The sequence below is a fragment of the Coregonus lavaretus genome (assembly GCF_964263955.1).
Source record: "Coregonus lavaretus genome assembly, chromosome: 6".
NCBI lineage: Eukaryota > Metazoa > Chordata > Actinopteri > Salmoniformes > Salmonidae > Coregonus > Coregonus lavaretus.
The window spans coordinates 4396207-4540385 of record NC_139993.1 but is presented as its reverse complement, the minus strand read 5'-3'; the positions used below and the strand labels follow the sequence as shown (position 1 = coordinate 4540385).

General features: G+C 43.4%; 7 protein-coding genes across 20 annotated transcripts in view; 2 read left to right on the top strand and 5 right to left on the bottom strand.

Moving 5' to 3' along the window:
* Positions 1-54488, bottom strand: part of LOC311131274 (trafficking kinesin-binding protein 1-like) — a 58808-nt gene extending 4320 nt beyond the window's left edge. For 5 of the 11 annotated variants that reach the window (XM_084164146.1, XM_084164155.1, XM_084164153.1 and 2 more), the window contains exons 1-16: positions 54403-54488; positions 52242-52378; positions 37655-38002; positions 36993-37184; positions 9676-9752; positions 9323-9439; positions 7573-7670; positions 7316-7424; positions 7088-7166; positions 6718-6848; positions 6366-6440; positions 5911-6122; positions 5352-5591; positions 1860-2224; positions 1372-1569; positions 778-886 (exon numbers count right to left, since the gene is read on the bottom strand). In XM_084164146.1, the coding sequence (XP_084020272.1) occupies positions 778-886; positions 1372-1569; positions 1860-2224; positions 5352-5591; positions 5911-6122; positions 6366-6440; positions 6718-6848; positions 7088-7166; positions 7316-7424; positions 7573-7670; positions 9323-9439; positions 9676-9752; positions 36993-37184; positions 37655-37715 (2063 nt within the window). In that variant the 5' untranslated portion in view covers positions 37716-38002; positions 52242-52378; positions 54403-54488. Of the gene's footprint in view, positions 678-777; positions 887-1086; positions 1192-1371; positions 1570-1859; positions 2225-5351; positions 5592-5910; positions 6123-6365; positions 6441-6717; positions 6849-7087; positions 7167-7315; positions 7425-7572; positions 7671-9322; positions 9440-9675; positions 9753-22490; positions 22947-36992; positions 37185-37654; positions 38003-52195; positions 52379-54402 lie in introns of those variants that run through there. The other 6 variants (XM_084164154.1, XM_084164148.1, XM_084164150.1 and 3 more) reach the window with 6 other exon arrangements.
* Positions 54489-60510: 6022 nt separating this feature from the next.
* Positions 60511-86809, top strand: LOC311130822 (junction plakoglobin-like). The gene is made up of 16 exons (XM_084163620.1): positions 60511-60941; positions 78272-78324; positions 78725-78895; positions 79139-79392; positions 80277-80515; positions 80831-81032; positions 81485-81629; positions 81821-81924; positions 82352-82690; positions 83058-83210; positions 83441-83560; positions 83683-83833; positions 84824-84945; positions 85308-85350; positions 85775-85924; positions 86104-86809. Exons 2-15 carry the CDS (start codon positions 78312-78314, stop codon positions 85915-85917), a joined length of 2199 nt encoding a protein of 732 aa, XP_084019746.1. The 5' UTR covers positions 60511-60941; positions 78272-78311; the 3' UTR covers positions 85918-85924; positions 86104-86809.
* A 3314-nt stretch (positions 86810-90123) lies between these two features.
* On the bottom strand, positions 90124-95194 carry LOC311131371 (cell division control protein 6 homolog). Its single transcript, XM_084164332.1, has 9 exons — positions 95110-95194; positions 94070-94365; positions 93596-93853; positions 93155-93354; positions 92767-92921; positions 92459-92565; positions 91925-92165; positions 91291-91525; positions 90124-90687 (listed from the first exon to the last, which is right to left on the bottom strand). Exons 2-9 carry the CDS (start codon positions 94335-94337, stop codon positions 90457-90459), a joined length of 1695 nt encoding a protein of 564 aa, XP_084020458.1. The 5' UTR covers positions 94338-94365; positions 95110-95194; the 3' UTR covers positions 90124-90456.
* Positions 95195-95623: 429 nt separating this feature from the next.
* On the bottom strand, positions 95624-110103 carry LOC311131207 (uncharacterized protein). Its single transcript, XM_084164059.1, has 8 exons — positions 109693-110103; positions 108049-108182; positions 107492-107624; positions 107140-107274; positions 105271-106065; positions 99375-99626; positions 98598-98708; positions 95624-98227 (listed from the first exon to the last, which is right to left on the bottom strand). The coding sequence occupies exons 2-8, from the start codon at positions 108109-108111 to the stop codon at positions 98184-98186; spliced, it is 1533 nt and encodes a 510-aa protein (XP_084020185.1). The 5' UTR covers positions 108112-108182; positions 109693-110103; the 3' UTR covers positions 95624-98183.
* Positions 110104-110526: 423 nt separating this feature from the next.
* LOC311131481 (UPF0669 protein C6orf120 homolog) lies at positions 110527-114784 on the bottom strand. Its single transcript, XM_084164502.1, has 2 exons — positions 114700-114784; positions 110527-113810 (listed from the first exon to the last, which is right to left on the bottom strand). The coding sequence occupies exon 2, from the start codon at positions 113744-113746 to the stop codon at positions 113189-113191; it is 558 nt and encodes a 185-aa protein (XP_084020628.1). The 5' UTR covers positions 113747-113810; positions 114700-114784; the 3' UTR covers positions 110527-113188.
* A 600-nt stretch (positions 114785-115384) lies between these two features.
* Positions 115385-136340, bottom strand: LOC311131618 (puromycin-sensitive aminopeptidase-like). 4 transcript variants are annotated; one of them, XM_084164688.1, is made up of 23 exons: positions 135988-136340; positions 131843-131933; positions 131573-131650; positions 131251-131372; positions 130706-130813; positions 130172-130372; positions 129854-129950; positions 129720-129753; positions 129368-129482; positions 129004-129168; positions 128740-128844; positions 128486-128546; positions 128230-128339; positions 128037-128100; positions 127732-127871; positions 126440-126574; positions 120305-120545; positions 119696-119838; positions 119148-119204; positions 118600-118707; positions 118154-118309; positions 117904-117951; positions 115385-117767 (listed from the first exon to the last, which is right to left on the bottom strand). In XM_084164688.1, the coding sequence occupies exons 1-23, from the start codon at positions 136279-136281 to the stop codon at positions 117621-117623; spliced, it is 2820 nt and encodes a 939-aa protein (XP_084020814.1). In that variant the 5' UTR covers positions 136282-136340; the 3' UTR covers positions 115385-117620. The 4 variants fall into 4 exon arrangements, with proteins under 4 accessions (XP_084020814.1, XP_084020815.1, XP_084020812.1 ...); XM_084164689.1 differs by having other exon boundaries at positions 131849-131933; positions 135988-136337; XM_084164686.1 differs by having other exon boundaries at positions 120326-120545; positions 135988-136318.
* A 1733-nt stretch (positions 136341-138073) lies between these two features.
* On the top strand, positions 138074-143678 carry LOC311130675 (large ribosomal subunit protein mL45-like). Its single transcript, XM_084163462.1, has 8 exons — positions 138074-138165; positions 138763-138964; positions 139271-139388; positions 139752-139850; positions 141026-141074; positions 141798-141947; positions 142396-142569; positions 142937-143678. Exons 1-8 carry the CDS (start codon positions 138103-138105, stop codon positions 143033-143035), a joined length of 954 nt encoding a protein of 317 aa, XP_084019588.1. The 5' UTR covers positions 138074-138102; the 3' UTR covers positions 143036-143678.
* The last annotated feature ends 501 nt before the right edge of the window (positions 143679-144179 follow it).

Genomic DNA, 144179 nt, shown 5'->3' with positions numbered 1-144179 from the left:
AGACATGTGGTAAGGAGAGAGGGATTGAGTAAGGGAGGAGAGAGAAGGACTGCTATACACACAAAGTAGCAAGGTACTTTCGAGGAGAGAAATGGGGCAGCACAGCGAAGCTGCTATTGTTTTCAGAGTGGTGTATTGTAAATACCTTTTCACGTTATTACTAATATTGGTCTTTGGTTTAATGAATGAATGAATTAACGTTTGAATGAATACCAAAAGGCAAATTAATGAAAAATAAATGGATTTCACTTCATTTTACAGTCCACTACCTGGGGATAAAAGGCAGAATCTACAGCACACCCAAAACCGATTAGTGAAGGTGCTGGAGGCAAAATGGACAACTGGAGAAACAGGGAAAAGTCTCTGCACACTTCCATTCAGATGCACATTTCATTTAATAGTAGCTGAGCTTTAGGTCAGTCGACCATCAACAGTCCACTGCCTGGTAATTACTTATGTTGCTTTGGATTAATTTCAAACACCATTTAGTACCATACCATTTAGTACCAGGTTACCTATTATTTTGACGTCTTTGATGAAACTTCCAGGAAGTATTCATTGTCACCATATATACGTTCTTAGTAAATACCAGACAAAAAACATGTAACTTTTTGCACTTGACTGTACGCTGCTTTCTTGGCCAGGTCTCCTTCGAAAAAAATATCTCAAGGGCCTTCCTGGTTAAATAAAGCATACAAAATATATATATGTGAAACCGGACAGTAAAATAAAGTGTTACCAATGAATAGTTGTGTGTGAGTGATTCCCAGATCTTACCTGGTGGAGAAGGAGGGGAGCAGGAGGGAGGGGTGGTGGCCCCGACAGGTGGTGACGGTGTGGGTGGGAAGGGTCTGGGGGAGGTTGGGGCCGGAGGATAGAGGAGTGACTGTGGATGATGGACACACTTTACACAACTACACACCAACACAAAAACACACACACAACAACAAACACATACACAACTACTCACAATGGATGAGGAAAATCCCAGAGCCACCCACCAAATGACACGGATGGGAGAATGTACGATATACAACGACAGTATGAGTTGGAATGACTCAAACTGTTTAGTAACATCACACCTACCACACAGGTGAACTTAGGGGGATATGGACCACAGTAGACATGTTATCCAAATAGAAGGTTCCAGTGTCAATGCCTGATCGTTCTCCCTTACCCAATCTGACGGACCTAAAGAGTTCCGTTGGAGGGAGAAGGGAAAACGATCAGATTTTCACACCAGACTAGAGGGACCAGAGGAATGAGTGTGTACTGTGTGTGTATGAGTGAATGTCTTCACTCACAATTGAGACCCTATCAACCGTATCTACTAAATTCAACTAAACACTACCCTGTGGCCTCTTTTCTTACCCATGGCTCCGGCAGCCAGGCTGTGGGAGAGCTGTGATAGGTCAGGCTCGTCCTCCTCCAGGTCGTTGAGGCTGTAGACGTGTTGGAGGTCGATCTCCAGCTCCCGGAAGTCTTTGGTGAGGACCCCCGGACGAGGGTGCAGGATGCCTCCCAGGTTGGGCTTGGCCAGCTGCTGCCAGTGGTGCAGGGTCACTGAACCTGGCGTGGAGAGGAAGGGCGATATAGTTAGCATTGTTGTATGTTGGGAATAACACATTTATTTATTTATTAATAAACTGTATTTCTCTAATCATGCATATTTTTCATATTAAAAGAAGGAAAAAATTGTAAAGAGTGTCTACTTTCAGCTTTAGAGACTACATTCATAGTTTCACCTGTAATTGAGTCTAGCAACCTTAGGCAAGTTACCATAAAACTGACAGTCGAGTTACCGCACACCTAATATCTCAGCAAAGAACACAAAACAGGGTCTCCCCCTCCCTCCTCACCTTCCAGGGGCTTGACAATCTGCAGGCGATCGGGTAGGTAGGAGCGCGAGCCCCCCGATCCGGCCGAGGAGTGCAGCGAGCTGCCATTGGAGTAGTTGGTGCCTGTCGACGCCACCGAGCTGGACACCAGGCTGTCGTTGGGCGTAAGGAACCCGCTGGAGCCCAGCTCGCCCACCTCCTCACCCTCCTCGCTGCACCCCTGGTAGGCGGCGGCCAGGGCGCGGAGTTTGCGTTCGCGCTCCACCTCAAAGAAGGGGCGCTCTGAGGCATGGCTCTGCTGGCGGTCAGATAAACAGCGGAGCGCAGCTTCTAGGTCCTGGCCTCCAGGCATGCCCGGCATCCCCAGACGCTTAAGGCCACTAACACTGAGATCAGAGAGAGATAGAGGAAGGTTAGTGATAGACTATACACTGTTGATGCACAAACACTCAAGAGTAGAGGTAGAACAGGTTTAGAATACAAATGCACTGTTGTTATTAGTACACATAGACCAGAGAAATAGAAGCTGTATGTTTGAACATGTAGGAGTGAAAGAAGTCCATTAATATACTATGAAAAAGCATTTCACTGTTAGTCTATGCCTGTTGTCTGCGAAGCATGTGACAAATACAATTTGATTTGATTTGATGTGAAAAGTAAATACCCTGTGTGTCTGCTGTCTGTGTAGACTCTGTATGAGAGTTAATGTAATTCAAACATACAGTACCAGTCAAAAGTTTGGACACACCTACTCATTCAAGGGTTTTTCCTTATTTTTACATTTTTTTTACATTGTAGAATAAAAGTGAAGACATCAAAACTATGAAATAACACATATGGAATCATGTAGTAACCAAAAACGTGTTAAACAAATCAAAATATATTTGAGATTTGAGATTCTTCAAATAGTCACCCTTTGCCTTGATGACAGCTTTGCACACTCATGGAATTCTCTCAACCAGCTTCACCTGGAATGCTTTTCCAACAGTCTTGAGGAGTTCCCACATATGTTGAGCACTTGTTGGCTGCTTTTCCCTCACTCTGCCGTCCGACTCATCCCAATCCATCTCAATTGGGTTGAGGTCAGGGGATTGTGGAGGCCAGACCTTGGCCAGGCCTTGGTAAAATAGCCCTTACACAGCCTGGAGGTGGGTTGGGTCATTGTCCTTTTGAAAAACAAATGATAGTCCCACTAAGCCCAAACCAGATGGGATGGCGTATCACTGCAGAATGCTGTGGTAGCCATGCTGGTTAAGTGTGCCTTGAATTCTAAATAAATCACAGACAGTGTCACCAGCAAAGCACCCCCACACCATAACACCTCCTCCTCCATGCTTTACGGTGGGAACTACACATGTGGAGATCATCCGTTCACCCACACCGCGTCTCACAAAGACATGGCGGATTGAACCAAAACCTCTAATTTGGACTCCAGACCAAACAACACATTTCCACCGGTCTAATGTCCATTGCTCGTGTTTCTTGGCCCAAGCAGGTCTCTTCTTCTTATTGGAGTCCTTTAGTAGTGGTATCTTTGCAGCAATTCGACCATGAAGGCCTGATTCACACAGTCCCCTCTGAACAGTTGATGTTGAGATGTGTCTGTGACTTAAACTCTGTGAAGCATTTATTTGGGCTGCAATTTCTGAGGCTGGCAACTCTAATGAACTTATCCTCTGCAGCAGAGGTAACTCTGGGTCTTCCATTCCTTTGGCGGTCCTCATGAGAGACAGTTTTATCATAGCTCTTGATGGTTTTTTCGACTGCACTTGAAGAAACTTTCAAAGTTCTTGAAATGTTCCGTATTGACTGACCTTCATGTCTTAAAGTAATGATGGATTGTCGTTTCTCTTTGCTTATTTGAGCTGTTCTTGCCATAAAATGGACTTGGTCTTTTACCAAATAGGGATATCTTCTTCTTAACTTTTATGAAGGCACACCTGTTAATTGAATTGCATTTCAGGTGACTAACTCATGAAGCTGGTTGAGAGAATGCCAAGAGTGTGCAAAGCTGTTATCAAGGCAAAGGGTGGCTACTTGAAGAATCTCAAATATAAAATATATCTTGATTTGTTTAACACTTTTTTGGTTACTACATGATTCCATATGTGTTATTTCATAGTTTTGATGTCTTCACTATTATTCTACAATTCTATGCTGTGGAAATGTACATGCCGCCTAAAGGTGGGTGGAGCAAAGTCCTTTGCGCGGATGCATATAAAAAGGCGGTGTGTGTTTTTGGCGCCAGAGCGCTCTCATTGATCCCTTGCAGACTGGAGAATTGTTTAATTCATCCTTAACTAGAGTCTTACACCCTCTGGGGATTATTAAAAGTTTGAGTATTAGAGATAAAAATTCTCGTGACAGTATCAAAACATTTCTACAGCATTGAAGGTCCGCAAGAACACAGTGGCCTCCATCATTCTTAAATGGAAGAAGTTTGGAACCACCAAGACTTTTCCTAGAGCTGGTCGCCCGGCCAAACTGAGAGAAGAGAGAAGGGCCTTGGTCAGGGAGGTGACCAAGAACCCAATGGTCACTCTGACAGAGCTCTAGAGTTCTTCTGTGGAGATGGGAGAACCTTCCAGAAGGACAACCATCTCTGCAGCACTTCACCAATCAGGCCTTTATGGTAGAGTGGCCAGACGGAAGCGACTCCTCAGTAAAAAGGCACATGACACCCAGCTTGGAATTTGCCAAAAGGCACCTAAACACTCTCAGACCATGAGGAACAAGATTCTCTGGTTCGATGAAACCAAGATTGAACTCTTTGGCCTGAATTCCAATTGTCAAGTCTGGAGGAAACCTGGCACCATCCCTACGGTGAAGCATGGTGGTGGCAGCATCATGCTGTGGGGATGATTTTCAGCGGCAGGGACTGGAAGACTAGTCAGGATCGAGGGAAAGATGAACGGAACAAAGTACAGAGAGATCCTTGATGAAAACCTGCTCCAGAGCGACTGGGGTGAAGGTTCACCTTCAAACAGGACAACAACCCTAAGCACACAGCCAAGACAACGCAGGAGTGGCTTCGGGACAAGTCTCTGAATGTCCTTGAGTGGCCCAGCCAGAGCCCGGACTTCAACCCGGTCTCTGGAGAGACCTGAAAATAGCTGTGCAGCGACGCTCCTCATCCAACCTGACAGAGCTTGAGAGGATCTGTACAGAAGAATGTGAGAAACTCCCCAAATACAGGTGTGCCAAGCTTGTAGTGTCTCGAGGCTGTAATCGCTGCCAAAGGTGCTTCAACAAAGTACTGAGTAAAGGGTCTGAATACTTATGTAAATGTGATATTTCAGTCATTTATTTTTAATACATTTGCAAAAATTTCTAAAAACCTGTTTTTGCTTTGTCATTATGGGGTATTGTGTGTAGATTGATGAGGGGGGAAAAAACTATTTTATCAATTTTAGAATAAGGCTGTAATGTAACAAAATTTGGAAAAAGTCAAGGGGTCTGAATACTTTCCAAAGGCACTGTATATATACACACATACACTGTTGCCAGTCTCACCTGTTGTCCTCAGTGTGTGCCACCTCTGCCAGCCTCGATATGGCACTAGGTGGTTTGTCCTCCAAGGTGAGGCTGGTGCTGTCTGAGCCGTAGTAGCTGGTACGGGGGGTGGAGGCGCGGCTGGAGCGCAGCGACATGGGGCTGGAGCCGGGCACCTGGCCGGGGGAGTGGCACCGCGACCGCAGCCTCGACGCTTGGTTCACCACCTTCACCGTCTCAAACACGCGCCACGGATGGTTCCTTTGGCAACCATAGATAAACCATATAGATTAGTGGTGGTGACAAAGTTTATGTCAGTGTATTTGTGCTTGAATATTAGATCTTCTTTAGTGTAATTTTGGAAACATTTTAAACATTGTATTTGACTTATTGTATATTTTTGATGAATAGATGTGCTTTGTTATGTCATGCTGTTTTCGTTCAATCAAACATACTTGGTAACATTTCACCTTTGGCACATAACTGACATACCGGTATTCTCATCCAACTGAGCTTAACAGGTTGGAAAAAGCACATTGTCACCGGTGTTTTATGTTTTCACAGTGACATCATCACTCACTTGTACTCGGACGGGGCAGGGACGTCCAGGCCCTTGCGGAAGGTGCCCTCTATCTCTGCTGCCAGGGAGTCCATGGGGAACACGGCTGATAGGGCGCTGTAGCGCTGCACCGTGCTGTTGGGCATGCTCTTGTTGCGCAGGTTCTTAATGTCCTCTCTGGCCTCCCGTAGCATGTCCTCGCACTCTGAGTACTTGTCCTGCAGGTAGTTTAGCTACAGCCAGGGAATGCCAGAGGTCAGTTAAACACACACTACTACTGCAGTTAAGTACAAGCTTGCCTTGAGGGACAGATCTAGGGTCAGCTTCCCCAAATCCTTGCCTTAACAATAAGGGGGAAAATCCAAAAACCAACCTTAGATCAGTGTTAAAGAGCAACATTATCCTACTTGTTATAGATAGCTCATTGGAGGGTAATGAGCTGTGGATTGTGGGTAGAGTGTGAGGGCGGGTCTTACCTCTGATTTGAGCTGTGATTGGCTCTCCCGCGAGGCACTCAGGTGCTGGGTTAGCTCTTCGTTGTCAGTGGTGAGCTAGAGGAACAGAGTGGAGAGTTAATACCATGATCGTATCAGTGATACTGTAGATACCAACTTCAGTGCATATGTAAATATTTGATGTACTCCATTATAGAAGTGTTCGGTGTGGGGGAGTCTTGAGTCTTTTGTCCTTGTGGAACCTCAAGGCATGAGAGGAGTGCCACGTCAACTCTGATGTGTGTGTGTCCGTGTACTGCATGCTTGTGTGTGTGTGGGTTTGTATTTAGGTGTGTGTGTATGTGTGTGCGTTGTTGTGTCTGTGATCACTCACCCCTTTGCAGCGTGCCTGCAGGTCGACTATCTGTCCAAGCAGGGAACTGATCTCCTCCTGCTGCCTGAGAGTGTCCTCCACCTTACGGGCCAACTCATCAGACAGGTCCACCACCTGCTTATTCACAGAGGCTGGGGGTGGAGGTAGAAAAAAAGATTGAGGGAGAGAAAGAGAGAACGAGACAGAGAGAGAAAAAGAGGAGGGAGAGAGAGACAGGGAGAGGGTTAGTATGAATACATAGTACAAACACATACTGTTTTCACTGTATTCACCCACTCACCAGTTCACTCTCCCCTCAGGAACACAGTAATACTGTATACATTATCAAATATGTATAGTAGTACACTGTAGTACATTATAGTATACTTACTGAGTTCCTCCACACACACCATCATCAGCTCCTGCTCTTGTTCCTCATAGTTAGCAGTCTCTGACGTCAGTTCATTGGCCTGTGGAGTAACAACATCAATGGCATTAGCAAGGTTCCTATCCACTTCAATGAATCTGGTGTATAGTACAGTAGCCATCATTTGCGATTAGCAAGTTTCCCATCCACTTCAATGACTTCAGGTATTTAGAAGTAGCCAGTGTTACACACCTCACAGCGTAGTTTGAGGTTCTCCTCCTCCAGACCTTTGAGTTTCTGTTGTATGAAGTCATAATTGACACGGTTACTGAGTGAGTTAGACGACTCGTTCCTCTTCATTCTGAAAACAAGGAGAGAGGGAGAAGGCGGTCAGAATTAAGTCTTACGTTTACCTGTCAAAGTTGTGTTGATATGCCTGAGAGGATGTACGACGTGTATGTGTACTCTGCAGTGTGTGTGTGTGTGTGTGTGTGTTTGTGTGTACTCACAGTGAGTGTGAGTCGGAGGCGTTCTCGATCTCCTCTGTGCTGGCATACAAGTGGAGCAGGTCGTCTCTCATTGAAAGCTCATGACGCAGCTGGGCTATCTGGTGAATGGGAAACAGGAACCAGGGTCAGAGTACTGAACTAGGATCTATCATGTACAGTGGTGCCCAGTCCTTTTTTTCTTTTTCTTTTTTTTCTTTTTAGGGGGTAGATCAGCTTTAATATTGCAGATAGATTGTAACTTCCATCAATGTAATTGTCTGCATCACTTCCAATCCCCCATATTGTTTCTCGCAAATATATATATATACATATATATACATATACACATACATACATATATATACACATACATACACACATACATACACATACACACACATATCCTTTTTTTTATTTTTATATTTCCCTTTATTACTTTCCAACCCCACCACCCCTTCCCCAATTGGAGTCAACCAGTGAACAACAATGCCTAGGCCTCTACTTTCAGCTTATACATACTATATACATTTTACGGACACAGTCAATTTGACAATAATTCTAATTTGTTTGTTTTTACTCCTGAACTTCCTCTACTCTCAAACTCTCAGAACATATTCATGATGTCCATCCGGTTTGCTTCTTTATGCCATATCTTTCTAACTGTGCTCTTTCACAAAAGCTCTCAACCTATAACCTATATACTTATTATGGACACAGTATGCTTACATTATTAGTTATCTTGTTGTTATTAGTTGTTGTTAGTTGTTATTAGTCCCATCCTTCAACACCACCCATCTATCTTTTAACACCATCCAAATTGGATTTCTATTTGCCATATATTTTTCAACTGTACTGTGATGTTTTACAAAAGTTCTGAACCCTTCCATTCTCATTGTTTCTACAGATTGTAAATTGAAAATAAACATTTTTGCTAAAAGTATTATTATATTATTGATTGATTGACTATGACTTTTCAGATCACCCAGTAATGCTATCTGCAAGGTTAGCTCCAGGTAAATATTGCAATCCTTTAGCCATTCCTGGACCTGTGTCCAAAAACAAGCTACAAATGGACAGTACCAAAACAAATGATCTAATGATTCTGTCTCTTCGCAGCAAAATCTGCAGAGCTGGGAAGATTGTATCCCCCATATAAATAACATTCTATTGGTAGCAAGAATTTTATATAATAATTTAAATTGAACAATTCTAAGTTTTGAATCTGGCGTCGTTTTTCGTATCAGTTTATAAACACTATGCCATGGGATCAGTACGTCAAAAATCTCTTCCCAACTATTTTGCAATCTATATGGGATGGCTGTCAATCCTTTGGTCCTTAAATGAAACTGGTATACTTTTTATTTATCACAGTTTTCTTTAACCAATTATGTTCTTTAATGCAAGGCCGACAGACAAGTTCCTTACTTTTTCCCCCTTCCACTTTCCTCTTCCATTTTTGCAGTAATGCTGCAATTATTTGGTTGTAATTTGGTCCCCATTCCTGGTCTGGGCGAGAGTTACCGGGTGTGCAGGCTTTTGATCCTGCCTAGCATTTATGCAATGATTCAACTGATAAAAGGTCTAAATAAAAATTGAACCAGTTGTGTTAATGCCGGGCTGGAACAAAAGACTGCATTCGCTGTAAATTTCATATTCCAGGACCAGAATGAGTGTGTATTTTCTCTTGCTAAAAGCTATGTTCCAGCACTACTGTATTCTGTCTGTAATACGTGAGATAAATCAAAGTAGGGCTACAGTGATGGTTTCATACCTCTTCCTTAGCGATCTCCAGCTGTTCGTCCATTAACTCATTCCGTGCCGTTAGATCCCGATTCTGCTTGAGCAGCGATTGGCCGATCCGGGCCGCCAATTCGAGGTCCCGCTCTTTCTGCAAGACGACAATGGTTTGATGAGGATGTTCCTCATTCTGTGATGTAGTTACAGTTTCTAGTAGAATACTTGTTTATCATTCTAGCAACATGGTTATGTCTGATGACTATCGTAATTTGCTCAAATGTATAATATATTCAGTTACACATTATTCAATTCGATTCAATACAACTTAATTAGTCCCAGGGACGATTAAGGGGTTACATACGGAACGTTCCCGTTATATTTACTTACCTCTTCCAGTAGGTGGGTGACAGCCTCGATGTCATGGTACGTCTTAGTGACCTGGCCCACTCTCTCTGAACACAGCACTGTAGGAGGGAGATGGGAATAGCGGGAGAAAATAAAAATACCTGGTTAATATATAGTTCACTGAAAAGTAGGAGAGGCCATTGGACAGTGAATTATTCAGACAGTATAGAGACAGTAACTTTCTGGTTAGAAGTTTCATTGGTCACAGGAGCTAAGATAATTTCTGGCCTACACTGACCACACAATTCAGTTAATTTGAACACGATATCGGGAAGTTAAACTTTGAGAGGTAAAAGCTACAGTGGGGAAAAAAAGTATTTAGTCAGCCACCAATTGTGCAAGTTCTCCCACTTAAAAAGATGAGAGAGGCCTGTAATTTTCATCATAGGTACACGTCAACTATGACAGACAAATTGAGAGAAAAAAATCAAGAAAATCACATTGTAGGATTTTTAATGAATTTATTTGCAAATTATGGTGGAAAATAAGTATTTGGTCACCTACAAACAAGCAAGATTTCTGGCTCTCACAGACCTGTAACTTCTTCTTTAAGAGGCTCCTCTGTCCTCCACTCGTTACCTGTATTAATGGCACCTGTTTGAACTTGTTATCAGTATAAAAGACACCTGTCCACAACCTCAAACAGTCACACTCCAAACTCCACTATGGCCAAGACCAAAGAGCTGTCAAAGGACACCAGAAACAAAATTGTAGACCTGCACCAGGCTGGGAAGACTGAATCTGCAATAGGTAAGCAGCTTGGTTTGAAGAAATCAACTGTGGGAGCAATTATTAGGAAATGGAAGACATACAAGACCACTGATAATCTCCCTCGATCTGGGGCTCCACGCAAGATCTCACCCCGTGGGGTCAAAATGATCACAAGAACGGTGAGCAAAAATCCCAGAACCACACGGGGGGACCTAGTGAATGACCTGCAGAGAGCTGGGACCAAAGTAACAAAGCCTACCATCAGTAACACACTACGCCGCCAGGGACTCAAATCCTGCAGTGCCAGACGTGTCCCCCTGCTTAAGCCAGTACATGTCCAGGCCCGTCTGAAGTTTGCTAGAGTGCATTTGGATGATCCAGAAGAGGATTGGGAGAATGTCATATGGTCAGATGAAACCAAAATAGAACTTTTTGGTAAAAACTCAACTCGTCGTGTTTGGAGGACAAAGAATGCTGAGTTGCATCCAAAGAACACCATACCTACTGTGAAGCATGGGGGTGGAAACATCATGCTTTGGGGCTGTTTTTCTGCAAAGGGACCAGGACGACTGATCCGTGTAAAGGGAAGAATGAATGGGGCCATGTATCGTGAGATTTTGAGTAAAAACCTCCTTCCATCAGCAAGGGCATTGAAGATGAAACGTGGCTGGGTCTTTCAGCATGACAATAATCCCAAACACACCACCCGGGCAACGAAGGAGTGGCTTCGTAAGAAGCATTTCAAGGTCCTGGAGTGGCCTAGCCAGTCTCCAAATCTCAACCCCATAGAAAATCTTTGGAGGGAGTTGAAAGTCCGTGTTGCCCAGTGACAGCCCCAAAACATCACTGCTCTAGAGGAGATCTGCATGGAGGAATGGGCCAAAATACCAGCAACAGTGTGTGAAAACCTTGTGAAGACTTCCAGAAAACGTTTGACCTGTGTCATTGCCAACAAAGGGTATATAACAAAGTATTGAGAAACTTTTGTTATTGACCAAATACTTATTTTCCACCATAATTTGCAAATAAATTCATAAAAAATCCTACAATGTGATTTTCTGGAGAAAAAAAATCTCATTTTGTCTGTCATAGTTGACGTGTACCTATGATGAGGCCTCTCTCATCTTTTTAAGTGGGAGAACTTGCACAATTGGTGGCTGACTAAATACTTTTTTTTCCCACTGTAACTGCCCGGTGGACTAGGTCATCATTGTCCTCAATGACCCACAACTATCCCCTCTCTTTCTGTGAATGACTCATGGTCAACAACAAGTTGAAAGGAAACAGACCGGGGCGCTGACCACAACATTACCATGTAGCCAGTCAGTTAGAGCTTATCCTCTTAGCCTGATCCTCATTACAGGGATAAGACCCATCTCTCTCTTTCCCTCTGATATAAATAAACCTCAGCACACGCTGCTGTTGAAAACTGTAATGAGAACAGTTAACCCTCAGAAGGAAGTTAGGCTGGATATCTATGGCCGTGATTATAGAGCGGTCTGGTTATAGACAGGTCAGTTTGTTTACTGGTTTGTGAATGGACACTGCGACCCTGTTCAGGACTGATGGGCGGGTGAATAGTGGTCATCCTGTTTGGAAGCTGAGTCATCATAGAGTTACAGTTGATGCTTTGTTCATCATAGTAATTATTATAGTGACCTAAAGAAGTGGGGCCCATGGTTTCTGTGCCAGGGCTCATCTTTGTTTCATGTTTTCTTGTGACCCTCCATATAATCAAAAATGTGTTTCTATCCAGACCAATCAGCCGGGACCAATGGATTGATTGCTCTAATTTTTTTAATGTGTATTTTTCCATATATAGACACACCCTATGTGTTTTAATAAAACTATATGCATTGAGCTTGTCTGATGCTTTAAGCTTATGGTTTGATGCCTCAAGAGGGAGCCAGAGATCTAGCTAACCAGAATTTAAAAAACGTAAGCTGACCCAACTATTCTCCTCCCGCTCCTGCTGGTTTTCACAGATTTTGCCATTACTCTCCTGAAGTTGCCGGTAATAGGCTACAATAGGAGTCGGCAACCTTTCTCATGTGGAATGCCAATTTATCTTACCATTTCTACCGATCTGTGTGCCAGTTACATTTTCGTGAAAGTTTCATTTAATTTATAATAACGTCTTCATATCTCAAAATCATTGTCATGTGGTTAATCAAAATTATATACAAATCTAAATGAAAATGATACAAACCTAAAAAGTAACTTTGATTGCCATTGCCAATATGTAAAAATAGCCTACATAAAGCCAACAAATAAAAACATTGCAGCCTGCAGGTAAAAAATATCCTGATAAAAATAAATATCCTATAAATCACATTGACTACACATGGCCTGTCTGCAACGAACTTGAAACACTGTATCAACTATTAACCCGAAACTTGCAACATTGTATAAAATATTCTGGGCCTTCAGAGTTTCCCATGCCAGTGAGCTCGGGACAGACACCGCTGTAGGCTATTTGCGCAAGGGATAAGCAGTGCTTGACTTGGGCAGGAGCTCAGCAGAGGGGAGTACAGGCACCTCAAATGTTCTATTGCTTGAGCTCCTGTTCCTCCTATAGAATATTAGCTCAAAAGTATTGTGGAGCTCCTGCACCTAAATATAAACAGCACCCAAAATGAGTACCGGAACCTATTTCAGTCCAAGTCAAGCACTGATAAGAATACTATTTTATGACTTTCCACAGGATCAGAACATGACATTTTTCCCTTTCACACTGAGTGGTTATCGAAAGCGAAAGATCTTTCAAATACATTGAGGAACTATTGTAATTCTCAATGGATGTAAAAACAGACTTCGATTGCTTGCTGTCTGAGGTGAAGAAAACATTACTTAGAGAAGCTCCACAGGTCATTAGTGGTGGTGCGTTAAGCCAATCAGAAATAATATCAGATCCCCAAATGGGCTACATTTGCACGCAGGCATCTACGCATGTGCGTCCTTACTCAACATTGACAGGAGCGCTTCAAACCAAAGACAATGACAAAATGGCAGAACTCGTAAATGTTTCTCACAAGTTTAGCATAGGTTGTGCACTCTGCAAACAATGTGTCCACTCCGACAATGAGAACAGGAAGACTGGAATAATAATATTGAATGCATTAAAATAAATTACCGTAACCAAAGTAACAAACATTGTAGATTAGAAATTATAGGAATTAACGGTAAATGTACTACTGGTGAAATATGTCATGGGGAATTGATATACACTAACAATCAAACGCAAACAATTCACACAATGAAGTTATGAAACAATGAATGTGCACAAATTGGCGGAAGAGAGCGCATTCTGGAGAGAGAAGTGCATTGTGCATCTGGGCGCATGGTCAATCCGACGTCCCTCCGGATTGCTACAAAATATGGGAGGTGCATGGCGATGCAATAAAGAGCTCGATTTGGCCTCTGCATGCCTCTGGAGGCTCCGCAATTGCGTCACACCCTCCATATGGAGCCTCCGACCACATTTTTTAATCAAGCATAAATTGGCTTTTAATCTAGGCCTCCGCAATGGATTAGTTCACTGAGATGGGCGCAAATATATATATATATATATATTGTCACGATCGTCGGGAACAGATGAGGACCAAGGCGCAGCGTTGCAGGCAAACATACTCTTTATTGAGCGAAACGCGATCAAAACAACAAAGACGGTAACGTGACAGTACACGGTCAAACACAACCAACTTGAAACAAGAACCCACCAAAACCAAAGGAAAAACCGACAGTTTAAATATGGCTCCCAATCAGAGACAACCAGCAAACAGCTGACACTCGTTGCCTCTGATTGGGAGTCACTCAGGCCAACATAGAAATAGAGAACATAGATCTACACACCCTGGCTCAACATAACAGTGTCCCCAGAGCCAGGGCGTGACAGTACCCCCCCCTAAAGGCGCGGACTCCGACCGCGCCAACTAAATACCACAGGGGAGGGACCGGGTGGGCACTCCGCCTTGGCGGCGGATCCGGCTCTGGGCCCGATCCCCACTCCCTCTCCAACCCCCCAAAGTACCCCTGGTCCGGTCTGGCCCCGCTGGCCGGAGCCGGACTGACGACACGCACCCCTGGCTTGGTGCGTGGAGCAGGAACGGACCGGACCGGGCTGACGATGCGCACCCCTGGCTTGGTGCGTGGAGTAGCAACTGGCCGGACCGGGCTGACGATACACACCCCTGGCTTGGTGCGTGGAGTAGCAACTGGCCGGACCGGGCTGACGATACACACCCCTGGCTTGGTGCGTGGAGCAGGAATGGACCGGACCGGGCTGACGATACGCACCCCTGGCTTGGTGCGTGGAGTAGCAACTGGCCGGACCGGGCTGACGATACGCACCCCTGGCTTGGTGTGTGGAGCAGGAATGGACCGGACCGGGCTGACGATGCGCACCCCTGGCTTAGTGCGTGGAGGAGGAACGGGCCGAGCCGGGCTGACGATACGCACCCCTGGCTTGGTGCGGGGAACAGGCACGGGCCGTGCTGGACTGACGACGCACACCACTGGCTTGGTGTGGAGAGCAGGAGCGGGCCGGACAGGGCTGACGAAACGCACCACAGACTTGGCGCGGGGAGCAGGAATGGGCCGGACTGGGCTGGCGACGCGCACCACAGACTTGGTGCGGAGAGCAGGAACGGGCCGGACAGGGCTGACGAAACGCACCACAGACTTGGTGCGGGGAGCAGGAACGGGCCGAGCCGGGCTGACGAGACGCACCACAGACTTGGTGCGGGGAGCAGGAATGGGCCGGACTGGGCTGACGAAGCGTACCACAGGCTCGATGCGGAGAGCAGGAACAGGCCGGACCAGGCTGGCGACGCGCACCACAGGCTCGATGCGAGGAACAGGAACAGACCGGACCGCACTGGGGACACACACCACTGGCCCTACGCAGAGATCAGGAACGGGCCCGACCGGACTGGTAACACACCCCAGTACCTCTCGCCGTGCCTCCACACTTTCCCTCTCCTCTGTGACCAGTGGCCCCCTTAACCTGGCGGCCTCCTCTGCGCACCCGCTGGACCGCTCCATCGCGGCCTCCTGCTGCCCCGTCGTCCACGACGTGAGCCCCCCCTAAAAAATTTCTGGGGGTCTCTCCTCCCCGTGGACCAGGCCTCCCTAGTTCTCGCCAGACTCTCACCCCACTGCTCCAAAGTCCAACCTCTCTGCTCTTCACTTGGCTTGGCCCAGTCGAGACTCCTACTCCACTGATCCCAGGTCCATCCTCTCTCCTCCTCACGCTGCTTGGTCCTGTCTTGGTGGGTTCTTCTGTCACGATCGTCGGGAACAGATGAGGACCAAGGCGCAGCGTTGCAGGCAAACATACTCTTTATTGAGCGAAACGCGATCAAAACAACAAAGACGGTAACGTGACAGTACACGGTCAAACACAACCAACTTGAAACAAGAACCCACCAAAACCAAAGGAAAAACCGACAGTTTAAATATGGCTCCCAATCAGAGACAACCAGCAAACAGCTGACACTCGTTGCCTCTGATTGGGAGTCACTCAGGCCAACATAGAAATAGAGAACATAGATCTACACACCCTGGCTCAACATAACAGTGTCCCCAGAGCCAGGGCGTGACATATATATATATATATATATATATATATATATATACACACACACACACAGTTGAAGTCGGAAGTTTACATACACTTAGGTTGGAGTCATTAAAACTTGTTTTTCTACCACTCCAAAAATGTATTCTTAACAAACTATAGTTTTGGCAAGTCGGATAGGACATCTACTTTGTGCATGACACAAGTAATTTTTCCAACAATTGTTTACAGACAGATTATTTCACTTATAATTCACTGTATCACAATTCCAGTAGGTCAGAAGATTACATACCCTAAATTGACTGTGCCTTTAAACAGCTTGGAAAATTCCAGAAAATGATGTCATGGCTTTCGAAGCTTCTGATAGGCTAATTGACATCATTTGAGTCAATTGGAGGTGTACCTGTGGATGTATTTCAAGGCCTACCTTCAAACTCAATGCCTCTTTGCTTGACATCATGGGAAAATCAAAAGAAATCAGCCAAGACCTCAGAAAAAACTTGTAGACCTCCACAAGTCTGGTTCATCCTTGGGAGCAATTTCCAAAATTCCTGAAGGTACCACGTTCATCTGTACAAACAATAGTACGCAAGTATAAACACCATGGGACCACGCAGCCGTCATACCGCTCAGGAAGGAGACGCGTTCTGTCTCCTAGAGATGAACGTACTTTGGTGCGAAAAGTGCTAATCAATCCCAGAACAACAGCAAAGGACCTTGTGAAGATGCTGGAGGAAACAGCTACAAAATTATCTATATCCACAGTATAACGAGTCCTATATCGACATAACCTGAAAGGCCGCTCAGCAAGGAAGAAGCCACTGCTCCAAAACCGCCATAAAAAAGCCTGACTACGGTTTGCAACTGCACATGGGGACAAAGATCATACTTTTTGGAGAAATGTCCTCTGGTCTGATGAACCAAAAATAGAACTGTTTGGCCATAATGACCATCGTTATGTTTGGAGGAAAAAGGGGGGCCTTGCAAGCCGAAGAACACCATCCCAACCGTGAAGCACGGGGGTGGCAGCATCATGCTGTGGGGGTGCTTTGCTGCAGGAGGGACTGGTGCACTTCACAAAATAGATGGAATGAGGAAGGAAAATGATGTGGATATATTGAAGCAACATCTCAAGACATCAGTCAGGAAGTTAAAGCTTGGTCACAAATGGGTCTTCCAAATGGACAATGACTCCAAGCATACTTCCAAAGTTGTTGCAAAATGGCTTAAGGACATCAAAGTCAAGGTACTGGAGTGGCCATCACAAAGCCCTGACCTCAATCCTATAGAATATTTGTGGGCAGAACTGAAAAGGCGTGTGCAAGCAAGGAGGCCTACAAACCTGACTCAGTTACACCAGCTCTGTCAGGAGGAATGGGCCAAAATTCACCCAACTTATTGTGGGAAGCCTGTGGAAGGCTTCCCAAAATGTTTGACCCAAGTTAAACAATTTAAAGGCAATGCTACCAAATACTAATTGAGTGTATTTAAACTTCTGACCCACTGGGAATGTGATGAAAGAAATAAAAACTGAAATAAATAATTCTCTCTACTATTATTCTGACATTTCACATTCTTAAAATAAAGTGGTGATCCTAACTGACCTAAAACAGGGAATTTTTACTAGGATTAAATTGCAGGAATTGTGAAAAACTGAGTTGAAATGTATTTGGCTAAGGTGTATGTAAAATTCCGACTTCAACTGTATATATATTTGTTACTGCTCGACTAAAACAATCTCGGTCGACCAACAGCCTAACGACCACACAATCGACCAGTCGACTAATTGGGGTCATCCCTACATCCTGCAGACGTAGTCTCATGCAGGTACATGCAGTAACATACCCCTTTGTTCAAATCAGCCATTCAAATCTCAGTTTAATCAAAAGCCTGGCTGGCACCAAGGAGATTTGGTACTCATCAGTACTATATGGTACATTAGAATAATTAAAGTGACGGGCAGCATTTGGCTGAAAATGGGGTGACTGTGTAACAGTAAGCATGAGCCAATTATTTAATGGAATGAAATGGTCCTGGTCCGGATCTACTGTATGCCTACAGTCATTAATCCTTTGAACCCTTTAAGAAAATAGTGTGTGTCCTTGTTTAGAGGTGATGGGGGTCTACAGTGTGGAAAAATAGATATAGGGAGAGAAAGAAAGAAAAGAGAGAGATGGAGGGAGAGAAACAGAGAAAGAGAGAATGAAAGGAAAGGAGAGAGCGAGAAAGAGAGAGAGAAAGAGCGAGAGAAAGAGAAATAACATCTTGTTTTAGCATACTGAGACCAGTCCACAGCAGCGGGTGGTGGTTGAGTAGGAGCCAACGGCTTCCTACAGCACTGGGCACGGGCACTGGCAGACTGCAGCTACAGTGCCAACCTAACCCCTGCAACAGACAGAGCTGGTGCTTATGCACCAAAAGAAGATGCTGCCCGTATTGCATAAGTTCAAGTGCAAATAATACATTGCAGTTCTTTTGTTTATCGTTGAGTCTACAATGGTACTTTCCTACAGTACAGTATATCATAAAGATAAACCCTAATTGTGTTCTTTATGAAGATTAACATTCTGTAAAATACCCTGGAATACCCTAATCTGGACAGTCAGTCCGATCAGGTAGCCTACCATTTTCAATGGTAGAGCAGAGCAAGAGTGACCATAAGTAAGTATAGCTTCCTAAAACACTGCTGTCCTAACTGCTAATGTACCCATCTGGAACTACAATTAAAATAGCTTACTCCATAGAACAAAGGCTAATTTTCTAATATGGCTAGGCCTACTACAATTAAAGTAGCTTCCTATTACAAATAATAATTATAAATCGGGTCACTACAATTGAAATAGCTCTATCCATGTAACAATTCCTAATTGTACTATTATCAAAATAGATTCATCCATAGAACAAAGGCTAACAAGCTAACTGGCTAACTTCCTGCAAATCCAATGGTTACATGATAATTTACTGGAAGTACATACTTATGCTAATGCTAAATCCCCATTTAGCTTCCCCAATAGCTTCTCAATCTTTACAAGCTCAAGTTATCCTTTTTGTATTTAGGCTAAAACAACATTATAAACTGGACTACTTTCCAGACAAGAAAAGGGTATTTAATACAGACACACTGCAGACAGAACATTGTGTTGGATTATCGAGAAGAACTAATGCTGAATTTGTAGCTGTCAACTTATTTTCTTAATTTCTTTTCACAGTGCCAAGCTTTATTGATTTCTTTGTAAAGAAAATATTTCAAGAATGATGGCATCTGAGAGGACTATCCCTTTAAAAGCTATGCCACAGTACAGTACAGTAGTTGACTGTCTGTGAGCAATTCATATTGTACTATATTACCATCTAAGACCACGCTATAGATAGCGCAGATGGTCTCAAGGGGCTCTTTGACCGAGGGATTTCCTAGCTCACTGTACCCTAACCGAGAGGATTCAGAGTGGATCCTGTACAGTACACAGGAGCCTACAGGATCAATAGGGATCCATAGGGATCAAACCCACAAGCTCAACTCTGTCCTCTGTCAGTCTGATTCTCGCATCACTACAGACGTTATCATAAGCCTTTCTCCCGATCCTCTTGGGACGTCCATTCTGAGGTATTAGGCTACTAATACAGGACAGGCCATTGTATCTGCCTGGGACAGGTTGCAGAAACCTGCATGTGACATCACAATACCTCCGTCTTCCTGCCCTGATCCGTTTAGCTGTGTGGTGCAGGGGTCAGGGAGAATGAGACAGCCAGTACACCAATGTCCTGCCTAGTGGGTCATTGAGGCCTACTATGAGTGCTTTAAGGAGGTATAGCATTAAAGCGCCAGTGAATCTCAAGATTAAACTTGGGTCTATAACCATTAAAACCCAATTGACTATTTGGTATGAAATATTAGACCTCTACATAATATATGAAATATATTAGACCTCATCAAATATATCCGGCCTCTAGCTATACATAATTTATGATTACATCATTAGCCTAGTTAATTCCACGTAATACTAAATGACGACAAGGGAGATAAGAAAGCATAATTTGTGGCAGGAACTGCACCCAGGTTAAAGTTTCAGCCTGTCTGTGGTGTAGGCAGCCCTGAGGACATCATCATCAAATCCCTTGCGTACATTCCCTTGAGTAGCAGTGCCTACAGTTTACAGCTGTACTGTATTTGTGTCATGAAATATTATAATTCATCCAATTTTATTTAGCCATTGTGTAACAGTCATCTAAAGCCAGAGATTTTCTAGAAAAGTCTGTTCGTTTTCTGGATCTGCGCCAGCATCTATGCCAGTGTCGCAGTATACTGACAGAAAAGGTGCCAGCCAGCACGCTGCCCGTTCAGACAAAGGACCAAATGGAGGCTGAAAAGAAAGACATACTCTAGCTAAAATAGGGTGCTTCTTAACTATATATATATGTGTGTGTGTGTGTGTGTGTGTGTGTGTGTCAAAGCAGGGTGCCCCTTTTATCTGCAAGTCAAACCCTTGATATTGTACAATCATTTCTGATTGATATTGCAATGAATCGATCTAGAATATTCTGAGGTATAATGAATCATCTGCCGTATTCTTATTTCATATACTCAGTATTATACTGTAGTAGTCTCAGTATTATACACTCGTTGGCCAGTTTATTAGGTACACCCATCTAGTACCGAGTCAAACCCACATTTGCCTCCAGAACAGCCTGAATTCTTCGGGGCATAGACATTTTGCTCAGTTGGTATCAAGGGACCTAACGCGTGCCAGGAAAACATTCCCTACACCATTACACCACCAGCCTGTACCGTTGACACCAGGCAGGATGAGGTAATGGACTCATGCTGCTTATGCCAAATTCTGACTCTGCCATCAGCATGACACAACAGGAACCGGGATTCGTCAGACCAGGCAATGTTTTTCCACTCCTCAATTGTTCAGTGTCGGTGATCGCGTGCCCACTGGAGCCGCTGCTTCTTCTTTTTACCTGATAGGAGTGGAACCCGATGTGGTCGTCTGCTGTAATAGCCCATCCGTGACAAGGACCGACGAGTTGTGCGTTCCGAGATACTGGAACCGGCACGCTTCGCACCACGCTCAAAGTTGCTTAGATCACTAGTTTTGTCCATTCTAACATTCAATCGATCAGTAACTGAATGCCTCGATGCCTGCTTTATATAGCAAGCCACGGCCACGTGACTCACTATCTGTAGGAGAGAACCATTTTCATGAACGGGGAGGTGTACCTAATAAACTGTGTATATTATACTGTAACCCAGCAAATGGAGTATTGCTAGAGGCACTGAGTGAAGACAATTAACTAGCGTGTGAATCTAGGGCATCATCATGACACCTGCCACATTGAAGGACCATAACAGAACAGCATGGTTGGGACCAGCTTGTCATTTCACCATTTAATTAATTTAGGGCATGAATTGAAAATTCTATTAAATGCCCACTGAAACAATGATCAATTATGGACAATTACCCAATTCAAACATGAGGGGTTGATTCAATTGAGTTAAGATGATATGATAGATCTCATCTTTACAAAACATCATTCTCATCAGGGCAAATGGACAGTTCTAGAACATACCCATTGGGCAAAAACTGGTTGAATCAACATTGTTTCTCGTCATTTCAACCCCAAAAAATCTATGTGATGTCGTTGAATCAACGTTGAAAACTAATTGGATTTGCAAAAAGCCATCAGCGTAAGGCATTTTGACACCCAACTTATAACCTAAAATCCAATAACATGGTGAAATGTATTCAAGTTGAATACACGTTAGTTGACAACTTAACCAAAGGTAAATCAAAACTAGATGTTGAACTGACGTCTGTGCCCAGTGGATAGCCAGTACTAGTTTTTGACCTTCATAGAGTCCTAAAAGTCCACAACCTTTTCCAGCCAGTCTGTCTACTGCAGCCCAAAGTCAATGACACTCAAAGGCACAGAGACAATACACCACAGAGAACACTGCTGCTGCTGCTGCTGGAAAACACACAGACTGCTGCTAAGAACACACACTCTGGCACAGTGACCTTCACACTCTATGGGGAGAAATGCAAGATCAGTATATCTGGCAGCCCGTGTACACTGGAGGTAAGTTATACATTTGGCATTTGTGAGTTCAATATCTCAAAGGTAGAGACAAAGATCAGACTTCAGATGTTCATATACACACACGTAGCCAGTCAATAACCTAACCATGTGTTACTGTATGTGAATGAAATCACAGCTGAATGAAATCACTCATACAACAAAGAATCCATGCATAAGCACCTTCACAGCCATACCATCACTCACTTAGCTTGACTGTAAGCTGCACAGATTCTACAGTATGTTTACACCACAGCAACACTGCCTATAAAGCTGATCTATGGCTGCAGAATCAGCCTGATTGCCTGCAACCACCTCACTCCCTCCTTTGCCCTTTCTCTCATCCTCCTCCACTGCTCCCTCCATCCTTGCTCCTCTCTCAATCGCTCTCTTTTCTATGTCTCTCGCCCTCCCTTTACTCCCTCACCTTGCATCAGTTCCCTGCACAGAGTCTCCTTATTGTGTTGCTTTTCTCCCTCCTCCACCTCCTCTTCTTCCTCCTCCTGGCTCCCGTGGCCGCTCTCCTTCTCTTCCTCCTCGGAAGCAGAGGAACTCCACACCTCCACGGTGACCGGACAGAAGCCTTCTTCCATCCCTCCTTCCGTTATATTGTTCTTTTTATTCTCTCTCTTCACTAACTCTCTTTTGTTCCCTGCTTCAGCTCTATGCTCATTCCAATAAGCCGATGCTCTGTTGCGTGTTCAAAACAGTACCTGTGTCTGTGTGGGTGTGTGTTAAGTGTGTGAGAGGAGACTGAGCTGTCCTTGGTGTTAATATGTAATCCCTCTGACTGGGAGGTCCTTCTGTCCTCACCCTTCTGCTTATATCGACCTGGCCACACTGGACTGTGGGAGCGCAGAAAGAGGAGGAGGAGGGGTGTCGGAGGTAGCTTGAGATCAGAACGACGCATAAAAGCTCAAATAGATCATACATAATTTTGCCTATGAACTATACATATAGAAATGTAAGGCTTTAATATAAAACACGATACAAATTATAATCTGGTTCAGCAAGAGAATGCACTTAGTCCCTGAACCCCCGTGAGGCAGAGTGAGATGGTACGTTCCAGCCAAGGCCATGACTGTTGTCTTCCTGCACACGTACTATTGGTGCAGACTGAGCCACACCCACTTCTAGAGGGAGAGGGATGCAACACTGATACTGTACACACAGACTGAGATTATGAGCGGACTGTTGATGTTTGTGTGAACTGTTGCTGTTTGTGTGGAGAGGGAAAGTGATATATGAATTGATGTCAAGCTGGGTTTTCAGCTGGCCAGCGCCTCTTGATTTAGTGAGCTCTTTAGTATATTAGCACTGCGCAATCCTCACATGCACAGTAAAATAATGCAAACACAATTGTTCCTCAATTCTCAACGCAAATACATTTTATTAATTAATTCACATGAACTGTGAATGTACAAACTGGAGAGATGCCCATTGTTTTCATGTTTTCCAATTAATGGTCTGTATTGACTGAGTTAAAATAAAGTCATCCCAAAGTACTAAAGCTGCTTATTTCACATCAACTGATACGTTTCAAAACAATATATCAGATATATGCCAGGTATGCTTTATTGACATATAACAACTTAGTACAGGGAAAAACACACCCCAGAAGTCTAGCCTTCATCACCACCAACCATCATCATCACTTCATCCACCCAGTGCCCTCCCTGTTGCTACCCTGGCACTCAAGTGTCCTCTCCCAATCAAATATTAACCTCCCCCTCATAAATGTTTCACCCGCAGGCGGCTTCTTTCAGGTCAGGTACGGCACACAGGGGGCGGCTGGGAGTGGCGGGTACTTTCACCGTCTCCCCCTTCTCTTCTCTTTTCTCTCTTTACACCCCCCTGTCCCGTTTCATCCCCCTATCCACTTCGCTTTCCTACCAGGGTTGTGTAACCGGCGCCCCAACACAACACATTAGCCAGGCAGGACAAAATGGAGGCTAAAGAAGGCTACATTACAGAATATACAGTGTGTCAGGCCCTTTGTCTCCAATAAAAAGAGCACAGACACAAAGCTCATTAAAACCCTTGTAGCAGTAAAGTTTGGTAACATTTCCCTCACATTATCTATGACAAACCTGACGTTTTTGCATAAGCATGACATAACAGATACCATAAGCACTAAGCAGTCATAATTAGCTGACTGACTTGACACAGTCAAGACTATGCTAGCCTAACCATTGTTAGCGTGCATAAAATAGCACTGCAAGCAACCTGACACTGTTATACTGACATAAAATGATGACTTATTTAATACTATGCTAATAACAGTGGAACGATCAAGTAAAGTGTTACCAAGAGCTACTACACTGATTAATGGACAAATCAATTCTGACTCTGCAGATATGGACAAAAACATAAGTTCCTAGTCAATTTTCACACAAAAAAACCACTTTGAACTGATATAACTTCCTTGCAATCAACAAACGGAGAGCAATTCACGGTTCAATATTTGACTAAGGTGAAATAACACACCCTTAGGAGGTCGATGGCCAAATAGTTTCATGGGCGGCTACGGGTTCAGTGGAAACACAGTCAGAGCAAAACAACACCATAAGCTCCATATCACTGATCAGATAAAGAGAGATTGATCCAGTCTAAAGTACCCTATAAAGTGGCAACATACACTCCCGTTAAAAAGTTGTAGAACACCTATTCATTCAAGGAGTTTTCTTTATTTTTACTATTTTCTACATTGTAGAATAATAGTGAAGACATCAAAACTATGAAATAACATGTAGTAACCAATAAAGTGTTAAGCAAATCAAAATATATGTTATATTTGAGATTCTTCCAATAGCCACCCTTTGCCTTGATGACAGCTATGCACACTCGTGGCATTCTCTCAACCAGCTTCACCTGGAATGCATTTTCAACAGTCTTGAAGGAGTTCCCACATATGCTAAGCACTTGTTCGCTGCTTTTCCTTCACTCTGCTGTCTGACTCATCCCAAACCATCTCAATTTGGTTGAGGTCAGAGGATTGTGGAGAACAGGTCATCTGATGCAGCACACCATCACTCTCCTTCTTGGTAAAATAGCCCTTACACAGCCTGGAGGTGTGTTGTGTCATTGTCTATACTCCCGAGTGGCACAGTGGTCTAAGGCACTGCATCGCAGTGCTAGCTGTGCCACTAGAGATCCTGGTTCGAGTCCAGACTCTGTCGCAGCCGGCCTCAACCGGGAGACCCATGGGCGGCGCACAATTGGTCCAGCGTCGTCCAAGGTAGGGGAGGGTTTGGCCGGCAGGGATGTGGGATGCATTCACTAACTGTAAGTCGCTCTGGATAAGAGCGTCTGCTAAATGACTAAAATGTAAAATGTAATTGTCCTGTTGAAAAACAAATGATAGTCCAACTAAGCCCAAACCAGATGGGATGGCGTATCACTGCAGAATGCTGTAGTAGCCATGCTGGTTAAGTGTATAAATACATCACAGACAGTGTCACCAGCAAAGCACCCCCACACCATAACACCTCCTCCTCCATGCTTTACGATGGGAAATACACATGCGGAGATCATCCGTTCACCCACACCGCGTCGCACAAAGACACAGCGGTTGGAACCAAAAATCTCAAATTTGGACTCCAAACCAAAGGACAAATGTCCACCAATCTAATGTCCATTGCTCGTGTTTCTTGGCCCAAGCAAGTCTCTTCTTCTTATTGGTGTCCTTTAGTAGTGGTTTCTTTGCAGCAATTCGACCATGAAGGCCTGATTCACACAGTCTCCTCTGAACAGTTGATGTTGAGATGTGTCTGTAACTTGAACTCAGTGAAGCATTTATTTGGGCTGCAATTTCTGAGGCTGATAACTCTAATGAACTTATCCTCTGCAGCAGAGGTAACTCTGGGTCTTCCATTCTTGTGGCGGTCCTTATGAGAGCCAGTTTCATCATAGCGCTTGATGGTTTTCGCGATTGCACTTGAAGAAACTTTAAAAGTTCCTGAAATTTCCCAGATTGACTTACCTTCATGTCATAAAGCAGGGCACTTAACCCTAATTGCTCCTGTAAGTCGCTCTGGATAAGAGCGTCTGCTAAATGAATAAAATGTAAATGTAAATGTAATAAAGTAATGATGGACTGTCGTTTCTCTTTGCTTATTTGAGCTGTTCTTGCCATAATATGGACTTGGTCTTTTACCAAATAGGGCTATCTTCTGTATACCCCTCCTACCTTGTCACAACACGCATTAAGAAGGAAAGAAATTCCACAAATTAACTTTTAAGAAGGCACACCTGTTAATTGAAATGCATTCCAGGTGACTAACTCATGAAGCTGGTTGAGAGAATGCCAAGAGTGTGCAAAGCTGTCATCAAGGCAAAGGGTGGCTATTTGAAAAATCTCAAATATAAAATATATTTTGATTTGTTTAACACTTTTTTGGTTACCACATGATTCCATATGTGTTATTTCATAGTTTTGATGTCTTCACTATTATTCTACAATGTAGAAAATAGTGAAAATATAGAAAAACCATTGAATGAGTAGGTGTTCTAAACCTTTGACCGGTTGTGTAGCTAGATATGCATTGATCAACAACGACATATGAAGAGTGGAATCAGTCACGTTCTGCTCTTAGAAGTGGTCAGCCGTCCAGTGCAATGGCAAAACACAAAGGCTGCACCTGAAATGCCACCCTACTCCCTGTCTAGTGCACTACTTCTGAACAGAGCCCGGGTCAAAAGTAGTGTACTACATAGGGAATAGGATGTCATTTCAGACGCATCCAGAGATCCAGTTTATCATAGGGGTTAGCTCCATTTCAGGTGTATTTATTAACATGGGCATCCACCCATATCCCTGCAGCAATTAGGTTAAGACTGTAAGCTGTACCGGTTTTTTAAAGCAACAGAGCCAGACACAAAGGATTACTTATTAATAAGTCTATAACTGGAATGAAGTTGAATCTTTTAAAAGGCTGGCAGAGACGGAGAGAGAGTCTTTGAGACGGAAAGAAGAAGACAGAAGGTGCATGAAAGAACAGAGAAAGGGAGTAGAGAAACATCCTGAATTGTTATAAAGGAGACAGCTAGAGGAGGGTAGAAAGTGAGAGAAGTGGGGAATTGGTCAACCCACAGATGGAACAGAGAGCAAAACCAGGAGGGAGGGAGAGATTCAGATCAGAACAGGTGTGCACCAAGGTAGATTGCCAGAAGAGAGACACCCAAATAAGAGATGCACAGAAGTTTAGGGCACATGCCGCCTGCTCAGTATCTAATGTCAACAGAGGACCAGGTACAGTGGGGGAAAAAAGTATTTGATCCCCTGCTGATTTTGTACGTTTGCCCACTGACAAAGACATGATCAGTCTATAATTTTTATGGTAGGTTTATTTGAACAGTGAGAGACAGAATAACAACAACAAAATCCAGAAAAACGCATGTCAAAAATGTTATAAATTGATTTGCATTTTAATGAGGGAAATAAGTATTTGACACCTCTGCAAAACATGACTTAGTACTTGGTGGCAAAACCCTTGTTGGCAATCACAGAGGTCAGACGTTTCTTGTAGTTGGCCACCAGGTTTGCACACATCTTAGGAGGGATTTTGTCCCACTCCTCTTTGCAGATCTTCTCCAAGTCATTAAGGTTTCGAGGCTGACGTTTGGCAACTCGAACCTTCAGCTCCCTCCACATATTTTCTATGGGATTAAGGTCTGGAGACTGGCTAGGCCACTCCAGGACCTTTATGTGCTTCTTTTTGAGCCACTCCTTTGTTGCCTTGGCCATGTGTTTTGGGTCATTGTCATGCTGGAATACCCATCCACGACCCATTTTCAATACCCTGGCTGAGGGAAGGAGGTTCTCACACAAGATTTGACGGTACATGGCCCCGTCCATCGTCCCTTTGATGCGGTGAAGTTGTCCTGTCCCCTTAGAAGAAAAACACCCCCAAAGCATAATGTTTCCACCTCCATGTTTGACGGTGGGGATGGTGTTCTTGGGGTCATAGGCAGCATTCCTCCTCCTCCAAACACGGCAAGTTGAGTTGAGGCCAAAGAGCTCGATTTTGGTCTCATCTGACCACAACACTTTCACCCAGTATATGTGTTTTCTTGAGCAGGGGGACATTGCGGGCGCTGCAGGATTTCAGTCCTTCACAGCGTAGTGTGTTATCAATTGTTTTCTTGGTGACTATGGTCCCAGCTGCCTTGAGATCATTGACAAGATCCTCCCGTGTAGTTCTGGGCTGATTCCTCACCGTTCTCATGATCATTGCAACTCCACGAGGTGAGATCTTGCATGGAGCCCCAGGCCGAGGCAGATTGACAGTTATTTTGTGTTTCTTCCATTTGCGAATAATCGCACCAACTGTTGTCACCTTCTCACCAAGCTGCTTGGCGATGGTCTTGTAGCCCATTCCAGCCTTGTGTAGGTCTACAATCTTGTCCCTGACATCCTTAGAGAGCTCTTTGGTCTTCGCCATGGTGGAGAGTTTGGAATCTGATTGATTGATTGCTTCTGTGGACAGGTGTCTTTTATACAGGTAACAAACTCCCTTTAAGAGTGTGCTCCTAATCTCTGCTCGTTACCTGTATAAAAGACACCTGGGAGCCAGAAATCTTTCTGACTGCGAGGGGGTCAAAAACTTATTTCCCTCATTAAAATGCAAATCAATTGATAACATTTTTTACATGCGTTTTTCTGGATTTTGTTGTTGTTATTCTGTCGCTCACTGTGCAAATAAACCTACCATTCAAATTATAGACTGATCATTTCTTTGTCAGTGGGCAAACGTACAAAGTCAGCAGGGGATCAAATACTTTTTTCCCTCACTGTATAAGACACAGCTGTGTGTCGGCTGACTGGCTGTGTACAGTCGTGGTCAAAAGTTTTGAGAATGACACAAGTATTGGTCTTAACAAAGTTCGCTGCTTCAGTGTTATGAGATATTTTTGTCAGATGTTACTATGGTATACTGTAGTATAATTACAAGCATTCCATAAGTGTCAAAGGCTTTTATTGACAATTACATTAAGTTTATGCAAAGATTCAATATTTGCAGTGTTGACCCTTCTTTTTCAAGACCTCTGCAATCCGCCCTGGCATGCTGTCAATTAACTTCTGGGCCACATCCTGACTGATGGCAGCCCATTCTTGCATAATCAATGCATGGAGTATGTCAGAATTTGTGGGGTTTTGTTTGTCCACCCGCCTCTTGAGGATCGACCACAAGTTCTCAAGTCTGGGGAGTTTCCTGGCCATGGACCCAAAATGTTGATGTTTTGTTCCCCGAGCCACTCAGTTATCACTTTTGCCTTATGGCAAGGTGCTCCATCATGCTGGAAAAGGCATTGGTCGTCACCAAACTGTTCTTGGATGGTTGGTAGAAGTTGCTCTCGGAGGATGTGTTGGTACCATTCTTTATTCATGGCTGTGTTCTAACGCAAAATTGTGAGTGAGCCCACTCCCTTGGCTGAGAAGCAACCTCACACATGAATGGTCTCAGGATGCTTTACTGTTGGCATGACACAGGACTGATGGTAGCGCTCACCTTGTCTTCTCCAGACAAGGTGTTTTCCGGATGCCCCAAACAATCAGAAAGGGGATTCATCAGAGAAAATGACATTACCCCAGTCCTCAGCAGTCCAATCCCTGTGCCTTTTGCAGAATATCAGTCTGTCCCTGATGTTTTTCCTGGAGAGAAGTGGCTTCTTTGCTGCCCTTCTTGACACCAGGCCATCCTCCAAAAGTCTTCGCCTCACTGTGCGTGCAGATGCACTCACACCTGCCTGCTGCCATTCCTGAGCAAGCTCTGCACTGGTGGTGCCCCGATTCCGCAGCTGAATCAACTTTAGGAGACGGTCCTGGCGCTTGCTGGACTTTCTTGGGCGCCCTGAAGCCTTCTTCACAACAATTGAACCTCTCTCCTTGAAGTTCTTGATGATACGATAAATGGTTGATTTAGGTGCAATCTTACTAGCGGCAATATCCTTGCCTGTGAAGCCCTTTTTGTGCAAAGCAATGATAACGGCACGTGTTTCCTTGCAGGTAACCATGGTTAACAGAGGAAGAACAATGATTTCAAGTACCACCCTCCTTTTAAACTTCCAGTCTGTTATTCTAACTCAATCAGCATGACAGGGTGATCTCCACCTTGTCCTCGTCAACACTCTCACCTGTGTTAACGAGAGAATCACTGACATGATGGCAGCTGGTCCTTTTGTGGCAGGGCTGAAATTAAGAGGAAATGTTTTTTGGGGATTACGTTCATTTTCATGGCAAAGAGAGACTTTGCAATTAATTGCAATTCATCTGATCACTCTTCATGACATTCTGGAGTATATGCAAATTGCCATCATCAAAACTGAGGCAGCAGACTTTGTGAAAATTAGTATTTGTGTCATTCTCAAAACGTTTGACCACGACTGTACCTGTCTGTCCTGTGCTCTGCAAAGAAAATGGAGTGGAAGGAGGTTACAGCCTATCCTGCCTTTTGGGGGAGTAAGCCATGCAATCCTATAGGACATCGCAACTCTGGCACTGACTGTACCCCCAGTAAAAAATCTGCTTGAATGAAAGGAGAGTACAGTCTACCCTGCCTTATGGGGGATTATTCTCACTATCTTATTGGAATCTGGCAACCCTAGTATCCCTGGCACTGTACCCCCAGTTACGATCGGCTTGAGTAAAGGAGAGTACAGTCTATCCTGTCTTACATGCAATCCTATGGGAACCAACATGGCAACGTACCCCTAGTCACGACGGCTAGAGTGTAGGGCCGGGACAATACCAGTATCACGATACTTGTTAGTATTGTGGCAAGGAAACAAAACACAAAGCAAATTTAACTTCTTTAGGAAAACAGCCCTAATGTTATTATGTTGTCATCCAGAGTCACATGTATTTATTTTCCAAGCTATAGTACACAATATTTTACATACACCAGGTTTTTAAATATTGCGATACTGGTATCGTCCCAGCCCTACATGAGTGAAAGGACGATATAGCCTATCCTGCCTAATGGGGTAGTTAGCCATGCAATCTTAGCAACCCTAGAACCGCACCGATGAGGTCAGAAGTTGAAAACATTCAACTAACACTGAGGTTAACACCAATTCAGACTTCTGTGCCAATGTGAAGTGAATGTCAACAGGTGAAATCCGGTCGCTGTGCCCAACTCAAGCTCTGTATGCTTTCCTAATAACATAGACTGCATCAGATACAAGAAAATGCCATCTTTGTTAATATCACACAGTCAGAAAAGACTGGCATATCGTCTGTTTAGCAGGCGCCCACTTGTTTTGTTTTGCGAATGCACGGCAACGTATATTTTAATTTATTCAGCCTTTGTCACCAGGCTGTCCCATTGAGGTAAAATAAACAGGGGAGACCTGGCCAAAATGTTCAACCAATCTAAAACCTCTGTCTATATTTGAGACCATCGACTTGCTTTCACATTAACCTCTTCAGGATGTCGCTCAAAAAATGACACCAAAGGCCACAAATACACACTGTTTAAACAGCAAACCCAATCTCTGAGCTTCAACCTGTCACCTTTCTGACACCTCTCTGGTCTAGACTATGCTCACAAAGATATCTTTAAAATGTACACTACTGATGGGTTGCTAGGACGACCAAGTCCAACAGAGTGACGAGAGTACAGTCAGTGTCGCCGTGGCGTCGGAAGAGCAGTCAGTGCTCGGGGCCAAGCCCTTTGTAAAGGCTACTGGTAAAGTCTGTTCTGGACTAGAGGTGCAGAAGGAAACTGATTATAGCTAAGAGGCTAATCAGTTTAGTGGCATTTGGCATCTGTGGCCCCAAGCATCAAGAGAAGGAACGGGGCTAGAGGATTAGACACCTCCCGTAAAGTCACCAGAGGGGGGTTGGGGCTTCTGTCAGTTCCTCTACTAAACAGACCATACATACATACATACATACATACATACATACATACATAGATACGTGGACTACTGTACAGTATTGATAAATGGAGATTCTGATATTATAGTGACCCTTTAAGGTGATTATGACAGTGGAGTAGCATTGTAATAGTCAGTAGCATGATCATGTTGAGTGTTGGATTTGGGTAAACTCAGTTATGTTGAGGGATACAGTATGCAGGCTTCCATGTACCGAATCAATTGTTTCTTCCTAGAATCTTGTGACTATGATCAATTCCACCCATATCTATCTCTAGCTCATATTTTAGCATTTACATTTATCACATGACCCCATTAAAACAATCACAATATTGTTGAAAAAAACATTTACAAATCTCATTAGATTTGTTTTTCCACGTCTACGTAGGATAGTCAAGGGAAAACACTTTGTTGAAAGGACAATTGAAACAGATAAAATCTTCAGCCAGACCTTAACTCTGATTCTGCGTCAGACTGATGTGAAGAATGTTCACCTCAGATTTAGAGTTGAAGATAAACTAGCAGGGGTTGACCATGGTCATTATCTACAGTACTTCCTGTTGGCAACGTGCCACCAACCAAACCCTTTGGACCCATACCACACCATCCAACTCCAATCATTTATTCACCACTACTGTGTGATTCTATTATGAGGGTGTTTTCAAGTGTGACTTGAGATGTAATTTTAAACACACCAGGATAAATTGGTCCAATATCAGATATATTATTGCAGCCCATATTGCTACTTATTCACAATCAATGTCTTCTCTTGCGGACACTACTAATGCATACACTGTGTATTGAGATAGTCCACAAGCTCTTTAGATCCACACCATATGGATGGCCTGATAATGGCAAAAGAGAGAGAGATTATCACATCAATGTTATACTATAAAGTCCAGTGATTAAAGGATATGTGTAATCTGTGTACACGTTTCCATTGACCAATTACAAAGCAAACGTGAGGGGTCAATTCACAGTAGGACTTTAAGATGGAATTGCTGTAGGCTAAAACATTGCCTATAAAACACTAGAGTGGGCTATTCAATTCCGGTCCTGGAGGGCAGAAACATTTCTGTTTTTTTTTTCTACCTGGTAGTTAATTGCACTCACCTGGTGTCCTAAATCTGAATTAGTCCCTGATTAGAACGAGATAATGCAAAACAGAAGTGTTTCAGCCCTCCAGGACTGGAATTGAATAGCCCTGCGACATTCAGTACATATTCAACTGAGGAATAAGTCATGTACTGACCTCATTTTACCAGGATAGGACACTAGATAGTGGATAACATGTTCTCAAACCTGAAATATAAGACATGCCTCCACAGGGGTACCTGCAATAGCTTTGGGAGTAGGCAGCCCTGTTCCTGAGTGCCGCAGGTATAGTACATCAAGTTGTGTATTTCTAAGCATCAGTTCCCGTAAGGGCTGAAAGTAGAACAAATATCTTCCCGGTACGGGACCTCCTATATGTGCATGCATTTGTGTGTGTCCCAAAAAGATATATGGGCCTAAACATACAATTAAATATATAATCCCCATCAATTCAATATGATCTTTGTGGGCCTAGTCGTTAAAGATTTATAATTTTACTTTTTAAATGTATTACCTTTCATTGTGGCATAAACACAACCAGTCATGATGTTTTGATCTGATTGTCAAACAATGACTTCAAAGCTGGGTTGGATTAAGAAATCATAAGCCCCGGGGCTTTTTGGGAAAAATTTATGAGGCATACAAAGTACAGTGCATTCGTGTGGTGCCAGGACAACAACCTCTCCCTCAACGTGACCAAGACAAAGGAGATGATTGTGGACTACAGGAAAAAAAAGAGGACTGAGCACGCCCCCATTCTCATCGACGGGGCTGTAGTGGAACAGGTTGAGAGCTTCAAGTTCCTTGGTGTCCACATCACCAACGAACTATCATGGTCCAAACACACCAAGACAGTCGGGAAGAGGGCACGACAAAGCCTATTCCCCCTCAGGAGACTAAAAAGATTTGGCATGGGTCCTCAGATCCTCAAAAAATTCTACAGCTGCACCATCGAGAGCATCCTGACTGGTTGCATCACCGCCTGGTATGGCAACTGCTTGGCCTCTGACCGCAAGGCACTACAGAGGGTAGTGCGTACGGCCCAGTACATCACTGGGGTAAAGCTCCCTGCCATCCAGGACCTCTATACCAGGCGGTGTCAGAGGAAGGCCCTCAAAATTGTCAAAGACTCCAGCCACCCTAGTCATAGACTGTTCTCTCTGCTACCGCACGGCAAGCGGTACCGGAGTGCCAAGTCTAGGTCCAAAAGACTTCTCAACAGCTTCTACCCCCAAGCCATAAGACTCCTGAACAGCTAATCATGGCTACCCGGACTATTTGCACTGCCCCCCCACCCCATCCTTTTTACGCTGCTGCTACTCTGTTAAGTATTTATGCATAGTCACTTTAACTCTACCCACATGTACATATTACCTCAACTACCTCAACTAGCCGGTGCCCCCGCACATTGACTCTGCAACGGTACCCCCCTGTATATATAGCCTCCCTACTGTCACTTTATTTTACTGTATATATAGCCTCCCTACTGTCACTTTATTTTACTTCTGCTCTTTTTTTCTCAACACTTTTTTGGTTGTTGTTTTATTCTTACTTTTTTTGTTTAAAATAAATGCACTGTTGGTTAAGGGCTGTAAGTAAGCATTTCACTGTAATGTCTGCACCTGTTGTATTCGGCGCATGTGACCAATAAAATTTGATTTGATTTGATTTGATTTGATTTGATTTTTGGGAAAAATTTATGAGGCATACAAAGTACAGTGCATTCGGAAAGTATTCAGACCCCTTGACTTTTTCCACATTTTGTAATGTTACAGCCTTATTCTAAAATAGATTAAATTGGGTTTTTTCCCTCAACAAACGACACACAATACCCCATAATGACAAAGCAAAAAATGTTTTTTAGAAAATGTTGCAAATGTATATATAAAAAAACGAAATATTACATTTACATAAGTATTCAGACCATTTAGTCTGTTGAAGCACCTTTGGCAGCGATTACAGCCTTGAGTCTTCTTGGGTATGACACTACAAGCTTGACACACCTGTACTTGGGTAGTTTCTCCCATTCTTCTCTGCAGATCCACTCAAGCTCTGTCAGATTGGATGGGGAGCATTGCTGCACAGCTATTTTCAGATCTCTCCAGAGATGTTCGATCGGGTTCAAGTCCGGGCTCTGACTGTGCCACTCAAGGACATTCAGAGACTTGTCCCGAAGCCACTCCTGCGTTGTCTTGGCTGTGTGCTTAGGATCGTTGTCCTGTTGGAAAGTGAACCTTCGCCCCAGTCTGAGGTCCTGAGCGCTCTGGAGCAGGTTTTCATCAAGGATTTCTCAGTACTTTGCTCCGTTCATCTTTACCTCGATCCTGACTAGTCTCGCAGTCCCTGCCGCTGAAAAACATCCCCACAGTATGATGCTGCCACCACCATGCTTCACCGTAGGGATGGTGCCCAGGTTTCCTCCAGACGGGACGCTTGGCATTCAGGCCAAAGAGTTCAATCTTGGTTTCATCAGACCAGAGAATCTTGTTTCTCATGGTCTGAGAATCTTTAGGTGCCTTTTGGCTAACTCCAAGCGGGCTGTCATGTGCCTTTTACTGAGGAGTGGCTTCCGTCTGGCCACTCTACCATAAAGGCCTGATTGGTGGAGTGCTGCAGAGATGGTTGTCCTTCTGGAAAGTTCTCCCATCTCCACAGAGGAACTCTAGAGCTCTGTCAGAGTGACCATCGGGTTCTTGGTCTCCTCCCTGACCAAGGCCTTTCTCCCCTGATTGCTCAGTTTGGCCAGGCGACCAGCTCTAGGAAGAGTCTTGGTGGTTCCAAACTTCTTCCATTTAAGAATGATGGAGGCCACTGTGTTCTTGGGGACATTCAATGCTGCAGAAATGTTTTGATACCCTTCCCCAGATCTGTGCCTCGACACAATCGGCCTCATGGCTTGGTTTTTGCTCTGACATGCACTGTCAACTGTGGGACCTTATATAGACAGGTGTGTGCCTTTCCAAATCATGTCCAATCAATTGAATTTACCACAGGTGGACTCCAATCAAGTAGTAGAAAATCTCAAGGATGATCAATAGAAACAGGATGCACTTGAGCTCAATTTCGAGTCTCATAGCAAAGGGTCTGAATACTTATGTAAATAAGGTATTTCAGTTTCAGCCCTGGTAAGCCCCTGTATTAATCCAGCCCTGCTTCAAAGGGCTGTTTTACTAGGCTACCCGTGCACATTCATCCACTGGCAACATATTTCCAGCCTCCAAACAGTGGTGAATTGAAAGAAACATCTGTTACACAAAACACCAAAAAGTATAATGACATTTGGCGATTGTCATTAGGCCCGAATGTAAGCCTCCACTGCTGTCCATGTGCATCTCGGTGTCGGCCACTCATCTCTGCCTTGGCAAAATGTCAGTGTTTTCGTCGAATCACATCGCATTTTGGAGCGTAGGCTATACCAGACATTTTCAAGTCCATCCGCGAACTGTTCATGCCTCTGACATGCGGTAATGATAAATAATGGTGTAATATAGCCTACTGTTTTCTTGACATTTTGTTTGAATTATTGTGATAGGCGCGTGTTTTACCGGTAAGGCGTATCCCCACTATTTATTTTACCGGGACGCTGTACCGGACTGTACCGCCTTACATTCACCCCTGGTGCCCATATTCATAAAGCATCTCTCAGAGTAGGAGTGTTGATTAAGGATCAGTTTCGCCTTTTAGCTCATAAGGAATAAGATTATATAAACAGGCAGACCTGATCCTAGATCAGCACTCCTACTCTGAAACTCTTATGAATACGGGGCCTGATTTAGATCTAGGAGACCAGGTAAGTGCTTTCACTCATCATTGGATTGAATTGGTTGATTCCCATCCAAGCTCAATTGGTGAGGTGACTAACAAGCAAAATCAGGTGCGGTACTTTTGGCACTCCAGTACCAGAGTTGCCTTCTCCTGTGTTAGATGCCTAGCGTGGACAGAGTGGGGAACTTACAGAAGTACTTGAGCGTCTCTTCTATCTGGTCGTGCGTGAGTCCCAGGGCGACCTCCGGGGGCAACAGAGGGGTGTGGAGCCAGTCGTCATGGTCGTAGCCAAACATGCAGTCCGCCCGCAGAGTGTAGTTAGGCAGTCCCTCAGACAGCAGGCTCACTATCTCCACCTCACTATCGCCACCTGAACAAAGTTCTGACAGTGGGGAGGGAGGGAGGGATATGAGTGTGTGGCAGGGAAGATATGGGAGAACAAAGAGACAGCATTCAATCACATTGGAGTGACCACTCTGAAATCTACAAGTCTCTGCTGCCCCCTTGAGGCACTGACTGGATGACACAGTTCCCACTCATCACATTTCAATGCATTACATTAAAAACATGTAATTGAACACTATTCCTGGATGCAGGATGTCCCCTGCAATGGTTCTAAGAGACCCATCTTCCCACATTACATTTGACATTTTAGTCATTTAGCAGACGCTCTTATCCAGAGCGACTTACAGTTAGTGAGTGCATACATTTTCATACTGGCCCCCCGTGGGAATCGAACCCACAACCCTGGCGTTGCAAACGCCATGCTCTACAAGTGCTGTCCAAGATGAAACTTAACCCCTTATCCAATCCCCTATAACCCATCTACTACATTCATTCACTGTGACCTACCAGTGAGGGTGGACACATCATGGCTTCCCCTATCCACTCTTTCCAGGGGGTCCCAATCCATATTAAGGCCCTCATAGAGGGGCAGGGTCTCCTCATCGAGGCCCCCGGACGCCTCCCCCTGCCCCCCATTAAGGGAGAGAGTTGACAGGGGGTCCAGTGGAGAGTGTGGGGGCAAGAAGAAGCGATGAGGAGGAGAGGGAGAGGGATAAGGGTGGGACAGCTTGATTGGAGCCGGGGTGTTCAGTGTGAGGGTGGAAGACTCAGGGCTTGTCCCTGTAAGGGACTGAGGCCCCCTGGTGGATCAGGGAGAAACAGCAGGCTGACCGCACATCTGGTACCAATGCTGGTCTGAGAGAGGGAGAGAGAACAAAAGTGTGAGTGTTGCTTGGTTTCCATCCAATTGGCGACAGATTTTCATGCGAATATTCTAAAATCCGCATAAAAACAATATGCGCATTTTCCCACCAGAGATGTGTTTCCATCAAATTGATTTGTTGCAGATTAAAAGGTGTGTGATGACGTAATGCACATCAAAATACCTTTTGCAGTTAAAAATACAAGTTAAATTGATTTCCATCGCATTTTCAACTCTATTGATGGGTTTATCACAAAAGTTCGATACATAGCGAATGTCCCCACTCTGGTATTGGCACGTGCTCTCTAGCCAACAGCGCACATATACAGTAGGCTACTGTATCTGGGCCAAAAGAGCGAGATTATTTATATTTATATTTGTCAAACAGCAGGCAAACATTGATGTCACCAGAATAAGACCCTCGATATTTATTAGAAATGAATATCAGGCTCATTACCTTGCACTTTCAACACCCTGTGAAGTTCATTTTAATTTATTTAATCTGTAGCCTAATAAACTGCATGCATGAATCCAAATGTACTTTGACATGATGGTTATTATATCAATATTTGCATAAAAGCGCTTCCAACAACATTTCTCGGATAATTCATTTTGCCGAGACAAAAAGATCCCACCTTGCCTAGTTTATTTTTGTTTTGTCGACATTTGGACATGTTCTGTTTCCATCAGTCTTGTCATTACAAATGTCTTTATCCGACATGTACTTTACTCGCATATAAAGGTTGGATGGAAACCTGGTTAGAGATGAATTCAAACCGACCATCTTTAATTTAGCCACATCACGTTTTAGTATGGAATAGCATAACATTGAATGACGTTTTACATTTTAACATGGAATGCCATCAAATATTAATGTATCAAGAAAACTCCCATCCCTTTAATGAAATGTATTTCACCTGTTTTTCCAGGTGAGATACTGAAATGATACTCTCATTTTCTATAACAACCTGGTTAAAAGACATACAGATATAGGTCAAGTTTAAGGACCAGTTGAAACTAAACTTACTTCAGACTTGAACCACTAATCTACAAGCATCTTAATCTTTTTAAAGCCATGTACAGTGCCATACATGCTCCAATTGTCTCACTAGGCTTTGCCTTTCCCCTGAGGTTTTAGGGTCAGAAAGCTAGAGTTACCCTGGCCAAAGCTACACACAGATCAAGTTACAACCGGGGCACACCACACCACCTTATGACATTTAAACCAACATAGTTACTAAACAAAGCTTTACGAGGCATAATACAAAGTACTGTACATTCCAACTAGGACTGCCTGCTAAGGCTAGCTGCAACCTGTATTAGAGTAAATGCTCATTCATACTGTTTACAAAAGCAAAGAGAAACCAGAGCTTCCCTCTTCATAAGGCATATCACATTCACCTACATGTCCGCCAGGAAATGCTGCAGGCAATTGTTCTGTAACTGAATAGCCTGGCTAGTGACGTAATTCAAAGAGAAAATGGCTGGGGGGGGACAATCTAACAATGGACAGCAAAGTAGCCTTAATTTATTGATGGAACTCTAAATAATTGTCACATCCAGTTTTATTGTCATATTGTGGTTGTTAGTGTTTAGATACATCAGACCTAGGCAATACCAAGGCCAGTGGTAAAGGATAGTGGATGTTATACAATACATTAGCTATGTATTGCAGTCTGAGTCAAGGGAATATTGTATGAGGACTATTAGTGCAATGGGTTAATAAAGTACTGACCTTGCATGTGGGTAGACAAAACATGTGACACACGCACAAGCGTGCACACACACACACACACTCAGCTGTCTGCAGCTCACACACACACCCACTCAAGAGACAGATGAGAATGACAATCTCTCCTCCTTCCTCCCCATCTCCAACCCCCTAAATTAACTGGGTGTATTGCTCTGGTCACTCCTGCCACATCCATCCATCCACTCCCTTCACTTACAGCTGTCAGAGGGAGCAGCAAGGTCATATACATACTGTAGGTCTGGGTTTTACTGTATCCACCCCCACCACCATGATGCATAATGTCTGGTGAGGTAGTTCTGTTGTATGTCGTGTTTAGTGACTAGAATGATAAGTAGTACTTGTGTTTTTCACTAGAAAAAATAAGGACGCAAAATAAGGATGCATGGATGAAGTCCAAAATATACTGTTATTATACAATTATAAATGTCTTATTCCCACATCTTAAATGACAAATAAAAAGATGGAGGGGAATCAATTGGCATTTGGTACTGGCACTTAACTAACCTGCAGCACACAGTCTCACACACAAAACAAATGGAGTGTGCCCATGCACACGCACACACACACACACACACACACACACACACACACACACACACACACACAAACAAACAAACAAACATCTCTTTTCTGTCATATTTACATGCTGCAAAGGCCAAGTTGGCAGGCATTGTACTGTAACACTGTGGGTCTATTAACTACCCAGCCAAGCGCAGCCTTGTATCCCATTTAGAGGGGTCACCAGTGGGCATGGTTATTGCCCATCTCCCCCGGTCTCTTTTTGTGTGTGGTTGTCACTGGGCCAGGCAGAATGCCAAGTGAAAGACCCTGTTACGCTGCCCAGTGTGCCCACTGTACAACCCTGGGCTCCACTAGCGCCTCGCTCCCCAGATCTGCCAGCAAATGAACAGTCCAGAGAATCCACAGGAACTGTGAGAAAAGATTTGTCCAGTTCCATAGACAAACACACACAGTGGGGTGTGGAAGACTGGTCCACTAAGGACAAAGCCAAAAACATCTGAGCCCTGAGGATGTGTTCTGTACAGTATATCCATAAGGATATAATCAAACATCCAGGCTATTTTTTATGTAGCTTATACCAGTTACTCTCATTTTGAGAAATGTGGAATGCACAGAAATAAATGTTTACAGTATGCTACGTGATTCAACTCAAACAAGGAAAGTTACTTCAATCTGAATTTCAAGGAATGCAAACTCCTTTCCTAATGTAAATGAGAAGTTAAAACGTTACCTTAATGTGTTATAGTTGCATAGGCCGTTCATCCAAGATGAGCAGTGCCAAAAGTAAAGGAATAATAAGGCGACTTTTCTGAGTGAACTTCAATAAGTCACTATAAGTGTAACTGTAATGGATGTCATTCTGAGTCTGACTGACCTTCCAGAGTACTCACGCTGAACTCGTCAACGCCGGTTGGAAAAGCCTGTCTTTGGTGCTCTTTGGCCGTTCAGAAGGGGTGTGTACGTGTGTGGAGTCACACAGGAACAAGAGAGGAAGGAAGGGCAGACGAGGGTGCTAGAGAAAGAATCGAGGGAGGGTGGGGGGGTAGAAAAGAGACAGATAGAGAGGGTTTAGAAGGGAAAAGGGACACTTGCAGGGTACAGTACTTAGGAAAGTGGGAAGGGAGGGGGTAGGAAAGAGTGGGCAAACTGAGACGGAGAGAGAGGGCACAGGGGGGAGGAGAGGAGCCCATGAGAGAAGGGTACTTAGGAAAGAGGGAAGAAAGAGATGAATGGGTCACACTCGATTTAGCCTGTCACCACCAGATTGAATAACAAATCAGAATTTGCAAACCTGAGAGGGAGAGGCTTGTCAAATGCAAATCTCGCCTCTAATTGGCTGAGAGGGCTAAGGACTCTGGACCCATGGTCGCCCGGGCAACAGTTTGGTCATGTGACGAAGCCCAACTGATGCCTCTGCCAGTAGGGATTTTATTCAAATGGTAAGTACGTAATTATTCAACTTCAAGGTAGAAGTTTGTACTTTAACCACAAACCAGAGAAAAACTCTGCACTAAAATGGGGCAAGATTTACAAGACCCTTTGCACTAGAGCGAAATCTGCACCTTTTTCCCCCAGAGGGAATACAACAGGAAAAGGTAGAACAATCAAAGTCAAACAATTTAAGACTTCCACATAAAAACAAGAAAAGAAGTACACCTTTGAGATCACTTTAGTAAATCTAAGCCAGATCACCCCCACACAAGCTAATATACAATGTATCAGTGATGAAACTTGTTTTCTGTACCCGGACAGGGCTTCCATCCAAGAACTTCAAAGCTCTTTCACTGAGGGTGTAACTGACCTCATAACTGGCCTCATTTACTTCAAGTGGTGCCACACAGTCCATTACTGTGGTGGCCAGGCAGGGCAGTGAGGGCACTAGGGGATTATTAGATCAGATACATGGCCAGATAAACTAGTGCTTGAATGATAGCCACCATTGAATTATTAAACTCTACCCTGAGATAGTCTCTCCTGACAGGCTTAAATCAAGTAGCTGACCAGCCAGCATGCACACGAGATTTGGTTCTGGGTGATGAGATTAGAGCCTTTCTAAAGACTAGGGTTCAGGCTAATTATAGTGGCTTCATATTGGAGTGGTGCTCCCATATGGCTGCGTTTAGACTTGACAGTTAATGCTGTTTTTGTATTCTGATCATGGAGTTCTGATCATGGAATTCAAATCAAATCAAATTTGATTGGCCACATGCGCCGAATACAACAGGTGTAGACATTACAGTGAAATGCTTACTTACAGCCCTTAACCAACAGTGCATTTATTTTTTAATAAAAAAGTAAAATAAAACAACAACAAAAAAGTGTTGAGAAAAAAAGAGCAGAAGTAAAATAAAATAACAGTAGGGAGCCTATATATACAGGGGGGTACCGGTGCAGAGTCAATGTGCGGGGGCACCGGCTAGTTGAGGTAGTTGAAGTAACATGTACATGTGGGTAGAGTTAAAGTGACTATGCATAAATCATTAATAGAGTAGCAGCAGCGTAAAAATATGGGGTGGGGGGTGGGGGTGGGGGGCCAGTGCAAATAGTCTGGGTAGCCATGATTAGCTGTTCAGGAGTCTTATGGCTTGGGGGTAGAAGCTGTTGAGAAGTCTTTTGGACCTAGACTTGGCACTCCGGTACCGCTTGCCGTGCGGTAGCAAAGAGAACAGTCTATGACTAGGGTGGCTGGAGTCTTTGACAATTTTGAGGGCCTTCCTCTGACACCGCCTGGTATAGAGGTCCTGGATGGCAAGAAGCTTGGCCCCAGTGATGTACTGGGCCATACGCACTACCCTCTGTAGTGCCTTGCGGTCGGAGGCCGAGCAGTTGCCATACCAGGTGGTGATGTAACCAGTCAGGATGCTCTCGATGGTGCAGCTGTATAATTTTTTGAGGATCTGAGGACCCATGCCAAATCTTTTCAGTCTCCTGAGGGGGAATAGGCTTTGTCGTGCCCTCTTCACGACTGTCTTGGTGTGTTTGGACCATGATAGTTCGTAGGTGATGTGGACACCAAGGAACTTGAAGCTCTCAACCTGTTCCACTACAGCCCCGTCGATGAGAATGGGGGCGTGCTCAGTCCTCTTTTTTTTCCTGTAGTCCACAATCATCTCCTTTGTCTTGGTCACGTTGAGGGAGAGGTTGTTATCCTGGCACCACACGGCCAGGTCTCTGACCTCCTCCCTATAGGCTGTCTCATTGTTGTCGGTGATCAGTCCTACCACTGTTGTGTCGTCGGCAAACTTAATAATAATAATAATAATAATAATCTGCCACTTAGCAGACGCTTTTATCCAAAGCGACTTACAGTCATGCGTGAATACATTTTTGTGTATGGGTGGTCCCGGGGATCGAACCCACTACCCTGGCGTTACAAGTGCCGTGCTCTACCAGCTGAGCTACAGAGCTGAGCTACAGAGGACCACATGATGGTGTTGGAGTCGTGCCTGGCCATGCAGTCATGGGTGAACAGGGAGTACAGGAGGGGACTGAGCACGCACCCGAGGGGCCCCTGTGTTGAGGATCAGTGTGGCAGATGTGTTGTTACCTACCCTTACCACCTGGGGGCGGCCCGTCAGGAAGTCCAGGATCCAGTTGCAGAGGGAGGTGTTTAGTCCCAGGATCCTTAGCTTAGTGATGAGCTTTGAGGGCACTATGGTGTTGAATGCTGAGTTGTAGTCAATGAATAGCATTCTCACGTAGGTGTTCCTCTTGTCCAGGTGGGAAAGGGCAGTGTGGAGTGCAATAGAGATTGCATCATCTGTGGATCTGTTGGGGCGGTATGCAAATTGGAGTGGGTCTAGGGTTTCTGGGATAATGGTGTTGATGTGAGCCATAACCAGCCTTTCAAAGCACTTCATGGCTACAGACGTCAGTGCTACGGGTCGGTAGTCATTTAGGCAGGTTATCTTAGTGTCCTTGGGCACGGGAACTATGGTGGTCTGCTTGAAACATGTTGGTATTACAGACTCAGTCAGGGACATGTTGAAAATGTCAGTGAAGACACTTGCCAGTTGGTCAGCACATGCTCAGAGTACACGTCCTGGTAATCCGTCTGGCCCTGCGGCCTTGTGAATGTTGACCTGCTTAAAAGTCTTACTCACATTGGCTACGGAGAGCGTGATCACATAGTCATCCGGAACAGCTGGTGCTCTCATGCATGCTTCAGTGTTGCTTGCCTCAAAGCGAGCATAGAAGTGGTTTAGCTCGTCTGGAAGTCTTGTGTCACTGGGCAGCTTGCGGCTGTGCTTCCCTTTGTAGTCTGTAATCGTTTTCAAGCCCTGCCACATCCGACGAGCGTCAGAGACGGTGTAGTACGATTCAATCTTAGTCCTGTATTGACTCTTTGCCTGTTTGATGGTTCATCAGAGGGCATAGCGGGATTTCTTATAAGCGTCCGGGTTAGAGTCCCGCTCCTTGAAAATGGCAACTCTACCCTTTAGCTCAGTGCGGATGTTGCCTGTAATCCATGGCTTCTGGTTGGGGTATGTACGTACGGTCACTGTGGGGACGACATCATCGATGCACTTATTGATGAAGCCAGTTACTGATGTGGTCTACTCCTCAATGCTATCTGAAGAATCCCGGAACATGTTCCAGTCTGTGCTAGCAAAACAGTCCTGTAGCTTAGCATCTGCGTCATCTGACCACTTTTTATTAACCGAGTCACTGGTGCTTCCTGCTTTAGTTTTTGCTTATAAGCAGGAATCAGGAGGATAGAGTTATGGTCAGATTTGCCAAATGGAGGGCGAGGGTGAGCTTTGTATGCATCTCTGTGTGTGGAGTAAAGGTGGTCTAGAGTTTTTTTCCTCTGGTTGCACATTTAACATGCTGGTAGAAATTAGGTAGAACGGATGTAAGTTTCCCTGCATTAAAGTCCCCGGCCACTAGGAGCGCTGCCTCTGGATGAGCGTTTTCCTGTTCACTTATGGTCTTATACAGCTCATTCAGTGCAATTCCGAACACATCATGCGTCTACACCTACATTTAACCTCCCGAGTGGCGCAGTGGTCTAAGGCACTGCATCGCAGTGCTAGCTGTGCCACTAGAGATCCTGGTTCGAATCCAGGCTCTGTCGTAGCCGGCCGCGACCGGGAGACCCATGGGGCGGCGCACAATTGGCCCAGCGTCGTCCAGGCTAGGGGAGGGAATGGCCGGCAGGGATGTAGCTCAGTTGGTAGAGCATGGCGTTTGCAACGCCAGGGTTGTGGGTTCGATTCCCACGGGGGGCCAGTATGAAAAATAAAAAAATAATAATGTATGCACTCACTAACTGTAAGTCGCTCTGGATAAGAGCGTCTGCTAAATGACTAAAATGTAAATGTAAATTTAAAATGTGTCCACATTTTGTCCGGATTCCCTTTTCCCGCACTATATATTAAAATGCCAATATGCATTCTGTAAACGGTAGAATAGGCTAAATATGATAATAACACAACAACAACTGATGGCAGTAGCTAACTACTGTAGCTAACTAGCCAGCTTACCTCTGTAGCTAGCCAGCAAGCTAGCAAGCGAAACTAAAGGGATTGCAAACGGGTTAGCATAACTCTAGCCAAACAAAAAATAATTGTTCTAAATATTAACTAGCTGGCTAGCATTTATGAGGCCAGTAAACATGCTCCCCACACGCTAGGAACGTATTTCCTCCAACGTTATAATGAAAAGGTGCCTCTCGGTCCCAAAACACACATTTCCTGGAGACTTATGGGCGGAGTGCTGATGACGTCGCCCACTGTATGCGCTTTCGGTAGCCTGATTGCATCCAGACTGAGGAGAAATCTGCACACAATGCATCCCTGACCCCCTCCTGAAGTGGTCAGCCAGATCTGAACACAATCAGACCACAATGCATCTAGACCCGTCTTTTCAATGCAATCTTCGTATTCTGATAGCAGAAGTCGCATGTAAGTGTCAAGTGTAGACATGACCATAGAGAGGTGTCCCCCAAAATAGAACAGGTAACATTAGTTCCTACTAGGTAAGCCTTCAAACTAAATTGTGGAAAGACATCGAAAACCCACCAAACCTCTGAGAAAAGACAATAATTAGTCAACACACTATACTAATAAAAAGCAGGAAATTAACTATTAAAATAGTCGATGGCCTATGATCCAGGAGGAGTAAAAGGCCTGAGTAAGTAAGTAAATACTATACGCATCTCTGGAGCCAAGCAGCCAGACAACATGGGTTGTGGTGGGCGAGGAGAATGCAGAGACATGTAGCTACTAGAGTCTCATTTCAAACAGATGACCTTAGCCACTGTCTCATGGTCAGAGATAAGCTGTTGTGTTGTATCAGTTGAGTATCTAGACACAGTGTTCACTCCCCAAACGATAAACAATGCCTACGAGACCTTCTGCACACTTACCATGGCTGAACTGCCTTCACTACAAACCAGATTCATCAAGTCACAAGGCAATTATGACTCAATTATATCTCAATTTAAAAGGTAGACTCAGCTAAGTGACGTTGCCACGAGCAGCACCGCAGTTATTGAGATAAGTGAGATGCAAGACTTCGCCCTCACACAGTCACACACAGTATCTGTGCATGTGCACGGGTTCGCTTCACGCTGTTAAAGCGTGGTAGACAGGGCACCAAAACAGCAGAGAAGTTGAGCCTCACGCTTCAACGCTCTTAGTTGTTGCAGAAACTGGCCCACTATACTGTTCACATTCTGCAACCTACATCATATCGCTGAGTCTACCTTTAAAGTAAGCAGAGTTTCCTGAGTCCAATAAATTTAAACAAATTCAAGCTTCTCAGAGGACAAGGAAAGTGATAAATGTTCTAAAGAATATCACAACTCCTGTCAATCCCCTCAAGCATAATATTTTCCCCAGTCAGCAGTCGCCGTGACTGCAAACAGCTTCCCCTGCTATCGCTAACCTGATCAAAACTGTTTACAAAGTCATCGACCCTGTAAACAGATTGCCATGACATATAGTCCTGTGTGGCTAAGTTGGCAGCGCATGGCACTTGCAACGCTAGGGTTGTGTGTTCGATTCCCACAGGGGACCAGTATGAACAAATAAGAAAATGTATGCACTCACTACTGTATGTCGTTCTGGATAAGAGCGTCTGATAAATGACAACAACAACAACAACAAGACTAACTGACAGATATCATCCCATCCAACAGATGACATCACATCTATCACACCCTGTCAACATAGGTCTTCTCACAGACACTTTGCTCTCATTCCTATGAAGCAACCTCCCCCAAACACACTGCAATCTCCATTAACTCAAACTGGGAGCACTGATTGGTTAAGCATTAACTTCCTCATTGTACTATTTCCCATAAAGACCCAGTCTATCAACCACCTCACTGATAAAGGTGTGGTGTCTCTTAAATGTATATTGTTTCAACTCTGGCACGGGAATAGAGGGGAAAGGAGTAGGACAAAGCATTTGCAGATCATTGTTTGTGCATTTCCACAGTGATGTTTCAGTTATTCTCATGGCTCTGCCTATCTAACAATACGCACTATTTGGATACTTTGAAAATGACTCGTGTGATGATTATATGACATCTGTTGTTATGTCTGTTTGGTCTCTTTTAGAAAATATCCTATGGATGGTACAGACGAAACCAAAGTCTGGACAAACATTGAAGCCTCTGCATCTACAGAGATGCAGCCACAGATTCTATTGACATGATCAGGCACAAACCAATGCACAATGCAAATCACCAAGCCTGTCATGAGTCATGACAAAAGGCAGGATATGATGGGAGAGATAACTCTCCACAAAGCACACAAAGCAAATGAGGGAACACTTAGTCTAGTATGAGAGAAAGACAAAACAGGAGAGTGAATGAGAGAGAGAGAAACACTTAGTCTAGTATGAGTGAAAGACAAAACAGGAGGGAGAAAGAGAGAGAAAAAAGAAAGAAAGAAAGAAAGAAAGAAAGAAAGAAAGAAAGAAAGAAAGAAAGAAAGAAAGAAAGAAAGAAAGAAAGAAAGAAAGAAAGAGTAAGAAAGCTAGAGAGCGATACTACACAGACACCAGCAAGTATCTTTAAAATGACCTCTATCTAGAATATTTGTTACAAGCTAATGAATACAGCTATGATCCAGAGGCATGTATAGGGCATGGGAAAGTGGAGAAAGAAGGGGAGGGTAAGGAAGAAAGAGAGAAAGAGAGAGACAGAGAGGATACAGAGTCACAAAAAGAGATAGAAGGGGGGGGGGGGGGGGGGGGGGGGAGATAGAGAGAGAAACAACAGCACTGTATCAGGAGAACCTTTACTTGGACAGAGACTGGTTCTTTTTACAACCCACTAGTTACCCAGACAACTGGAGCAGCTATATCTGGACTCCAACTACAGTGTGAATAGAAAGTGGCCTTAAACACCTAAACCTAAATACCAACACACTCTCAGTCTCAGCTGATTCTCTCAGTGTAGACCAAAGGTCACTAGCCCTGCTCCTACAGAGCTACTACAAGGGTGCAGGCTTTTGTTCCAGCCCAGCTCTAACATACCCAATGACGTGATTGGATGAATCTACTACTCACAAAGACCTTGATCAGTTGAATCAGTTGACTTAGTGTTGGGCTGCAACAAAAGCCTGCACACCCTGTAGCTAGAGACAAGAGTCTGTGACCAAAAGCTACAAGTGATGAGAGGATGAAGGATTGGGAGTCGCAACACTGTAATCATTATGTCTGTCAAGTGGTAATTCTCATCAATGTAATGTCATTCACTGTCCACAACTACGCATTAAGAAGACTAGTAGGACTATTCAAGCTTAACAGAGTGGCATTCTACCTCTAATATGCTAACAGATAGAGAGTTGCTATTTTAGCCATATGGTTGTATTTGAAGAGAGAGCACATTACATTTTACATTTTAGTCATTTAGCAGACGCTCTTATCCAGAGCGACTTACAGTTAGTGAATGCATACATTATTTTTTATTTTTTCATACTGGCCCCCCGTGGGAATCGAACCCACAACCCTGGCGATGCAAACGCCATGCTCTACCAACTGAGCTACATCCCTGCAGGCCATTCCCTCCCCTACCCTACCCTGGACGACGCTGGGCCAATTGTGCGCCGCCCCATGGGTCTCCCAGTCGCGGCCGTCTACGACAGAGCCTGGATATGATGGTTTGGGTAGTTTGGAACTCCAATGCACTCACTATATCCTTTATCATGCACACATATGGTCTGCACTAGTGTGAATTGCTGCAGTTACAATGTGGCTAAAATAGACTTTCACACAAAATGCAATTCAACTCATATTAACTTTACTCTGCACAAATACCATGGACTACTACACTGTATTACTTTCTCTTGTCGTTTTTAGTAGGAAGACGGTATTACAAATTGAAACCACTCTGCCAGCTCACAAGATATTTGTCACAAGTAAATAATAAACCTAAAGTGGCCACTCCTGAATACAAATTCATGTGTTGCACACACACACACACACAGTACCTCATGTTCTGCCATGGCTGCCAACCAAATCTCCTTGAGTTGTTTATCAGTCATACCACGCCAGGTTAACTATAAATCCTTTCAGACATTTGCACTCTCACACAACAGACACATATTTCCCTATACTTCTAATTATTGAATGTTTTCTATATAGGCCTCCCAAGACAAGAGAACAGGTGTATAGCTTGTATAGCCACAACATCAGCTAACTCATGTCATTATAATAACTTAGTCACAACATTAGGATAGATAACTCATACCATCATAATAACATCTAAACAGTTGATAAAGTACAACCACAGCATCAGTGAAATATATTATCTTAGTATACAGTGAGGGAAAAAAGTATTTGATCCCCTGCTGATGTTGTACGTTTGCCCACTGACAAAGAAATGATCAGTCTATAATTTTATTGGTAGGTTTATTTCAACAGTGAGAGACAGAATAACAACAACAAAATCCAGAAAAACGCATGTCAAAAATGTTATAAATTGATTTGCATTTTAATGAGGGAAATAAGTCTTTGACCCCCTCTCAATCAGAAAGATTTCTGGCTCCCAGGTGTCTTTTATACAGGTAACGAGCTGAGATTAGGAGCACACTCTTAAAGGGAGTGCTCCTAATCTCAGCTTGTTACCTGTATAAAAGACACCTGTCCACAGAAGCAATCAATCAGATTCCAAACTCTCCACCATGGCCAAGACCAAAGAGCTCTCCAAGGATGTCAGGGACAAGATTGTAGACCTACACAAGGCTGGAATGGGCTACAAGACCATCGCCAAGCAGCTTGGTGAGAAGGTGACAACAGTTGGTGCGATTATTCGCAAATGGAAGAAACACAAAAGAACTGTCAATCTCCCTCGGCCTGGGGCTCCATGCAAGTTCTCACCTCGTGGAGTTGCAATGATCATGAGAACAGTGAGGAATCAGCCCAGAACTACACGGGAGGATCTTGTCAATGATCTCAAGGCAGCTGGGACCATAGTCACCAAGAAAACAATTGGTAACACACTACGGACTGAAATCCTGCAGCGCCCGCAAGGTCCCCCTGCTCAAGAAAGCACATATACAGGGCCGTCTGAAGTTTGCCAATGAACATCTGAATGATTCAGAGGAGAACTGGGTGAAAGTGTTGTGGTCAGATGAGACCAAAATCGAGCTCTTTGGCATCAACTCAACTCGCCGTGTTTGGAGGAGGAGGAATGCTGCCTATGACCCCAAGAACACCATCCCCACCGTCAAACATGGAGGTGGAAACATTATGCTTTGGGGGTGTTTTTCTGTTAAGGGGACAGGACAACTTCACTGCATCAAAGGGACGATGGACGTCGCCATGTACCGTCAAATCTTGGGTGAGAACCTCCTTCCCTCTGCCAGGGCATTGAAAATGGGTCGTGGATGGGTATTCCAGCATGACAATGACCCAAAACACACAGCCAAGGCAACAAAGGAGTGGCTCAAGAGGAAGCACATTAAGGTCCTGGAGTGGCCTAGCCAGTCTCCAGACCTTAATCCCATAGAAAATCTGTGGAGGGAGCTCAAGGTTCGAGTTCCCAAACGTCAGGCTCGAAACCTTAATGACTTGGAGAAGATCTGCAAAGAGGAGTGGAACAAAATCCCTCCTGAGATGTGTGCAAACCTGGTGGCCAACTACAAGAAACGTCTGACCTCTGTGATTGCCAACAAGGGTTTTGCCACCAAGTACTAAGTCATGTTTTGCAGAGGGGTCAAATACTTATTTCCCTCATTAAAATGCAAATCAATTTATAACATTTTTGACATGCGTTTTTCTGGATTTTTTTGTTGTTATTCTGTCTCTCACTGTTCAAATAAACCTACCATTAAAATTATAAACTGATCATGTCTTTGCCAGTGGGCAAACGTACAAAATCAGCAGGGGATCAAATACTTTGTTCCCTCACTGTACGTTAACCTCATCTTGCAAGTACTGTGGTTCAACAGGCCTACAACCAAATCAACCTGTGGTTCAACAGGCCTACAACCAAATCAACCTGTGGTTCAACAGGCCTACAGTACTTCTGAAGGCTCTTACACAACCTAGCAACCTAACAAAGACCAACAATACACACATGACAACACAGCTATGAAATTAACCTCAGCCTCCATGATCTTCCAAATAACAGGCTTCTTTACTGTGCTTCTGGTCAATGTTTGCAACGTTTTCATTAGACTGAAAGCATACTGAAACACACACAAATCTCTATCACACACATCTCTAGCTTCCGGTCAATTTTTGTAGTCGGCCCCAAATGTATTGACATGACAAAGTAGCAGGGAGGGGAGAAGAACAAACACAGAAGTCCTCTGTGCCGGCTCTCTCAGGGACAATGAACGCAAACAGAGTCAGAGGCTAACTACAGTAGCATAGACACAGAGACAGTACGCTAATAATACTAATAACATTAGGTTATTAGCGTTAGTGACTAACTGAGTATATCACTTACTGTGGTAAATGACAGTTACTCACTGTGCTGCTAGGAGTATCCTTACATTGATTTGACGCAGGTATTGTTGGTAGGAAAGGCTCTCTTTGAGAGTGAGTGAGCCAGAGTCAAATCCAATGCCCTCTACAGCTGCTGCTTTTCCTGTCAGCTACCATAGCCCTCGTCCAGTGTGGAGTGTCCTGGCTGAGAGGGAGAGAGAGAGCGAGGGAGGGAGGGAGGGAGGGAGGGAGGGAGGGAGGGAAAAGGGATTGAGGTGGGGTTATAATGGAGAGCGGTGGGGGAGGGGCATAGAGAGGGTGTGTGTGACAGAGAGAGAGAGAGAGAGAGAGAGAGAGAGAGAGAGAGAGAGAGAGAGAGAGAGAGAGAACGAAAGAGAGAGAGAGAGAGTGTGTGTGTGTGAGAGAGAGAGAGAGGAAGAGAGTCTGTGAGTCAGCACTTGTACACCCTGTCATATTGCAGCTGCAGGCAAGGAATTCCCTCTCCCCTCTCTCTCTCTGTCATACTATCTGCCTCAGTCTGCATTTGCGTCAGTCATATCAGACATCTCACTTTCTGCTTTACACACGGTCGTACACTAGCCAAATCAAATGCATTACTCATGTACAAGTTTGTTACGCTACAGTTCAACATGTATTACCTACAGCTATTATAATGAGTCGGTTTTTCTAAAGTATAAGGTAACTGATTAACAACCAATAATGCTCAAATCTGATCATAATCCAACCAGCAGTCAGCAGATAAACTTAGCTCATGTTGTTTGGGCCCAAAATGCTCTCGAAATCTGGCTTATAGGTTTTAGAAACAATTGTCCATTGTAGTTTGACAATTAAACTAACCGTAAAATTAGGACACTTCGGCTACATGCTGATGGCATATGGTAGGCCAACATCAGACAATGGGCAATAAAGGAATACACTGAATATGAAAGGCATGAATACATCATAGATCTGTGATTACAGAGGCTTCATTATTTGCCATAGACTCTAAACCATTTGGCTGGTCATGAACTGTTAGGCTATTTATGGAAAAGTATTACAAATTAGAAAAGGCATGTTCTAAGTTACAGTTCTGAGTAAGAAGGGCTGCCATAAAAGGACATTTCTATTTAGTCATCAAAAATGGTGGTGAGAGCAGCGCCTCCTGTTGTGTCTCCTAGCTAATATAACAGCCTAGGCTACAGTGATAATGATCTTCAAAGAGTGAGGTGACTGGATCTGACATACAGTAACTCGCTTGATTGTATCTGTATCAAGGTGCTATTGTATATTGCAAACACCCATCAATGTGTAGGGTAGGTATGGTCAGTGTCAAGGGTGTGCTGGATTGTTCCAAGGACCAACATCAGTTGTTCAACAATATCTAGCTGCAGTAGATGGCAGGATAGGGACACATACACCTATATTGATTTTAAATAATAATAATAATAATAATAATAATAACATGGCCACATTACCACATTGACAGAGGACTGGTAAGGAAGCACAGCTGCAGGAGACATGGACTGTACAAATAAAATTGTAGCCTACTACAGACAAACGTTAACGTTACTGTTTGTTCGAAACATTGTTGCAAAAATGATGTCGCAAACAGAAACAATGTTGCAAACAGAAACATGGCAAGTCCTGTTTGTTGACTTTTCTATTCAATATTTATCTGCCTATATCCCGTTGTGATTTGTAGTCCACTATGAATAAATTACATGTAAACTAAAGATTGTCATGTTTGGGGTAAAAATGAAATGTTTATTTTCGACTTGAATTGTCTTTAACTGGATGGGTGCGATTCATTTGTCAATTAGGTCTAACAAAGATTATAGATAATGTTGTCGTGATACGATCCGATCCGCCTCTGCCAATTTTACAGTTGACTAGCTACATCTCTCTTAATCTTTTTTGCTGATAATTAATTCACTATGCTGCAACTGAAAAGGGCTGATAGTCGTGTACAATGAGTTAATTTGTCCTACTTCTTTGAGGTAAATAAGTGTTTCTTTAAAGAACATTTTCAAAGAGCACAGGCGTTTTGCATTTCCACCGACAACAAAAGGGCAGGGATCCTACCAAGTGATCCCACCCTGTGTGAGCCTATGGAAACTTCGCTTCATCAAGTTGGTCACCCTTTGCTTTGTTTAGAAGAAGAGAAGTACCAAAATGCAACTATCAACAGATAATACTGTGACATTAGATAACAAGATTATAGAGACTTACGCATTTGATTTTTACCCAAGTTCTTCAAGGTCGTTTTCGGCAACCTTTACAGGAACTTTTCCTCCGGACTTCGAGCTGTCAAAGCGCTGGGTCCGTCCGTATTTGGTCATCTTGGAAGCGAAGTATTATGGAACATGTAGTTTCACGGGCAACATCCATGCTTTGTACCTAGCTAGAATACTTTGAACTAGTGGCCCCCAGTAACAGTAACAGACATACATGATGCACACCACAACAATTGCGCATTTATGCGCAAATGTGACAAACATTTAGTGACATTTTATGTATTACAGATGTCAATGTGTTCAGAATATGTGTCTCAAATGTAAATATAAGATGTACAGACGACCTTCTTGTTTGATTTCAACAGAATAAAAACTATTATAGAAAAGCAACACAGTTGAGGACAGTGTCACACCACCTAAAAAGTTCCAGTGGAAGTTGGATACATCATAAAAGTAACTGCCCCTGCAGTTTACAGCCCAGCCATGTTCAAATTAGAGGTACTCCAAACCAGTCGTCACATTAAATGTATTTTAGTCATGTCCTGCTGCTCCATAGATACTTTTGGTGATACTATATCTGACAAATCAGGCATTCATCTAGTAGGTTAAAGGAGGCAGTCAACCTGAATGCAGCAGATTACAAGCATGGGAATTATTCATAAGCTTGGCCTACTTCCTATATTACATTTTGAGGCTGTTTATCAACTTTCTTAGATATTATTTATGGTTATATTCATACTTATATTTGAAAGATAATATTGGATGGATTTAATTATATTTAAGGGTACAAATGGGTACAGATAGATATGGTGAGAAAATTGTAAAAGTCCCATTTGCTGTGAAATTGTACTACTCCTCCCAAAACAGCAGGAACTCTTATGGGCTTGATGTCGCTCCCATTCTAAAGATCGGCTTCATCTCTCTCCTACTCTATATCTAGATTCTCCCACACTCCTTAAGATGCCTACACTGGGTTGGAGCAGCAAATGCTAGGCTATTTTCACCCCCAGAGAGAACCACCAAACCTCTTTGGGAATGCATCCCTCTGACCCTGAACAACACACACACACACACACACACACACACACACACACACCAGTGGAGGCTGCTGAGGGGAGGACGGCTTATAATAATGTCTGGAATGGAGTCAATGGAGTGGTATGAACCACATGGAAACCACGTGTTTGTTGTGTTTGATACCATTCCATGGACTCCATTCCAGCCACTATTATGAGTCGTCCTCCCCTCAGCAGCCTCCACTGATACACACACGGTGGCGCTAATATATGGGGTAAAGCAGCATTTGAATGTGTAGTGTTGTGTGTTTTGATGTGTGGGCTACTGTCTACCTCTAGTGGCTAAAGTCATGTACAGAAATGTACTGTAAAAACACAAAGAAATGCACTGACTTTCAAAATAATGTGTTAAATTCAATATTTCTACATGAAAAACATGTTAAATATAAATTGATAGATACACATTTGGATGAGCAGTTTTGAAATACCTATAGTTTATTTTTGAATGTAATAATATATACATATACACACTGAGTGTTCCAAACATTAAGAACACCTTCCTAATATTGAGTTGCACCCCACCCTTTGCCCTCAGAACAGCCTCAATTTGTTGGGGCATGGACTCTATAAGGTGTCAAAAGCGTTCCACAGGGATGCTGGCCCATGTTGACTCCAATGCTTCCCACAGTTGTGTCAAGTTGGCTGGATGTCCTTTGGGTGGTGGACTATTCTTGATACACACGGGAAACTGTTGAGTGTGAAAAACCCAGCAGCATTGCAGTTCTTGACACAAACCAGTGCACCTGGCACCTACTACCATACCCCGTTCAAAGGCACTTAGATTTTCTGTCTTGCCCATTCACCCTCTGAATGGCACACATACACACTCCATGTCTCAGTTCTTTAACCTGTCTCCTCCCCTTCATCAAAACTGATTGAAGTGGATTTAACAAGTGACATCAATAACGGATCATAGCTTTCACCTGGATAGTCTATGTCATGGAAAGAGCAGGTGTCCTTAATGTTTTGTACACTCAGTGTATATATACTGTACATTTATATATAATATGCCATTTAGCAGATGCTTTTATCCAAAGCGACGGTCATGCGTGTATACATTTTACGTATGGTTGGTACTGGGCTCAAACCCACTACCCTGGCGCTACAAGCACTATGCTCTACCAACTGAGCTACAAAGGACATTATAGATATTACACGTACTCTGTCATAGCAGTTGCATGCTAAGCAATCCGCTTTATAGACAATATTATTCTCCATATACAGTGGGGGAAAAAAGTATTTAGTCAGCCACCAATTGTGCAAGTTCTCCCACTGAAAAAGATGAGAGAGGCCTGTAATTTTCATCATAGGTACACGTCAACTATGACAGACAAAATGAGGAAAAAAAATCCACAAAATCACATTGTAGGATTTTTAATGAATTTATTTGCAAATTATGGTGGAAAATAAGTATTTGGTCAATAACAAAAGTTTCTCAATACTTTGTTATATACCCTTTGTTGGCAATGACACAGGTCAAACGTTTTCTGTAAGTCTTCACAAGGTTTTCACACACTGTTGCTGGTATTTTGGCCCATTTCTCCATGCAGATCTCCTCTAGAGCGGTGATGTTTTGGGGCTGTCGCTGGGCAACACAGACTTTCAACTCCCTCCAAAGATTTTCTATGGGGTTGAGATCTGGAGACTGGCTAGGCCACTCCAGGACCTTGAAATGCTTCTTACGAAGCCACTCCTTCGTTGCCCGGGCGGTGTGTTTGGGATCATTGTCATGCTGAAAGACCCAGCCACGTTTCATCTTCAATGCCCTTGCTGATGGAAGGAGGTTTTCACTCAAAATCTCACGATACATGGCCCCATTCATTCTTTCCTTTACACGGATCAGTCGTCCTGGTCCCTTTGCAGAAAAACAGCCCCAAAGCATGATGTTTCCACCCCCATGCTTCACAGTAGGTATGGTGTTCTTTGGATGCAACTCAGCATTCTTTGTCCTCCAAACACGACGAGTTGAGTTTTTACCAAAAAGTTATATTTTGGTTTCATCTGACCATATGACATTCTCCCAATCCTCTTCTGGATCATCCAAATGCACTCTAGCAAACTTCAGACGGGCCTGGACATGTACTGGCTTAAGCAGGGGGACACGTCTGGCACTGCAGGATTTGAGTCCCTGGCGGCGTAGTGTGTTACTGATGGTAGGCTTTGTTACTTTGGTCCCAGCTCTCTGCAGGTCATTCACTAGGTCCCCCCGTGTGGTTCTGGGATTTTTGCTCACCGTTCTTGTGATCATTTTGACCCCACGGGGTGAGATCTTGCGTGGAGCCCCAGATCGAGGGAGATTATCAGTGGTCTTGTATGTCTTCCATTTCCTAATAATTGCTCCCACAGTTGATTTCTTCAAACCAAGCTGCTTACCTATTGCAGATTCAGTCTTCCCAGCCTGGTGCAGGTCTACAATTTTGTTTCTGGTGTCCTTTGACAGCTCTTTGGTCTTGGCCATAGTGGAGTTTGGAGTGTGACTGTTTGAGGTTGTGGACAGGTGTCTTTTATATTGATAACAAGTTCAAACAGGTGCCATTAATACAGGTAACGAGTGGAGGGCAGAGGAGCCTCTTAAAGAAGAAGTTACAGGTCTGTGAGAGCCAGAAATCTTGCTTGTTTGTTATTGACCAAATACTTATTTTCCACCATAATTTGCAAATAAATTCATTAAAAATCCTACAATGTGATTTTTTGGATTTTTTTTCTCAATATGTCTGTCATAGCTGATGTGTAGATATGATGAAAATTACAGGCCTCTCTCATCTTTTTAAGTGGGAGAACTTGCACAATTGGTGGCTGACTAAATACTTTTTTCCCCCACTGTAAATCTATCAAAAAATAATTGGTACTTGAACCTCTCTACACTATAATCACTCGAACATGTTTTAATGAAGCAGAGTAGTATAGAGTCTAATTCTCTAATTCTGTCTTGTGGTGTGAGATCGTATATAGCTTCCCACTGTCTATTCTTCCACATTTAACACAAGACTACAGTGTCTCACATTGGGGAAACAGCCATTAATAATTTACAACACTCTCCATCAATCCAGCCAGTGAGCCGACGGGTCTGGTCCGGTCCCGGCCTGGCGTCCTCATCCTCTCCCAAGGACAATGGGGCCATTTCCTGTCGAGTGTAAAAGCAGAGACAGTGGAGTATTGTGAGGCAGGACATCATATCAGCCAGCCATGACCTTGGAGTGAAAGACTAACTCAGTCATATACACTGAGATTCATTGGTCCATTTGCTTTGAGGTCAGAGAGGGCTGATTGGTCACTGGCACCCAAATGCAGTCATCAGAATGTTCAGATGACCCCTATGTAGGAAGTTCAGAGCAGTTACAAGCCCTACTACAAGCCAATGAATACATCTGTGATATCGCGTAGAATGAGGCATTGTGTGTGTGTGTGTGTGTGTGTGTGTGTGTGTGTGTGTGTGTGAGTGTGTGTGTGCACGCAAGAAAGAGATAGAGAGAGAGAGAGAGAGAGAGAGAGAGAGAGAGAGAGAGAGAGAGAGAGAGAGAGAGAGAGAGAGAGAGAGAGAGAGAGAGAGAGAGAGAAAGGACAGAGGAATAGGGTGTGTTATGCTTGCCCATACAAGAAAACCAGATGGATGTTCTGTTTTTGATTCTGGAGAAAATCTTTTGAAACTCTACGTCAATGGTCCCACCTTAACAAGGAGTCAATACCCATCTTTGAAGACCCCAAAACAGGTGGCAAGACCGAGTCAATGCGTCAGAAACCCACATGAACCCCAACCTTTCATTCCTCCTGGCTAATGTTCAAGGACAAGGCATGCAGTGTTTAAACAACAGGACCATTCATCTCACTGAAATTCATATGGCCACTTATCCACAATATCCAGTAATCTGTAAAGAAAGCTTGGCAGAGTTAATGATATAGAATTGATTTAAAACAAATGAAGGAAATTCTGCCTTTTTTATTGTAATACACAATTGTAATCATGTTACACAGCATCAGAAGAAATGTAAAGTCAGTTATTGTGAGTGGACCGGTCAAACCAAATCTCAACCTTGGGAGACATTGCAGGTTCCCTGACCAATAAGTTATTGATACATTCTTCCTAATAGGTTTGCATGTTAGGTTCTAATAGGTTCACTCAAAACGGCAATTTACTAAGAGTAGGCTAGGCAACACAATCACAAAGTACACAAGTTGGTGATGAGAAGTGTCAATTAGCCCTAAGGCTTTCAGACTTTAGTCTGTCAACCACATACGCTTTTACACCCAGACGCATGGCCTATATAATCAGCAGCACTGACCCAATATGCCGTGCCACTGGCCCTGGCCCCTGTCTCATCCAGTCTTGGGGAATAGAAAATGGCTGTCACAATGGACAGCTAGCTGCTAGCCTGACAAAAATACACCCTGAGGCAGGATATGGACTGACCTATTTGAGTCTGTCATACAGCATGCAAGAGAAACACTTTCCACATGCTCACTTTCTCTCTGTCACTTTGCTCACATAACCTCATTCTCTATCCTTTCTAGACTCCTAACACCATGCAGGGTGTGACTTTGAATATTCATCCACAAGTTACTAAAACTCTCTCTGTGCCCACTGAGAAAGGTTTTTCGAAAAGACGAGAGTGTGAAGGTGGGTTAAAATTATGGATCCAGATTTATCTAGTCTTTTGCGTCTCTGTCTTGCACTTTCTCCTTCTCCCTCTCTCATGACCTTAGATGGGTGTCTGGGGGCAACAGCACCCCATCATCACTGTCTTGGATGGTGTTGGTGTGATTCACACTGACATCCTCACAGAAAAAGCAGACAACAAATACAAAGCAAAAGTGCCAGGTTACATTAATTCCATGGTGAAAGTCACAGGCGTTTGTATGAGTGTTTTTGTGTGGGCTGTCTTCTCTATAAAAATGTGATAAGACTTTACGCCACCACTTCCCGACAAATAAACTAGTCTACCCCATGTGACTCACCTCTGTCTAGGCAAGTTTCATGACGTAGCCTAACTAAGGTGTGGCCGTTCTGTAGGCTATTTTCTCACACAGGTAGACTAATACCCAATGTGCGAGCAGGGCATGCTAACGCACTAACATTTTATCCATACTTGTACATTCGAAAACAAAACAACACGTTTTAGTAATGTAGTTGACAAAAATACATTTTTGAAACAAAATAAATATTCATATTACTGTACAGAGGTTTCATTTTAATGAGTCGATAGACTCAAGTAAACACACCTTTGTTTTTGTCCTGGCCAATTGCGTTTAAATTCCAAATTGTGGATAGGTAAAGGATGGGGTTGGGACGTGGTAAGAGGGGCGGAGTCTCCGGCGTTGTTAGGCTTTTTACTCATTGTTCTGAGTATCATCCTACGGCAGTTGAAGTGAGGCAGAGAGGACAAAGTATATCGTTGGAAAAGTCTGTTTGTGGACCTGCGTAGACTTGGAATATTCGAAACAACTTCTTGTATTTTGACAGGTAAGAAAGATATGTATTTATTGTAACATTCCCGTGTATTGACATTCTTCGGAGAAAGTAAATCCGTGTCGAGTGGGATAGGATAGTCAGTTCCTCCTTTCCTGTGTAGCGCGTCTCTAAACTGGAAACATGATTTCCCAACGTTCCATAAATGTTCTTCCCGGTCTGGATACAGATGTAGCCTATCTCTGACATTCTGTCTCCGTTCATTTTTGTATTTGTCGCTGAACTTGACGGCAGAATAGCCTAATGTTCCTTTCCTCTTGTCTAGTGTCTAGTCACCACCCAAACGTCGTTAAAAAGTCGGACATTAGTTATCGTGGGTGTATTCATTACGCTGATACTGTTGCAAAACGTTTCGTCTGTTACAAAACGTTATGCAACAGATACCGTTTACTCCTTCTTGTTGGTTTATGTTACTACAAGGTTTTGTCAAACGCTGTCCCAGCCAAATATATGTGCCAACGTTTTTCGACAAACTATTATTGATCAACTTCTTGACGTCATGCACATTTCAATAGAATAGAGCTGAAAGTCATTAGTGGTGTAACCGTGACGGCACACAGCAGAGAGCGAGAGACGATCGAAGTTCGTCTACCCCTTATCCATTGTCAAATCCACTGCCCCCCTAGTCGGGGCCAAAGCTGTAGGCTACAGAACTGAACAACTGAAACGCAAATTACTTTCTGGTTACTTTGTCTGGTTGCTTTGTCGAATCTTGAAAGATTTTTTAAACCAATAATCACTGCCACTTTGGTCAATTTTCACACAATCAATCCCAGCCAGGTCTGTCCTACAATAGGCTATACAGTATGTAATCTCTATTCAAAGGTTCTGCTGGGGGCTTTGACAACCCCAGTGAGTTGGGGGTGGGGCATGACATGATGAGTGTCTGCATGGTTCACACATACATCATGGGTTAGGATGAATAATACTGATCAACAATCAGGCAGTGATACCAACATGTCCTTACAAGACCTTCACACCTACAGTACATTCTCTTTTAGGCCAGTTCAGAGCCACATGGGAAGCAGTGCCAGTAATGTCCAGGTCTTTGTCCCAATTGGCACCCTATTCCCTACAGTGGGGAAAAAAGTATTTAGTCAGCCACCAATTGTGCATGTTCTCCCACTTAAAAAGATGAGAGGCCTGTAATTTTCATCATAGGTACACGTCAACTATGACAGACAAAATGAGAAAGAAAAATCCAGAAAATCACATTGTAGGATTTTTAATGAATTTATTTGCAAATTATGGTGGAAAATAAGTATTTGGTCACTAACAAAAGTTTCTCAATACTTTGTTATATACCCTTTGTTGGCAATGACACAGGTCAAACGTTTTCTGTAAGTCTTCACAAGGTTTTCACACACTGTTGCTGGTATTTTGGCCCATTCCTCCATGCAGATCTCCTCTAGAGCAGTGATGTTTTGGGGCTGTCGCTGGGCAACACAGACTTTCAACTCCCTCCAAAGATTTTCTATGGGGTTGAGATCTGGAGACTGGCTAGGCCACTCCAGGACCTTGAAATGCTTCTTACGAAGCCACTCCTTCGTTGCCCGGGCGGTGTGTTTGGGATCATTGTCATGCTGAAAGACCCAGCCACGTTTCATCTTCAATGCCCTTGCTGATGGAAGGAGGTTTTCACTCAAAATCTCACGATACATGGCCCCATTCATTCTTTCCTTTACACGGATCAGTCGTCCTGGTCCCTTTGCAGAAAAACAGCCCCAAAGCATGATGTTTCCACCCCCATGCTTCACAGTAGGTATGGTGTTCTTTGGATGCAACTCAGCATTCTTTGTCCTCCAAACACGACGAGTTGAGTTTTTACCAAAAAGTTCTATTTTGGTTTCATCTGACCATATGACATTCTCCCAATCCTCTTCTGGATCATCCAAATGCACTCTAGCAAACTTCAGACGGGCCTGGACATGTACTGGCTTAAGCAGGGGGACACGTCTGGCACTGCAGGATTTGAGTCCCTGGCGGCGTAGTGTGTTACTGATGGTAGGCTTTGTTACTTTGGTCCCAGCTCTCTGCAGGTCATTCACTAGGTCCCCCCGTGTGGTTCTGGGATTTTTGCTCACCGTTCTTGTGATCATTTTGACCCCACGGGGTGAGATCTTGCGTGGAGCCCCAGATCGAGGGAGATTATCAGTGGTCTTGTATGTCTTCCATTTCCTAATAATTGCTCCCACAGTTGATTTCTTCAAACCAAGCTGCTTACCTATTGCAGATTCAGTCTTCCCAGCCTGGTGCAGGTCTACAATTTTGTTTCTGGTGTCCTTTGACAGCTCTTTGGTCTTGGCCATAGTGGAGTTTGGAGTGTGACTGTTTGAGGTTGTGGACAGGTGTCTTTTATACTGATAACAAGTTCAAACAGGTGCCATTAATACAGGTAACGAGTGGAGGACAGAGGAGCCTCTTAAAGAAGAAGTTACAGGTCTGTGAGAGCCAGAAATCTTGCTTGTTTGTAGGTGACCAAATACTTATTTTCCACCATAATTTGCAAATAAATTCATTAAAAATCCTACAATGTGATTTTCTGGATTTTTTCCCCCTCAATTTGTCTGTCATAGTTGACGTGTACCTATGATGAACATTACAGGCCTCTCCCATCTTTTTAAGTGGGAGAACTTGCACAATTGGTGGCTGACTAAATACTTTTTTCCCCCACTGTATATAGTGCACTACTTTTGATCAAGGCCCATTGGACACAAACCAGGTGTTCAGGTTGATGACATTATCCATACCAGTGAGCCTCTATTGCCTTATACTTCATCCTTGTCCAAAGGGAACCATATGCCATTAGTTACAGTAGTTTTACTACCCCCTCTATTGCACTGCGATAGCAGAGCACAGATCCTCTCATTGTATTTCACAAGTAAATCCACTTTCACTTCAAACATGCAACCGAAATGACATTATCTCATTCGCTCGTCTTACACGGTTTCGTCTTTTCAAACACTCCCAAGACCAACTTTAATATCTGTCCAAGTCAAACTTGACATGGCACAGCCTGGCATTAGGGCTGGACAGATGTTGTCTGTCAAAATGGAGCGTTTTCTCCTCTCATACCAGTTATGATCATGCAATTCCAATGGCCAGAAACAACCAAGAACGATGGCATCAAACACGTTATTGCCATTCAACAGCATTCTGGACCAGTGAGCCCAGCTGATGTTTTGAATGGATGTCAGGTTGAATTGAGTTGAGTTCTTTCACACATTCTCTACGGCCAGTGCATTCTCCTGGTCTGGCCTGCCATGCTGCTGGTGCTGTGCCATGAGGTGCAGTCTGGCTCGCCTGGGGCTGCTGTCTGCCTCTGGGGGTGGGGGGGTTTAGGCTGAGATTTGCAGTTGCAGCTGGGGTCATACTGACGCTAATCCTTCCCCCTGCTTAATTCCCTGATATTGTCCTACATTAGGCCAGCAAGGGACCAGGAGATTACCGACGATTCAACAAACTCCATATATCTCCTCATCTTTTCTTTCTTTCCTTCCTCCTTTCATTTTTATCATGTTGTGTTGTTACGTGTGTCTCTAACTAGGTTCCACGTTTGCCACTTCTCAAATGTGACCCTTCCCTACCTAATTCTCCTCCCTCGTCTTGACCAGTCTCTCTCCTCAACCCTTCCTTCCCTCCCTGGTGGAGCCTGAGCACTACAGAGGGCTCAGTTACACCACAGAACCTAATCAGGCCACACGTGGGACCAGGCCTCAGTGCCAATGTGTGTATCCATGTCTAACGTGTTTGTGTGCATGTGTAGGCTACATATTGGGATTCTTTCTGGTCAGCCATGATATGGACTCGTATTATATCTGAGGTTAAAGAGAAGGTGGTACGATAGCGGCCTAATCTCCTAGGGGTAAAGTCGCCGGACAGGGGCTTAAGATATCTTCTCAGACAATGCCGTTATCAACCCAAAGCAGATTTACTCTGACTACTACCCTCCCCATCTCCACCATTTTTTATTCTTGGCATAGAACAACAAAGGATGTCAAAGACAGAAATCACTATCTTTTGATATGTTATCCCCAGACTAAGGCCACTTCCTTATTGGACAGCTGTTGCAAATGTCAAGGACATTACACAAGGACGGAGCAGAAGATATATAAAGTAGTAAAGCCTATGGAAGCAAAACAGCAGGTAGGTCTGACGCCTGAGCCTCTATCTTGGAGAATGCCATGATTAAACAGACAATAGAGGCCCAAAGTGTCTTGGAACCCTCTTCCCAGTCATCAGTGGAGTGGCAGAGGTGGCACGATATGAAAGAATCTGTCCAAGCTGGTATCGCCCGGGCGACCAACACAGCTGGGTTCCCAAAGATGAATTATTCACTCAATACATTTTTTCTGGGGAGGCCTAACAACCATTTTCCCCCCATCACTTGGTGCTCTGGAAGTCTGGTACTACTCCACCAACTTTATTATTTTCAAGTCGGCTCCTATCAGACAGCTCTTCATAAACCACCAGGCCATATCTGCTGACAGCATGCTGGAAATAGCTGCATCCATTACTGTCTGTTTCTTTATGAATATATTACCATTGATACTTTTTTCATTACTGACACAGTTTCACAAGGAGGCTCGAGAAGGGAGGGAGTGGACTGGATTCCTGAATCCATGGGTGACTCAAAATACAGGTTTTACAGTTGGGCTGGTTCGTTTAGCCTACACTGAGCAATGCTTCTCAGTAAGTTGAGTCGGATGATTACTCCTAGTCATTGCTGCGGTGTCTCTCTTCACCCTGCTCTCTCATCTCCCACTTGCTACTCATCCGTTAATTGCACTCCAATGAGCGGGAGAGGAGAAGGGAGGAGTGAGGGTGTGGTGGAAAAGAAATGCTAACGACTGGGAATTTTTCACCATCGAGACACTCCGTATCAGAGAAGAGAATCCTCAGCCTCATCTAGAAGAGTGACTCTATAATTCACACACAGATATGAAGAGTCTGTTATGATGATTGATGCACAATGACGTGTAAGTGATCTTTATGGAAGCAACGCCTCACAATAACCTCACGTCTCTTCTTTCATACCAAGGAAAGAAAGAACGTTATTTGGATTCGTCAGTCTCCTGTCTTCTTTTTATATCGGTCATGGTTTACATGAAGAACATTTTGAAGTGGAAGCATAAACACTGCAGATAAATGTAACTACTCACGCTTCCCCTCCGAGGATGTCTGGGACAGGCTTTCTCAACTTGTCAGCCAAACTTATTCTGGGAGGGGGGTGGTATTCTTTAGCTTCCCCTCAGATTTTCGCCCCGCTCTCCTAAGCCTCCCTTCCGCCTCTGATCTTTCTGAAATATTCATCATCTGTCGCATCGCCTCAGTGCTCACCAGCACAACTAGGCATATATCCAGTATCCACGCTGCAGCAGGCGAAGCCTCCCCACTAACCCTAAAGGAGGGCTTTAGATGGAATCAAGCAAACCTGGCTGTCCAAACGATGACCGACATCCATTCTAGATGCTCTGTAGAAGACGCTTGTATAGTCCCCATCAAGAACTGAGAAACTGAGCTCACTTTAAAATACTTAATTCCATTCACTCTCATTGACGGTCTCCCATTCACCCTAGATATTGTGGCACAAGCCTCCTTGTCCATTCTACCTCCATACAGAGTAATTGGGGACAGCAATTTTGGACAGAAGCCCAGCATGTTACATCAGAGTTCATGCAGCATCCTCCTTCCTTGCAGTGGCAACACAGCCTCCTGTTACTCTATAACAGGGGTATTCAACTCTTACCCTAGAAGGTCCGGAGCCTGCTGGTTTTCTGTTCTACCTGATAATTAATTGCACACGCCTGGTGTCCCAGGTCTAAATCAGTCCTTGATTAGAGGGGAACAATTGGGAGGGGGGGGAGCAGTGGAACTGGCTTCGGGGTCCAGAGTTGAGTTTGAGGGCTCTATAACAATGGAGATGGGACACAAGGCAAGCGCATAACTCTTCAGATACCACAATGGAGTCACAGCCTTCCATAGACCACATAGCCTTCCATAGACCCTCACACAGTCATTGTTACATCAGAGAATGAAGACATGAAGGCCTAGTTCTACTGCCCTTTGCCCTGTCCCTTCCCTGCTTCCGTCCTTCTCCGTGTAATCTGATCCAACTCTGCACTTCCACACCTCAGAGACAACACTGACCTCCTATTATTCATAGTGAGTGGAGTGTACAGGGAGTAAACATGAATTACCCATATAGCTCGTCCCAGTCTGAGCCAACTGTACCAGCTCTGGTCTGGTGTAACACTCTTTGGACACATCTACTGACAGATCTAAGCCTAATATGTTAGAATGATTATTTAATCAGTTACTGGGTAGACATTATTGTGTTACTGTCTAATAGAACCTATATTGACTTGGTGAATGACTTGCAAGTCATCATTGTTTATTTTTATTTGTCAGCTGTTTTCAAGGCTATGTCAATTAACACAGTAATAACATTAGCTAAGGCATCGCATTTCTCCCGACGAATCACTGCTAATGACACCATGTAGCTACTGTAATGTAAAACCATGCAGTTACAGTCCTGGGAATGGCCACCGTTTATAATGTTGTCACTGTATTTAGCTAGGGTGGTAATGAAGTATTTCACCAAGTCCAGTAAGCCAAACTCTAAAACGCATGAGACTAGGCCTAATCCTCAATTTAAAGTCTGCGAGACTTCATGCTCTGACTCTTGAAAGCATATCACAAACAGATGTATGTCTTTGACACGCAGCTTCTCTTAGACATGGATTTTCTGCCGTGCACAGACTCAGATATCATCCCCTCTTTCAAGTTGGAGAATGTGTGCTGGCGCTCTGGTTCACATGCGATCCTGCCAGCAGTGTTCACATGCGATCCTGCCAGCAAGGCCCTGCTTTGTGTACTTAAGCCTTTCAATGTGTCTCACTGTAGTGGGAGCTTGGCATGTTAGTGGAGCCCCATTGACTGGCTGTTAAATGGACTGATAAATGGACTGTAGGAAAGTAGCCGGAACAGCTCGTAGGGTAGGAACCTATGAGTGCACGCTCTGGACAGGACGCTAGTCTATCGTAGGACCTTACCCCCAATCTATCTCCTTAATGCTGAATGCCAAGCAGAGACTCATCAGGTCCTATTTTTACAGTCTTTGGTATGACTCGGCCAGGGATCGAACTCACAACCTTCCAATCTCAGGGTGGACACTAACCACAAGGCCACTGAGTTGGTATAAATGGACTGTAGCCTACACACATTCACAGATAGGAGTTTCCTGCACTTTTCTTCAATTTTGACTGATAAGTCTGTAACTAAATATTGGCCCAACCTAGTTTTTGATGTGGTTGTATCTACATTTGAAACAATTCTCTCCTTTGTGTAGCAAATGTTGTTGAGCCTATCCCTCTGACTGGAAAACAACAATCCAGACCCCCGGTGCTGCTGAGTCATAGCCTGGTCCAATCGTGAAATAACCACAACTTCCTATAGCCCACACAGTAGATCCATTAGCATCATGCTCCACACCACTGCACATCCTCCCATATAGATTTGTATTCTCCACAGTTGGCCAATTAACCCCCTATTTCTTCTAGCAGTCCCACAGCGGACAAAGTGAAGGGTGAGTGGGAGAGCATGAATAAGAGGGGGAGATGGGGGTGAGAGGGTCCTGAGGGGTTTAAGCTTTCTCTCAGCAGTCTAGCTGGACCAGGACCACCTGCCAGATACACACAGGGGGCACCCAGCTGTGTGTTTACCGTGTCTAGAGAGCACTTACTGACCATACCCTCTTAACAGCGGGGCCTCAGCTGGCAAGCCAGCCACTCACAAATCAATTTAGAGAATTGACAGGGATGTGTTTGGGGTGTGTGTGTGTGTGTGTGTGTGTATTAGGGTTTAATATTTTCCCGGTATTTTACAAATGTTTCATCCTGAGAATAAATCACTTTTCTCCTGGGTAACCCGGTATTTCTCAGTAGCACCAAGCAGCTATGACTCAGCAGGACCAAGCTCTTCTCTGTTCTGGCACCCCAACGGTGGAACCGGCTTCCCCCTGAAGCTAGGACAGCAGAGTTCCTGCCCATCTTCCGAAAGAACCTGAAACCCTTCCTCTTTTAAAGAGTATTTTAAATAATCCCCCTCCTCAACATGACCCCCCCCCCCCCAAACCCCTTACTAGCTCTGGCTTTGCTGAGGAAAAGTGTACTTATTATGCCTGTGATATGTAGTTGTCCCACCTAGCTATTTTAAGATGAATGCACAAACTGTAAGTCACTCTGGATAAGAGTGTCTGCTAAATTACTAAAATGTAAAAAAATTAGTATTTCCTACCATAACCAGAAGTGTCATTGTAAAGTGTATAAATATGTCTGGATTTGATTGGAGCTTTGATCGGCATGAAAATTCAAGCCTGATGCTACCTGAGCCCTACATTAGAAATGTTATTAGCCCAAGCCCCAAAAAGCCCAAATGATTGTGCCGTTATCCAATAGGCTACTGCACATTACGCACAACAGAAAAAAAAATACAACGCTCCAGTAATCTTTTTAAGTGTGGACTGTATTACTGTATTGTATTATATTGACTGGAATTACGCACTTTGTTAAAACCATGAAGCTGGGAGAGAACACGTGATGCTGGTGCAGGACATGCAGCCTGCGAAGTTACATTTGTAAGCTAGCAAATTAGATTTTCATTTTGAAATCTAATATGGCCTATGTAATTAGTAGGCTGACTCATTAGCCTACCTTTCATAATATTTCCCCTAATGTTGTGCGATGTGAGTAATGCGTATTACCACCTCTCTCTCGTTGCTTCATTGCTTCCTCGCTCTCAACAGTTAAATCAAATGTTTCGTTGGCCTTCATTGTAATGACATGCTTGAATAATACAGGACTAGAATAAGATGCTTCTCTTCACGGAGATTGAATGGTTATGGGTCTGAATAAATAACTGCTATAGTCTATCGCCATCGCATTTAACGTTCAGCAAACAAGAGCAAGCTTGCATCCCTCTTCTAATAGTCCACAAGTATAAGAAATTCTAGTCTATCTTTTCCCTGGACTCCACAAGAGCTAAGGAGAGAGGCCAGCGGAGGGCCGGTGAGTATTTCGCACGAGTGAAGACATGCATATGAGATGTCCCCACCCTGAGCGTTGATGATTGATCATGCAGAGAAGACCAATTTAGACATGACATTATTATAATTTAACAGTTCCATTTCACATCATGCTGTTCTTAAATTATTTGCCGGTTTCTCAGTTACTTATCCCAGGAATGGGTTTGGGTGGGAAATCTCTGTTAATCTCGCTAACCCAGTTACTGTATGTGTGTGTGTGTGTGTGTGTGTGTGTGTGTGTGTATATATATATATATATATATATATATATATATATATATATAAAATACAGTTGAAGTCGGAAGTTTACATACACCTTAGACAAATACATTTAAACTCAGTTTTTCACAATTCCTGACATTTAATCCTAGTAAAACTTCCCTGTCTTAGGTCAGTTAGGATCACCACTTTATTTTAAGAATGTGAAATGTCAGAATAATAGTAGCGAGTGATTTATTTCAGCTTTTATTTATTTAATCACATTCCCAGTGGGTCAGAAGTTTACATACACTCAATTAGTATTTGGTAGCATTGCCTTTAAATTGTTTAACTTGGGCCAAACGTTTCGGGTAGCCTTCGTCCATTTGGAAGACCCATTTGCGACCAAGCTTTGACTTCCTGACTGATGTCTTGAGATGTTGCTTCAATATATCCACATTATTTTCCTTCCTCATGATGCCATCTATTTTGAAGTGCACCAGTCCCTCCTGCAGCAAAGCACCCCCACAGCATGATGCTGCCACCTTCGTGCTTCGTGTTCTTCGGCTTGCAAGAACCCCCTTTTTCCTCCAAACATAACAATGGTCATTATGGCCAAACAGTTATATTTTTGTTTCATCAGACCAGAGGACATTTCTCCAAAAAGTATGATCTTTGTCCCCATGTGCAGGTGCAAACTGTAGTCTGTTTTTATGGCGGTTTTGGAGCAGTGGCTTCTTCCTTGCTGAGCGGCCTTTCAGGTTATGTCGATATAGGACTTGTTTTACTGTGGATATAGATACTTTTGTACCTGTTTCCTCCAGCATCTTCACAAGGTCCTTTGCTGTTGTTCTGGGATTGATTTGCACTTTTCGCACCAAAGTACGTTCATCTCTAGGAGACAGAACGCGTCTCCTTCCTGAGCGGTATGGCGGCTGCGTGGTCCCATGGTGTTTATACTTGCGTACTATTGTTTGTACAGATGAACGTGGTACCTTCAGGCGTTTGGAAATTGCTCCCAAGGATGAACCAGACTTGTGGAGTTCTACAAAAAAAAAATCTGAGGTCTTGGCTGATTTTCTTTTGATTTTCCCATGATGTCGAGCAAAGAGGAACTGAGTTTGAAGGTAGGCCTTGAAATACATCCACAGGTACACCTCCAATTGACTCAAATGATGTCAATTAGCCTATCAGAAGCGTCTAAAGCCATGACCTCATTTTCTGGAATTGTCCAAGCTGTTTAAAGGCACAGTCAACGTAGTGTATGTAAACTTCTGACCCACTGGAATTGTGATACAGTGAATTATAAGTGAAATAATCTGTCTGTAAACAATTGTTGGAAAAATTACTTGTCATGCACAAAGTAGATGTCCTAACCGACTTGCCAAAACTATAGTTTGTTAACAAGACATTTGTGGAGTGGTTGAAAAACGAGTTTTAATGACTCCAACCTAAGTGTATGTAAACTTCAGACTTCAACTGTATGTTGATTGATGTGTGTCACGGTGCATACGTATGTGCATGGATAGGGGGGGGGGGGTAGGTCCGTTTTATACACAGATGTGAACGCAGCTTTACAGATGTGTGGGAATGGGACTTATTCTGCTTGATCTGTACCCCCCACCTCTGTCACAACTGTCTCTAGTCTCTTGATCCCTCTGTCTCTTTGGTGTGTCTGTGGAACAAGTCTACCTCTGGCTTAGCAGCACATGGCCAGGATCAAGAAAACAAACCTCTGTCTACGAGAACAGAAAGAAATTCTGCACATTGTATAACTGCTCTCAAATGAGACTTTAGAGACACAATGTTTAGACTGTGAAGGTCTATGATGCCTCTAGCCACACCACCACTGTTTGTTTTCCCATCAGGCTTTTGACACGGATTGACCCCTTTTTATCTCCTTAGATCTGGGTTCTTTCACTCCCTCATTTAACCGTCTTCATTCCTTTTGGGATGTAGCTTAGGTTAGCCTGGTTTAGTCAACCTTATCTTGGTAAACCAGGTCCGCTGGATCTCTTTTTAGTGCGTCAAGGCTTAAGCTAATAGACATTTTTTGATTAAAGTCAGTGTATAAATGGATAGGGTTGTAGAGAGGTTCTAATTTAAATGTTGCAATGCTGCAGTTTATGCGCTCCAGCGAATGGGTGTGTTTTGCCAGATAGGAGCCAAAGACCCCACACACACACACACACACACACACACACACACTGCACAGTGCCACACCTTGCCAGGGTTATAAGGACACTCCCCAGTCTGATACGCCAGTGAGTTGAGGCTGGAGATGGTGAGCAGTGTTGACACCATCTGTAGAACCTAGTAAATAATCCACTGACACAACGTCGGTGTGTTCCTGTTTAGTCAGCAAAGGATAGTTTGGATGTATGACAATAGTTTGTGTATAACTTGTTTGTCTGAGAGAAAGTTATCAAATCACATTTTTATTTGTCACATGCGCTGAATACAACAGGTGTAAACCTTACCGTGAAATGCTTACTTACAAGCCCTTAACCAACAATGCAGTTCAAGAAATAGAGTTAAGAAAATATCTACTAAAAAAGTAACACTATAAAATAACAAGGCTATATACAGGGGGTACCAAGTCAATGTGTGGGGGTACAGGTTAGTTGAGGTCATTTGTACATGTAGGTAGGGGTAAAGTGACTATGCATAGATAGTAAACAGCGAGTAGCAGCAGTGTAAAAAGTATTTTGATAAATTGTTCAGCAGTCTTATGGCTTGGGGGTAGAAGCTGTTAAGGAGCCTATTGGACCATAATTGGCGCTCCGGTACCGCTTGCCGTGCGGTAGCAGAGAGAACAGTAGGACTTGGGTGACTGGAGTCTTTGACAATTTTATGGGCCTTCCTCTGATGGTGTTTGTTTGCAGTACAGGACGAGATGGTTAGAGAGAGAGAGAGAGGGTGAAACAGCATTTTCAGCACAGGACTATTTTGGTTGATGTTCGCAGCGGGAAAGTGTGTGTCGAATGAGGCTAAATGTATGGGGCTAGTGTGAAATGTCACACCAGGATTAGAGCGATGGGGGCCAAACCGCATTCATCTGTCTTTTATTTATTAAATGTTTTCTTTCTTTCACTCTTGCCCACTGGGGGCTCTCTGACAGTCAGACATTCCTGCCCTCATTGTGTTGTGCTTCCTAGAAGGCCCGACCATCAGTCCAGAATGCTTTAGGGTTACGCTTCTCCTAGGTATATCTAGGATCATATTCCCCTCCCCCAATCCTAACCTTAACCATTAGTGGGGTAAACGCAAACCTGACCCAAGATCAGAATCCTCCAAACTATCCCAGTAGCTCAGGAAGAACAATAGAGTGGGGGTGGGTGGGTGGGTAGGGCCAGGGCAGGGTGTGTCTATGGCTAGCTTTGGAAAAGAAAAGTATAGCTCCTAGTACTGTGGTGAACGATAATGGAGCAAGGTACAGTAGGAGGGAGTGCGAGTCCATCAGTCATTAACCTAATCACACTACTTAGAATGCAGGGCCGACGAGCAAAGTCCACTCAAAGTACACAATATGCAATACAACAGCAGTTCCTGGTCACTACCCACGATGTAGCAGTGTTTTTACACCATTTATTTGTGTTCATTGCCAGATATACACAATGTATTTCTGTCAGTAGACTACATATTGCAATACTACTACCACTTGTTAACTTGTGGTCAACACAGCTCAAGCAATCCATGCTTTTCATTTCCAGTTGATTGCAAATGGGGATTTGGTGGTTGAAGGAGCCACAAGCTCTAGGTCTGTTGTTGGTTTTACCAGCACCCAGAACACTGTAAAAGCACGGTCTCAACATGCCTCCCTATCTGTTCTTCTCTTCTCTGCTATCATATTATCAACTATCACTATAGCCATCTATAGTCTGGTACAGTCAGGGTCAAGGCTGCCGAGGCTGTTAGCACAGTGTTACAAAAACGTGTGAGAGAGCGAGAGAGAACAAGATTGATGGACAACCATGAAGAGTCGATAGACTAGATAAAGTCAACAGTATCAAATCAAATGTTATTTGTCACATGCGCTGAATACAACAGATGTAGTAGCCCTTACAGTGAAATGCTTACTTACAAGCCCTTAACCAACAATGCAGTTCAAGAAATGGAGTTAAGAAAATATTTAATGAAATAAAAGTAATTAAAAAAGTAACACAATAACGAGGCTATATACAGGGGGTACCGGTACCGAGTCAATGTGTGGGGGTGCAGGTTAGTCAAGATAATTTGTACATGTAGGTAGGGGTAAAGTGACTTCACTCACACACAGTATAGTGTGTGAGTGAAGTATTTTGTTACTAAGGTGATGCGGGGTGTGTCACAACAGTGCAACAATCAAATCGGAACACATTGTCTGAACCCACTGCCTTGCCTAGACGGAACAAACACTGTCACAGATTCACCAAAAACAATGCAAAGTTCTTTCAGCTTTATTTTTCATCTTAAAGAGGTGTTATGATATAAGCTTGTGGAACCAGGATATACAGCATACCTAGTATTTTGGAATTTTGGCATGGTATTATTTTTCAATGTCCTCTACTAATTCATTATTACCTAATGGTAATCGGCACAGTTGAAAAGAGAAGACACTCCCAAGCTTGGGAAAAGGAGAAATGAGTGCCACACCTCTTTAAACAGAGTGAGAGAGAAATGGGCCGTAAGAGAGGTGGGAAAGAGCCTGGGAGACATTTTCTGTGTCCATGATGAGTCAGCTTGTACCTGTAACGTGTAGCTGCAAGCTCAGACAGATCTGTCTCTTGGCCAACGCCCCGTTCACTGTGAACCCCCATAGGTCAGGTAGCTTGCTGACTGGGCTGTGACTCGTCTGTTCCCAATGGAGCTGAGATATGCACACGTACCTCTCAAGGCCCTAGAGTGAAACAGATGCATACTGTACACACACACACACACACACACACACACACACACACACCATACTTATTAACTCCCATGGCAACATGGTAACTTGCCTGTGACTCACCAGTCTGCTGTTCCAAATGCTAGTGAGATAAGTACGCATGAGGGCTCTCGGGGTGGAGGGCCTCGAACGACACACACTTACACACACACACACGCATGCCAATCTAATTTCTCTCTGAACCCTGGGGAAAACACAGGAAGGTCATTAGTGAGAAATACACAATTATACACACATCTCCACTACACTCCTGGTCTCTGTGGGAAACGCATGAAAACTCTCCAGTTCTAGAGAGTGAAACATAAGAACACACACACACGTCCCCCATTCTGAGCCCTGGGGCTAACACAGGAGGGTGTGGTACTATCACTCACATCAGTAACAGGCCCACTGCTTGGCAGACCCACAGAGCAACTCCAGACTCATTTCTGACAAGAATAGTTATGCACGCTGGTATAGGAGTAGTCCTACTATCTCGCATGTACAAAAATACTTTGGAGCGGCATAAAGTAAATTGTGTTAAATGTGATTTCCAGAGGGATGACAATTATATTTCTAAAACAGTCATATATGAGATTAAACTAATATGCTTTTGCATAGAAAAGCTCATAGATACATTTGATGTTTACTGTATTAGGTCATAATCACATATATGCAAATACAGTACCTGGAGATGCCTTGGTTGCATACAAGGAAAGGAATGGCAGAGGTAGCCAGGAATGTTAGTGCATCGCCCATCAAGTACAAACATGCCAGGTGGATAACATGCTGTCACAACTCTCCACGTTATCTCTCCTTGCTCTACTACAAGGTGGAAAATAGATACGCTTTCCTTAATTCCTGTCATCCTGCCATGCGGTACTCAGTCCAACCCTCCACCTCATTTCCATAGCTGCATATATTTGGAAAGTGAAATATCTGTCAGACCTTTCCAGTGATGACAATACTAAGTGAATTTGTAGGCTACTATCTGTCATAACATAGGAAGTATTTCATATTGTAGGTATTTGCAGCCTGAGTCTAGAAATATGCAGGTAAATATAATGGTTTAAAAGCATCAAATGAAACCCACTCTCGTATGAACAAGGAGTAGCAGTGCAAAATAAATCAACTTTTAAAATATTTCTGCATCATACATAGTTAATATTGGATGTATGGTGCATTCATGTGGAATTGTGTGATGTCTCAAGCTGCTACATTCATGCATATGAAAAATGAGATGCACGTAAACAGAAATGTAATGTAATGTAACACATTGACACACTCTCACACACTTGGCCTTTGCTCTTTGGGAGAATGGCTCCAAACAGACTCTTGGATCATGCATGCTTCCCACTGATTCTCCCACAACCCTATCCAGTTCACAAACACACACACACACACACACACACACACACACACACACACACACACACACACAAACAACATGTCGGTAATGTCTGTGCCCAGCAAAAAATCCCATCCTTCCAGTTACAGTAACTCCCATCACCGCAAACATCTGAACCACACACTGGTGACATTGTAGAGTGGTCTGTAACATCACGTGCCACTCCCATCGCATTTTCCTGCAATGAACGAGCCATAATAATAATAATATGCCATTTAGCAGACGCTTTTATCCAAAGCGACTTACAGTCATGCGTGCATACATTTTTGTGTATGGGTGGTCCCATCATTGATAATGTATTGAGTTAGTGGTGGGTTGAGTGTAGAAGTCGGTGACGTTTTGTTCACAGTGAAACTGAGTGTTTATATTGAGGAGTGGATGTGGGACAACTAACTCTTTCCTGCACCAGAGGTTATTTTGAGTCTGAAGACCATCAGAATTAGGAATGAAAAATACAAACACACTCATGAAAAATAAGATGCCCATAAACAAATGCTTAAACACATTGACACACTCACACACTTGGCTTTTGCACTTTGGGAAAATGGCTCCCAACAGAAAAAGTTCAAATGTATTTAATGGTAAAATATGAATGGACTTTCAGATAAATGCACAAAATGAGAGGAAAAGAGTGAATATAGGATAGTATGGAGAGAAAGCGACTAGTGCCAGCTGAGGGGGCTGAATGACTGGAGTCAGAGATATCTTTAGAGTTAGGCCAACTTTTCAAATATTGTTCCAATTCTAGACATTCAGTTAGATAGCATTGTTTAAATATTCCCCATGTAATGTTAATGGAGAACTAACATGGCTGCAGTAGAATGTTCAGGTGTCATGTAAATGCATCATAATGCAGAAACCACATTGGCCCAACTGAGTGAACCAGGAGAGGAATCATTTAAGTGGGGGAAGAGTAGATGAGGTCCAAGCCAACACTGCAGAAGGAATGCACTTTAGCTGTATGACGGATACTTCAGGAGAGAAGGGTGTATTATCGATGGTCACAACAAGAGAGGGAGCAGAATCGAGATAAGAGACGGGTACTGCTGGGAAAAATGACTTGATAAGGTTTGAAAAAGAACTGTTGGAGAATAGAGGTGGGAGTGTTTCTTTCAAATCAGCCAGTGATAAATGGTCATAAAGCACTGGGCCTGTATTTACAGGTGAAGGAGGTGTGGCGTTTGAGGAGGAACAGTGTGTCTGTGTATGACTGTGTCCACCATAAAGGTGTTGTCTTAGGAGGAATAGGGTGTGTATGAATGACTAATTACTTTCTCACACACACACACACACACACACACGGGAAACCTGTCCAGTGGGTTTGTGCATCTGCAGCCATCAGGCAGGCAAGTGTCTAGCTCCCACAGCCGTGTGGATAGGCGGAGTCTCGGCCCAGGGTTAAAGGCCGCGGGGGCTGAGCAGTTGGCATTCCTGTCCTGCAGCTGTCTCTCCGCCCCCTCTCTCTCCCCTCCTGTCCCAGCAGCCTTTGCTGCTAACTTGGTGTTGTCATTTCTAGGACTGTTCAGAGGGAGGGCATTCATTCAGCTATCTGTACTCTTACCTGGGAGAAAGAGTATGAAATAAAATATATTTTAACGGCCTAGATAATGTTTAGCTTTAAAAAGACAGGTTAGAAGAATAAAGAAGGTAAACTGTAAAATAATTAAGTGGTATGATTGGAAGTTAATTATTTATCTAAATGTTCTCTTTTTTTGTTTGTCTTTCAGGTGTTCTCCATTGTTGTTGGTTTGAGCCCAGGAGGCCACCATGGAAATGCAGAGTGAGTTCATCATCTTTTAATTTCATCCTTTGTTTTCCTTCTCTTCTCGTCTCTTAATTCCTCCTCTCCCTCATATTACTTCCTCTCCTTTGTTGAACTGAACACAATGCCTTCCCCCTAGTGCAATAACAAGTACGTTAAATGCATAATAGCTAAAAGGTCACTTCCAAGTGCAGTGTTGTCCATAATAACCCCTCTTTGTGCTCCCTCCTAGTGCATTAACAAGTGTATTAGAATAATAGCTAAGTGCAGTGTTGTCAATAATAACCCCATAACTCTTCCCTCTTTCCCTCTGTAGTGGGCGAGCCCTGAGGGCACTAACAAGTGTGTTAAATATAGATAATATTTTACATCAAAGTGCATTTCCATACTAACCTCTCTGCCCTCCTTCCTTTCGTAGTGGGCAATGACGGGGTGGTGAAGGTGAAGGAGTGGCAGCAGACATACTATGCCGGGGACTCTGGGATCCAGTCAGGAGCCACCACAGTGAGGACAGATAACGATGGGACCGAATACAGCACCAAGCACTACAGCACCGTCACCACCACCGTCGTCTCAGAGAACCCTGCTGGTGAGACGCACACTGTTTTAATGCTTGAATACACGCACTCAAATGTACATAAACTAACATTCAAAAGTACAACCTGCCACAAACATGCACTCAATTTCACTTAGGACCATGGGGTTAAAACACGCGCACAAAAAAACAAACATTCACACACACCTTATTACTGAACTATCATTCAAACCCACCATTTCAAAATACAAACCACTCAACCCTCTCCACCTTTCCTCTCTCCTCCCTCCCTTTTAGAAGTGGAGTCTCAGTATGCCCTGACCCGGGCCCAGCGTGTCCGAGCGGCCATGTTCCCAGAAACGGTGATGGAGGGCACGGCCATCCTGTCCACCCAGACTGACCCGTCCCAGATGACCAACGTCCAGCGCCTGGCCGAGCCCTCGCAGCTCCTCAAGACGGCCATCGTCCACCTCATCAACTACCAGGATGATGCCGAGCTGGCCACGCGCGCCATCCCCGAGCTCACCAAGCTGCTCAACGATGAGGACCAGGTACAGTACAGGTTGTTTGGTACAGCTCTTTGCGTCAGGGTTGGGCTCAATTCAGAATTTTGGAATTAACTCCTATTCAACTCATGAGTTTGAATTGAATTGGCCACACAGAATGTACATTTTTTTTGTTTGAGTGACAGGAAGTAAAATGTTATTCTGTGCAATTCAAATAAATTCCACTCAGTCATAAAACATGAAAGTTTAATTGACTCAACAGGTACCAAAGAATATATCACACTTCTCTGGAAACAATGTTCATATACTATTTTAACTATAGTGCTTAGAATAGCCAATTATATTTCCACCAATGATTTTAGAACTTGAGGGTTTAACTAATGCATTCTGGGAAATGTAGTATTAATGAAAACTTAGAATATTCACATACAGGTTTTGTTTTCCTTTGATCATTCATTTGAAGTTTGTCCTGAAAATCAGTTGTTTCAACAATATTTTATATGCATGTATATAACATGTTTGATATTTTATCTACTAGATATACTCTATATTTGACTACACCCATTACAGAATAGAAAAGGCATTCGAATTTCATTGAATTTCACCGAATTCAATTATATTTCCTTTCATTCAAATTTTAATTGTAATTCTGTATCCTGTTTACTACTTCAATTCAAATTCAATAATTGAATTGGAATTTGAGGCATTCTCAATTCAATTCTGAATTGAGGTCAACCCTGCTTTGCACGTGTATTTGTCTTTATCTACACCAAGCATCTAGCCATCAATCCACTCATCTGGCCCCATTAGGTGGTAGTCAACCTGGCTGTCATTCATTCACATTGCTATACTTCTAGTCAACCCTTGCCCTCAATAGCTCTGCATTTTCCCTCCATTCAAACTAACCAAACCCCCTGTACGTCTTCCAGGTGGTGGTCAACAAAGCCTCCCTGATCGTCAACCAGCTGACCCGTAAGGAGGCGTCTCGCCGGGCGCTGATGTCGTCTCCCCAGATGGTGGCGGCGGTGGTGCGGGCCATGCAGAACACTGGGGACATGGAGACAGCCAGGGCTACAGCCAGCATCCTCCACAACCTGTCCCACCAGAGAGAGGGTCTGCTCTCCATCTTCAAGTGCGGGGGCATCCCTGCCCTGGTCCGCATGCTCAGGTAGGAGTCTGAGGAGACGGTTGAGAGACGGTATGGAGGGGGGAGAGAGTGTGGCGCGCATCGTCGTGTCCCTTGCACTCTTCCTCTCTTCTACCTCTGTGTGTCCATCGGTGGGTGAGCGATGACATGAATGGATGAAAGATGGTGTCGGTCTCTCTCTCTTTCTTTCTCTTTTCGCTCTTCTCTTTGACTCGCAAGCTTTCTCTCTCAATACAACCACAAGATTGACAAAGCATTTAATAGTAAGACTCGATGAACTATGTTTATCTATCTAAATCCTTAAGATAACATTCTCCCTCTCTCTCCCCCTGTCAGTTCTCCCATGGAGTCTGTGCTGTTCTATGCCATCACCACCCTCCACAACCTGCTGCTGCACCAGGAGGGAGCCAAGATGGCGGTGCGCCTGGCCGACGGCCTGCAGAGAATGGTGCCTCTGCTGAAGAAGAGCAACCCCAAGTTCCTGGCCATCACCACAGACTGCCTGCAGCTGCTGTCCTATGGCAACCAGGAGAGCAAGGTGTGTGGGTAGGAGGGGTGGGGTGGGGTTGGGTTGGGTTGGGTTGGGGGGGGGTAAATGTGTAAGGGGTGTGAATGTTATGCATGTTGATGTTGTGAATGAGAGTGTGTGTTTGAGTGATAGCCCTGTGTTGGCATGGGTGTGGTTGCCATAGTAATTATGTGAGCGCATGTGAGGATATGAGATGGGTGTGGCCGGGTAGGGATGTCTGCCCTGTGTGTGCTTGCCTGTGGTTTAATGTGTAAGTGCATGTTTGGGTAGGAGTAATGAATGTTTTGACCCTTTGAACTTTTTAACACCTTAACCCCTAATAGAAAGTGAGGAATTGGGCACATCCAAACATGCTACGAGCTGGACTAAAAGTGAATGTCCACACTGTTTGCTGCTCATAGAAATGCTATCACTTGATTTCATATTGTTAAACTCCATTTCCCATCGTCCCTCTCTCTCAGCTGATCATCCTGGCTAACAGCGGTCCGGAGGGCCTGGTCCACATCATGAGGAACTACAGCTATGAGAAGCTCCTGTGGACCACGAGCCGCGTGCTCAAAGTGCTCTCTGTCTGCCCCAGCAACAAACCTGCCATCGTGGATGCTGGTGAGTGTTTGAAATATAGGGTGTGTGTATTTATAGTTACCCATAGAAATGGGCATATCTTTTCAGTTGTGATACTATGAGATTATGAATGACATACATATTTTGCAGTAAAAGGAGTTAGAGAAGAGATTCTCTCTCTCTCCCACCCTCTCATACACATTCTATCTATCCTCTCTGTTTCCCTCTGTCAGGTGGGATGCAGGCTCTGGGGATGCACCTGACAGGCTCCAGTCCGCGTCTGATGCAGAACTGTCTGTGGACCCTGAGGAACCTGTCTGATGCCGCCACTAAACAGGTGAGACTTCTACCATCCAACCGAGAGCCATATAGAGGCTGTTTCCACCCCGCTGTCTGTTTCTCTCGTGTCTGTCCTAACCTCTGACCTACTCGTGTCTGTCCTAACCTCTGACCTACTCGTGTCTGTCCTAACCTCTGACCTACTCGTGTCTGTCCTAACCTCTGACCTACTCGTGTCTGTCCTAACCTCTGACCTACTCGTGTCTGTCCTAACCTCTGACCTACTCGTGTCTGTCCTAACCTCTGACCTACTCGTGTCTGTCCTAACCTCTGACCTTTTTACTTCCTCTTTTTACCTCACTTGCATTTACTCTAAATGTTCTTATTTATTTGAAAATCTACTTTATTTATTTATTGCAACAGCAATGTTTTTAATAACCTCTAATATATTACAGATAAACAAATCTCTCTCTCTTTCTCTCTAGGAGGGTCTGGACAGTCTTCTTCAGACCCTCGTTGGTCTCCTGAGCTCTGACGACGTCAACATGCTCACCTGCTCCACTGGCATCCTCTCCAACCTCACCTGCAACAACGCTCGCAACAAGGCCATGGTCACCCAGGGCAACGGCATCGAGGCGCTCATCCACGCCATCCTGAGGGCGGGAGAGAAGGAGGACGTGGCGGAGCCGGCCGTGTGCGCCCTGCGTCACCTGACATCGCGCCACTCCGATGCTGAGGTGGCCCAGAATGCTGTGCGCATGCATTATGGTATTCCCGCTATCGTCAAGCTGCTCAACCAGCCCTACTACTGGCCGGTCATTAAGGTGAGCGGGGGAGAGAGATAGAGGGTGGGATAGAGAGAGATGAATAGTTGACAGATGGTTGCCCAGGGAGAGGGCTTACCATTCATATAACCGGCTGCTTAATTCGCCATGAGGTGAGAAGTATGAGGCATTAGGAGAGAGGGAAAGAGGAAGACAAGGTGGTGATGGAAGGAGGAAAATGAGGCGTAAGGAAGAAGAGATAACAGGGAGAGGGAGGTAGAGGGAAGGTGAGTGAGGGAGATAAACGATGACGAGATGGGTAATATTTGTAAAACAAACAATCTCGAACCAAAAAGAATGTTGCTTTCTTTGTGATCCCCAATGAAAATGGCGTCCGTCTCTAACCCCGCCTCTCTCTTGTCCTCAGGCTGTGGTTGGTCTGATCCGTAACCTGGCACTGTGCCCAGACAACCAGACTCCTCTGAGGGATGCGGGGGCCATCCCCCGCCTGGTCAATCTGCTGCTCAAAGCCCACCAGGACGCCCAGAAACACGGCTCCGCCGCACAGCAGACATACCAGGTAGACGTAGAAACAGATCTATGTACTTAAATGCATCATTGACTTAAAACACATATATATATATATATATATATATATGTGTGTGTCCAACTGTTAAATCAGTAATTCGCCCTATTCTTAACCCCCCTAGTCTGTTACTGACTCTCTCTCTCTCTCTCTCTCTCTCTCTCTCTCTCTCTCTCTCTCTCTCTCTCTCTCTCTCTCTCTCTCTCTCTCTCTCTCTCTCTCAGGATGGCGTGAGGATGGAGGAAATTGTGGAGGGGTGCACAGGGGCCCTGCACATCATGGCAAGAGACCCCATCAACAGGGGAGAGATCGCCAACATGCAGACCATCCCACTCTTTGTACAGGTAAGAGCTTTTTTTTTTCTCAAATATTTGTTGTTTACTTTTAAGACTTCAATATCTATACATGTTGTTGCTTTTATCTCCTGTAGATGTGTGTTAACCATTGTCTCCCTCCTCCTACCTAGCTGCTGTACTCTCCAGTGGAGAACGTGAAGCGCGTGTCAGCGGGGGCTCTGTGTGAGCTGGCCCTGGACAAACACTCTGCTGAGATGATCGACGCAGAGGGCGCCTCGGCACCACTCATGGAGCTGCTGCACTCTAACAACGAGGGCATCGGTGAGACAACCCCTACTGAACACGTGATTTATGATACATCACTAGTTTCAAGTTTTTATTAGTCGTATGTACGGTGTACGAATGTTATATATCGTCCAACGAAATGCTTACTTGCAGGTTCCTTCTGGACAATGCAACGACAATAAGAAATAGTCAAAAATAAGAGTACGAACCTAAAGTAACTGGCAGTAGAGTAGAATAAACATTTTAGCATAAATATAATACAGGAAGGTACAATTTATAGTCTAATATTTACATGTGTTTTGGGGATGGGGGGGAAGTGTATAAACAGAGCAGTATATTAAGAGTCTGGTAGCAGCAGTTGTGATGTGTGGAGAATCAGAGCAGGTGGTCAGTCCAGTTCAAGTGTTCAGCAGTCTGATGGCTTGTAGATAGAAACTGTTTCTGAGCCTGTTGGTATCAGACCTCATGCTCCGATACCGTCTGCACGACGGTAAGGGAGAGAACAGCTCGTGGCTGGGGGGTGTGGGGTCCTTGATGCTGCTGCAGGCCTTCCTCAGGCACTGTTTCGAGTAGATGTCCTGGATGGGTGGAAGCACGTCACCAGTGATGTACTGGGCCGTTTTCACCACCCGCTGGAGGGCCTTGCGGTCTATGTGGATAGATTCGGAGGTTGTTGTTTGGCGTCATTGAGAGGAAGTTATGATCAGGAAGAGAATGCTTTTTTTAGTCATTGACTGCATAATGGGCTGCATTTCCATAAACCAGGGGAGCCTCAACGGGCGCAAGTCTCTGCTGGCTTTCATCTCTCTTGCACTTAATTGACCAATTATTGAGTCTGGGCCACATCTGATCTCTTAACTCAATTGTTGAATGAGAGACAAGGAATGAGAAGTAGCATTACACACTGTAGCCATTTGCGTCCCGCTGATACATCCTCTCAGATCTGGGTGTATATGAACTTTGTCAGCCAATCAATGTGTCCGTGTGATAATCTGACTGTTAGTAACCATGTCTCCTCTCTCCCAGCCACCTATGCAGCCGCTGTCCTCTTCCGCATCTCCGAGGACAAGAACTCCGACTACAAGAAGCGTGTGTCCGTGGAGCTCACGCACTCCCTGTTCAAGCACGACCCCGCCGCTTGGGAAATGGTGAGTGGAGCTATGCTCGAGGCCTCTAGCGCCCTCTGTGGTGAGGAGGGAGTCACTGCAGGATCTAATGACAAACTGCAGCTTCTCTCAATTCTGATTAACTGAAGAAAATACTTTGCTTCTAGCGGTAATTTAACATTGATAAAAATGCATGTATTACATTTTCGTAGATTCTTACATGTGTAAAATTCCAAAGTGTAATATTTTTATTAAGAGAAAGGTAGAGATATACGGTCTGTAGGTAGACGATACAGTTTAAGAAAACAGGTGAAAGCGTTGGCAATTTGACACAGTTTCTGTCATCCATATATGGGCAACTCGCTGACTTCATTTTGACCTTTCACCTCGTGACCCCTCCCCAGGCCCACAACGCTGTCCCCATGGAGGCAGGCTACCCAGCAGATGGTGAGTAACTCACTCTGGCGAAAAGGTGCCCATACTGCACATTCCTCAGCCCCATACTGACTGGCTGACTGACACTGTAACATGGGGCAGAACAGAACGCAGGCCTTAGCTCTATTGTCTGGATTCATGTGTGCCAGTGGGTTCAGGTGCTAGTTAGTCACTGTTCCAATGAGCGGTTTCTGTGTAAAGTTAATGTTACAATCAATGTATTGTTTTTCTATATTTGTATTTCTGACATGTATAGGATTTTTATGATATGATTATACTGTATTGTTAAGGAGAGAAAAAGCAATTGATCTATATAACTTCAACAGTTAATTTAAACGTTTGGCCTCCCATTTTTTATGAATGAAATACAAGGGTCTCTTATCTCCAGAAATGTAACTATTTTTGCAAAGTGTTGATCTAACTATGTGTGTTTCAGAGCTGGACGCAGGCTACAACCATTATGGAGACTACCCTGCTGACATGCCCATGGATGGGGAGATGGGCATGTCCGATGTTGAATACCAGAGCGGTGGCGTGACCTACGACATGAGGCAACCGGGATATGCTGACCACTATTAGGACAAGGGTTAGTGAATACACCCAATAGACACATTTACACACGCTCGTATTGTCAAGAGCAGACACACTAAGACACAGCAGCCATTAGTTACATACATACACCTATTATTCTAAAAACAAGTCACACACCTCAAGTCAACCAGTTGGAGCACTTTTTTAAATAAAGATGCACTGTTCTCTCTACAGACACTGAAGGGATGAGAAGATGAGAGATGGGGTGAAGCAGCAGAAGAAGAGGAGAAATCACAGAGAGAATCTTCAAATGGAGTGATGTCAATCTGTCTCTGCTCACCTCCATGTAATATATGCAATTATCACTGACTGTGGGACTCGGAATCTAACAGGGCTTACCTTCTCTTTTCTAAGAATAATGATGATGATGCACATAGGTTTTTAGTCGAAGACGTTTTAAGGGTGCGTGTGCTTTTCGATGGGTAATCTATGCCAAAGAGATTTTATTTTGTGATGATAATCATGTAGCTTCCTTTTTTTTTTCAATACTAGTTGAAAACACTGCCAGAGGTGACTCGACAACGATGTGTACTGTACAGCTCACCTGCTCATGTTTCCTTTCTTCAGCCTTTGTAATGGACACTGCTGTTTTAACTGTTTCTTTTAACACTATTTGCTGTTAACATTCTTCCCACTGTGTCTCTCGAGAGTCTGCATGAGTTAATTCACAAGTTAGTAGTGAGTTAATTCATGAGCTAGTGGTGTAATATTCTTACATTGACTCTCAGACAGTAGAAGAGAACAACCCAATAGATGGGAGTCTACTGGAGGCCCTAAATCAAGAACCTTCGGTCGAATGCTACTGACAGGGAATTTGTCTTTCTACATAATGTTTTTACTTCAATTTTGTTTAAGAAAATAAAGAATATATTAAAGTACAGGCAGACTGGGTATTGATTATGATTTTATTGTAGGAATATTGAGTCTGGGGAAATACTGAATATCTGGGGCAATGCCATACTGTTTTTTGCTCTGTATAGCATAGAGGCAAGTACATCTTTCCTACCCAAATTTAGGGAAAGTACTCTCTTTATCCAACGATGATGCTGCATAGCCAGTGCTGCTGATGTCAGAACCGCCACCCTTCTTGGGACTGTAGTAGTTACTTACATCATCATGTATTCATGGCATCACTCTCTAGTGGGAGAACATTTTCAGTAGTCTCTCAGCCAAAACAGTCACATTCTCTTCAACAGCACTTTCTCCTCCAGACATTTTCTCTACATAAAATGGCTTGTGGCTCCATCTAGTGGCTGTTGAGAAACCAGAGACCATGTAATAGAAGTTCAATAGCCCAGAGACCTGGCTATAGTATGTGATTTTATAATACTCCAAATTAGCCTACATTAATGTGCAACACGTACCCTAAATTATTTCCTAAATTACGTGTCATTTAAGGCTGTGATCTGTGCACACCTTAGACGTGTATTCCAGATAAAACATTACAATTGTCTCATGATGCTTAATAACTCTTAAATTGAACATTTTCAAAAACACAATAGGCCAATACATCTTTTTCAAAAACAAATATTTGCTGTAGGTGAAGCGGAGTAGAAAAATAAATGTATTTATGTATTTCTGCGAAGACCGGCCACGGGGAATGTCTGACTGATCTCTCTTGCTGGTCTCTGCACACAAGACATAACACTCATCACAAGTGCTACCTTATCGATAATCATCTTCCCCCCAGAAAATATCTGGCACATGGTAGAATACAGCAATTGTCTGTCTAGGTCTAAGATCTGAAGCACTCACCTTTGATCAGTAGAAATGCCTTCCTCCCTGAATTGTGTTTTAGGATGAGCCATTGACCAGTGACTCTTAAAGGACACACGGCTGGGTGCAGGGGAATCGTCTCTCTCCTGTTGGATCCTGTCAGCAGACAACTTTGACCTACAGTCAGACATAGGGGAGTCCTGAAACCATGCTTTAATGTGGAGACATAAAGACTATAAAACTGTGAGAAATTCTTATCCATGTCCAGTGTTCCCATTCCTGAAGTGTTCTTGATGTCCCATTGACTGGTCACCTGTTCATGGACAGACAGCTGGGTCCAGGTGAGTCTGGTCTCTGCTGCTGGGCCCTGTAAAGAAGCACATTCAATGTAACTCATAAAACTACAGGAAGTTGGTGATTTACTGTTTGCTTCAAAATATATATTAGAAACAAACGAGCAGAACAAGAGACCACAAACCAGACAAGCTGTTGAGCAGTAGATATATTTTCTGTCTTGAAGTTGAACGGAAGATCAATAGACATGTCTGTTTTCATGGACAGACAGCTGGGTACAGGTGAGACTGGTCTCTCCTGCTGGATTTGGCTTCAACACAACAGAGACATATCTTCAGTCTATAATGTCTTCTGACTTAGCCTGGGTACCAATCTGTTTGTGCCATCAAGCCATGATGGCACAAACAGATTGGTACCCAGGCTACTTCTGCCTTATGATGTAATATAACTTCTGAGCTCTACAATTAATATCAATATTCGTGATAGATGTGCTGTTAGGAATCTTTGTCAGTCCCATACATGCAACTCACCTTCCAGCTTCATTGTACGTATCAACTCCATCAGAGCCCCATTTTTTGGAGGCTGTTCCCCCCTCCGCTCTCTCCCCAGACTCCTTTTTCGGATGCAGTGCCCCCCTCTGCTTTCTCCCCAGGAAGACTCCTTTTCGAGGCTGTTCCCCCCTCCGCTCTCTCCCCAGACTCCTTTTTCGGATGCAGTGCCCCCCTCTGCTTTCTCCCCAGGAAGACTCCTTTTCGAGGCAGTGCCCCCCTCCACTCTCTCCCCAGACTCCTTTTTCGATGCAGTGCCCCCCTCTGCTTTCTCCCCAGAAAGACTCCTTTTCGAGGCAGTGCCCCCCTCCGCTCTCTCCCCAGACTCCTTTTTCGATGCAGTGCCCCCCTCTGCTTTCTCCCCAGAAAGACTCCTTTTCGAGACAGTGCCCCCCTCCACTCTCTCCCCAGACTCCTTTTCGAGACAGTGCCCCCCTTTGCTTTCTCCCCAGAGAGACTCCTTTTAGAGGCAGTGTGCTCATACTGTGTAGAGAGAATAGAATTGTGATGACAATTAAAGGCCCACTCCTTCATTTGAAAAACAAGCGCGGCAGCCCACTACATGGTTTGCTATAGTAAATCACGTTCATATAAAAAATGAATAACAGCAGTGTAGTTATCCAAGCTAATACAGTCAACATTGTTTATGAAAACTGCTAAGAATGATAAAAGCTGTACTACATTATGATCTCTGAGTGTTGGCAAGCAGGCGGTTGTGAGTTTCCACCCATGTTGAAATGGAATGTAGAACCCAGTTTTCTGCAATTCTGTGATTTATCATGTTTGTTTAATATATTTATAAATACCCATGTAGTTCAGTATTATATTTAATTTGACTGCCATGTGGGATTAAGTAAAAGGTATTACTATCCAGATCAGATGGACATGAATAGTCAAATGCATATAGCTGGCATTTAGGCTAGATTTGGTTCTGACCGAAACCTACCGATAACCATTTCTATGTTTAGAGCATGTATCCCGTAGTTACATTTACAGGAAATGGCATTTTGCATTGTGTAGGCTATAGGCCTGGGCAATTTCTTTAGGTACCCATGCTCAAGTACACATCCAGAAGAGCAAATGTGAATGAATTGTGAATAAATAAAACCCCCTTTACACCACCACCTCTGATGGTTTCAGTAACTCGGACTACAAAAACAGCATGCTTTTCACAAGAACCAACCAGGAGGAAATACAGAAATTGCATCTGAACTCACAATATGGATGACTTGATCTGTGTTTATCATTTCCAAATAGCAGCTCAACCTACAATGATTGTGGGTACTGTATTAGATTAGCTAACGAAGTGCAGGCACCTGCACTTAACTTTGTTTGCTTCCCCCGGCTGTTTGGTTGTCAATGGTTTTGCTGGTTGAAATATTTAACTTTCACTTGTGTTTTGTCGTTGCACCTGTTTGTGTACTGCATATTTCATAGAAATAGTAGCAGGCAGGCCTTTTATTCTGAGTAAGGAAGAAGGACAAAGGCTATATTTCCTCATAATGTTAATGATTTTGATGGGTATGCCTACAGTTTACAAAAACATTGTTTTTATTTGAGTGTATTTTTTGATGCACCACGTTTAACAAAAATAGTAGGCCTCTTGCTGAATTAAAAATAAGAGAAACAATTGTTTAAAATATTTGTACATTAATTTATTACAATATAGATGTACATAAGGTTTTCACCCCCAAAAATAAATAATGAGCATTTTAAACTCAAGTTAAAAGCAGCTGGTCAGTTTGGCTGACCATTTGAAATGTTTCCAGTCCATGTTTATCATCTGTTAATAAAAAATTAAAAAAGTACAATCGCTGCATTTCCCATTGTTCTGAAAAAAGTAGTCATAGTTGGATATGCATCACAACACCAGGAAAACATTTTTATAAAAAAAAAGGCACAAATAAAGATTAATCTGGTTCGGTCAGATGGAGAAATTGATATCATCATAGGGGTGAAAGGTGAGAGGTCATGGCAGGCCAGCGGTCAGGATGCTGCCCAGCAGGGTGCGATCCTTCAGAGCGTTCTCCACGTCCCTCTCCTCAATCTTCAGAGAAACCTTGGTGAGGCGAGCCTCCTTGGCTTTTTTCAGGGCAAAGATTCCCCGGCTCTCCAGCAGACTGCAGAGGGAGAGGCACTCACCCTGGCCCACGCTGCCCACCTGTCTCTGGGCACACAGACGGCTGTACACCTCATGGAGCTAAGGGATAGAGAGGAGAGTCAGACTTGAGAAAGAATGGTACTGACCAACAACCCAATTACTTTTAGTGGTAAGCAGGTCGGTGCAAGAGAAAATGTCTAACTGTTTAATTCTGACTAGCTTTAATTAGACTTGTGTATGATGCATGTACACAGAGTATACCAAACACCTTCCTAATATTTAGTTGCACCCCCCACCCCCCTTTTGCCCTCAGAACAGACTCAATTCGTCGGGGCATGGACTATTCAAGGTGTCGAAAGCATTCCACAGGGATGCTGGCCCATGTTTACTCCAAAGCGTCCCACCCAGCAGCGTTGCAGTTCTTGACACAAACCGGTGCACCTGGCACCTACTACCATACCCCGTTCAAAGGCACTTCAATCTTTTGTCTTTCCCATTCACCCTCTGAATGGCACACATACACAATCCATGTCTCAATTGTCTAAGGCAAAAAAATCATCTTAATGTTTTGTATACTCAGTGTATATCAACGTGTGGTACAAAATTAAAAGCAACAACAAAAATGCTAAAGTTTGCTCTCAATTTACAAACGTGTGTTGTAATATCGCGTTGGCACCAATGCAGTGGGCCCGTCTCTCTCACCTTGCCCAGTGGGATCTCTTTGTTCTTGCCGTTGCGGGTGAGCAGTAGCAGACAGCACACCAGGAGTTTCTGCTGGAGGGGGAAGCTCTCTCCCTCTGAGGAGGACATGCGGTCCCCGTACACCTCCGACAGCACCCTCGCCACCTGGGGTACGCTCACGCGAGACGCTTTAGTTTCTGCTGTGGGGCTGGCTGCCATCTTTCGGTTGTCAGATTCCACAAGCTCTACAGCTCTCCTGTAACAGAGGAACCGGCGTCATGCTACTTTATTTTCTCATACAAAACTTCATCCAGTTAACCAACTGTTCCCCGGGCGCTGAAGACGTGGATGTCGATTAAGGCAGCCCTCCGCACCTCCCTGATTTAGAGGGGTTGGGTTAAATGCGGAAGACACCTTTCATTTGAATGCATTCAGTTGTACAACTGACTAAGTATCCCCCTTTCCCATACCAATTTTCCAAGAACACGTATAACTAGCCATAGTAAATGCACATTTTTGGTTGCTCGTATTTGATCTTCATTTATTTTCATAGGCAACCCAAAGGTGTCCTAAGAAGTCATCATTGCAACCAACATGTTATTTTAGTATTAATACAGTGTATTTAAGATATTATTTAGTCAATTCATTCCCTTACCGGCAGATATCCAGAGCTTTGCGTGCATCTCCCGATACAGCAGACACCTTCCTGGCACAGAACTGCACGGCCGATGGGTCTAGTAGCCCTTCTCCAGACACCTGTGTGAGTCTGTCCTGTACGATGGCGGCGAGCTCCTGGCGGCTGTAGGGAGGGAAGTGTAACAGCTGGGGGCGACAGCGAGGCAGGGCCTGCAGCCTGGGGAGGATCCTGTCTGTCAAGTCCAGAGCGTTGGCGATACCTAGAATGGTTCGACACCCCCATTACACACTGTCATTACACCTGCCTGCATACAGGAAGACTAAGGACAGCCCATATGAGGAAATGGCTATGAGAGTTAATGGCTATGAGGAAATGGCTATGAGAGTTAAAGATGGAATTTAAATAGAGAAAAGGGTAGACATGTATGGTATGAAGTTTTAGGGTGAAATCTTCAGATGAATCCTTAGATATTAACTAGAAATTGTAAAGTCCAATAAATGTATACTAGAGATGGTATATATTGTAGAACACTGTATATTCGGGGGTTCTTACCGATGAGACAGAGGCGGGACTTGGGCAGGTAGGGCCACTCAAAGATGGTGTAGAGAACGTCTTGGGCCTTGCTGTCCAACTGATCCATTTCATCCAGGACTAGAAGACTGAGGAGAAAGAGGGTTAATAGACAGAACTTATCGGTCAGCAAAATGTAATTCCTTTCTCAAATATGTTTTTTTTTTTTTTTACAGTGTAAATTCAGAGCTGTTGGACAAAGACAACTTTAGAGATTAACTCAACTTTTTTTTTTTTGCGAAAGGTATCATGATTTAGGTTTTAGTTATATACAGTAGCTAGATACTCACACAGTGGGCCCTGTGCTAGTCAGCAGTTTCTGCAGCTTGGCGTCGGTGTGGCCCCCGGAGGCCCCCAGCTTCTCTGCCAGCAGGGGGAAGATGGCGTGGGAGCTACGCAGAGCCATACAGTTGATCACCACTGTCTGAATCTCCTTCAGCTCATCCTGGATCAAGAGAGAGGAAATAGTTAAATTCATGTAACAGAAATCAATGGGGTTAAATTTACACAGGGTTCAGTGCTGTACACAAGCGGTAGAATTAAGTGATACTGTGCCTTATAGTAGAGGTGTAAGGCCATTTTAGAGTATCGGGATCCACTCAAGATCCAACGCTAGGCTAATGCTAACAATTAACCATCATTAACAAAGCGGAGGCTAACGCTAACAATGGTGCTAACCTTCATATCCTGCAACACACAGTTGAGGCATGCGGTCTTGCCGGTGCCGGGGGCCCCAGAGATGTAGAGGCTGGCTGGGCTGGCGTTCAGGGCCTTGTCCTCCAGGAAGGAGCGGATGGAGGCCCTCTCAGCCTCCCGGGATAGCAGGCGCTCTGGGACGGCCGTGTGGAGGGCCTGCTTCACACCATGGAACATAGACTCTGGAGAGGGATGGAGAGAGGGATGGAGAGAGGGAGAAGGGGTTAATAGTCTGCCATAAGAACATCCAGTATGTAGATGAGGGAAGTGATCATTTCTTGAATTGTGAAGTGAACATTAGCATAATGACCAAATCAAATAAAGGCACACATTTCTCTTTGGTGTTTTTGCGCTTGAGAAAATGAGAGGAAGAGAACATGAGTGAGGAGAAAAGGAAGAGAACGTGAGGGAGACGCGTCTTACTTTCAGCAAAGAGGCGGACCACCGGGGCCTTCTTCTCTGATCGGGGACATGATGGGCTCCCACTGGGGGTCTCATGCAGTCTGCTGGGGGAGGGCCTGGGGTGGGAGGTGGGGGACAGGGGGGTCAGTAGTCTCCTCGGGGATAGAACGGGGGAGTTCTCATCAAAGCCCAGCTTGCGGGGGGAGGCCAGGTTAAGGCGGCTCTGTTTGGGAGGAGAGCCCAGTAGATTGGCACTGAGGTTACAGCCATTTTCATCTCCTGAGAAACACACAGAAGATGCATGGTTAGGTTAGAAACAAGATGTCCGTCTTTTGGATAGCAGGTCACGTTTACATCATGGGTGGAAATAATTACTTAATTTTGAGCAGGGTGGTTTATCATCTTAAAATGTTCCACAGAATATGTAAAAACCACCTAAAGTTTTAGACAGTGAAACATCGTTTAAAATGTGGGTATAATAACACAATCCCATACCTGTGCGTTTGCGAGGGCTGAGGGGTATTCTTGGGGTCAGCCTTGGGCACAGAGTGATGCCTTTGAGGGCCATGGGCCCATGTGAGAGGGGCGTTAGCTGGATCCTCTCTGGAAGGGGCTGCTGTTTAGGAGCCTCCATGGGGCAGGGGGACTGGGTCTCCTTCGGCTGGGGTGTGCTCTTGGAGGGGGTGCTTTTTGAGTCAACCCTGGAGGACTTGCGTCTGGGGAACTTGAGGATGGGCTGAGCCTGGGAACGTGTGCTGGGCATCTTTGCTGTGAGCACTTAGCGTCAAGACCTGTTCCAAAAGAGAGGGGGAAGAGAAGGTCAGTCATTGTGACAAAACCCATGATTAGATACGACAGCAAGAAAAACACTCGTCTTATGTTCAACAGTGACTTGAAATGAGTGAATACAGATGAGGTACATAACTGCATAATAGTAAATGATACCATCCATCCTAGCCGTCAGGCCTACCCTGATCGAAGTAGTTCCAGTATTTTCCACGCAAGTTAATGTTATCACTGCTCAGCATGACTCCCTCTCTTCACCAATGTGTGCGGCATACGTTGTCTTTGTGCCGTCGTTGCACTGTTGTAAATCAACATTACAAAAGTAATCCCGAATGTTCGACTTGCTGTATACTAACAATGTAACAAACAACTTGCCAATTTCCGGGGCAATCAAAATGGTGTGAATTCTCAGTAGCTACTGTATCTGCAGAGACTCAATGGATACAACAATACGTGTCCTCGTTTGTGGCGCCAAAAGCACAACTATTATTAACACTGAAATGGCGTAAAATAGCACAATCAAAGAAAACAGGACATATATCTATTGGTGTATTCGACCAACTGTTTTATGTGACTAGCTAGTTAAACTTGACTGATTGCTTGATAAAAATCCCCCAAGTACCCTACGGCAACTCGCTAGTCAATATATCTCCCCCCAAATTCTGACAAAACATTCATCAATATCTCGTCAAATCAAACTTACTGCTACAAGTTTACACGTTTTAAACATGCATTGAAAGTAGTGATACCTTATTTTAGTTCTTGATTAAAAAGTATTCGGGCTATTCGTCTTGATGAATTTCGTGTGAGGTGTCTGTCTGAGAAGCACTGACTGACTAGAAACAAAACTTGCGCCAAATGTCTCAACAACTCCTCCCCCAGTCAGCTGGACTTCCCGCCGCTAACGTTTGATTGGTCCTTCTTGTGTCATTGTGTTATTTCCCAGGCTCTCATTGGTTCATCTTCGATTGTCAGGCAACGTCAGTTTCTAGTCACACAAGAACATGGTGGCGGGAGTTTCAATAATTTATATTTTGGCGGACTGGAAATTTACCGGGAAATTCAGCAGTCTGGTGACGCATTTGGCACAATATTCTCTGGTGTTGTTAGTACCTTGGATGCAGTTTGAGATAATTACTATAACTACTGCATACATATTTAAATATTTTTGAAATGATGCATACATTTAATGTGTATAACTGTACAACCAATTAATTTGAGTTCTTTATTTTTCTGTGTAGGCTATAATAATCTACTGTAAAAACATTCATTCTTGTTAACTTCCACAATAAATTACTGTAAATTGCATTTGCAAGAAGCTTAAATTGCATTGAAATAACTTGTGATAATCTCTTTAGAAATACATCAAAGACGGATGATAGATTTGGTGATAAAGAGTCAAATACAATGGACACCAAATCTGAAAGTTAAAAACAATCATGTACCCCTTTTTCCCCCCAAAGGCATATATTTATTTCAAATGATAAAACATGGTTGATTAACACGTGAAATGACCACAGTAGGAATGAACAGGGTGAGAACCACACAGTCAATGAGTCACCTGTGTAAGAATAAACATATCCATCAATCACATAAGTTACACACGGTCAGGCATAAAGAGAAGTGCTGCAAAGAGACCAGTCTCTCTGGCCGTCAGACAAAGCCCACAACTGGACTGTTACATTTTTTAAATTAATTTCCTCCCTATATCACTAGCTTTTTACAAACATTAAAATAGATCAATAACTATGATTACCATATTCCTCATACTTTCTGTAAATAGACATTAATTATTTCATTTAATAGATATAGAAATACAATATATAATAAAAAAAAAAATCATTTTTACAAATGCACTGGTACCGATAAGTATGACAATAGAGGTGTAAGGCAACAACCAGCCTGAGGACTACATAAACGGAATGAAGAAGAGAAAAGGAATCTATTCTCATGTAGCTGGTCCTTGTAGTTCTTTCACTGTAGTGAAATCATATAACAGAAATCACAATGCTACAACATAATGACAGTTTAGGTATGACGCATTTAGGAGCTCATAAGTAATACAAATTATATAAATCCACCATGATGACATTTATGGGGCCTACTCTGCCCAAATAGTTCCCTGGTGCTCCAGGTGAAGTTTCCCCTAGGTACATATATAGGATCAGATTCCCTCCCCCAATCCTAACCTTAACCATTAGTAGGGAAAATACAAAACTGACCCAAAATCAGCATCTAGGAGCAACTTCGCCCTACACCTTGTCTGGCACTTAGGTGTTTCCTTTTTGGTTAGTTTCTATCAACGAGAAGTGAGAATACCTACAAAACCGTTCCTTGCATAGGAATGCATTAACTCAAGCATTATAGTTTCCCTCTGGCCATGATACGGTCCATTCCAAAGGGCCACCAGCAGTAAAATCAAATATTCTAGTCTCAAAAAATTGATCTTTTTTGTTCCTTGAAGGATTTTATAACAAACAGTGATAAGGGGTCCCTTATAAACTCCAGAAATAGACCGGGTTGAATGACTGACACAGCCCTGCAAAGCTACCCTTGGTCCAAAGAAAGGAATGAGGGTCATAATTTAGCCATGATTGCCCCCTTGAGGCCTTGAAACAGGAACAGCATTGAATAAAGTGAACGCGGAATTTCATACAGTACTCTCAAACGCCTTCCTTGATCAATAAAGTAAAGGAGCTTTGGTAGCTAACGCCCATTAAAGAGGAGCGGCAATGTGGATCCCTGCAGCATTTCGTAATGTTGACAAAATTAAAGATTAGTAGAATTTCAGATAAACCTAGAATGCAACCGATCAGAGCAGCACTTTCTGTTCTCCTCTAGTGTAAAAACATGGCATCCACAGGTGCCACGGTTAAGCGGTTATGCTGCCACAGAGCAATGCCTTGAGGAAGAAATAAAAAACTAATCAAATTGGGAATGCCTCTCTCACAATGTAAAGACTGTCACTCACTGTCAGCAAGATTCACCCTCTCTTAACATAACATGACAAGCATTCAAGTAACGTCTCCTGTCCCCTGTTTCATTACTCAAAGTAATGAAAAACAAGATTCCAAAAAACTAAGCCATTTCTGTGTGACGCAAACGACAGCTTTTCTAAGTGTGATATTCTACTCCGCCCCACTATTGGCACATCAAGGTTGGAGAGAATTCTATTCCACACTCCTTCTCCTCAGGGCACTGGTAGCACTGCATTTTAAAACATATAGAAAACACACCACGTCCTATAGATACCAATTGACACCCAACGCATTGTTGGCAACGTTGGTGTGTGTACTATATTTCCCTACTTACAGCACAGTTACCGCGGTTAACCATACAACATTTTAAAACATAATTCATAATCGCAGGAAATCATCATCAACCTCATCATTATCGTAGATTATGCGCACATTTCAAAAGATGAAATGCAGAATTCAGAAGTCTTAGTTGGTCCTGCTGCTATAAAGTATCATCAATGCAATGCCCGCCATCTTGTAGAAGGATTGGCTTGTGGCCACAGCACAGTCAAACAGGTCAGTTCCTCAGCTCAGAGTGGTTTTGTTCTATCATGCTAAGAAGACAGAAGTGTCTGAAGTGTTTGTGCAAAAGAGAGCGACTAGTAGTGTAGAGTTTTGTAAAAACATAGTGTCGAACAAGACTAGTGAATTTGCTATAGTGTTTGGAATTGACCGGTTTCCGGCTGGTCATATAAAGTGTGTCTGTTTAGGCCTGTGTGTGTTTCGAGTGTTGTGCCACTCCCCTGAACGTCTTCTGATTAGACTGAGTGAGTTATTAAAGTCCTTGTGCTCCTGAATTCCATAGTTCACCTTGCCACCGGTGGCGCTGGAGGTACTCCCCGGAACATGGCTACAGGAAGTAGAGGAAACAAAGGTTACATCAGATCAGTTCCTACTTCCAAAAACAACCGTGTGGCTCTTTTTTCTATTAATCTTTTCTCAATTCCTCGCATCATTCTCAAAAAGCATTGGAGAAGAAGGGGAGGGACCATGGACCTTCTCCTCCAATACGATTGCGAAGGAGGCAAGTCGAAAGAATGCGAGGAATCACGGAAAGACGAATTGAAAGAGCCCATATCAATCATTTGCTTGAATTCCAAATCCCAGCTGACATTCCATATGGTAATAACATTGTGACACAGTAGTGCAGAGGCCATTTATTGGATGTTGTGTACAGTCTGTATGTAGGCAGTGGTGTTGAGAATGAATTAAGCCTGTACCTGGACCAGGTTTATTGCTTTTGCTGGGGTAGATCTTGGTGAAATTCCTATATTCCTCAGGGGGTGGGAGGTCCTCCACTGGGTGGAAGTCGAACTTGGACTCAAAATCATCTGAGGGTTAAGAAAGGTAAAGGGTCAACACAACATTCATTGTAAATCAAGATCAATATCTAGAGCAAGGTCGACTAATTTGTTTATATGTAGGGCCAACACTTCATTATAGTAATATAATTAATAAAGTACAGTAACATGTTAGCATGGCCCTGCATATAAACAAATTAAAAGTCAAGTATTTTTGACTTGTCGACCTTGCTCTAGTAATTTCCATTTCCATTAATAAAGCCATGCACAATGGTCAGTTCTCCTGGAAACATTAATCTGACTGTGCAATCTATTAACTCTATGAATGCTCTGGGTTGGTCACGATGCAACAGGAACTACAGGGGGCATTTGCATTCCTGAGATGGCATTTGAATATGAGGCTATAATACCTGACAATCTACTACCAACAACAACTAGGCTACTAGTGTCTCCAACATGTCTGTTGGTTTGAGAGCTAACAAATGGCAATAGTGTTCAAAAGTACACTGTGTTCAGGGCTGTTGGGTGGTGTTGAGGCTAATACTCAACACAAGATAGATTCTAAAGCGATGAAAAGCCGGCAACAATCACATCACATTCATCAAAAGCAGTGACAGTTGTTCAAAAACCAGCATGTACAGGCGACACTGAGGACCAGGACTGGGAGATGGAGGATATTAGCCTGTCCTGACTCACCTATATTGGACTTGGAGGAAGAGGATGAGGAGTGTCCATTGCGGATGGGCGGGGGAGGCGGCGGGGGTCCGGTGCGGGAGGAGAGGGAGGAAGATGAAGGGGGGGGAGGGGGCTTGGGCCCCCGGGTGTGGTGGGGTGGCTCCGAGGAGGTGGTGTTGTGGGTGACAGCGCTGTGGACCCGGTAGGGGGGCGGGGGAAGAGGGGCTTGGCCACCACCCCCGTTTCGTGACCCAGGATTGGGTGCAGAAGGGGCTGCATCGGTAGCAAACAAACACACACAATAGTAAGACCATGATGATGCCTGATTCAAATAAATTAATCACATAAGCAATTAAGGAGCAAAAATATCCCTTCCAACCTTTAACTTTCTGAAAAATGTATGTACTGTACTCTACAGTAAACTGAAAAAGAGGTACAGAGCATTCGGAAAGTATTCAGGCTTTTTCCACATTTTGTTACGTTACAGCCTTATTCTAAAATTGATTAAATGTTCCCCCCCCCCCTCATCAATCTACACACAATAACCCATAATGACAAAGCAAAAACAGGTTTTTAGAAATGTTTGCAAATGTATATATTAAAAAAAGAATGTAAATATCACATTTACATAAGTATTCAGACCCTTTACTCAGTACTTTGTTGAAGCACCTTTGGCAGCCTCGAGTCTTCTTTGGTTTGGCGCTACAATCTTGGCACACCTGTATTTGGGGAGTTTCTCCCATTCTTCTCTGCAGATCCTCTCAAGCTCTGTCAGGTTGGATGGGGAGCATCACTGCACAGCTATTTTCAGGTCTCTCCAGAGCTGTTCGAGCGGGTTCAAGTCCAGGCTCTGGCTGGGCCACTCAAGGACATTCAGAAACTCGTCCCGAAGCCACTCCTGCGTTGTCTTGGCTTTGTGCTCAGGGTCGTTGTCCTGTTGGAAGGTGAACCTTCGCCCCTGTCTGAGGTCCTGAGCGCTCTGGAGCAGGTTTTCAACAAGGATCTCTATACTTTGCTCCGTTCATCAAAGAGTTCAGTCTTGGTTTCATCAGACCATAGAATCTTGTTTCTCATGGTCTGGGAGTCCTTTAGGTGCCTTTTGGCAAACTCCAAGCGTGCTGTAATGTGCATTTTACTGAGGAGTGTCTCTTGGTCACCTCCCTGACCAAGGCCCTTCGCCCCTGATTGCTCAGTTTGGCCGGGCGGACAGCTATAGGAAGAGTCTTGGTGGTAACAAACTTCTTACATTTAAGAATGATGGAGGCCACTGTGTTCTTGGGGACCTTCAATGCTGTAGAAATGTGTTGGTACCCTTCCCCAGATCTGTGCCTCGACACAATCCTGTCTCGGAGCTCTACGGACAATTCCTTCCACCTCATGGCTTGGTTTTTGCTCTGACATGCACTGTCAACTGTGGGACCTTATATAGACAGGTGTGCGCCTTTCCAAATCATGTCCAATCAATTGAGCTTTCCACAGGTGGACTCCAATCAAGTGTAGAAACATCTCAAGGATGATCAATGTAAACAAGATGCACCTGAGTCTCATAGCAAAGGGTCTGAATACCTATGTAAATAAGGTATCTGTTTTTTTTTTTATACATTTGCAAACATTTCTAAAAACCTGTTTTGCTTTGTCATTATGGGGTATTGTGTGTAGATTGATGAGGAAAAAAAGTATTTAATCCATTTTAGAATAAGGTTGTAACGTAACAAAATGTGGAAAAAGTCAAAGGATCTGAATACTTTCCGAATGCACTGCATGTCCTTAAATAACAGACCATGCCCAACGGATCAGGACTGGTCAGGTTGCGAGAAAGAGTAGATACTGTAGGCTGATATAAAGAGAGAGAGAACAAAAGCGAGAAGAATGCCAGAATATTCCAGAGAACTTGTGGAATGCAGAGAAACTAGGGAGGCCTCGTTGCGAAGGCCTCAGCAGTCTAATGACAACATGCGGCTGCGTATTCAAAATGCTCAATTCCAAATCAACCCCTAGCCCTACCAATTGTCATATTGCAATTACCATTAGGGCTGTTCCCGACAACAACAAAAAAAATCTTAGTCGACCGAGAGTCGTCTGTTCTTACGACCAATCGATTGGGAGAAATTACAATTTGTATTTTTCCATATATTTTTCCAAATCAACTATATGTAGGCTACTGAGCTTGTCTGATGCTTTAATAATAAAAACACACAAATAACTAAAGTGGGAAGGAGCCAGAGATCGATATAGCCTAACCAGAAGAACAAAAACCTGTTCCCGCCCTCCTCTCTCTGCTGCCGGTAATAGGCTACACCAGCGGTCGGCAACATTTTCCACTTGGAGTGCCATGTTATCGTACCATTTCTACTGATCTGAATGCCAGCTATGATTTTCATATGCACATTTTCGTGGAACAGTTTCATTTATAATAAAGTCTTCATATCTCAAAATCAATGTTGTGGTTTTAATAAAAAAAAAATCTATCTAAATGAAAATGATACAAATCTAAAAGTAACTTTATTGCTATTATGTAAAAATAGCCTACATAAAAGCAAACAAATAAAACATTGCAGCCCGCAGGTAGAAAATATCATGATAAAAATAAATATCCTATAAATCACATTGGCTACACATGGCCTGTCTGCAAGGAACTTGAAACATTGTATCAACTATTGTATTAACTAGCAAACTTGCAAAATTGTATAAAATATTCTGGGCCTTCAGAGTTTCCCACACCAGTGAGCTCCAGACAGACAGACACAGCTGTAGGCTATTTTGCGCAAGGGATAAGAAGTAATCATTAGGCCTATTTTATGACGTTTCCACCGGATCAGAGCATGACATCTTTTTCCCCTTTCATCAAATCAAATCACATTTTAAAGAGCGTCTGCTAAATTACTAAAATGTAAATGTGTTTAGCAGATGTTATTGCGGGTGTAGCGAAATGCTTGTGGTAATCGAAAGTGAGAGCTGGAAAGATTGTTCAAATAGGCTACATTGAGGAACTATTGTCATTCTCAATGGATGTAAAAACAGACTTTGTTTACTTGCAGTTTGAGGCGAAGAAAAAAATACTTTGACAAGCTCCACAGTGATGGTGAGTTAAGACAATCAGAAATGGTATCAGATCCCCAAATGGGCACACTTATAGGCCTACATTTGCGCACAGGCCAGGTAGATTAGTCCTACTTCTATATGCATAATCAAGTGCGTGTCCTTACTCATGATTGAAAGGAGCACTCCAAACAAAAGACAATGAATAAATTGACAACTCGTAAATGGAATGAAATAAACCAAAACTCTCACAAGTGTAGCCTAGGTTGTGCGCTCTGCACAACCTAGGCTAGGTTGACTGTAGTAATAATATATTGAATGCATTAACAGAAATTACTGTAACCAAACAAATATTGTAGATTATAAATTATGGGAATTAACGGTAAATGTACTACTAGTGTGCCATCCCTGCGGCCTCCGCAATGGATTAGTCCACTCAGACAGGCGTGAATCAGACGTGTCTCGTGTGCCATCATTTTTGTAAATATATTTGGCACTGCTCGACAAAAAATAATTGGTCGACCAACAGCCTATCGACCAAACAATCAACTAAATGGGGTCAGCCCTAATTACCACAGAGATAGATTGATGACTCTAGTGCCCAAAAGCCCGTATTAGCATGGGTCGTGCCATTGAGGACTTTCAACTGGGTGGGACTTCCTATGGTTAAGTAAGGGTCACATGATTCCATCCGGGTTATCAGGAGGGATCAGCTAATGATTTACAGTGCATTCATAAAGTATTCAGACCCCTTGATTCTTTCCACATTTTGTTACATTACAGCCTTGTTCTAAAATTGATTAAATTACATTTCCCCTCATCAATCTACACACAATACCCCATAATGACAAAGCGAAAAAATGGGTTTTAGAAATGTTTGCACATTTATTACAAATAAAACAAAAATACCTTATTTACATAAGTATTCAGACCCTTTGCTATGAGACTCGAAATTGCGCTCAGGTACATCCTGTTTCTATTGATCATCCTTGAGATGTTTCTACAACTTGATTGGAGTCCACCTGTGGTAAATTCAATTGATTGGACATGATTTGGAAAGGCACACACCTGTCTATATAAGGTCCCACAGTTGACAGTGCATGTCAGGCCAAAAACCGAGCCATGAGGTAAAAGGAATTGTCTGTAGAGCTCGGCGATAGGATTGTGTTGAGGCACAGATCTGGGGAAGGGTACCAAAAAATGTCTGCAGTATTGAAGGTCCCAAGAACACAGTGGCCTCCATCATTCTTAAATGGAAGAAGTTTGGAACCACCAAGACTCTTCCTAGAGCTGGCCGCCCGGCCAAACTGAGCAATCGGGGGAGAAGGGCCTTGGTCAGGGAGGTGAACAACAACCCGATGGTCACTCTGACAGAGCTCTAGAGTTCCTCTGTGGAGATGGGAGAATCTTCAAGAAGGACAACCATCTCTGCAGCACTCTACCAATCAGGCCTTTATGGTAGAGTGGCCAGATGGAAGCCACTGCTCAGGAAAAGGCACATGACAGCCCGCTTGGGAGTTAGCCAAAAGGCACCTAAAGACTCTCAGACCAGGATGTACGTGGTCCTCTGTAGCTCAGCTGGTAGAGCACGGCGCTTGTAACGCCAAGGTAGTGGGTTCGATCCCCGGGACCACCCATACACAAAAAAAAAAAATGTATGCACGCATGACTAAGTCGCTTTGGATAAAAGCGTCTGCTAAATGGCATATTATTTATTATATTATGAGAAACAAGATTCTCTGGTCTGATGAAACCAAGATTGAACTTTTTGGCCTGAATGCCAAGTTCACGTCTGGAGGAAACCTGGCACCATACCTATGGTGAAGCATGGTGGTGGCAGCATCATAGTGTAGGGATGTTTTTCAGCGGCAGGGACTGGGAGACTAGTCAGGATAGAGGGAAAGATGAACAGAGCAAAGTACAGAGAGATCCTTGATGAAAACCTGCTCCAGAGCGCTCAGGACCTCAGACTGAGGCGAAAGTTCACCTTCCACCAGGACAACGACCCTAAGCACACAGCCAAGACAACGCAGGAGTGGCTTCGGGACAAGCCCCTGAATGTCCTTGAGTGGCCCACCCTGAGCCTGGACTTGAACCCGATCGAACATCTCTGGAGAGACCTGAAAATAGCTGTGCAGCGACACTCCCCATCCAAACTGACAGAGCTTGAGGATCTGCAGAGAAGAATGGGAGAAACTCCCCAAATACAGGTGTGCCAAGCTTGTAGCATCATACCCAAGAAGACTTGAGGCTGTAATCGCTGCCAAAGGTGCTTCAACAAAGTACTGAGTAAAGGGTCTGAATACTTACGTAAATGTGATTTTTAAAATGTTTATATAAATGTGCAAACATTTCTAAAAACCAGTTTCACCTTTGTCATTATGGGGTATTGTGTGTAGATTGATGAGGGAAAAAAACGATTTAATTCATTTTAGAATAAGGCTGTAACGTAACAAAATGTTTAAAAAGTCAAGGGGTCTGAATACTTTCCGAATACACTGTATACTTGTGAGCAAACATTCCATAACTGCAGGTGGCAGTAGATCGGCAACCTTGGCTTAATACCTGTTCAAACAACACAATACAGGTAGCAGTATGCACCCTTTCAGTTTGTTTGCCAACTCATAGAAGTAGAAGAAGATTGACTACTTAAAAATGGAGATAGCCTCAATGGCGCTTCCCATGCTCTGACACCATAATGGGACATATACAATGTTGTGATGTCTAAGTCTATCGCTACTACCCATCCTTTCATTTCAGACCATGATATTGTGTGTGGAAGAAAGGGTTGATTTGGAAAAGGGCATTACACTGTGACAGTAGTCCCTTGATATGACTAACGGCTCCCCAATATAAACATACAGCTGTGTTCTAGTACCTGATTTCCGGCCGGGGGGCTCCCTGGCGGGTGGGGGTGGTCTGCCGCCCCCTGGAGGTCCTGGAGATGGCGACGGGGGTGGTGGAGGCGCATGATTGCGTCCGCCGTGGCTGCCACCTGAGTTCTTCTTGTGCAGTGAGTTGTGCCTCTGGGGCAGTTTCGGAGCCCCATCTCCACCATGGTGCCCCATGGGGCCATTGGAGGTTCCCCCAGAGGGATGCCTGTAAGGCGGGGGCGGAGGGGGCGCCGAGGACCCCCCAGTGGGCGGCCGCGTGGAGGAAAGAGGCGGTCTCGATGGAGGGGGGCCAGAGCTGGGCGGAGCCGGGCCTCTTTGGGGCGTCGGGGGGAGGGGCTTCTCCCGGCTGTTGGTGGGGCCTACTGGGGCCTTTTGTTGGGGGGATGATGGGGCGTTGCCGTGGTAACCACTACGGTTAAACGGCGGGGGAGGAGCCGGGGCGGATGTGCTGGGCTTCATGCCCCCTGTCGAAGAAGGCGGAGCGGGTGGGGCTGATGAGCTGTGCTTCATGCCTGAAGAAGGGGGAGGGGGCGGAGCTGAGCCTGAAGTACTGTGCTTCATGCCCCCAGTGGAGGAGTGGGAGGAGCTGGCACTGGTTGGAGGGCGGGAGATGTCGGGGAGAGAGGGGCGGTGGGAGCGCTGGGACTCCGGGGCGGAGGGTTTGTCTCTTTGGGAGGGTTTGTCTCCTGGGGAGGGGGAGGCAGAGTGGCCTGGGGTGGACCGGGGGGCTGCAGGTCTGGAGCCTGGGGGATGCAGGGCTGATCTGCCCACTGAGGTGTCTGGAAGGAAGGCATTGAAACACACATTTTAGAACACTATGCATAAATACACCCATTCAGATACTTTGAACCATTCACATCATGGCAAATGTAGAACTTCTAGTAGCCTGGGTGCCAGTGTTTCTGCAGTATATTTATAGTAGCATATTTACATAGGGCCCTATAAAATCCGCAGACGGAACCACGGAATCCAGAAATTAAAAAAATATACAATATTCAAAAATATATTGAACTTAGTAGGAAATAAACTAAAATGTATTGAACTTATTAGAAAATGCATTAATTTGTCCAAGTTAATCATAAGACATTTAAAAAATGCATCAGTGATTTGTATTTACAGGAATGCCCGTCTGTGTATTTGTGTGTGTGCATCTCTGGTAGAGATGGAAAGGCTTTCCCAAAAACCTTCCCAATTAAACGCTAACTACAAAGTAGCCTATGCCTACCTGGCAGAATTATATCAGGATTATTTGCATCAATCCAGTTGCCATTTGTTTTGCAAACTCTGCAATCACACGAACTTGCATTAAACTACACCCAAAAATCAAAATAAGCATTGTTGTAGACTTAGAACATCCAATTTGGTTGTTTTTCTATTAAAGCTGCAATATGTAACTTTTTGGGGGCGACACGACCAAATTAACATAGAAATGTAATTCATTGAAATCAAGTCTAAGAAGTGGTAGATATGTTCTGTGTGTACTATTTCTATGCTTCCCGTTCTTAAGTTTCATTTTTTGCGTCTTTTACTTTCGGTTTTGTACACCAGCTTCAAACTGCTGAAAATACAATATTTTTGGTTATGGAAAATATTTCACAGCGATTTAGATTGTACAATGATTCTCTACACTTTACTTGCTTGAAATTAGGCAAACTATTAGAATTTTAGCAACCAGGAAATGGCGGAGTGATTTCTGCATTGTGCACCTTTAAAAAACGTGGGAAAACGGAAACCTGGAAAAACAAAAAAGATAACCGATTTTAAGAAAAAACAAAACAGAATCAGGCAAAAAATAAAGCTGATTTTATAGGGCCCCACTTATATTCTAATCATATGAAGTGAATTCTGCTTACCTCCAGCTCCAACTGATCGTAGTTTTGGCATGCCCCCAGCGAACAGGCCTCCAAGGCCTGCCCCTGACCCTCCACTGCTCCCTCCTCCTCCTCTACCACCTCCACCACCACCTCCTCCACCACTTTCCTTTGGTTCTGGGGAAAGCAGAGGGACAAATATCCTTGTTACACTGTTGTGTTGATAATGCTTGCATTGACATTGTTGAAAGCTATTTGTGGCATGGAATTTTGCATGTATGTATACATAAACGTACATGTATAGTCTGTGTGTGTGTCTATGTGTGTATCAGCGGGAAATGAGGAGAGTGCAAAAGTTAGTTTATATCTCCTATATGTTTACTATGCTACTTACTCTCTATAATAGGTGCACTTCGGTCATTGACCACTCCAACCTTCTTCAGCCTGGCTCCTTTGGAGATATCAGAGAGCAACGCTCCTCTCCCCTTCGCGCCATCCCGATTCAACTTAGGTGCTGTAGTGTTCGCCTGAGGAGAGGATATGAGCAAACCACCATGTTATTTAGGTTGACCATGCCAATGATAACATGAACTGCATAAGGTTCCGTCGTTATAGCAACAGATGGCAATGCAGCATTATGCTGCAAGTTGATGTAATCCCGATGGTGCCTGTGTGGGTGTGGATTTGTTTACAGGTAAAAACTGCATCAATAAATCGCAGCCTTTATAAATATGGCATATCAACCCTAGAAATCATACTATGGGAAATGTGGACATAATAATATATTAGACATAGTATCTAACACTAGCATGTGTCATATCATCCTTCACAATACAACAGCAAATAAGTGATTTCAGTTATTTTATCATGTAATTATGATGCTCTAGAAACCCTTCAGAGGACTTGTGAGTGTTGTCATGTTTTGAACATCGAGTTAGGAGCTGGACTGACCTGGTTGAAGGTGGGGGGAGGAGGGGGTCCTGGGGGAGGAGGGGGAGGAGGAGGAATGGGCATCCTTTCCCTCTGTGGGCACCTTGGGGAGGGGGTTAGTTCACCGTCTCAGCTCTGGGTACAGCCTCAAACACCTGCGAAACAAGAGGGGAGACTCGGTTCAGTCAAATAAACACAACAGGGTCAAAATGAACACTCCTGAACTGAGGTCAGAGTAATATTGAACATCCTTGTAGTGTCATGATTGACATTGGTGGACTGTATTGAACTCAGGTGAGTCAAGATATCATTGGGACATCTGTTCAAGGAACATTACAATTCACCTCGATCACACTAAAAACAGCTATCCTCTAATTCTACATGCATATACGCACTCTAGAATGATTCAGCTCAGTAGAGCTCCCCAAACCAGTTCGCTGGCTGGGCTGAGCTCATTGAGGATACAGGCATACAGCACGTTGAGCTAGGCCTCGCAGCAAACCCCACCCTCCTTCACTCACCCCTACACTCCATTCCACAGGCTGCCTATTAACAGGTGTTTGAACAGGTTTTCACAGAAGAGGAAAACAAATGGAATGTCATCGGGTGAGCTAGCCAGTATGGCGACAAGGAAGTTGTAAGTTTCTACCTCGAGTGAGACAAACCAAGAGTGGACAGCACATCCCACCCCTTCATGATTCATCCATTGACAAGATTTGATGTTGTTTTTGTAATACCAGCACCGACCATTTATACCAATCAAAATGTCTCTAGAATCTCACATAAATGTTCAATTGGGTTGAGATCTGGTGACTGAGGAAGCCATGACATACAGTTTACATCATTTTCATGCTCATCAAACCATTCAGTGGCCACTCGTGCTTCCACACAGGGCATTGTCATCCTATGGGGGCATAGCCATGGTAGCCAAAATGATGTCCTGCCCAGCATTTTTATACATGACCCTAAGCATGATGGGATGTGAATTGCTTAATTAACTCAGGAACCACACCTGTGTGGAAGCACTTGCTTTCAATATATTTTGCATTCCTGATTTACTGAAGTGTTTCCATTATTTTGGCAGTTATCACCTGTACATGCGCCTACTTGAAGAATTGCCAATGGACTGAGGTTTTATGACATTCTTACAAGGTTGGGGAGGTGTACCGCGCCGTCTCCAACCTCATGTGATGAGGAAGTTTTATGCTTTTGTGGACGGGGAAATAAGTCCTAACGTCATAAAACAGAAACTAGTAACCCTAAAACGAGCAGGCCTGAGTCAGAAGTGTCACTTGAATTTCATTTTCTGATATGTAGAAAATGAGACTGCGTTTGTTACTGAACTGCCACTAATTTAAGCACAGATTTGAGAAGGCAAAATTCCAAATCAGAAATGCGCTCGAGTCGTTAGCCAACGTCTACGCACACTCTGTCAATCTACAAGAGGTGCCAGGTGAGCGAGCCCAAAAACATGCAAGGAAAGTTCGAAAACAATGCAATTCCTCCCTCTTGGACTACAACTTGAACTTCCTAAATGGCCATTGCTATTTGAATTAACGTAGCAATCTAAGTAAAATGTATATAAAGTGCGTCAACTAGTTATTAGCTGGATAACATGTTGATCTAACTACTGTTAACTAGCTGGGTGGATTGGCAGTGACTTACCCTGTCTCGAAGGATTGCGAGTCTTGTCTTCAATAACAACATGAATGGAAACTGCAGTTGTGGCAAGTTTGCTAGTTAACACAATCCCAGGCAGTAGGCGGCTCTCGGTTACTTGCATAGAACATCTAATAAAAACTGGGGGGCACTAGCAGCTAAGTTAGCTTGCTAGCGACATCAACAAAATCTGAAACCCAAAGTTAGCTTACTAGCCAAGTTACTGTTTACTCGCGCCAGCTGTCAGCGGTCCAGTGTAATTTAGCTGGCGTCTGAACTATGGCGCTAAACAAGTTATATTTAGGTGCAAGAGCTAATTCGAGGTACGCGTATCTCCAGTTTATATCCTATTGTCATGTACTTTTTATTCTGCTCTTGTAAGCAAAGCGAGACTCGCTTCACAACTGTTTCGGTCGCTTCTCGGAAACCCGGAAATGGGCCGTCCAACACAAAATGGAGGCAAGCAGGTAACAGGATCACCGCCGACAAGTTTCTCTCTCTCAACTGGTTAAACAGCGACCTCCATGGAATGAAACCTGTAGGACACTCACGAGAAACGAGCTATAGTTTTAGAAACTCTGAGAGAACACCCTTGAGTGGGTGGAGCATGGTCCTCTTCTTGCTTTTGCCTCATGTCCGATTTGTGTTCATGCAAGCATTCATGGCATGTATGGAACATGTTATGGAAAATATAAAAATATTGCTTGTAAGAGAAACCTATATGCATTTCAATGAGTCTGATACTTGTAGAGTCAAGTGAACAAACTGTGATAATCATTGCACTTGGTGAATCTGAATCCATTTCACAAAAATATTGTGGATATCCCAGACAGACATTTTGCAAAGATAATCACATCTTTATTTGAAAATCTTATAAAATGACTCCATTTGCATGAGATGTTGCATTGCCATTCACCCAAAACATGACATATCAAAAGGCACTGTTGAACATCTCTGCTCACTGGTGTACTGATATTTAGTTGTTGCATAATTCAGACCCAGGACACCAATTTAGACCTGGGTCTTGTTCATTAGGCACATATGGGAGCAAATGTTTTCAAATGGAAACGCAAAAAGTTTCAAGTAATTTGTTCCCATTTGGAACCTACTGAACAGGCCCGCTTTCACAAAAGCATCTTAAGGCTAAGTTCATCGTTAGAACCTTTGTAGGCGCATCGTTAAATCTCAGAGCTGTTTCCCAAAACCATCGTTGCACTTAAACGCTCGTAATCGAACGCCTGGCTCAGACAACTCGTAGCACAGCTAAGTGCGTCGTTAGATGCTTTTTTGCCCTGCCGCGTCACTTTATACACAGATCTCCGCTAAACATAGAATCACATGGTTTATTCGCCTCTCTGTGACTGCTGATAACTTCAGAACACAGTTTACTACAAATACAAAGTTTCCAACGTCCTTGCAATTGATACAAACAAGCGACGTATAAAAACATGCTTCAAATTAAAACCGAGACTACTGCATTAAAATATAAATAGCCTACAGTAAGTAGGCTATAGGCCTATTTCAATCATATTGAAATACATTTAATGTTCAATCAATTGAGTTCTATTTTGCTACTTGTATGATACTGTCTGTAATTTGTCTCAATATATTTCATGATGTACCAAATCTCAATTTGCCTAATATTTTCAGCCATATGTGATATCTTTCAAGGAGCTGATCCATCGTCAGTATCGTGGAATAAGTATAATGTTAAGGTAAGATTTGAATGGAGAAAGCTGATCAGAGCAGCGTTGCCTTTCTTCCGATCCTATCAGCATCGACACATGCCTCAACAACGCACTTAGTGAATGTTCTCTCTGCCTGGTGTTTTGGGAATTATACAACGGGTGGGTCTAATCCTGGATGCGTATTGGTTAAAACCGCATTCCAGCCGGTGTCTATTCCAAAAGTTAAGCTATGCCGTTGAAATGCCTATTTACTCTGTTCCATCTCACTGCGCAATCCACTGTCTCATCAGCCCAGCCAGGCAATTTATAAACTTGATCTCCACTATTGAAAAGCATCTAGACATTATCTCCCATTTCTTTTCGACTAGCATTTGATTTTCAACAACAGAGATTTGTATAAACCTTGCTGTCTGTCTCTCTGACATTTGCAACATTGTTTCAAAATTGAAATGAGATCTCCAGCTGTCCCATAGTAATGAACGTGTCAGGAGTTGGGATGAGACAGGCAGGCAGACAGCTTTTCTCAGCCAGTCGAAATCATGAATCAGCTGGCATCATTTTTATGGATATACACAAAGAAATGTCAACAGACAATAGGTAAAACGAAATGCAGCTAGTTTGCAGTCTTTCCAGCTTCAGTTTGAAGGGATTGTGTTAGCTGTGTTGTTGGCTAGCTCCTCTGAACAGTGTCCTGACGAGAAATGTAATGAGAAAACAGCTTAAACAAATGCAAATGCAGCTACTTTGCTGTTATTCTGGCTGCACTGTTTGACGTGACTAAGTTAGCCATTGTTGGCTAGCAAGCAAGGGATAAGAACGTTGCCAGCCAGTATGGCAATGGAACATTTAGAACAAACTAAAAGAGTGAATGACTGGGTCGCGTCTCTGGCAACCGAACCGATAGAACGAATAACCAGCCGGCTTGGGTAGCAACCTTAGATTTGTGTCGGGACTAGATCTCGTGGAAGGATGAAATAGTCTGAATAAATTCAAAATGTTTATGAAAATATGTCAATCATTATTTGTTTATGTTGGTAACCCATTGTATAAAAGTGCCCTCGAAGCCGGTGTTTGGAGGATATATTGGCACGGTTTGCCGGCCCGAGACGTCCGTGCCAATATATCCTCCAAACACTGGTTGCTCTGGCATTATCACTTAAATGTTACATCTTCGGCCGTTGTAGGAAAGATACATTGTTAAAACACTTGTAAGCCTAAGTTCCATTGCTATCAGGAAACCGGGCCCAGGTTGGCTAAACTCTAAACGACCTCAAGTGAACAGGCTCATTGCACGAGTTCCATGAAGAAGTGCTATGAGTCTGTCCATTGAGGCACTACCAATCAGAAACTTCAATTGTTTGTTAGGCCATGGTATTTGCTTGGAGAGCAGTGGTCAGCACCATAACCCAGTCATTTAATCAGATGGCATAATTGATGTAGATATGCAAACACTAGTGGTTTGATTCAATATTTTTTTCACAGAGGTAAGCCTCAGCCAAGAGGTTGATTGACAAGCAACATTGGCATTGCCTTTGTCATTAATCAAAAGATAATCAATCGATTTACGAAAAAAAATATATATTCCCTTTGATTTTCCTCTTCTTCCCCTTAGGTTAATTTCAGCCCAATGTTCAGATCACCAATGCCAGGGCCCGGTTACCCAAAAGCATCCTATGGTTCTAAGATGAACTTAGCCTTAAGATGCTTTTGGGAAACCGGGCCCAGATAAATTAAGACATCATGCGCTCAGCTCGACTAGACCACAAGTGTCCTCATTCTAAATGCACATGACAGCGAGCAGCAGCAAACATTTCTTAGAACAAAATTTCAAGTATAATCTTCAGAATACCAATGAAAATAGTCCAGAAGATGGACTCCTCTTCCTGGAAGTCGTCCTCTGGAGCTGGGGAGTAGCTCTGCTTCCCCCGGTCCTCCTCCGAGGGGTACGACCTTTTATCGAACGGGTCCTGGAGGGAAGTCTGATCGTAAAACACCCTCACCTCAAACTCGCTCTCCTGGTATGACGGGTGGCCGTAAATGCCAATCCCCACGGGCCTCACAAAGTCCCCAGGTACTACGACCACGTCCTGGCCGCAGGTGGCCGACTGCAGCTTGTAGGTGTCGAAGCTGGGCCGCAGAGTTTTGTCAGAGACGTACAAGTCTGCGTCCCCCTTGAGGCTGCGCATGTGCAGGATGATCTTGCCGTCGTGGTTGAGCCGCAGGTAGCTGTAGTTGCCTGCCCCGATGTGGCCCTGCACCACATGGAGCAGCACCCACTCCTTAGGAAGGGCGTCCTCTTCCAAAGAGTGCAGGAACCCCCCTGCCTGAGACAGGAGGAACGCCACAGCCAGCAGGCTGCTGCACAGCACCATAGTAGAGATGGATGGTCAGAGTCACCGACTGGACAACACCCACCTTCTACCATCTGTTGTTAACCTGAAGGGCAACACAGAAACAAATTAATTACCTACAGTACAGTATAAGCCTGTTAAAGCTTGTACAGGGCAAATCCCCAAGTGGGCAATATGGTATTCGGCCAGGACATAGTGTCAGACTGCCAGTTGACTTTTAAGGGATGTTTAGAAAACTGACACCTGCCTGTAGAGCACTGTACTGGCTACAAGCCCTGCACGATCTCTGCTCTATAAATACAGCAGCAAGCTAGCTTCTTCTAAAGATTAGCATTGTGTGACCTCTGCAACCTTGTACTATACTACACGTTTAGCAGTTACTTCTTGAGTAGCCCACCTGTAAAGGCGTTACGCCCACCCTGTCTGTCTGCCTTGCACTGACTGCTGGCTAACCGCTCACAGGCACATGTCCGTTTAAATCGCTGGCCTGTGAATTAGATATTAGAGCAGCCACAGACTATCTGGCTAATCCCATTAACAAAATAGATTATAAAGCTAAACTCAGTTATGCGCTAACGCAGAATATAGTCCTAAAGCAATTGTTTGCTTTGCCTGGCTTTGGCCAACGTTTGACAGCGCGTGGCCATGTTCACAATTTGGCTAGATAGCGAAACTTCGAGTATTGTACTGGTGGCTAGTTAACTATATGCAAAATAAATATCTTTAACAATACATATGCAAATACATTATTCTTGATATGAACAACATAGCTACATTTAATCAGCCATGCAAGGAGCAAGCTACTGTTGCCAGAGTTCATGCTAGCAACTCTCGCTTGCTAACAGCCAGGCTACGCTAAATTACATAGCTAGCTAGAGGTCTAGCACAAACAACTTTCCGGGGCGACGAGAAGCAACAATTACTATTATCACAATATTTAGCAGGTTTGTGGCCCAAGAACATTAGCTACTCACCTGTACATTGTTCCGAGCAGATTTAGTAATGGTTATTGTTTTGACAGTAACTAACGAACCAGTCAGTGTAAAGTTCACTTCTTCCGTTTTCCGGGCTATCTCACACTTAAACATCCACTGGCGCCGCCTATAGTACAGGGAAAGTAGCACATTCATAACTGAACAAAAACAACCAAGTAACACTGGGCCTATATTAATCACATCATCCTACAAATGTACATTTGATATGGGAAATATATAAAGACACAATGTGATCCTAACCAGTTCTCTAAGTTATTTACAGTAACCTGATCTATTTATTGTCAAATTCACACCCCTCAGAGACTTGATGGTTGTAAGCTTCACACAGCAGTAATGTAGTAGCTAAAGGAGCGCTGAACCCCCAAACCCCATTTTAGGAGCCTCCAAAGAGATATCTCCCCCCCAAAAAAATTGTGGCTACACATTGGTCGAATGACGTCAGCATTATTACTTTGTAGAATATGTTAATACATTACATCAATGTTTTGATCCCTGCTATTTCCAGCCAACAAGATCAGGTTTCTGGTATTAGTTCCAAAGCACTGTGCATAGGATTATAGAAAGGGGTCAAATATTTTTACTGGAATCAAAGACTCATCAGCATATCAATGCATCATCAGATCAAGGTACTGTAAACCAAGGTGAAAGACAATCTCTCATAGTGAAGGATATTACCACGTAACTTTATTGTACTACATCTTAATTTCTGCTTTGGCAACACTAGCGTCACAGTCGTCCTGCCAATAACGTTATAATTTTTTTATCGGAAGCAATGGGACATTCAAAACGAAGTTTGATAAATCAGATTATGAAAAACTGAGTCATTTTATCCAACCACTACCACAAAGCGTTGGACTGCAGCGTAATACTGCAATGAAAATATAACAGCATGTAAATCTCAAGACATATCAAAATCCACCACCGCAAGTTTACAGACACCTTGTGAAACAAAACGTATAGACTGATTTTACTTCCCACCATCTACATCATGCCCATTTTCTTTATTCTCATTTAGGGTCAACTTTAATTATGTACACCGTTCATTTCTATTGCAGTTTTTACTAGAACCATTTGTAATCTATTTATGATAATGTTTTTGCTTATTAGGATCATATACAAATGTATTAAATTGGATTAAGAATTGTTCAATTACATATCAAACTGGTTTCCAGGCATGCACACTCACACCTCAATCATAAAATCAACTGTACTAATTTCACATTTATTTTAAGTCTTTTTTTTTACTTTAATGAACACCAACTGTATTTTTAAACAAAAGCACAACAAATGTTCCAGGGAAAGAGTGACAATTATTTTGATGATCTTCTCCGGTAAATGTTTTCAAAGCCACATCAAATTCTATATAGATAGATATACTTGTTCAACAAGTCTATGTGTAGATCTGTCATGTTAGAAACAATATTTTGACTTTGAAGTGGAATATCACCCACTTCAGTGTAATAATTATTGCAAACCACTTTACCAATTTAAGGCTTCGGAGTTCAATAGCAGTGTTAAGTAAATCCTATCATTTCAAAGTTCAAACTGAGCCAGTACATACATCATTAAGTTTTTACACTAGAGTTTCCAGGTGTTAACTGCACTAAAGGCCCAAGTAGTGTTGTTTTACTAATTCTTTAGAATAAATGAACGTTTTTCCTCAACATTAAAATAAATCACTGCATCTATATCTTATAAAAACAGGTTTTTGAAAACAAGACGTCATTTTGTATATAATGTGGCAGATGAAGAAACAATTTAAATATGCATGTTTGTCGTTTGCCATACTATACATCATTGTGTAACTCTACAGAGGGCTGAGAATACAGGCGACTGAACAGGGGAGGGGGGGTTGATGTGGGGATGGTATGTATCAAATGCCAGAGTAGGACGATGGATGGAGGGGAAAGAGAGGGGCAGATAAGGTAACGATGAACATCGCTATTCAGATTTGTGGAACGTCTTTGCAAGAATGCTCGCATTATACAGTATACATGTAGTACCATGCTAGCGCTGCTCGCCTTTTGTCCTAACCGTTATTAGAGATGGAGATCAGTGCCATGAGTTCATTTAACTACCGCCAACAAAACATCACACGCTATATTAACCCCATTCTGCCCAGCTGTGCTCTTACCCAATCATAACGCCTGTTGGGTAAAAACCAGCAACTGCGAAACGCCGATGGCAGAAAAAAAGAAAAAGAAAATAATTTGTTTGTACAGAAAACAAACAAAGTAAACAAAAACAGCAACAGGATATATCATATAATTCATGCTTTTTTTTCTCCATAGAGTAGGAGCAGGTGATGAGAAAAAGAAAAATTCACAGTTTTCAAACTACGATGCAAGGTTGTGTGTATGCGGGTGTTTATGTTTTGCGTGTCGTAACTGTACGGGAGTGTGATAGTGTGTGTGCATCTTTGGGTACATCTCAAATGGCAACCTATGCCCTATAAAAGTGCACTAATTTTGACCAGGGCCCATATGGCTCAGGTCAGAAATAGTGCACTAATATAGAGCATAGGGTGTCATTTGGGACGCACCCTGGGATAGCCATTTCACTAATCATATCTGGGGGTGTTAAACCCCAGTAACCTAACTCATGTATCATCTTCTGATGGGCAGAATGGGGGTAACTACATTCCTTGTCAGACTGAAATGAATTTGTTTTGTTATTTATGTATAATAGTCTCTTTTCTTTTTCAACGCTTGGTTAAATTCTTGGCTTGTTTGTTGACGTCGTCGTCGTTTGTATTTTTTCTTCTAGAGAAATTCAGCCTGCTTTGAGTATGCTCGCTCTCCGTCTATGGACTGCGAAGGGGGGGCAGAGGCAGCTATGATGCTGGGAGGTCCGCGCTGGAAGGGGTGGAAAAGGGGGGGTCTGGAGGGGGATTGGGTTGTTCAGACCGGGGGAGCTTTGCGCTTCAGTAGATATTGGTGAATGTCGTCAGCGTCGCGCTTGAGCCAGGCGGCATTCAGGAGAATGTTCTCGCAGCACTGCTGCACCGTGCGCTCGGCCGCTGGCGCGTGGTGGCTCTCGAAGAAACTCTGGAAGACACAAGATGGCCGCGTTTAGAATTAGAACGACTGAGAAGTTACCTATACTTATTTTAGTTAACGTTTAACAGTTTTATTGATCGAGACAACACAATATTAAAAAGGCATAAACCAATATGATGCTCACCTTCACTTCAGCAGCCATTTTGTCAATGGCGAATCCATCCACAGAGAGCTGTGAAGAGGGGTGAATATACAAATGAGTTGGCTTAGGTCATTGGGCCAAATGCAAAAACTACCAGTCTTCCAAAATACATTCCTCTTATAATATATACAGTGCCCTCTGAGGAGCTTAAATAATGAACAATGCTTCGGAGGAAAACTGCTTAATAGGAGAGTGTGTACATGTACTGTATGTTAGTGGGCGGAGCCTTTACCTTGATGAGCCGTGATATGAGGAAGCCGCCCTGGTAGCGGTTGTGAAGCTCCTCCCAGTTGTCTTTGACGAACTTCCAGGCGGCTTTCCTTCCATGCTTACTGCTTCCGGCCACGCCCCCGATTACTGACACCGTGTCCTGGGGACGCACGTCCTCCTGGGTAGGGGAGACAGAGGGGTTGGATTCATCATGCTCATCCTATAGTTAAACTCCTATGACCAAAACAACTATTAGGGCTACATTTACAAAACTAGTTAACACCAGTGTTAAAAGTTGCACCGGCTATTTTCAAGAAAGAATAACATAAAAGCAAGACCAAAACACAAGGTTAGTGTAAATACACATTTCTAGGGATTTTAGTTTTGTCTTTTATATCCTCCTGATAAAATAGCAGGAGCAAGCAACACACTCCAGTTGCCAGGGCAAGAATGGTTGTGTGTACGTACCGAGAGGGCAAAAGTTAGGACTTTCTGGATGAGGTCGGGGGCAGAGATGGCTCCCAGCACTCTCTCTATGCGGTTCTTCTCCTCCTGCATGTCAGCCTGCTTGTGAAGCTGGAGGGGAGGGATAGAGAGAGATAATGTGAGAAAAATACATTCAGATTTTACCTTTGGTGTGACATTTATGGGACGAAATCAAATAATGATATCAATTTTCATCAGTTGACTGTGATTAAAGCTTTATCTGTCACAGATTATCGGTGAGGCTCGGACAAGAGTCGAGGACATGGCGCGAGCTGGTAATCTTGTTCATCTGACTGAGGAAATGTAATAGAAATCATTCATGTTTACAATATATGACTTATGCTTATTGAGACGGATCGCCAACCAGCTGGCCTGGCTGGGGTGTATTCACTAGGAACAAAATGGAAGCAAATGGGCCGAAACAGGGAGGGACTAATCTGAATTTATCCAATAAGAAATGCTTGTTTTCGTTGCAAAACATTTTGCTACGGTGTGCACTAGTGAATGCACCATTAGCTGGTGTGACTTACCTTCAGCATTGTGTCCAACGTGGCACTGTCTCCATGCTTCAGCACTGTTAAGTACACCTAGAGAGAAACAAAGACCATTAGCATGGGCATTCAATATGGTTTCATCACTTGATTTTACAATCATTTTATGTCTGTCTCATCATAAACGGCATCTACTTCCAGTCATGATTGTACTCAATAATGTAGGACTATCATTAGCACTCAGAAATGATCTACAAAAGGAGTCACTGTTTGAAAGTGGGATCAATAACATGATTACAGGACCATTGTTGAAATGTTGACCTCAATTGATTGAAATGAATGGACAGGTGAAAGCCATACTGAAGAAGCGTCACCTAACCAACCAGAAGGCTAGATGGAGACATTATCAAATTGCTGACCAATCAACATTTTTAACATTCATGACGGAAAGTCATCAAGAGCCTAAGGTTAGAGGGCAAAGGTTGGTTTGGAATGGGGCCTTTGTTTATGTAAGTACATGTTAAGAATATATGTGTTTCTCTATGAATAAATGTGTGTGTGTGTGGCGGGGGGGCAGAACAGCTTACTGGGCTCCTGAGGTCTGCAGAGAGGATCTGCTTGCCTTCCACATGGTCTTTGAATCTCCGCCGGGCCTCCTCCAACGTGGGCTTGTGTCCCGCCTTCCCCAGCTTCCCCAGAACCAGGCCCCTTAGCAGGGCATCCAGGTGACCTGAGAGAGGGGGGAGAGGAGAGAGGGAGAGAAGTAGAAGAAGAGGGGGGGGCAGGAGGGGAAATTTAAAAAAGCACCGGTCAGTCTCAAACACAAAACACACAAACGCTTTGACACAATGAACTTCATCCAAAAGGACCACATTCATCTACTGCTAGGCAATCCAGGAGCCAGTGAATCCATACATCACCAGCTCTGGGATGATACCCCTACTACACAAAACACTTGCCTATTTCCAAACCGACAGCCCCTAACCCCTAGGCACTTGAGCAGATCTGAAAGGATCGTATAGGTGTAAGCAATATAGCAGAAATGAAATTCCACCAAGCCTATCAAGAGTGCAACGTAGACTCATTACCATCTCTCTTACACCTATCCAACCCAATCAGAGCTACATCAAGTGCCTTGGGGCTAAAGGCTGAGGATCGACTCGGAATGACTTGGCAGCTCAGTTTTTTGCTCTTACCACCAGCCCCAGGGGGCTCACCTTCGACCTGCTTGCATTCCCAGCCCAGCTTGAGGCCGATGGGGGTGAACAGGTCCCGGATGAACTCCTGGATCTCCTCGTGGAAGTCTGTGTGGGAGAGCAGGGAGGAGAGCACGCCCAGGTTGCAGCTCAGGTCACTCCACACCGTGTAGTTGGGCTCGTTGACGAAGGCTTCCATCAGCTTCAGCACCTCCACCGTGCTGATCATGCCGGCGCGCGACTGAGGAACACGAGGAGGATGAAGATGATTAATAGGATGAACAGAGGCAACAAGAGGAGAAGGAATGGGGGGGGGGAGAAATAGAAGAGGCAAGAGCAGGAGAAGAATTGGTAAGAGTTACAGTATTGTGATGTTATCGACAGTGTGTTTGTAAATGAGCACTGAATGAACGGGACAATAAAGCTTTTAGACTTTGAGGAATAGGATAAAGCAGGAAAACAAGTTGATTAGATTACACATTGTTTATCTAACGTCTACAGTAAACATCTTCATAAGAGGCTTTGGTGAGAAAAAGGCCAAAGAATCAATGCTTAACAATTCACATGACATATCTTAGTCGAAGAGCTTAATACTCATGGGTACAGAGGGAGAAAGGAGAAGTACCGTTATTGAACCATAACAGTTATGTTCACATGACCACACAATACACAACAATAACAGGTAACTGCCAAAATAATGGAAACCCTTGAGTAAATGAGGGATACTAAGTATATTGAAAGCAGGTGCTTCCACACAGTAGTGATGTGCGGGTTGACTCATAAGCCGCAGTCCCCGCAGTTTTATCCGCAGGGCGGGTTTAGGCTCATGAAATAGTGTAGATGAAGGGCAGGTGGGTGGCAGGTTGAATAAAGAGAAAACAATCAATTCAAAAATCCATTAATGTTTAATTAATATATCTACAGTATAGGCTACATTGAGGTTTTTCTTTCATTCTTTTTAGGCTATCTGGCATTTGTGCGTAAGCCTATAAGCTTTAGGGCCAAACTGTACTCGCGCCAAATAGCCTACACGCCAATCGCCAAATGCTTTTGGGAACGGGCAGAAAAAGTGAATGTCGATCCACTGAGGCAAAAAGGACAATGTCGGAGTTTAATTCAATAAGAGAAAAGCCGCAAAATGGAGAGTTGAAAATAAAGAGAAGGGAGGAACAGAAAGATTTGGGAAAGATTTGGTGAAGTGGTAAAAGAGGATGATAGCAGTGCCGGCTATGTTGAGTAATGATTGTGAGGCGCTATACAAATTCGACAGTCACAAGACGGGGATTTCAAATAGGCCTATGGCATGTCAAGGGAACTTTAGCCTACTGTTCAGATGGATTAAATGGAAATTGAAATCTGGACACTGACTGTAGGTCTATAACCTCTCACATAGCCTTAATATTAACTCCTGCAGAATTAAGCATTTCTTGCATATATATATATATATATATATATATATATATATATATATATATATATATATATATATATATATATATATATATATATATATATATATATATATATATATACACACACATATACATATATACACACACACACACATATACATACACACACACAGTGGGGAGAACAAGTATTTGATACACTGCCGATTTTGCAGGTTTTCCTACTTACAAAGCATGTAGAGGTCTGTAATTTTTATCATAGGTACACTTCAACTGTGAGAGGCGGAATCTAAAACAAAAATCCAGAAAATCACATTGTATGATTTTTAAGTAATTAATTTGCATTTTATTGCATGACATAAGTATTTGATCCCCTACCAACCAGTAAGAATTCCGTCTTTCACAGACCTGTTAGTTTTTCTTTAAGAAGCCCTCTGGTTCTCCACTCATTACCTGTATTAACTGCACCTGTTTGAACTCGTTACCTGTATAAAAGCCACCTGTCCACACACTCAATCAAACAGACTCCAACCTCTCCACAATGGCCAAGACCAGAGAGCTGTGTAAGGACATCAGGGATAAAATTGTAGACCTGCATAAGGATGGGATGGGCTACAGGACAATAGGCAAGCAGCTTGGTGAGAAGGCAACAACTGTTGCCGCAATTATTAGAAAATGGAAGAAGTTCAAGATGATGGTCAATCACCCTCGGTCTGGGGCTCCATGCAAGATCTCACCTCGTGGGGCATCAATGATCATGAGGAAGGTGAGGGATCAGCCCAGAACTACACGGCAGGACCTGGTCAATGACTTGAAGAGAGCTGGGACCACAGTCTCAAAGAAAACCATTAGTAACACACTACGCCGTCATGGATTAAAATCCTGCAGCGCATGTCCAAGCCCGTCTGAAGTTTGCCAATGACCCTCTGGATGATCCAGAGGAGGAATGGGAGAAGGTCATGTGGTCTGATGAGACAAAAATAGAGCTTTTTGGTCTAAACTCCACTCGCCGTGTTTGGAGGAAGAAGAAGGATGAGTACAACCCCAAGAACACCATCCCAACCGTGAAGCATGGAGGTGGAAACATCATTCTTTGGGGATGCTTTTCTGCAAAGGGGACAGGACGACTGCCCCGTATTGAGGGGAGGATGGATGGGGCCATGTATCGCGAGATCTTGGCCACCAACCTCCTTCCCTCAGTAAGAGCATTGAAGATGGGTCATGGCTTGGTCTTCCAGCATGACAACGACCCGAAACACACAGCCAGGGCAACTAAGGAGTGGCTCCGTAAGAAGCATCTCAAGGTCCTGGAGTGGCCTAGCCAGTCTCCAGACCTGAACCCAATAGAACATCTTTGGAGGGAGCTGAAAGTCCGTATTGCCCAGTGACAGCCCTGAAACCTGAAGGATCTGGAGAAGGTCTGTATGGAGGATTGGGCCAAAATCCCTGCTGCAGTGTGTGCAAACCTGGTCAAGACCTACAGGAAACATATGACCTCTGTAATTGCAAACAAAGGTTTCTGTACCAAATATTAAGTTCTGCTTTTCTGATGTATCAAATACTTATGTCATGCAATTAATTACTTAAAAATCTTACAATGTGATTTTCTGGATTTTTGTTTTAGATTCCGTCTCTCACAGTTGAAGTGTACCTATGATAAAAATGACAGACCTCTACATGCTTTGTAAGTAGGAAAACCTGCAAAATCGGCAGTGTATCAAATACTTGTTCTCCCCACTGTATATATATATTTATGGCACACGAGAAACCTGTCTGATTCACACCTCTAAGTGGACTAATCCATTGTGGAAGACGTGGGGATGGGACACCAATTCCTCAACATAGCCCATTTGAAAAATCTTTCCAGTTCTCTCCCTTCTCTCCCTTTTCAGCATGAAAGGGGAAAGAATGTAATACTCAGATCCGGTGGAAACGTCATAAAATATTACTATTATTACTTCTTATCCCTTGCGCAAATAGCCTACAGCTGTGTCTTTCCAGGTGCTCACTGGTGCAGGAAACTGAGGACCCAGAATATTTTACACAATGTTGCAAGTTCGCTAGCACCAGCTTCAGGCTGGACCAAGTTTCAAGTTCCTTGCAGACAGGCCATGCGTAGCCAATGTGATTTATAGGATTATTTTTTATTTTTTTATTTAAATCAGGATATTTTCTACCTGCAGGCTGCAATGTTTTTATTTTTTGGCTTTATGTAGGCTCTCTTTACATATTGGCAATGGCAATAGAAGTTACTTTTAGATTTGTATATTTTTCATTTAGATAGAATTTTGATTAACCACATGACATTGATTGAGATACGAATACTTTATTAGAAATTAAATGAAAAGGTTTAACGAAAATGTGCATATGAAAATCATAACTGGCACGGAGATCAGTAGAAATGGTAGATCAATTGGCACTCTAAATGGATAAGGCTGCTGATCGCTGGTGTAGCCTATTACCGGCAACTCCAGGAGCATAATGGCAGAATCTGAGAAGGCCAGCAGCAGTGGGCAGCGGGGGGACAAGAACAGGTTTTTTCTGGTCAGGCTATATTGATCTCTGGCTCCCTCAAGTAAATTGTGTGTCTTCATTTTTAATCACAGTGCTTAAAGCATCAGACAAGCTCAGTAACCTACATATAGTTGATTTTAGTAAAACATATGAGAAATTACTTACTCTTTTTTTTTTTACCAATCAATTGGTCGAAAGAACAGACGACTCTCGTTTGACCAATATTTTTTTTTGTCGGGGACAGCCTAAATCTGATAATCCCAAACTATCAAAATAGCCTACCAAAATGTTAGAAATGTGAATGTATCCAACCAGTTGCCGTGATACGTTTTTTGTTGTTGTGCACTCTCCTCAAACAATAGCATGGTATTTTGTCACTGTAATAGCTACTGTAAATTGGACAGAGCAGTTAGATTAACAAGAATGATTAACAAGAAAGAATGATTAACAAGAAAGTTTGATGTTACTTACAACAGTCATGCTAATCACAATAGTGCACGTTAGCTCAACCATCCCATAAACGGGACACCGATCCCGTAAAGGTTAATTAAGCAATTCACATCCCATCATGCTTAGGGTAATGTCTAAAAATGCTGGGTAGGCCATTATTTTGTCTACAGACAGGTTGGCTGACAACGTCATGAAAATGATATGTGTCTGGAAGGTGTGCGTTGTTATGATTCTGAACAGTCAGATAGCTAGCAACAATGACAAGAAGCTGCCATGTGGGAAATCGTAGGTGGTTTGTTTCAGCTAGTTATATCTTGTTTTGACTGATGTCATGTCTATGCTAATATGGCACAAATTCACTAGCTATCTAACCAACAACTGTATTTGAGACACAGCAAGTTTTCATTGTGCAAATTTATTTGTTTTCAATAAACATTTGGAGACTAAATATAGTTTACATGTCAGTCTAAACCAACCCGGTCTGTTTTGCCCCATTGTTACGCACGAGTCGGTTTTGTTGCTAAACAACCAACCAAACTACGCCCCCATAGGATAACAATGCCCCCAGCCACAGGGAATGAGTCGTCACTGAATGGTTTGATGAGTATGAAAACTATGTAAACCAGGGCTGTCCAACCCTGTTCCTGGAGAGCTACAGTCCTGTAGGTTCACTCCAACCCTAATCTAGTCAACCTGATTCTAATAATTAGCTGGTTGATACGATGAATCAGGTTAGTTACAACTGGGGTTGGAGGGAAAACCTACAGGAGGGTAGCTCTCCAGGAACAGGGTTAGGGAGCCCTGATGTAAACGATATGCCATGGCTGTCTGTCACCAGATCTCAACCCAATTGCACACCTATGGGAGATTCTGGAGCGGCGCCTGAGACAGTGTTTTCCACGACCTTCAACAAAACACAAAATGATGGAATTTCGGTGTCGCATTCCTCCAATAGAGTTCAATAAACTTGTAGAATCTATGAAAAGATGCACTGACGCTGTTCTGGCTTGTGGTGGCCCAATGCCCTATTAAGACACTTTATGTTGGGGGTTTCCTTTATTTTGGCAGTTACATGTATCTGTGTGGATTCCACACTTACAACATTGAGCAGTTAAAGTTTATTTTAGGGGAAGCTTTGACCCTGGGCTTCCTCAAAAAGGATCAGTTTATACACTAAAGGTTATGTGTCTTTGCCACTGTAGTGCTCGGCTAGACAGATTGGGCCTTGCTATATGGAATGGCGCAGTGCTAGCTGTGCCACTAGAGATCCTGGTTCGAATCCAGGCTCTGTCGTAGCCGGCCGCGACCGGGAGACCCATGGGGCGGCGCACAATTGGCCCAGCGTCGTCCAGGGTAGGGGAGGGAATGGCCGGCAGGGATGTAGCTCAGTTGGTAGAGCATGGCGTTTGCAACGGCAGGGTTGTGGGTTCGATTCCCACGGGGGGCCAGTACGAAAAAATAATAAAAAAAATAATGTATGCAGTCACTAACTGTAAGTCGCTCTGGATAAGAGCGTCTGCTAAATGACTAAAATGGAAATGGAAAGGGAAAGGACGTAAGGCTTTTGTGGCAGAAACCCCCCCAAAACAAAGTGACTTTCAATCCATTCCCTGAACATGATTGTGTTACAGGAACTTGCCCTTTCCCTGCCCATGACTGACTTAATATACAAGCACCAATACCATACATATCCAATTTATTCTTGAGCGTCGAGCTAAAAGGGCATGTTGGTGTAGTGTTGACAGTAGTCTGTGTGTCTCACCAGGGAGAAGAGGTCGTTCTGCAGGCCCAGACGGTCCACAGGCAGCAGGGTGAGGTCTCTGATACCAGGCAGCAGGCTCTCCAACATGGCTGAGCTGTACTGGATCCTGTAGAAGCCCACTGTTCCTGGGTTGATCTATAGGGGGGGAGGAGGACAGTTGAACAGCAGCCAAAGACTATAGCCTTGTTGCCAATCTGTTTTCTTCCACTCCTTTGTCGGTGTCACGCCAAACCATTTGCTGTTCCAAACTTGTTAGCTAAAGCATAAATAAATCTGCCTAACAAGCAAGTGTGGAAGAAAGCCCTTATATGCTTGAATGACCCACCCAACAAATTAACAAAATAATGTTTCCATTCTAGCCATAAAAAGTGCAGCTTAGCCTTAAGGAAACAGGAAGAAATATTTTCTAACCCTTTGATAATCTCAGTACATGGATAATTGTCTGTTCTGAATGGCACACACATAAGTAGTTTCACTCTCCCTACCATAGCCATGTGCAGTGGTTCCCAACCTTTTTCGGTTACTGTACCACCAACTGCCCGGAGTACCCCTGAAGTACCCCCTCGTGCATTTTACCAGTAAGCCTATGGTCTAAATTAGTCTTCTCAAGTACCCCTTGTGGATATGGCCAAGTACCAACCAACCAACTGGAACAACTGGCCTTGTGGAGCTTCTTTAGCATTGCTAACTAGATAGCGGCTAGCCAGGTTATGATCCCGCTCAAGCAAGTGGTTATTTTTGATTGATTCTCAGTTTCCTGAACTTTCTATGACATCACTAATGATGTCCTTTCAGTGAACAGCAATTTCTATAGTCAATTCACAAATCCTGACCCTCTAGCCTCTCAGCGACCACTCTCAATAGCCATCTGTGTGACCTTTTGACCCCTTTCAAAGACCTTCAAGGGTCATGGTTGGCTTAACCTCTCGTTGACCCCTTTGGTCAGGTGATTGGTTTACTGAACTCCCAATGATCTCCCACCCGTTAGTAAATACTAAACAGTCTCAGACTTAAAATGTCACTGCCCATTCCCAGACGTTTATTATTCTCCAAGCAAGCAGACCTTCATCAAGCATTTTTGTATCCATTACTCTTTTATTAGACAGATTTCTATTTCCCTAAACATACAGTCTACATGCCACTCTGTATAAGGGTTATATATGTTGGAACTTCAACTTGGTTCATGCTTTTCAACCAAGCCCTGAGACCACGCATTTTAAGGTCTCAGGGCTTGGTTTTCAACTCAATTCTATATTAGACAGATGTAATAGGTAGAATTTGGTTGTCCTCACCTTGACCCACTGGTCAGGGCTGACGTTGTTGATCGTGATGGTGGTCTCTGGGCTGTCCAGCAGCACCTTGAGCTTGGTACAGCCGGGGTCCTCACCCGTACAGATACTGATGGGGACCATCCAGTTAGGGCAGTCCTCACCTGGGGGATGATTGACACAAGAAAGACCCAATGAGATGGAGCACAGTAGGGGGAGGATCTTGGTCTTCTTAAGCACATTCTCATGTAGCTAATAAGTGATAAGTAGTGAACCAGCGATTTGTACTTGGCTTTTTTGTGTTGAGTTATTGGAAAATATTATCTTACCATTATGTGGTCCACTGGCACAGAATTTCTTCTGAGATATCTTGAGGATGCGGTCATCCCCTTGCTAGAAAAATAAAATGTATTTGATTATTTAATACACAAACAGTTATATCCACAATAAAGAGATCTCTTCTCACAGGATATAAAACAGTACATTCATATTGTCCAAAGAAATTTCCATTGGTCTATTTACCTGCTCCTGGTCCACTACGATTATAGGGAAGCCCATCTGCTTAGTCCAGGAGCTCATCACCAGGGCAATGGGTTTCCCGCTAGCCTGTTCCAGACAATCCCATAGGTCCTCTGGGAAAGGTGGTGGTGGGGAGAGAGGTGGTCACCAACCAATTACAATGCTCAAATAATTATATTGGTTATAATGGACCAGGCATGGGCCTGCCAGGGTCTCATTATAAATTAATGAGAAATTATAGGAGACTTGACTGGGTTACCTGTTGCTGCATTTTTATGTTGGAACTTCAACAGATAGGAATGCATTCCTTTCCTAAAATCCTAGAGATGGGAGAAACAAATTGGTTTACAAAGAAAGCCAGAAAATCAAGAAAAACGTCTGAGATGCAAATAGTTAACAGAGACACTTGTTCACGCAATGGCCTTTTGCTCTAGTACTTCTAACTAGTATATGAAATAGAGCTTGACTAATTAGCGGACAATATGGCAGTGTGCCTGGGCAGCTCCTCCTCACCTCGTCTCCTATGTAGTTGTGCAGCATGCGGATCACAGACGCTCCTTTGCTGTAGGATATGGCATCAAAGATTTCATCCACCTCCGACGGGTGGCCCACATTCACCTGCAGTCCAGGGGATCAGTCAGTTCATGCTTTCAAACGCAGTACGAGGGTTGCTTTCATCTGATAGATACCTCACATCCATTGAAAAACGGTGGTCCAGTACATACAGGATAAGGCACAAACGTGCCATTATCTAACTCATTTAAAGCAAACACACACCTCGATGGGATGACTGTTGTCCAACGCGTCCAGGTCCAGGGCGCGGGTGTAATCGGCAGACACAAACTGTGTCCAGATGTCGTAGTCAGGGAAACAGTGGTCCACACAGAGGTATTCGATCCATGATGCAAAGCCCTCGTTAAGCCACAGATGGGTCCACCATTCCTACAAGGCATCATATTGACTAAAACTAATTCAGGACAACAATGTATACCCCAATGTAATTGAAGAATGTTGTTTCTATAATTTAATTCAATTAAATCTACAATGATGTAATATCTTCTTATGACCATGTCCTTCTGTCATTGACCAGCAGTGCTTTTTTGTTGCTACATAAGCAGTAAAGAGTGCAGTGGTTGTTTACCATGGTGACCAGGTTTCCGAACCACTGGTGGGCCAGCTCGTGTCCCACCACCAGGGCCACCCACTGCCGTGAGGACGAGCACGAGTTCTTCGGGTCAATCAGCAGCGCCGTCTCCCTGGGAAACGAGGTCAAACAGCAAGGTCAACTCGAAGAAAACAAGCGCAAAAAAGCAATTCACTTCACACTCCCCCTAGTGGTAAATTAACACAAAAACATAAGTTGCATATAAAATCACATCAATTTCCCCCTAGTCGTAATCAAATCATCTTTGTATGGAATAACGTCATGATTGGCAGGCTAACTGTGCATCCTCTCATTAGTTGCAAATGTAGCAACGTTACTTTAGATTTACCTGTAGGTAACAAGGCCCCAGTTTTCCATGGCACCTGGAGGGGGCAGCACCAAGCGTGTTAGATCTTGACTATATCATTCTTCTTTTTCATCACAATATAATAATTGATATACAGTAACTTGACTTGTACTTACCAGCAGCAAAGTCAGCGATAGCTATTAGATCAATTTTAGGCAATGGGTAAGGAACATTGAAGTAGTCGTTGTAGAAAGGTAAGGTCTTTACAGCAACCTGTGAGAAAAGTGGAGAAAAAACAAGATAATTTAGATTTTACACTTGGTGCCAATATATAGTTGCTGCTAGCACAACAGTCATTCATCAACATGTCAATCTATACCTTTCAACTCCTTTATTCTAGAGACAGCTCTCATAAACAGTCATAGTTATACATGACTAGTGTTTAGTACTGGTCTAACCAGTATCCAAGTTAAAATGGGTAAAAAACAACTCACCTCTAGTGCAAATTTCCCTTGTTCCGCCTTTCCGGTAGGCGTGTAGACACGTACGGTCACGCCGTCTGACGATTGGCCTTCTACAAAGTCGTATTCGCCGATGACGAAAGCTACAAGGTACGTGGACATGATGGGGGTGGTGGCGAACTTCACTTCCAAAAGGCTGTCATCTTCTGGATATGGCTTTCGATCGATGACATTCTGTGTCGATGAGGACAAGGGCATATTAGTACGGACAGAAAATGTACTCAGAAAGTAATATCCGTGTCAGCAATGCTTTTTAAGAATGAGTTCATAGCCTTTAACAGTCCGCAGGACAGACATCTTGGGGAAAAAATACTAATTCAGTTGCCTTTTGAATGCCAGTAGACTTACCCTTGTAGCTAGATGGGGGGAAATGCAGTGACCCAACAAGACCGTCTTATGTTACATAAACCAATGTTAGCAGAGCGCAAACAACAGAGTGGCGAAATGTGACTCAAGCTGTTTGGGGTCTGGCGTCTCCAGGGGGAAGAGTTAGAGTGTGACACGTACCATATTTGACAAGGCTACTCGGTCCTTGGGAACTATCAGAGAGATGTCAAAGGTGGCTTTGATAGCTGGCTCGTCCCAACAGGGGAAGGCCCGGCGAGCGTCCGTGGCCTGAGGAGAGAATAGAGGGGGGAAGACCATGGGAGGTTAGGCGAGAGAGCGGACAACACATGTTTCACAGCCTGCTCCGTCAGGCAAACATCCTGGAGGGTGTCAGAGGGTTGCTTTATAATAAAGCTACTCCAATGACCTCTAGTGAAAGTTAAAAATAAAAAACATGGGTGTATATAGCAGCTGGGCATGTCGTTTCCCCCCCCAAAAAAATCTAAAGATTAGAGATGACAATGTTGCATTATCAAGAATCTCCAACAATGGTTGCTAAAACATTCAGCCTATAGCCTGGGTGTGGCAATCCTCAAACATTGTGGTCACATTCCTTTTACACTATTGCAACATGGGTTAAGCAATCAACTCTGCTGCAGAGAGAAACTGTACTCATTATGGTAACAGAAGTGATGCAGGACAAGAAGAGCGTCTAGTTACTGTACCTCGAACTGCGTGACAGCAGCATAGCGGATTTCTCCTGCAGGAGTTGCATATTTACTTCTGTAAAAACCTTTCATTTTGTCATTAAGCTCCCCAACAAAGTCAATCTTCAACGTACCGGATCCTGGGAAACAGGTGCAAAAACCAACGTGTGTTTATTCAGCCTTTACTACAATAAGAGGTTTGTTTTTTTGTCAACTACAAACAAAAAGATATGGCATCGTGTCAAACAAGAGGAAGAATAATGAATGGCAGAGAGTTAAGGTTTTATTATATAAACCTAAAAAGCCCTGTAGCCATTCTGGTTAATGTCCTTTGACTTACCTGTCTGTAGAGCACTAGGGAATGACAGAGTTACTTTCTCATCCTCATTTTGATAATTGAATCCTGTAGCATTAATTTCTAAAGAGAAAGACAAAATGCAAGGCTGATATTCGCTGCCATAACATACAAATGAAATTAATATCAAAATGTGCCTAACAAGCCTGAAAAAGCATGTCTAATCAGGTGAAAAATCCTTAGAATCATAAAAATATATAATTGTTTGTCTATATTTAAGAGAAATGTGAAAAGACAATTTCAACAGAATCTCACCCTCACCTTCCCCTCCCTCTGGTACAAAGGATGCTGTGATGATGTCAATGTCAGCACAGTTCATCACAATCTGATTAGTGGCCAGGTTAACCTAGAAAAAAACGACAGAAACACAACTACTAAGTAAAATCTGGGATTAGTATTCCCTTGTATAAATCCCTGGGATGACATAAGAATGCCACATTTTTTATTTGTGTAAAAAAATATATATTTTGGCAGTCATTCTAGAGTCCCTCTACGATAATACTCCCTCGATATAATACCTGTAAACTAGGATATTTTTTATTTTTCTGCCATAAGCAAATCCACCATTAAGGGTAAATCTAATCTGAACTGTGTCAGATAGTAGCGATAGGGATCAAACAACAACTTACTGTAGGCCAAGCAGGCTAAACCTACAGTGGTTCAGTATCACTGTGAAAAAAATGAGAGGGAGAGCAGAATGGGAGCGAAAGATGGTTTGGAGAGAGGGAAAGAAAGAGACAGTCTATAGGGCTTCTGACTTTAACGCAATGTGATAGCGGCTCATGTGACGGTCCACCGTCCAACTTATTGAGGGCGGAACACAGTGGCACACTCAGATGCGGCTTTCTGAGAGAGTAGGCTAGTCCCATTTATTGACGGTTGGGTGCTGCCGTAGTTTATTTTGATACTCAAATAGAGAGCTGGGAGGTTGTAACCGAGAAGGCAGGGATGTAATTATAGAGCGCGCTAGGTGATTGCGCAGTGCCACATCGTTATGTGTCTCGTAGGCTATTGTGCAGTTATCTGACAACTTTTAAATCATGGGCTGGCATTGTCATTAACTTGACTAATGAAAACATAGCCCATGTATTGCAGTTAAAATTGCCCTACTTGACAACTGTATTTGTCAGTTAAATGCAAAGAGTAGCCTAATCTTTTCATCTAGCCTAATTTCCTTGGCAAATGCTGTTTACCAACTAAGTAAACAATGTGCCATCCCCCTATGGATAGACTACCAAACATAGATCAGCGGCACATAGATAACCCATACAGTAATCTTTTAGATTTAGACAATGCTTGTACTAAAATAGTTTAGCCTGGCGTTTTAAGTCTCATTGAAACACTGCCAGTGTTATGTCCCCATGATAACGTGTGTTCCTAGCCTGTGTTCTGAGACGCAGATGTTGTATGCTAACATCTGAGGGCAATATATGCACCATATTTGGCACCAAATATGACACCCATTAGAAACTAAATCGAATGAAGCAAGTAAGTCTGTAATACACGTGGTGTATTATTAGGGATGGGCATTTGACATTTTTTGACTGTTCCAGTACCTGCATGATTTTCTTTCCAATATTCGAGTGGGGAGAAAAAAATCTATTTTTAGGCCGCACTGGGAAAATATATATGCCAACAGATCGCAACAATGCCTAATTGATCATAACCATTACAGATAACAAATCCTAATTGCCCCATACACACTGTGTACAAAACATTAAGAGCACCTTCCTAATATTGAGTTAACCCCCCCCTTTGCCCTCAGAACAGCCCCAATTTGTCAGGAAATGGACTCTACAAGGTGTCAAAAGTGTACCATAGGGATGCTGGCCCATGTTGACCCCAATGCTTCCCACAAACCGGTGCGCCTGGCACCTACTACTATACCCTGTTCAAAAGGCACTTAAATCTTTCTTGCCCATTCACCCTCTGAATGGCACACATACACAATCCATACCTCAATGGTCTCAAGGCTTAAAAATCCTTATTTAACCTGTCTCCTCCACTTCAGCTACACTGATTGAAGTGGATTTAACAAGTGACATCAATAATGGATCATAGCTTTCACCTGGATTCACCTGGTCAGTCTGTGTCATGGAAAGAGCAGGCGTCCTTAATGTTTTGTACACTCAGTGTATATATATATTCAGTCAATAAAAAATAAAGTGCCATTTAAGATTAATTTACTGAAACGTAATATCAACTGGTTATATTATATTGTGGAACACAATCCTTAAAAAGGCAGTAACCTGTGAGAGATTTATTATTTTTATAATTGATGGGATGACTAACTTAGAAAGAATGCATTCTTGACTGGGCTAGTGTAGGTTGTGTCACCTGGCAGGCTGTGATTGATGTGAAGAGCTGTTTTGGGGGGTAAGATGAGATAGGGATTTGTGTCTCCAGATACTGGAATATACTGGTTCTTTGTGATCTGTGAACCTTCCTTGGACGTAGGAATGGTGTCTAAGGGAGCTGGCTCTTCTCACTATGGCCTGGTAACAGAAGAGGCGGGGAACAGCCGGTGCGCCAACGGATAGGCTGAGTAAGTCTAAACCACGCTCAAGTCTCTGCTCTGATTGGCCAGCAGAGAGGTGGGAAACTCTCTGTCAGAGTATTTGAGCAAGAACCTAGAACAATGGATTAGTTCTCTGAAGTGCCCTGCGAGGTATTTCAAAGAGCCCGTATATACGAAACATCATATTTACCATTGAAGGTTTTTGCATTAATTAAAATAACTAGTATATCTTAGAAGTCGTGTTGACCTCTTTTGTTCCTAATACCAGATTTGAATTGACGCAACTTTGACAAACCTCAGCAGTGGCACTTGCTTGTAGAAGCCTATGGCTGTGCAATGGCATAGCCTTGTGCAATGGCATATTTTCAGTGTGGAACCTGTCTATGTTTAGGGGGGTTATAGCCTAGGCTAACCAATTCTAAATGGCACTAGCAGTTCGCAAAGTAGCTTAAGCAGAAAATAGGCTGGACACAATTATTCCAAAACGGCTGCTCGTTGTCGGAACACATTTTCCTACTTCAACCAGTCCATTTATAATTTGCGATAGAACTGTCATCATTTGGCAAGGAATGTAGTTTGTGTATCGCATCAGTTAAATGCCTATAAAAACGTAGCTCTTTCTGTAGGCCTAACGGGAGCTTGTGATGCGCACTCTGCACGCCTGTGTGTAGGGAGCGGTCAGAACGCAATTGAGTGAATGAGACATGGACGGGAAAGGGAATTTCGGGAGAAAAACTGATGTTTGGCTTGGTTTCTTTTTTGTTGTGCCCCGCAAATGCAAATGTAAAAAATTGAACATTAGAGTCATAGCAAGTTACAACATGTAACTTGCCTGTTCGAGCAGCCACAAAGCACACACCAAATAGTTTTACAGTATTTGGGGGAAAATAAAAGTAATCTCTGGTTAAAGATCGAGCTTTGACGTCCGTTTGAGTACTCATGCCCATCCCTATGTAGTATTTGGTTTACAACATCAACATACCAACAGGCAATGGGAAGTATGCAAGGTGGTACACCACTTTTCCAATCACTGACATTAGGAAACATATAGCTAAATTCAACTACATTTGTGTAAGTGTCGTGCATTATCATCAAACAAGATCAGTTCTGAATGTTATACAAATACATGTGAATAGTCAGTTCTTGTTGAGTGCATTACGGGTGTTGTGAATGTCTAGTGTTTTGTCATTTCATGGTCTGCTAGCAACACGCTTGTAAAATAGGTTAACAGAGGCGGAAGCTGGGAGGTCTTCTCTAGGAAGACATTTGCTAGCTATGATTTAGCAAACATTAGCTCAGTTAGCATGCGCGCTAGTGCTACCTTGCTAACTGTAGAGTGCGCTGGCAGGCAACTAACGTTAGCATTTAAACTAAATCCACATATTTGCATTGACCATAATATGCATGAATTTCAAGTGATAAGTATGTAGTAGTGACTCTACTAGCCAGTGAACGATTTGCAAAACATGACAGCGAGCTAACGTTAATGTGCCTAGCTATCTAACTAACTAGCATTAGCAGTTAACTAGCTAATGACAATTCAACTAGCTAGCTAGTTAGCTACTCGGGTACAGAACCATTCAGGCCAGTTAAGGTGTTAATACAAATATATTATTTTCTACATTAAATACATATATATTCTCAACCTAGCTAAAGTTAGCTAGGCTAGCTGTTTGCCACTACTGTACTATAATGTGCTAGTAGCTAACGTTAGATAGGGGTTAGCTAGCTGGCAAGTTAGCTGGCTAACGTTAGACGACTAGCTAGTTAGCATTTTTGCCGTTAGCCATTCGAACGTTGTAATAGGCTAGATAGATTACATAACGGAGTCCCCGCCATGCACCAAGTACGATACAAATTATTGTTCAATTACTTCACCTACCTCCACAATCGCCTCTAGCTTGCCATTGAAAGTAAAGTCGATGAGGTCGGGCTTCAAGCACAACCCGTAGTTGACGGGGTAGACGTCAGTGGGCAACCTTACGAAGGGCCTCCTTTCAGGCATGGTGTCTGTATTTTGTCTGGTAGCGCTTGCGAAGACGATGCTGCTGTGTATTACTCCGAATTTGATAGTTCTGAAGTTGTGCAAAATGGGCTTCGAGAACAAAACTGGATCGTGGGGAATGACTCGTTTTACGAATGACAGCGAAACCCGACGGCCGAGAACCAGCAACATAAAATCCTTAGCTAGAAATGTTGCCAGCTAGGGTCCTCCCCTCTCACTTCAAATCCGCCGAAACAACGTGTGTAGGAGCGCAGTACGACGAGAAAATAGCGTCATCGCGTTGAAGCGGAGGAACACTGGAACAAGGGGGTGTGTTCAATATTATTTGTTTTTAATTCGTTTGTTGGTTCAATAATAATAATATGCCATTTAGCAGACGCTTTTATCCAAAGCGACTTACAGTCATGTGTGCATACATTTTAACGTATGGGTTGTCCCGGGGATCGAACCCACTACCCTGGCGTTACAAGCGCCATGCTCTACCAATTGAGCTACAGAGCTACAGAGGACCATACTCACTATACAATAAGGTTTGCCAATTGCAGTGCACCTGTTTTCCCCAAAAATATAACTATATGTTATATAAAATATTTGACATAAATCAACATTTACAATTACATGCTTTCTGTTTGTGGCATTCCTTATTAGTAGTAGTAGATAGTAGCAGAAATAACAACAATGCATGATGTCATCTGCACTCTGAAAATAAGTAAGAATTTGCATCAACAACACAGGTTGTTTACCTTTTTATGTTGAGAAAGTTTGTATGGTTGTCTATGTTGTTGCCTAATAGTGAGTGTGTGTAAATCACTTATGGAAACCAGTAGTCAGAGGGCTTAGCTACTCACATGACTCATGTAGGTCATTGCAGACACCTCTCTATCAACTATATTTTGTTTGCTTAAGAATCCTCCTGCCAAGATATGCACAGCCACTGCAGGTGCTCGAAGTAGCCGTTGCTCAAGTCTTCAGATCATGTCATGAAAAAGCAACCAATTTAAGAGGCAATTCCACCATCTAAACCCATGTAACTCTTTATTATATGTGTCCAACAGCTAAGTAACTGGCGCTGTAGCCTGCATCCATAAGAGCCTATTTATGCTTGATCCAAAAATTGAGGCGTATGGATGGTGTGATGCAATTGCGAAGCCTCCAGAGTCACGCAGAGGCCAAATTGAGCTCCGTCCTGCATCGCTGTGCACCTCAAACTTTGTAACAATGAGGAGGGCTCCATATAGCTCCGCATTGACTTCTTTCACAACAGCTCTGTGATGCTTGGGGAAGCGCAAAAAGTATGAATGACCTGACTTCTGCACTGCAGAGGCCATATCAAAGGCTCTGCATGGTCATTCTGAAGTCTGCATTGGCAGTGCAGCACTTATGGTCAGCATTTACGGCCTCTGCAGAAGTCAGGGCATTCATACTTCTTGCGCTTTGCGGAGCGCAGAGCTGTTGTGAAGGAAGTTGTCAAGGAAGTGAGTTTGTGTTCATACAGGACCTCCCGCCCTCACCTACCGTCAACCAATCATGTCAATGCAGAGCCCTCTGCATTGTTACAAAATTTGAGAGGTGCAAGCTCAATTTGGGCTCTGCGTGCCCCCGTAGTTGCGTCACACCATCCATATGGCGCCTCCGACCACATTTTCGGATCAAGCATAAATTGGCTCTCACCATAAATGATGCATGGTCAATGCAGACGTTGGAATGACCATGCTGCACAGAGTCAAACATTGGGCCACACCTTGTAGATACATCTTTGATTTTTTGTCTTCTGATCTATCAATATTTGACCTATAAACCAACAATAACTGAAAGCAGATTTTCATTATTTAAAAAAAAAACTAAACAAGTAATCGTTTATTCTAAAATGCTGAGCAAGGTGGAATAGCCAAAGTGACCCCCAAAACGTTTCAATAAGAATTCGTAACAATGCGCAGCACAGTGCAGATATATTGTTCTTGAACACACCCCAAACTGAGTGTTATAGCAAATATGGCGATGTCCATGAGGAGGGCATTACTGCCTCTGCATCGAATGAGATGCAGCAATTTGAAGGTATTATTTGAGAGAATATTGATTGCTATAGCTATAATTTACACATAATTCATTGAAATGTTGACTGCCCTGCTCCAGAAAACACCACCGAAAAAAGCTGTAGGTTTATAGTCAGCAGTAGCTAGCCTGGCTAGCTAGCTAACCTAGCTTAACCCAGCAAGCAGATCTTTTTGGAAGGCAACTCTTGCTAAAACAGTCAATTTGTCAACTGACGAAGTTTTAAACCAGTTTAGCTATCTAGCTAGTCTATACTCATTAATCAATGACCGTAGCCTACCTAAAATACATTAAACTTAATAAGATCTCATAATTGCATTTTATGACACTGTTTTCTACAGTCTCTTTGACTAGCATCATCAGTTTTTTGTATTTATTTCCAAAACCAAGTTGTTTGTTCAACTAAATGCATAAACGACAATTTTCTCAAATGTACTATCATATTACTATATTAACCATACAATAATAACCAATTGATAATGATGTTCAATTCTCTTATCTCCATGATTGCAAACCATATGAACAAATTGTGCTATAACCATTGCATATACTGGTACTCCATGATTTCTTATCTAATCCACCAGCTTTTCCCTCATGCAGAATGCAGAGGCTTCACTGGAGGTACGGTATCCCCTGCCCTTTGTTGTCCCGGTAAGGACCAAGAAGCGCTACTTCATTCCCCCTGCAGTGGGGTTAAAAGGGAAGGCAGCAGCGTCGGCAGACCAGGAGGCCAAAGCCAGAGCGGCAGGTGTTGTCCTGAGGCAGGAGTACATGGAGAGAGCCATCAACATCGCCTGCACTGGTACAGACCTGTTTATGTGCATTAATACAGGTTTCAAAATGTCAGACAGTCTGACACTACTGTTGATGACTGCATATCAGCAGTAGTGTAAGACTGGCAGCCATTTTGAGAACATATGTTCTAGACTTGTTCTCAAAGCGAGCTAGACCAGTACAGTATCAGCATATAAATTATGGTCATCTTCAAGTTCAAACCTTGAGTTTGTTGTACACAGAATCAAAGTTAGGCGGGTTGCCACTGTTACAGTGAAGCTTATAGTATACATAGTCACAATAAGCAATATCTCTCTCCTTTCCCCTACCACAGCGGGAGTGTTTGACCCCTATATCCCCCCAGAAGGTGATGCTCGTCTCTCCAGTCTGTCCAAAGAGGGTCTGAAACAGCGCACAGAGCAGATCAAACAGGGTGCTGCCTCCCAGCTAGCGTAAGACTGTCTTCCTGTGTTACACTCTAACATTGACCCCCGCCCCATTGTTTATCTTTTTGTAGGATATTGAGGGATCGTTCCTTATCTTTCACACACACTCAAAAACTCCCAGCTAGCAAAGACTGTCTGTCATGTACTCCTTAGATATTCTTACTCTCAATTAGTATTAGACTTAGACTGAGTACCTATGTGTAACTTATATTGCAAGAACGCCTTTGGCATTGAAACAAACCCGGTCACACTTTAAACGAACTTAGAAAGGCTTTATAGTACATTCATGAAGGCCTTATAAAGGGTCTATGAAGGCTTAAAAGTTGTGGTTCATTTAAAGTGGGAACACAAACCTAATCTCCCCTGCAGGATACGCAAGATCAAAGACCATGACGCTGAGTTCACCACAAAGGCATTCCCAGTGAAGGCTCAGGAGATCTTCATTGAAGCTCACAATGCTCTCACACAGTAAGAGATACACTCACTCTCATATGACCCATGTAAACTTCTCCCTATCCTGCTTACACTCTTGGCTACCAGGCAAAGATGATCTGTTAAAGGGGTGGGTGGTGTCCCCAGTTATTCCAGTGAGGCATTTCTAATGGAAGTGAGATAGTGACTCACTGTGGTCATGATGGATATATTGCTTTCACTGATATAGCTTGCTGTTAAAGTCTGTTTAGGCTAATCTTGTTTGTCAATCTGAACTACCTGATTTGGTCTGGTCATTAAGAAAATGCAGCGGCCATGACTGAATGCAAACAAGAGTTGTCTTGGGGGGGGGGGGGGTTAATGTGGGTGTCTCGTGTGTGTGTGTTCGCACATGGCAAGCGTTTGTACATTCACTCTGCCAAAACAGTACACAGTTAGTCACTCAGCCTTCTAATCAATCAACTTGAAACAGTCTAACCAGGTCTTTTCTTGAAGTCGCCTAGGCTAGCTAGTGCTAGCCAACTTCTTTCTCCAATTAGCTTCAGCCTGCTTGTGTGACCGTGGTGAAGTTGGTTTGACATTGGATAGCCCATCTCTGGGGCTAGTTAGGGTCCGTCAATAAATTACACAATGTAAATGGAACAATATTTTCATATTGTGCATCTTTTAGTTGTCTCATTAAATGCTTTAAATATTTCTATATCAATTTCTACAATTGATAGTTTGTTTTGAGGTTTTTAAGTAATTGAAATAAGGAGCTATTGACATTTTAAAATATTGTCCCATGTACATTGTGTATTTTACCGATGGTCCCTAACTAGCCCCATAGGTATATCGAATGTCAAACCAAATTGACCATGGGCATTACAATCTGGTTGTGCAGCTGCGCTCCGAATTGATGATTACTTGGGTGCTGCCAGCTTTGGGCATGTGGCCAGGATTGAAATAAACACAACCCAAGGAAAACTGTTACGGTACCCTTCATTCCATGACATACCATTTTTTCCCCTATCATCTTGCAAATCTCAGTTTTGGATGAGACTGACTTTATTACCAAAATTATCCTATTTACACTTTGTAGTACATTTTGACACCAGAATAAATGTTTCTGGCTCATCGATGCCACATAGGCCTCTATCAAAATGAGAAGTTGGTGTTTAGGGGCAGTCGCTCTTTAAGCGTATCACCCTTCTTCTGTCTGTGTGTTTCAGGTTTAACAAGGAGAAGCTTCACTCCCTTGTGACAGAAAGATGTTACCCTGTAAGTTCTCCCTCCTTCAGGCATTTATTGTCACCATCACTAGGACACTTGCTTTAACTGTTACTGTTTATACAATACACAGGCTATTTATTTCAGCATGTATATTTATCTTCAGTTCTATTTGCACTGATACAATCCCAGTGTTATCATGATGTCATGAAAATTGCTGCTGCAAATAGTGTGTGTGTGGTTGCACTTTAGGGTTGGGCGGTATCCAGATTGTCATACTGTCATGTCATACCTTTTCTGTGCCATACTGGTGTATGCGGTATTACCAGAAGTGCACACAAGGGGCGCTGTTTTTAAACGCTCAAAACAATTTAGAAACGGGGCCCTTGATCCAGTAGGGGATTGAATGTCTCTGCTGTAACCAAGAAGCTTGATCTTGATGACATCTAGCCAGTTAGCAAACCAAATGCATAGGGTATAATTTATTTGACACATCTTAGATTTCTTATAGTTATACTTAACTTACAGTTATAAGCAGTGGGGTAGCACGGAGACCACGTGAGTTAGGGTGCCCCCAACAGTATATCACCCAAGCCTATTGCACTTCATTTTACGGTACAGAAATAACCAAATATTTTCCTAAGAAATAGTATGATAAAACGTTAATTACACTTATAACCTATGTTATAACCTAGAAGTTACTTGTTGTGTTTGTCTTTAGGATGCTCTTTTAGCTTAGATGACATTAGCTCACTGTCTGTCCATCCTGTGCAGGAGATGGTTAGGGGGAACCGCTACAAGACACTGCGGTGGCATTTCGTGGAGTCCCTGGAGCCGCCCAAGGTGGTGCATGCCCGCTGCCCAGACATGGTCAGCAAAGGCAACATGTATGGGCAGGTTACGGTGCGCATGCACTCCAGACAGGTGAGACGGACAGTCTCAAACACACAGTCACTCTGAAAAGGGTTGTCATCATTTTGGAATACTGTCATGATAAACCACACAGGTTGGGTACTATGGAATCCCACATTTTGAAATGTTAAAAGGAGACAATGGTGCTTTGCTTAGCTTTAACTATAAGGGTCAGCATTTATTTATAGACTGAAACATTCACATTGCAATAGCATTAGCATAGTAGTAATGAGTGGACCAATTAGTAATGAGTGGACCAATTAGTAATGAGTGAACCAATTCTCTCAACTCACTCATTCTCTTTTCTCCTTTCACCTTCTCCTGCCCCCTGAATCTGTCCCACTCTTATGGCTACATCATCGTTTCACCATAATCATCAATAAGGGTTGTCTTACCTTGTTGCGTTACCTGAATTAACATAATTCCTAAATTGTTAACTCGTGCCTGTTCTGGTGGTTAGACCCTGGCTGTCTACGACCGCTTCGGCAGACTGATGATGGGGAGTGAAGAGGAGCCCAGGGATGTGCTGGAGTACCTGGTTCTGGAGAGGCACCTCATCAACCCATACGGCATGTGGAGGTTACATGGCAAGATAGTACCAGCCTGGGCCCCAGTCAAGGAACCCGTCGTCAAGGTGACCTTTCATAGGAGTCTATAGCAAGTTTTCTGATTAAAGGGGCACTTCACAAATTAATGAGGTTAAAAAGTGGTGATGTGCCCCTTTAACTCTGTTTACAAAAGGGTTGATTAAAAGTTATTAGATGACTTAATGAAATTCCTGAATACATTTTCTGTTCATTATTGGAATGGACTTTAATGATTTGTAATGTACTGCAACTCTGTTTACCATATGTGTTTTGTCTCGGACAGTTTTAGAACTGGCCTTAGATTTCCTCATTCAGTGTTCTCAGTAACTTGTATGGTACTTTAAAAGCTAATATGAGCGCCCATTTGTCTGTGGTTTTAATTTCTGCTTACTGGCTTTATTTCCTCTGTTTCAGACCGTTATGATCCCTGGCCCGGACCTCAAGCCAGGCGAGGAATTTGAGGAGCTCAACTATGAAGTGCCCAAGCCTAAGGCTGTGCAGTGGCACAAATAGACCACAGGTGGGAGCTGCAATTCTGGGCCATCACATACAGACTCAAAATCAAATGTTAAAATGAACATTCTAGTTTTTTAAAGAAAACATAATGAAGCTACATTTAGTTTTCTGCCTTTTTTATGTAAAAATACACTGTTGTTCGTCACACCTTACACGTGTATATCTAAAACACTTAAAATAATCCATATTGTCCAGATCTGTAGAGATTGTATGGTTTATTTCAATGGTGAATATATTACATGTTAATTTAAAGAATACAAAAATAAAATGTCCCATCTCTTTTTTCATACCTTTTTGATTTCAGTGAATGTACATTTATATCAGAATAATCTGTACTTTTCATAGGCAATACATACAAAAATAACTGAAATCTCAACCGAAATAATTTAACATACATACAAAAAGGATGCATTGTGTAATGATGATATTTGATTCTACTTAACAAAAAGACATAGCACACCCATTCAAAAAACACATTACATGCATCAAAAAACGTTTACAAAACTAAGATGGTCCATTGCGAATAACATGAGGCAGCGCATGAAGATGATATCACCACCACACAAACTTTAATTGTCACTGAATGAGGAGATGTGGCAAATTTGGATGAATACATTTGGTAAATAAAGCATGGAAATGGTGAATAAAGCAATCACAAGGGCCATATGTACAGTTTAGGAGGACTATACTGAGGTGCAGTTATTTTAGGGCAACTGTTTCCAAATTGAGTTGTTAAAAAAAAAAAAAAATGTTAAAAAAGGTTCGGTTTTGCATCCTCCTCAAAGTGTAGGTATACCTTTTTTAAGATATTAATTAATTAATTTATTATTCTGCTAATAAAATTGGTATTATCAGTATTGTAAATTATTCAAAAGAACAGATTATAGCTAGTTCTTCACAAGTCAGTATTGAATTAGTACGATTTAAGTTCTCTGTTAAAGTTTAGATGTATTATATTATTAATAATAGAACTGTGTCTGTGGGGACATGATTATGTTGTTCATCTACATTACTGACATTACATTTTATATCCTTGTAGCCACGACTGTGTAATTGAAACAATTGACTTTGAAAAAACACATTAATATTACAGCTGGAAAGCTGTCCTTAAATTGTATGGAATGTGTTTATAGCAGGCAAC

Excerpts from the sequence above, each read along its gene's own strand:
- LOC311130822 (XM_084163620.1), top strand. Across the intron at positions 78,896-79,138 it reads CGTCTCAGAGAACCCTGCTG|AAGTGGAGTCTCAGTATGCC; the intron begins GTGAGACGCACA and ends CCTCCCTTTTAG. Across the intron at positions 83,561-83,682 it reads CCATCCCACTCTTTGTACAG|CTGCTGTACTCTCCAGTGGA; the intron begins GTAAGAGCTTTT and ends CCTCCTACCTAG.
- LOC311131371 (XM_084164332.1), bottom strand. The coding sequence starts at position 94,337 with ATGCCCAGCACACGTTCCCAGGCTCAGCCCATCCTCAAGTTCCCCAGA. Across the intron at positions 92,566-92,766 it reads ACTAGCACAGGGCCCACTGT|TCTTCTAGTCCTGGATGAAA; the intron begins GTGAGTATCTAG and ends CTTTCTCCTCAG. Across the intron at positions 90,688-91,290 it reads AAGAGATCCCACTGGGCAAG|CTCCATGAGGTGTACAGCCG; the intron begins GTGAGAGAGACG and ends TCTATCCCTTAG.
- LOC311131207 (XM_084164059.1), bottom strand. The coding sequence starts at position 108,111 with ATGCCCATTCCTCCTCCTCCCCCTCCTCCCCCAGGACCCCCTCCTCCC. Across the intron at positions 107,275-107,491 it reads AAGTGCACCTATTATAGAGA|AACCAAAGGAAAGTGGTGGA; the intron begins GTAAGTAGCATA and ends TGCTTTCCCCAG. Across the intron at positions 99,627-105,270 it reads GCCCCCCGGCCGGAAATCAG|CCCCTTCTGCACCCAATCCT; the intron begins GTACTAGAACAC and ends CTACCGATGCAG.
- LOC311131481 (XM_084164502.1), bottom strand. The coding sequence starts at position 113,746 with ATGGTGCTGTGCAGCAGCCTGCTGGCTGTGGCGTTCCTCCTGTCTCAG.
- LOC311131618 (XM_084164688.1), bottom strand. The coding sequence starts at position 136,281 with ATGTTGCTGGTTCTCGGCCGTCGGGTTTCGCTGTCATTCGTAAAACGA. Across the intron at positions 129,483-129,719 it reads TGGGGCCTTGTTACCTACAG|GGAGACGGCGCTGCTGATTG; the intron begins GTAAATCTAAAG and ends CTCGTTTCCCAG. Across the intron at positions 117,768-117,903 it reads AAATGGCTGCTGAAGTGAAG|AGTTTCTTCGAGAGCCACCA; the intron begins GTGAGCATCATA and ends TGTGTCTTCCAG.
- LOC311130675 (XM_084163462.1), top strand. The coding sequence starts at position 138,103 with ATGGCGATGTCCATGAGGAGGGCATTACTGCCTCTGCATCGAATGAGA. Across the intron at positions 141,075-141,797 it reads TGACAGAAAGATGTTACCCT|GAGATGGTTAGGGGGAACCG; the intron begins GTAAGTTCTCCC and ends CATCCTGTGCAG. Across the intron at positions 142,570-142,936 it reads TCAAGGAACCCGTCGTCAAG|ACCGTTATGATCCCTGGCCC; the intron begins GTGACCTTTCAT and ends CCTCTGTTTCAG.